A 109,697-nucleotide genomic window follows, 5' to 3' on the forward strand; every position below is an offset into this window, starting at 1 on the left:
GTGGATTTAATCTGCTTTAGGGAAAATAGGTCTGTTTTCCTGCTATGAGTCTTCTGTGTAGGCCAGGGAACCAAAGAACAGAGTTCACATTCTCCAAATGTTAGAATGAGGAGAAAATTGTTCAGGAGTTGCCAACTTCCATGCCGGAAGCTCTACCTCTCTGTAGACATTTCATTCCATTTCTTTAGAGGATGGTCACGGGTTTTTCTTGCAGGCCTGCACCAGCTGCCAGCTCAGCTACTTGGTAGAGAAGAGGAGCTTCCAACTGTATTGCGATCTTCAGTTAATTCTCATGTGTTCGGTCCCATTTTGTTCTGTTGCCTTCCACCACATGCCTGCTGGCTCTGAGCCTACTCTGGGGCGCCTGGGTGGCTCAGTTGGTTGACCATCTGGCTCTTGGTTTCGGCTCAGGTCATGATCTTTGGCACTGTGAGCTTGAGCCCACTGGTCAGGGTCCGAGCTCAGGGAGGACTCTGCTGGAGATTCTCTCTCTCCCTCTGCCCCTCCCCCCAAACATGCTCGCTCTTGCTCTCTCTCTAAAGTAAATAAATAAATAAATAAATCTTAAAAAAGGAAGGAAAACTGTGTGTGTGTGCACATACAACTGTGAATATAATGTATCAGAATTAATTCTTTTCTCATCTATTTTCCCATTTCTTAGTACATGTAGTTAGGTTATTAAGTTTTTTTAAGATTTTATTTGTTTATTTGGGAGAGAGAGAGATCACAGAGGCAGAGGGAGAGGGAGAAGCAGACTCACCACTGAGCCTAGAGCCTGATGTGGGGCTTGGTCCCAGGACCCTGAGATCATGACTTGGGCTGAAGGCAGATGCTTCACCGACTGAGCCACCCAGGCCCCCCAAGGTTATTAATTTTTCTAGATGACTACTTTAGCTACATAATGTAGGTCATTGTTTGTCATTTCTGAAGTTTATCATTTTAGCTGTTGTTTCCTTTTCAGCCAGAGTTATTTTGAAGTCTGTTTTAAAACAAGTGGAAAGTGGTTTTTCATTTTGTTTTGTTTTACTTTTTCCCATTCTTTTGTTCCTAAGTTTGAATCTTATCATAAAGTTGCCAGAGACTGGACTGCATGATTTCAACATTTTGGAATTTACTGAGACTTTTTTTGAGGTGGCTAATTCATAAGTAACTTTAGGAAATTTTCCATAGTGCTTGAAACAAATTTATGTTCTTAATTTTTTGTTATCATCTGGGATGCTAGTTCTACAACTCCAGACCACCCATTTTGCCCTTCTCATTTTCCATTGCCTTTTTGGATGTACTTTCCTAAAAGTAAATATTCCTATCAGTCTAAGGAATTTTTAGACAGATCAATTAGGAGTTGGTGCTCTGTCTGTCATATTGATAAAATCCTTCTGGTAGTTGGTTTTCTGTCAATTGCTAGTCATACTATATTTTTCTGATTTTTCTAAAAGATTTTATTTATTTATTAGAGAGAGAGAGAGAGAGAGTGAGACAGCACAAGGGGGGGCGGCAGAGGGAGAGGGAGAAACAGACTCCCCCCTGAGCAGAGAGCTCGATGTGGGGCTAGATCCCAGGACCCCGAGATCATGACCTGAGCCAAAAGCAGACACTTAACCAACTGAGCCACCCAGGTGCTCCAATTTTCCTGGTTTTTATCTTTTACAGTCCAAATTTTAAGGGGACCCATTTAAAAAATATTATAGCCCATTTTTAAAAATGACACATTTTTAATTCTACTGGTGAATAATTTAAACTCTACTATGTTTTTCTACTTTTCAATGGCAAAAGTGAAATTGTATTTTTTTTAAAGATTTTATTTATTTATTTGACAGAGAGAAATCACAAGTAAGCAGAGAGGCAGGCAGAGAGAGAGGAGGAAGCAGGCTCCCTGCTGAGCAGAAAGCCCGATGTGGGGCTCGAACCCAGGACCTGGGATCATGACCTGAGCCGAAGGCAGCGGCTTAACCCACTGAGCCACCCAGGCGCCCCGAAATTGTATTATTTAAGCCTTGTTTAGTCAAACTAAGGAATTTAGCAAGATCCTCTTCATTCGTTTTCTTTTTCAAAAATGTCTTGACTTCTAGTCTTGTACACTTACTCTTCCCAATCTAGAATTAACTTGTTACAGTCCACAGAAACTCCTTGATTTTGACTTGGGGAAAAGAATCTCCAGATTAATTTATGAAGAATTGGCATCTTTATTATGTAACTCTTTCCTTCCAGGAATGCAGTAGTTTGTTTGTTTGTTTGTTTGTTTTTTCTTACTTGACAGAGACAGAGAGAGAGGGAACACAAGGAGAAGCAGGTTTCCCACAGAGCAGAGAGCCCAATGTGCGGCTCGATCCCAGGACCCTGGGATCATGATCTGAGCCGAGGGCAGACGCTTAATGACTGAGCCACCCAGGCGTCCCATCTTTCTTTCTTTTTTTAATCTGTGATTAGTACTTTATTTTCTTTATTGTGTTATGTTAGTCACCATACAATACATCATTAGTTTTTGATATAGTGTTCCAAGATCTCTCTCTCCCTTCCTTTCTTCTTTCTTTCTTTCGTCTTCTTTTATGTTTTTCAGTCAAGTTTTATAGTTTTTAAATATAGGTTTTTGGCATTTCTTAAGGTTATTCCCAGCCGTTTTATAATTTTTGTAGCCAGAGTAAGTTGAGTCTTTTTTTAAAATTACATTTCCGGGGCACCTGGGTGGCTCACTTGTTAAGCATCTGCCTTCAGCTCAGGTCATGATCCCAGGGTCCTGAGATCAAGCCCCACATCAGGCTCTCTGCTCAGTGGGAAGCCTGCTTCCTCCTCTCCCACTCCCCCCGCTTGTGTTCCCTCTCTTGCTCACTGTATCTCTCTCTGTCAAATAATAAATAAAATCTTTAAAAAAAATAAATAAAATCACATTTCACAGCTTTTTATTACTGGCTGTATCTATATGTCTGCATCCTAAAAACCAGGGAATTGATCTTTCCTTACTGAGGCTAATGGGTTTTTCTCCTCATGATGAAATTCCAAGGATGAGGTTTCAAAGAGAATCAGAGGAGGATACCTGTGTTTTATTTTACATGAATGATGTTGCACCATAGATCTTGTTCTGTTTCTTGTTTTGTTCCTACCTAACACCATTAAATACGATGTTTGCTCTGAGCATTTCCATAGATACCTTTGATTAGATTGAGGAAGCTCCCTTCTACTCATAGCTCTCTGAGTTGTTTTCCTCATAAGTAGGTGTTGTGTTTAATTAAACACTTTTCCTGCATCTATTGAAATAATCATATAATTTGTTCCCCTTAAATCTGTTAAGATTGATTTCTAATTTTAAACCATCCTTGCATTCTTAGCATAAATTTCAACTTGGTTATGAAATATAATTATAATCTGCTGGATTCAGTTTATTTGTCTAGCATTTTTACATCTATCTAACATATCCTATAGCATACTTTCATTGGCTCATTATAGTAGTTATATTAGTCTCATAAAATACGTTTGGAGAGTTTTTTTTTCTGTGTATGGTTGGAATTACCCATTCATTAATAATTTGGTAGACTTCAACTGCAAAGCTCTCCAAGCCTTTTTTGTTTGTTTGGCAGGGGGTAGATTTTTAAGATACATAGTCAATTTCTTTGTGGTTATAGAGGGTCTATCCAGGTTTTATGTTTCTAGGGTCAGTTTTGGTAAGCTGTGCTTTTCTAGGAATTTGTTCATTTTGTTTATGTTTTCCAATTTTCTGCCATACAGTTGTTTATAATATCCTTTTAAAATTTTATGTCTTATCTACTACCTATTGTATAATCTATATATCGTGGTTGCATCTCTTTTTCATTTCTAATATAATTTGTCTTTCCTCTCTTTATATTTAGGTTCTTAAAGGGCTGGCTTTTGCTTTTCAGCTTTTCAGAGAATCAGCTTTTGATGTTCCAATCCTATCATTCATTTCTGTTTCATCCTTTCTATTCATCCTTAATTGTCTTCCTATTTTCTCCAGGTTTACTCTGCTGTTTCTTTTTATAGTTTCTTTTCTTTTTTTTAAGATTTTATTTATTTATTTGAGAGAGAAAGAGAGCAAGATCACACACATTTGGGAGCAAGCACAAGCAGGGGGAGGAGCAGAGGGAAAAGGAGACTCCTGGCTGAGCATGAATCCTGATGTGTGGGGCTCTATCCCAGGACCCTGAAATCATGACCTGAGCTGAAGTCATACACTTAACTGACTGAGCCCCCCAGGTACCCCTCTTTTATAGCTTCTTGAGCTGAATGCTCAACTCGTTGACTTGTTAACCCAAACGCCTACTCAACACCTCCACTTGCACGTCTAATAGGCACCCAAGCTTAACATGGTCAAAATGGAACTCTTGATATGTACCTCTGAAAATGTGGTTTCGTACAATTTTCCCCATCATAGTGAAAGGTACCGATTCATTCAGTTGCTCAGTGGAAAACTCAGGAATCATCCTCGTTCCTTCTCTTTCTCTATACATCTAATCTTTTCTACTCGACTTTGAAAATCCAGAATGAGTGTTACAATATCTCAGACCTCCACTGCTACCACCCTAGTTCATGCCACTATCACTTCTCCTAGACGGTTGTCAGGGTCTCCTGACTGGACTTTTGTTTCTAGTTTTGTCCCTCATGGACAACTCTCCACACTGCACATACAACATGGATCTGATGATGTTAACTCTCAGTTCAAAGTCCTCCAAAGGCTTCATCTCAGGAAAGGCTCCCAGTTCCCATGGTCGCTCTAGCTGCCTCTCCAACTGCACACCCTGCTATTCTCTGGCCACATAAACTTTCTTCCCAACATGCCAGGCACAGTAGCTCCTCAGGGCTTTTGAACTTGCCTGGAATGTTCTCTCCACAGATATCCATATGGGGGAATAAAACAAAGGCAAAAGTCTATAGATATCTAAATAGCACCCCCTTTACTCTTGCTTTATGTGTCTCAAAACCCTTATCACTATGCGACATTATATTATATACTAATTTGTATGCTTAGTATGAATCTTTGCCACAAGAATGTTTACTCTCTTGCTCAGTACTGTGAATCCAGAACCTGGAACAGTGCCTGGCATGTAGCAGGTACTTAATAAATGAAGGGGAGCCATCAAATCAGAATTAGAAGGTTCCCTGTTTTTTTTTTTTAAAGATTTCATTTATTTATTTGAGAGAGAGAGCGAGCTTGAGAGGGAGAGGGTCAGAGGGAGAAGCAGACTCCCTGCTCAGCAGGGAGCCCGATGCGTAACTCGATCCCAGGACTCGAGGATCATGACCTGAGCCGAAGGCAGTTGCTTAACCAACTGAGCCTCCCAGGCGCCCCTAGAAGGTTCCTTGTTAAGCACAGAACCAGTACAAGGAGCACTGGATGAACTAGATAGGTGGAATACGATTAAGGTTGCCTTGAGAAATAGTCCTGTCCTGCACACCCTATTGGATAAAACTTTTCCCATACTCCTAAATATTTTTCTGACCCAGAATTGCTGGATCTTAGCTCACAAATCACCTTTTCTATCAAGTGTTCCCTCTCCCCTCCTGGCAGAACTAAGTGCTGCTTCCTTGTTGTGCTCTCACTGCCCCTTCTCCACACCTCCACCAAGCATCTGATACAACAATGATAGATCTCGGTGCAGCCTGGCCATGCACAGTCTTCTCCCACCAGAGTTTCAGGAAGACCACGGCTGTGGTTTGTTATTTATTCCCTGACCCTGTGAGAGTGTGGCATAGGGCATCGGGCACACGGCAGGCCCAGATGGAAAAGAATGCAACGGGTAGGGCCCTGAAACGAAGGTCGGTTGTCTGGAACAACGTCAGGCTCCAGGCTAGGCAAGTTTGCTGCTCCTAGTGAAGGTGGTGATACTGAGAAAATACAGGTGCGGTGAAACTCTTACAGCAGCGTAGTTTGTGCGTTTGTGTACAGCGGGTCAACGGCCCAGGAGGGCCACGCAAAAAACGCGTGCGGAGCCTAGGCCTTCACTTGCCCCAGCATCCGCAAGGGCCCATTAATCCTTAATATTCAAATTCCTCCCACTAAACCAGCCCCTCCGCGCCCTAGCCGCCTCTTTCTCCCAAATGACGGTGGGTGGCAACCAATCGGGAGCTGGGCAGGGTTTCCACCCACTTTTCCCTAGCGGGAATGGACACCAACCCCAGCCAATTGGTAGCATCGTCACCGAGACCCCGCCCCACCCTGGCCGCCGCACCCAATGACGGGAGCGGTGCCGGGGGCGGGGCGCGGGCGCGCAGGTGCAGCAGCGCGCAAGCCGGACGGGAGGGCGGGGCGCGACGTCGGCCGTGCGGGGTCCCGGCGTCGGCGGCGCGCGCGCTCCCTCCTCTCCGAGAGAGGGCTGTGGTAAAAGCCGTCCGGAAAATGGCCGCCGCCGCCGCTGCCGCGCCGAGCGGAGGAGGAGGAGGAGGCGAGGAGGAGAGACTGTGAGTGGGACCGCCGCGGCCGCGGGCGGGGACCCTTGCCGGGGGGCGGAGGGTAGGGGCGGGACGAGGCGCGGGAGGGGCCCGCGGGGTCGGGCGACACGGCTGGCGGATGGCGTCCCTCCTCTCTACCCTCCCCCTCCCGCCGCCGCCGGTGACGGCTCTCTCACCCCCACCCGGCCCGTCACCCGCACTCGCGGTGACCGTCCTCGGCGCGGTCGTCCAGGGCCGACTTCGCCTGGCGCCCCCCTCCCTCCCGCCTCCGGCGCGCATCCCGGCCCCCGGCCCCGCGGGCGCCCCTGTCGCCGGGGTTTTGCCTGTCGGGGCTGCGCGCGCGTCGTGCCCTTCTCGGGGCTTCGGGCCCGCGGCGTCGTCGCGCGCCCGCCGCCCCGGCCTCTCCCTGGATCGCGCTCTCCCCTCTCCCTCCCTCGCGCGCCCCCTGTGCCGTTACTCGGCCCCCCCACCAGCGCGCGTGCGCAGTCCGCCTCCCGTCGGGAGAGTGCGCCACAAGGGCTCCTGCGCTCTCACCCCCATCTCCAGGCTTTGCCTCCCCCTCCTTCTCGCCCATTCCATGACTTTCTGCCCCCAGTGCGAGCGAGTCGGTCCACCATCTCCTCTCCCCTCCAGCAGGAAAAGTAGGTGGGAATTATTGCCCACCCACAAAAGGGACTAGACGTTGTGTTCCTGGTCCCACAACTCATCATAAAGAGGCGGTTATAGTTCCCATCATGAACCTTAGATAAGGGACTGTGTGTCCGGGAGCACCGGAGGCTCTTCGGTGGGAGTGCGCCCCCAGGGTCTTTGGGGGTTCCTTGGCCTCAGAATGTGAGCGCCCTCCCATCCTCCCCGCCCCCCTTCGCCGGAGATCTTCTAGTTACATAAGTGGAGTGGGACATAGTATGTAACCGGCTTCTATAGTCCTGGAGCGCGCCCTGCTCAAGATCATCATTACCAGATGGGGCAAGTGCATCGCATCGCTGTGGTTGGTTCCTGTCATTTGCCCCCTGAAAGTTTGTTTTCTTTTTAGTTTGGTTATAACTGAATTGCCCACACTGAAACTCAGGTGACTTTTACATGGTGTGGCAATGTTACTTTGGTTTTGCCCTGAAGACTTAATGTCATTGTAAAGAGTCTTAAAAAATTGCTTTCACAGAGGAGACCGTTTATAACCTTGCTAAGTGGACCTGAGATTGGGAAAGCTTGCTCTGGAATACCTACCTCTGTGGTGGTCGCCTGTGTTGAGTGTGTTCGTTGTGGATTGGTCACAGCAGAAATGGGCTCCACCACAAAAGTGATATTCCTGACTCATGGTCAGGCAGATGTGTGCCTCTGGTTCTTTTTCCAGGAACAGGAATGGACTCTGCAGAGCCATTCACACATTGTGTCTCTGTTTTGTGGGGGATCAGTACCCCAAATTGTGAGATGGTAGGATTGAATTCCGGGGGGGGGGGGGTGGTGATGGTGGAAGCAAATCTAGCAGCGCCTGATGCCAAGTGGCTTAGACTTTGGGAGACTCTCACAAGTTTTAGGTGTTTTGTTATACCAGAAAAATGAAGTTTATTTGTGCTGTGGTAGTAAAATTCAGTGTTAATAGGCAATTATTACTTGAGAAGAAATTCGTGTTTCATGGCCAGAATTTTCATCTGGATCTCAGCAACTTCAGTTAACAACAAGAGTAAGCTGACCTCTTGTGTCTTTTGATATCTGCTGGATCCTTACTTTAAAAAACAAACAAGAACAAACAAACAAAAAACGGTATCTAGGTTTCTTCGGTCTTTTAGGAATTTCCACTTGGGCTTTAGGGAATAGGCTTATTTATGGACCTTTTATGACTTCTATTTCAAATGCCAGTCAGGAAGCCCGGGAAACACTTGCTTTTATTTTCTTACCCAGACACATGAGAACCTTCAGGGACACAGTCCATCTAGTAGAGTACAGTTGGTTAAATCAGTTGTTACAGATACCCATTTGTGGCACGTCAGCTTGGTGGCTTGTCGGCTTGGTGGCAGATCACTGAGGGACTTTCCTAGCCACACACTCACACAAGCCCACTTCACAGAGATTCCAAGGTTTGTGCATCTCGGCCTATGACGTGCTAGGACGAGGACTCTGCTTTGTTTTGCATCATTGGCAACGCACTTGCCTCCTCGAGTGCCACTCCACTTAGCTGTTCATCATACCTCTAGCCTTTTAAGCAGCACAGGCAGCTTCCAGAACGTAGTTTCTCTGAAAAGTGCCTGGTGGCATCTGAAGTCAGTATGTTCTAACAGCTTGAAGAGACCTGCAGCTTTCTTGCTTCGTGGGCTCTCACGGCATCCTGTTTCTTGTTACAGATGTGTCCGGAGTGCTTTAGAGCCACACAGTACCAAGTCTTTATTTCACCCAATAGAGCATGATGCAGTCAAACTCTACTCTGACTTTTGTGCTGTTGATGTATTGGGAGGGTTGGAATACAATTTTGTGTTCTCTTTGCAATTTCTAGCCAGAGTCATTGTTTCCCGTTCACCCTGCCTCTGTGTGGCCAAAGCTAGAAGGGGTGGAGTGGCAAACTGTGGAGTTTAACAAAAAGAAGCTGTGGAGTTTGGCTAGATAAGTCCAATGTGATGTTGCCTCCACCCGAATACTCCATCCCCTATGTGGGCACTCTTTCACCTGAAATAGAGAAGAGCAGAAGCAAAATTGTTAGTTCCTTACTCCAGTCCAGTTTCCACCGCTGACGCACCTGCCGGGGACTATTTGCATGATAAATGACGTGTCCTGGAACCTGTCATCGTTTATAAAGGTGACTGTCAGTAGAAATCTTTTAATTGGCTAAGGCAGTTTGTCGCCAGGCTACCTGAGTTATCTTTGAGGAGAGAATCCCAGAAAATGTTTGACATTCGTAGTGACTATAGTTGACCTTTGAACGATGCAGGGATTAGGGGCCCCGACCTCTCACCCCCGTGCAGTTGAAAATCCATGTATAATTTCTGACTCCCCGCCCCCAGATCTAACTGCCAATAGCCTACTGTTGACTGAAAGCCTTATTATTAACTGAAACAGTTGATTGATGCATATTTTCTATGTTATGTGTAGTATATACCGTATTCTTAAACACAACAAGGAAGATGTTATTAAGAAAATCTTAAGGAAGAGAAAATACATTGATAGTACTGTACTGAAAAGCATCTGCATGTAAGTGGACCCGAACAGTTCAAACCTGTGTTGTTCAAGGATCAACTGTAGTTTTTTAAGCACATGGGGGTGGAGGGATGGGGGAAAACAGTCCTGGACTGGTGGCGAGTCCCAGGCAGCGCAGCAGGACACCCGCTTGTTTTCACTACCCTCTGCTGCGGTAACATGCGTGCAGACCGGCCTCATGTGGCCGGCAGACACAGTCTGTCACTTTTCTTGGGCAGAGCATTATTTCTGCTTCAACGGAAGGACCTTGTCTCAATTCTTCTGTACCAGCCTTCTCCAGTCAGATTGCTGTTGTCACCACTGGGACCACTGTGCCTTTTCCTCGTTTCCAGTAGGACAGATGTGAATGGGTTCTTCTTCCTCGGGCTCACTTACACAGTTACGCTCTTCTGCCTTTATCTGTTCTCTTCTGCCTTTCTCTTGCAAGGAACCTTTTCCTATTGAAATCTTGATTTGCATGCCATTACTTAAATACTTGGTTCTGCCATTTTGGATGGTAGGTATGGTGTTGGGGGGATCTGAGTGGGAGGGGTATTTGGTGGCAGGCAGGGCATCCCCATTCCCATATCGAAGGGGTGTGTGTGGCCATTCTACTCAAGAATAAAGCCTTGGCCTTTATAACTTCTTCGGGGCTTACTTACTGGGCCGGCTGGCGCGTGAAGGTGCCCTCAGTTCCTGCAGATGTCTGTACTCCGGGGAGCAAGCCGTAGGAAGGGTTGACTTGTCTTCCTTGCCTAGGAGCTGGGGGCATCATATATATGAACCTGCAAATTACTGTTTCATTGGGTTTTTACTTACCTGCTTTCATTTGCTTGCTCTTTTTTCCGTGAAATCTTGAGTTAATCAAAGATCTTAAAATTTCAGAGCTGGAAGGAACCTTAGTCCAGCTCCCTCAGTTTACAAGTAAAAAACCATGCTCTGAGAAGTTGTAGCTTTGCCAGGGCCTCCCAGCCAAGATACTGGTTTGATTTTTATTCTATAGCTAACTGAGTAGTACTGTTACCTTGACTTCTGGATTTCAAAGTATTCTATGACTCCACTGTTGAAGGGAATTGTAAGGCCTCACTGCACCTCAATAGATAATTCTAGGTACCATCCCAGTAGTTATAGACCAACTGTAGAAGACTTGGTTGGTGTTGCCCTTCCTCTGGGTCTAATTACATGAGTAATTGTTAGTGTGAATAGTCTCTAAATTGTATACTGGAGGCTTTTTTAGTGTAAAGGTGGAAGTGCTCCTCTTGGGCCCCACACTAACCAGAGATTAGCTAATACGGGGCAGTTTAGATTTTAACAAGGAAATGATGTTATCTTGATGAAAAATGTAATGACAGAAGTCTTCTTCTGAATATATTCAAAAGCAAAAGAGAAACTATCAAACTAATAACTTAGTTTGTTGAGCATTGTGATTTAACTGATCTGAAAGGCTTAAAAGTGATAGCTCTGAAACAGACTTGAGTATATTGGAGGAGGGCTTTGGATCTCCCAGGGCATTTGGTTTCTGTTGGTGCTGCTTCCCCTGCCCCCTCAGGGTTGAAGCTCCTTTAAGTGATGTTACAGCAGCTCATTTCAAATTCAGCTGCTTGAAGAAGAAGGGAGACTTTGCCTCTGGATTTCATGTGTTCTTTTTCGGATGACATTCTGATGTCGAATGTTTTCTTGAACATGTTTTATCTCCCTGAGCCTTTCTGTATGACGTAGTGCAAGAAATACTTACCAGGGATCACTGCTGACAGTACGCTTTATAGTGCCAAAGTGTCCCTCAGAGGTGACTTGTGATAGTGTTGGTTCTAACACACATGAATCTTTATTTTAGCATGTGTGTTATGTGCTAGGAATTTAAGGTTTATCCTTTGTTTCTAGTAGGTAAGCTGGGAAATAGCATAGTACTTTGTCTATATGTTTATCTTCAAAATGTCCCAAATAGCCCTGGGAAAAAGGTCGTGCAGCACAATGGGGGCTTTCAACTTACGATTTTCTTTGTTTTAGGCTCCATAAAAATACAGACTCACCAGTTCCTGCTTTGATGTGACATGTGACTCCCCAGAATACATCTTGCTTCTGTAGACCAGCTCCAACAGGATTCCATGGTAGCTGGAATGTTAGGGCTCAGGTAAGTAACCTTCCTTTTTTTTTTTTTAGTATATGTCCTGGTTTGGCCATCTGTTTTTAAAAACAAAACAAAACAAAACAAAACAAGGAAAAAAAAAGATGTACTACTCTTGGACAGTATAAAAGTACCCCAAAGACTAAAGCTATAACTGTGCCAAACTGTGCCATATAATAAAAAAAAGTCACTTCCCTGAGCCCTGAAAGGTCAGTTTGGGTAGGGTTACTTGGTAGCCACAGCGTGATCTGGGGGCGGGCGTCAGATTAGAGCCGGAACTGGTGATCTGCAACTTCAGTTCACCTTGAAGCAGGTCAGCTGAGCCGAGGGCGCTCTGACTGAGCTCTTCACCTGCCACTGCTGCTGTTGCCTAGCGGTCTTCAGCGTGGTGCTTTGTTTGCTTTGGTTTTGGGCAAATGACTTCCTGGTCAATGTTAGTGAGCAGTGGTAAAACATTTTCAGGTACGGGAACTGGTGTGCGGCCCCCTAGAAGGATGGCTTCCTGAAAGCTGTCACAGAACCACAGAGCACACCGCTAATGGCTGTGCTTGCTACCCTCCTCCCACGGGAACTAAAGAGAGCACCCAGACACGGGTCTGGCTCTTGAGACTCTAGAGTAGAATGAGTGCCTTTGGAAGAGCTGAGGATCCAAGCCATATGAGGTCTGACACTCAGGTGCTCTATAAGCCACACTTTTGGCCACCTTGGTGCCATTGTGTGGGATTTAATTTTGTAAAAATGAGTGGTTCCTTAATTCTCAACTGTCAGGCTCAGTATTTCAAGCTTTTTTAAAATCAGTGGTCACTCCACATTTGATGTTTTGACACCTGGATTTCAAAATTCCATGTGGTAAGGCAGAACGTACTGATTGAATTTTTCCATTCCTTTTCCTAAGAAAAAATGTGAGTTTACGCATTCGCTGCCATTGTGATTCCGGCTGAGAACCCCAGGTAGCACTTTGTTGTCTCTCTCTGGTGGTTTCTGACACCTGAGTCTAAAGCTTTGTGGCCATCCATAACATGGCCTGTTAGAGGTCTGTGTGAGGGCAGGGCTGGGGTGAGGGAAAATAGAAGGTGTGGAACGAAGTGAGGAGCATTGCGCTGCCTCCAAGTCCCAAATTTGGTTCCAGTCCCGATCCTGTGACTCAAATTGTCATTTCTGCTTTATTGCTGTGGGGTGTACTCTGGGCCCTGTTGACAGGACGTCCTTTGTACACCACATATTTATGCTGGTGGGAGTTGTGTGGCTGGTGCTTTGTGCATTGTCTCAGAAATGGTGTGGACTAAATGTATCATGGCAGTGAATGCATTTCTTCTGGTAGATGTGAGGCCTGGGGGTGGTTTATGTTTTTCATAGTCTTTTTCTCAGATTATGAATGGATTTTATAAAACAGGCAGTGGTCAGTCTATATAGTTTCTTCTAAGACATGTAGAAAGGAAGAGATATTTAGAAAAATATCTGTTACAAGTGGGAAAGACACAGCCATTTGAGCTTCAAGAAACTGAAGGGAATTCTGCAAGGAAAGAACCTGTCTTTACTAGATAAGTTTCTTATCTTAATTATTTTTCTTTTTTTCCTTTTTTAAAAAATCATAAAAATAATGCATGCTTTTATAGAAAACAAACCATTTTAAAGTGTACCATGTGAAAAGATGAAAGCTCACCATTACTCTCCATGCTTGCGATGCCCAGAGTAACAACTATAAATGCAGGTCCTTCTGAATCTTCTCAGGCTGTACAGATGTGCACATTTTGTGTTTTAACAAAATGAGGATGATACTATACATATTTTGCATCTGTTCTTGTGATCTATTTCTCTCTGCCTCGTTTCTGTTAAGTGGCGGTGTGATCTGGTGCCGACTTACTGTCATGCCTTGTCCCCCTGTTGACTATCCCGGCGGTTCACTATTAAAGATGCTGCTGGATGAACTTCCACATGCGCCAGTCTTTCCGAAGAACAGCCGCCTAGACTCGGAATTGCTGAGGGTGCCGCCACGTTGCCTCCTAAAGTGGCTGTTGCGGTTCCCATGACAGTATGAGAAAGTGCCTCTTCCCACACCCTCCCAGAACTGGATGCCCATCGTTTAAATCTGTGCTCCTCGGGCTGCTCCTGGGGCCGGGCCTCAGCGTCTGCAGCCATTGTACTTGGACTTTGGGAGTTGCTTGCCTGTGGGTGTCCTGCCTTTGCTGCTCCATCAGGGTATTAGTTCTTCAGTTGATCTGTAAGAACTCTTAATGTATCAAGGATACCCTCTGTCATCACGCAGATACTTCTTCTACCTTGTCGTATATCTTTTGATTCTGCTTGTCTTCTTTGATATACAAAATTTCTGTTAGGATTTTTTCTTTCGCTTTTATACTTAGTCCTTTCCTACCTTAAGAACATGTCAATATCCATCTGTATATTTTTCTTCCTAAAAAAAGATTGATGTACTATATTGATACATAGAAAAGAATTATAGGTAAGTTTTCCTGTTTTTCATATGGTTATAAAAATGCCTCTTTCATGTGGAGCTTTGGGTCGGGATGAGGTCTAGAGCCCACTTAGCCAGTTGTGTCATAGCTGTTCGGTGAGGCAGTCACCTCGTCTCCACCTTTAGTGAAGTCTTCACTTTTAGACTTGAGTTTGAGTGAGCAAATCATCTCTTACTATTTTCTTTCTGAAGTTTTTCTTTGTGAGACTTGATGGCTAGCTGGTCAGCATATAATCATCTGTTCATTCCCCCAACAAGTCCTGGAGCCCGATTCAAGGTAGAGGCAGTCTGGGGCCCTGCAAGTGTCGCTTTCTCCTTGACTTGGGCGGGGCCAAAGAGGCTGCAGTACCAGTGGCAACGGCTCCAGTGCTCATTACAGAAGACTCAAGAAAATAGTGGATCTTCACAAAGTAGGTTTTGGATAAACTAGGAGGAATCCAGAGGGTGTGCGTGCATGTGCGTGCATATATGCGTGCGTGCGCGTGTGTGTTTTAGATTCTGACACAGAAGTGAGCGCTTAGGGTAGACTGCAACATAAGCGTCGTTTGTTTCCTAACTCGTGTAATTGCAGGCTGATTTTTGTCTTGAATTATGATGAGGGCTTTTTGCTGGTGAAACAGTTCTATATTCAGCCAGCTTGGTTGTGATGGGATAAAAGTTGTGTACTGATAAAAATGGTAATTTTCTTCTATGATGATTTTGAAGCATTTCTGTAATAGCTCATAAAAATAAAGGCAGGCTTTTGGTGAATATATTCTTAGGGAAAAAGTAATTTTTTGCAGCTTGCATCATTTAAATCTAATAAATAACCTTAAAACTGAAGTGGAATCCTGATTTGGATTGAAAAATATTTTTTACTTAATAAAGGATATAAATGATTTATAATTAAGAAAAAGCTTCTTGTATAGGCTGGGTTTTTTTAATGAACTTTTTAAAATGGGTATATAGTACAGAATGAAAAAGGTTGTGTAGGAGGTTATATGGTTAAAGAGCTACTTGCCACCCTGTCCCCAAATATCCATTTCTCTCCCTGGAGGCAGCCATCATTACCAGTTTCTTATTAATTATGTGTGTGTGTGCCCGTGCACACGCACCTGGGTGTAATTTTTAGATTGTGGTAAAATATACCTAACATTTAGCATTTTAGCCCCTTTTACACGTACGTACACTTCTGTGACATTAAGTATATTCTTGTGCACCCGTCCCCATTATGTATCTCCAGAACCCTTCTCATCTTGCAAAACTGAAACCATCTCCATTAAACCCTAACACCCTGTTCCCCCTCCCCCACCTGGCCACAGCCCTTCTTCCACTTTCTATTTCTATGAAATTGACTATTCTAGATTGTTACCTATTTTGTTATCTATTTTATAATTGTGTTTACATATTTTGTGGGCATGTACATACACAAGGATGGGTGTGCGTTTTTACACAAACGGTAAAACACCTTGCACATTTCCAAAATTTGCCGTTTTTAGTTAATGTATCTTGGAGATTGATATCCGTTTCCATAGAGCCATATCATTCTTTTTAAGGGTTGTAGAAGAAATTCCTAGATGTGGGACTTGCTGGCTTAAAGAGTATATGCATTTTAAACTTGGAGAGATACTGCTAAATTAAGGGTGGCCTGTTAATTGCATAGTTTTTTTTTTAAGATTTTATTTATTCATGAGAGAGAGAGAGAGAGACAGAGGGAGAAGCAGGCTCCCCACTGAGCAGGGAGCCTGATGCGGGACTCGATCCCAGGATCCCGGGATCACGACCCGAGCCAAAGTCAGATGGTTAACCATCTGAGCCACCCAGGTACCCTGTTAATTGCATAGTTCTAAAGAAAAGACTGCGTATGAGTAGATGAACACACAAATTTATGGTTGCGGTGCTATTTGTAGAGACTAGAGAGCCGTTAATTAGGCTAAGAAGAAATAATTTTTAGCAGTTAGCACTAGAAAGCAAAACTTCAGAAGCTTCCCTTTCATCAGATGTGACATCAGGTGAGCAGAGCCTATGTGGCAGGACCCTTTACTTGACAAGGGGAACTTCAGCCAATTCTCATTTGTGAATTTTGAAGAAAATGGAGCATTTTTATTTTGGTACTAAGTTGCAGTGGCTCCTTGCGACTCAGAGTTGAAAGGTCTCCTGAAACTCCTGGACCTTCTGTCTTATTTGTATTGTAATATGCATAAGGAATGTCCTGGAAATATTCAGGACAAGATTGCTGTTGCTTTGTTTCTCTTCAATTCTTGTACTCTTTACAGAGCAACACTTGATTAATTGACCTTATACCGGTGTAGTATGTATTATGTGTCATGTGCTGTACGAGATGCTGTGGATTACCCTTAGCTATCTTCTGTAAAGGAAGATACAGATGGGCAAACAGACCTTTACTTTACAAGGGGCCAGATGCTATGACGGAAGAGCGCTGACCACTGAGGGAGCACACAAATGGTAGAGGGGCCCCGCCTACACTTGGAAGTGAGGGTCACGGAAGTGACTTCTTTGAAAAAGGACTACCAAGACCTGAACGATAAGGTGACATTAGCTAGTCCAGAAGAAAGTATGAGCTGGGGAGAGACCCATGTTCGGAGGCTAAGACAAGAGACAACTGACCGGTGGGCTGGGTCTGAGGAATTTGGAGCACAGAGAGGACACAGAGGCAGCAAGCTGGGCCTGAGGGCAAGGAGCGTTTTTGTTTGCGGAGTGCGCTGGTAGGAAATGAGACACACCACACCAGCTATGCCAGATGCGCTCTGCTTTCCTTCTAAGTTGCACCACATTCTGAGATGTCCCTGAGCCCCAGAAGGCAGCGTGAGGAGCTCTGGCCATCCATCCTGTCCCCTTTCCATCCCACGCTGCTCTGAAGGCCATCTGCCCTGAGTGACTTCCCACCCACCCATCAGGTCCCCAGGACTCCCACTTCAGGTCTCTTTATGGAACCTTCCTTCCCTCCACGAGACCTGTGAGGAGAGGGCTTCCCCTTCTCCAACACACTTCCTTCTCCCATACTTGATACTGAGAGGAGCTGGGTATCGTGAGAGTCAGCTCTGGTGCCAAAGCCGCTGCTTAGCTCTTCTGATTTTTCCTTATTTTTTTAACCAAGATTTTCATGGTGCAGGAAGCAGTGCGTAAGGCGAGCTCACTCTCTCGTCAGGGATGGGGTCCACTCCGATGAGCCGCCATGGCTGGCAGCACTGTCATCCCCACGAGCCCGGACCCAGAAGGTTAGAGCAGAGCGCTCTGTGCTGCTTGTCTGCGTGCCTGCTTCTCTGTCCTCCCGCAGGCCAGCCTGACCCTCCTGCCTTCGAGGTCTTGCCTTCCTGCCGTCCTCCTGGCCCTCTGCCTTCCTGCTCAGGTGCTAGCTGCTCGGGCACTCACACTTAAGAAATGTTAGCATTTTGCCCTCTTCACATCCTCCTCCTCCTGGGGGTTCTGGTGTGACGGGCCCAGTGAGGTCCCTGCTGCGGCTGCGCTAGTTCGCCCTGCCTCCCCGGGGTAGCCTGTCCCCAGAGGGAGCGGGGGACACTCTCCGTGCAGCTGTGTGCTGTGTCCCACGTAATAACGTATAACACTCAAAACTGTCTTCACAAACGTGCCGGAGGCTTTCTTGCTCTGTGTAACATTCTGCAACTCGTTCTTTTCGTTCCGTAGTTGGCTCTTGAGCTTGGTCCGTGTTGCTCTGTGTAGACCTTCATTCAACATGTCTCCTTGGGCCGTAGAAACATCTTTGCAGCAGAAGCCCCACCAGAGCCCAGAGGGAGAATGGAATTTAGAGAAACGGGCATTGACATCTGGTTTATGTTTACATCCTTTGGTCCTATTAACCAAGAAGATATTTTTATTTATTTCTTTGCGAAAGCTTTCTACAAAAAAAGGCATCCATTTTCTAGATTTATTAATAGGGCAGTCCAAAGGTTTTATTTTTAGATTTGAAAGAAGGCAAAGAAGGCTTCTGAGATATGCACATTTCCCTTTGTTCCCATCTTCTTTGCAACATTCCACATTGTTAAAACACGAGCTTGAGCACTTTTAAGCACAAACTGACTTTCTACATGTGGATTATTTTTGAAAAGATTAAAGCATTTTGGTTTTTCTGGGACTTCTAGTGATACTTAAGTTTTGACATTACTTTGATAAGTTAAATTTTAAATTTGTCTATAGATATTTAATAATATATTTTTAAAATGTGAATTTCTGTGGGTTTTTTTGGTGTTTTTAAACAGCAGAAGGTATCAGTCCATATTAAGTCCTAATTTGCTCTAATATTTTCAGCTGTTTTTGGAATTAGACTTGGCAAAAAAACAAAACAAAACAAAAAAAACAGACAAATGTCTGCAGTTGTGACAGTTTGTCTTTTTGTTCTGCTTAACTCCAGAATAAAAAATTCTAGTGAATTTTTTCCCTAGGCTTGTAAGAACATAGGAACAATTAAAGTTGTCATAATACTTAAGGAATTAGGAAAAGTTGAAAGTCTTAAGTGGCGACCCTATAAAAATGTAGCTTATAAGCAACTGTATAAATTTTTTAAAAAGATTTTATTTATTATTTGACAGAGAGAGACACAGTGAGAGAGGGAACACAAGCAGGGGGAGTGGGAGAGGGAGGAGCAGGGAGCCCAATGCGGGGCTCGATCCCAGGACCCTGGGATCAGGACCTGAGCTAAAGGCAGACGCTTAATGTCTGAGCCACCCAGGTGCCCCAACAACTGTCTAAAATTTATTAGCTACTCTTCCAGGTTGTTTAAGACAAACAAAAATATAGTATTTATTAAGCTGTTTCTTTTTTTTTTTTAAGATTTTATTTATTTATTTGACAGACCACAAGTAGGCAGGGAGACAGGCAGAGAGAGAGAGGAGGAAGCAGGCTCCCTGCTGAGCAGAGAGCCCCATGCGGGGCTCGATCCCAAGACTCTGGGATCATGACCTGAGCCGAAGGCAGAGGCTTTAACCCACTGAGCCACCCAGGCGCCCCTAAGCTGTTTCTTTTTTGATTACACAAGTAAAGCATCATTGCAGAAAATTCAGAAAACGTATATGGAAATCACTCTGGAAATTCCACCATGTGGAGAAAACTCCTGTTACTATTTGATCTGCCTTTGAGGTCTTGCCTTCCTGCTATCCTCCTGGCCCTCTGCCTCCCTAGCCAAGGCTTCTGAGTCGTGGTTGAGAATCTATGGGTTCCGTGACCTTGGATGGGAAAAATACTACTTGATTTTCACTAACTTCTCACTGAAAATTCAGTTTTCCTTCAATGACGTATGTAGGCCGTAGACCATGGTAGTATTAGGAGTACCTGTGACTTAGTCACTAATGGAGATGAAAGATGCTTTCATATCACATTAAAGTTACAGATATTTTAGAAACATCATTTGTCCTCGTTATGCTTCAGACCTAGGGTAGTTATTAGACTTAGTTATTTAATGGTTTCCTGAAGAAGCGCATATTACTCTAGCACCCATGTTGACATATGTTGTTAGTCATTTCCTATGCATTTATTTTTATGCATAAATGTGCTTGCTGCGGCAGCACATATATTTTTATGCATTTCAAACCACTCTTCTGAGGACGGTACCACTGAGCCCAAAGTGTCCATGGCAGAAGAAGGTTAAGAACACCTGGGCACATCGTATCGTGCAGCCTCAAACATCGGAGCACTCAGCTCCTGAGTAGTCAGCATGTGGGGGAAGAGCCTCAAGAGACCCCAGAGCGCAGGCGCATTAAAGGGAGACAGCACAGCATTCAGAGCCTGCTGCGGCTTACTCTCCCGAGTGTCTTTATGGGCCCACTCGGTAGTCTATAGAATCCGTGCAAAGTGTAATGCAACGAAAACTGTTTAAGGATACTTCTTTAAAAAAAAAAAAAAAAGATTTTATTTCTTTGACAGAGAGAGACACAGTGAGAGAACACAAGCAGGGGTAGTGGGAGAGGGAGAAGCAGGCTTCCCGCTGAGCAGGGAGCCCAATGTGGGGCTCGATCCCAGGACGCTGGGATCATGACCTGAGCCGATGCTTAATGACTGAGCCACCCAGGTGCCCCTAAGGATACTTCTTTTTAAGATTTTTTTATTTTTAAGTCATCTCTACATCCAGTGTGGGGCTCAAATCCACAAGCCCAAGATTAAGAGTCATGATCCACCAACTGAGCCAGCCAGACATCCCAAGAATACATTTTTTTAAAAAGATTTTACTTATTTATTTGACAGAGAGAGAGACAGTGAGAGACGGAACACTGGCAGGGGGAGTGGAAGAGGGAGAAGCACGTTTCCTGCTGAGCAGGGAGCTCGACATGGGGCTTGATCTCAGGACCCTGGGATCATGACCTGAGCTGAAGGCAGAGGCTTAACCAACTTGGCTGAGCCACCCAGGCGCCCCTACCCAAGAATACTTAGTAGCGCATAAATTGCTTAACAAATAATAGTGTCAAAGTCACCTTTGTTGTTGGCATTTAAACATTTTTCCAGAGTCTTCCTTATGCACCCTTGTGCATACATACATGTTATTTTAAATAAATGGGATCATACAGTGTGGTGTTGTGACTTGCCTTCCTTCCTCAATGATAGGTTGTAGATATCTACCCATGTCCGCAAAAATAGATTGATAATACCACCTTTCCCTAAGATAAAAATAACTTAATTGCATTTTCTTTTATTTATTTTTTAAGATTTTATTTATTTATTTGACAGAGGTCACAAGTAGGCAGAGAGGCAGACAGAGAGAGGAGGAAGCAGGCTCCCCATGGAGCAGAAAGCCCGATGTGGGGCTCGATCCCAAGATCCTGGGATCATGACCTGAGCTGAAGGCAGAGGCTTTAATCCACTCAGCCACCCAGGTGCCCTGCATTTTTAAAAAAAGATTTATTTATTTATTGGAGAGAGAGCAGGGGGAGGCACAGAGGGAGAGTGAGAATCCTGAAGCAGACTACCTGCTGAATGCGGAGCCTGATGCAGGGCTCAGTCCCAGGACCCTGAGATCATGACCTGGGCCCAAATCAGGAGTTGGCTGCTTAACTGACTGAGCTACCCAGGCACCCCTTAATTGCATTTTCTAATTATAAAAATAGTATCTGTTCAATGGAAAAAGTTTTTTAAAAGATTATTTATTTATTTAACAGACAGAGATCACAAATAGGCAGAGAGGCAGGCAGAGAGAGGGGGCGAAGCAGGCTCTCCACAGAGCAGAGAGCCCGATGTGGGCCTCGATCCCAGGACACTGAGATCATGACCCGAGCCGAAGGCAGAGGCTTAATTAACCCACTGAGCCACCCAGGCGCCCCCTGCTTCATATTTGGACCTTGACTTTCTTTTGATTAATTTTTTATTTTTTCAGCATAACAGTATTCATTATTTTTGCACCACACCCAGTGCTCCTGGACCTTGACTTTCTTGTACAGATATTCCCACTGTTTCTGATTGGCTTTTGCTTTTCTTTAATAATATTCCCTGATCTTGTTGTAAAGTCTTTTCAGCCATGCTGTTTCTTTCTTTTTTTTTTTTTTTTTAAGATTTTATTTATTTATTTATTTGAGAGAGAGACTGTGAGAGAGAGCATGAGCGAGGAGAAGGTCAGAGGGAGAAGCAGACTCCCCATGGAGCTGGGAGCCCAGTGTGGGACTCGATCCCGGTACTCCGAGATCATGACCTCAGCCGAAGGCAGTCGTCCAACTGAGCCATCCAGGCGTCCCTCAGCCATGCTGTTTCTTGCCTGCAGCTCTGTGTCAGCTCCCCTTCCCCTCTGATATTCCACTCAGAGCTCTCTGTTCCCCTCCTGCAATCTGGGCAAGTACTTGCTCCCTAAGGTTGTACACAGCTGCCGCCTGGATCTTCCCGTCACGGAGCTCTTGGGTTGGAGCCACTGTTTTCTAGAAGCCATGTCTTTTACATGGCTTACTCCTTGTTTTCTGGAATACGTCTTTAAATAACTTACCGAGGGGCGCCTGGGTGCCTCAGTGGGTTGAGCCGCTGCCTTCGGCTCAGGTCATGATCTCAGAGTCCTGGGATCGAGCCCCGCATCGGGCTCTCTGCTCAGCAGGGAGCCTGCTTCCTAACCTCTCTCTCTGCCTGCCTCTCTGCCTGCTTGTGATCTCTCTGTCAAATAAATAAATAAAATCTTTAAAAAAAAATTAAAAAAATAAATAAATAAATAAATAAATAAATAAATAACTTACTGAGATAGTGTGTGTGGGTAGTAAACTGTAGTGGACACTCTTGTTGCTTACCCATGTCCGTTCCCTCTTTACTGATTCCTAACAGAACCCTGGTGTAATTCACCTTTCCACCTTACTCCCACCACCAGCGAGGATCCTGAAGTCATTCTGCGCATTGCATTCCCATAGCAATTATTACTAAGGTTGGACCTGTGGCCTCAGTTGGTCCACTCAGAATGGAGGGAGGGGCTTTGATGGTATGTTCAGGGCAGACTATACTTCCCCTCACTGGACGTAAATCAGGAATGCAGTTAGCAGCTCTGGTGTAACCTCAGATTGAGGTACTAAGCCTCACTTAGTGGAAAGTGACAGCACTTTGTCACCAAGGATGGGGAAGCAGAGGAACAGAAGGGCTCTGGGCTTCCAGTTACATGAGAGAATATATTTTCTTATTGTGTAAGCCAGTTTGAGTTGGCTTTTCTGTTACTAGCAGCCAAAAGCATTGTTAATAGACAAGTCTTCTGAGTCACTGCGTATCTGAAATGCTTTTCTTTTGCTCTTCTATTGACTGAGCATAAGATTCCAAGTTGAAAATCATTTTTCCTCCTAACTTTGAAGGCACTGCTTCCATTGTCTTCTAACATGCAAAGTCACTAAGGGAAGAAACATCTGATGTCAATCTGATAGTGGTTCTTTTGTAGGTGGCCTTCTTTTCTCTCTTCTTCCATGGAACATTTTTAGGATTTTTTTTCTTTCTCTTTGGTGTCTTAAAATTTCATGAGAATGTGTCTGAAGTTGTGTCTTTTTCATTCATTATACTGGGGTCATTCAGTCATTGTTGTCAGCTCTTTTTAAAAAAAAATATGTTTCGGGGCGCCTGGGTGGCTCAGTGGGTTAAAGCCTCTGCCTTCGGCTCAGGTCATGATCCCAGAATCCTGGGATCGAGCCCCGCATCGGGCTCTCTGCTCCACGGGGAGCCTGCTTCCCCCTTCTCTCTCTGCCTGCCTCTCTGCCTACTTGTGATCTCTGTCTGTCAAATAAATAAATAAAATCTTTTAAAAAAAATATGTTTCATTTTCCCATTTTCTCTTTTTTATTGGAGATTCCTTTCAGCTTAATTTTGGACTTCTTATATTGGTCCTCTGTCTCAATCTTCTCCTATTTTCCTTTTGTTTTCTTTCACTCTGAATTTTGGAAGATCTCCTAGACTCTATTTCCATCCCTTCTGTTACATTCTTCATTTCAGCCAGATCTTTCTCTCTACTTACTGTGAAGCCTGTGTGCCCACTGCCTAGATTCAACAATTGTTAACATTTTGACATATTTGCTTGGTCTGTTTAGATGTGTGCATTTTTATATCTTTTTGCTGACCATTTGAAATGAATTCGCAGACATCATGACATTTCATCCCTAAGTACTTCAGCATACATCTCCTGAAAATAAGGACATTTTCCAATATGACACAGTACCCAGAGCACATCTAAAAGCATTAACAGTTTTCTGTTATCATCAGACAGCTATTCTAAATTCTGGTTTTTCCCAAATGAGTCTTACAGCTGTTTGGGAAGAGGGGAACTAGAAAGCAATTAAGATTTATACCTTACATTTGAGTATGTTTCCTTTTTCTCTTTTAATAAGAATAGCCTCCCCACCTCCAGTCTACCTGCAACGTAGACTTTTTTTTTTTTTTGCAACATAGACTTTTTGAAGCACTAGCCCAGTTGTTTCACAGAAGGCCCTCATTCTCCATGTGTCTCTTTTCCTGTTTATCACTTACAATTAATTATAAATGAGAGGTTAGATTTACGGTCTTGTTTAGGTAACCATTTTAGGCAAGATTATTTTGTATTGGGGCACGGGTGGCTCAGTTGGTTAAGGCCTTTGGCTCAGGTCATGATCCCAGGGTCGTGGGATCGAGCCCCGCATCGGGCTCTCTGCTCAGCAGGGAGCCTGCTTCCTCCTCTCTCTCTGCCTGCTTCTCTGCCTACTTATGATCTCTATCTGTCAAATGAATAAATAAAATCTTTTTTAAAAAAAGATTATTTTGTGGGGCGCCTGGGTGGCTCAGTGGGTTAAGCCGCTGCCTTCGGCTCAGGTCATGATCTCTGGGTCCTGGGATCGAGCCCCGCATCGGGCTCTCTGCTCTGCAGGGAGCCTGCTTCTTCCTCTCTCTCTGACTGCCTCTCTGCCTGCTTGTGATCTCTCTCTGTCAAATAAATAAATAAAATCTTTAAAAAAAAGAAAAGATTATTTTGTATTGGTATTAGCTCAGGAGGCATGTACTAGATAGTTCTCCTGTGGTTCCTGATGCTACATTTTACCATTTAGTTGAAGAAGCAGATGACTGCCAGGTCTTTCCAGATGCAGATGCAGCTTCTCTGTTGTAATTGATAAGTAATATGTGGTATGATGCTTTGGCATGACACAAGGATTCTGTTTCCCAACAACTATTCATCTAATGATTTTAGCATTCATTGATGATCCTTGCATGCCTCAATCTATTACTTCTTTGGGAGTTAGAAAATGATGGATTTTCTAATTCTGTCATCTCTTCTACATTTAATACTGGCATTCTGTAAAGAACTTTCCCTTATCAAATAAGGAGGATCTGTATTTCCTTCTAAAAAGACAGCATAAGTACTAAATCTTTGCCTTTAATTACTAAATTTACTAAATTCCAGAGTAAGGAGTGGGTGTGATAGTCACCCTCAGATGGTAGCAAACTATCTGCTGTTGTGTTTTCTCTTCTCTTTCAGGTCAGTGTGGACTCATGGATTTTTATTTATTGAATGTTTTATAATTCAGCTACAATCATTATTTTTTTTATCAGAGTATTCCAGATTTGGCCAGTGTGAGTCCCTTCATGCTGACACCTGAGTCTTCTTGGCATACTCTCAGTCTTTGAGTGATTCTTTGCTTTCTGGCACAAGAAAGCATGTGTGCCTTTTCCATGTGTGCTTTTCTAAGAGTTCTGATTCCTTTTAGTGGAAAATGGTGTTTAGGAGCCAAGATTTGGGTGCTAAATGTGCTCATTCTTACTGGGGTGACAATCTCTCTAGGCTCTCTCAGTGGACTAAGCTAAAAAAAATGCTGAAAAATAGTTTTAACTAATGTACACATAATGATGTCTTTAGTGGAAATTTAACATTTGAGGGCTTGTCTTTAATATTTATCCTTTTATATCTTTTTCTTACACTGAAAATGTTGATTCTTTTTTTAAGATTTATTTATTTTAGAGAGAGAGAGAGACAGAGTGCACAAATGGGGAATGTGTAGAGGGGGAGGGGGAGAGGGAAGGCAGACTCTCCTCTGAGCGGGAGAGCCCAACAATACGGGGCTTGATCCCAGGAACCTGAGATCATGAACTGAGCCAAAACCAAGAGTTGAATGCTTAGCCAGCTGAGCCACCCAGGTGCCCTGGAGATGTTGATTCTTAATTAACATACTTATTATTTGCTTTTCTAATAATATACATAAAGTAGTTATAAAATTATAATGTTATTACTACTACTAAGCTGCTGTCTTAGTGGTTGAAGAATCACAGGACAGAGTTCACAGCAATCACAGCAGCTGGAAATCAGGAGTAGAAATCCTGGAAAGCAGATAGCCATAGGCAGGGGGCCCAGATTCTTCTTATAAACTTGGCTAAATTCCAGCTAAGGCAAAAGAAACGAACAGAGATTATAGATGCTGTCCACCATAGGGAAGACCTTTGGAGTTTGAATTCTATCAAGTTGACTGCCTGCCAAATAAATCGATACTCTTTATTGGAACATAACAGAACCCAAAGTCTGACAGTGTATCATTCATGATGTCTGGACATTTGAAAAAATAGGAAAATGTGACCCTTACTCAGGAGCAGGGGTAAGCAAACTTTTTTCTGTGCATAGTAACTATTTTAGGCTTTGCTGACCATATAGGCTCTGTCACAGCTACACAACTCTGCTGTTGTAGGGTGAAAGCAGCCGTAGACAGTACATAAATGAATAGGCATGATTGCATTCCAGTAGAATTTTATTTACAAAGATAGGCAGTGGGTCGGATTGGGCCTGCAGGTCAGACTTTGCCCACCCCTCTTTAAGAGAAAAGGCAATCAATGGCAGCCTGCCCCAAGATGACCCAGGTGTTGGAATTAGCAGAGAAGGATTTTAAAGCAGCTGTCGTAACCATGCTCAAGGACGTATAAGAAAATATGCTCATAACAAAAGCATGAATCAGTAGCCCTAAATCTGCTCACATAGATAATTACGTTAAATGAATATGAACTAGACACTTCAGTTAAATGGCAGAGATTGTAAGCTGGATTAAAAACCAAGGCCCAGGGCATCTGGGTGGTTCACTTGGTTGAAAGCATCCAACTCTTGATCTCAGCTCAGGTCTTGATCTCTGGGTCATGAGTTCAAGTCCTGTGTTGGGCTCCATGTTGGGTGAGCAGCCTACTTAAAAAAAAATCAAGGCGCAACTATATGTTGTCTATAAGAGAAGCAGTTTTTTGTTTGTTTGTTTATTTGTTTTGACAGAGACACAACGAGAGAGGGAACACAAGCAGGGGGAGTGGGAGAGGAAAAGCAGGCTTCCTGTGGAGCAAGGAACCTGATGCTGGGCTTGATCCCAGGACCCCAGGATGATGACCTGAGCCGAAAGCAGACGCTTAATGACAGAGTCACCCAGGCACCCAAGAAGCGGTTTTAATATGAAGACACCACTAGGTTGAAAATAAAAGGATAGGAAAAAGTATACTGTGCAAACAGTAAGCATAGGAAAGAGGGGGTAGAAATACTAATATCCCAAAAAAAAAAAAATCCAGATTTCAAAACAAAGGATATTACCAGAGATAAACAACACTTCATAATGAGAAAAGGGTCAGTTTATCAGGAAGACATTAACATTCACAAATATGTATGTGCCTAATTACAAAGCTGCAAAATACCTGAAGAAAAGTTGGCAAAATTAAAGAGAGAAACAGACAAATTTGTAATCATACTTGGCAATTTTAATACTCTTAGTAATTGTTAGAACTAGACAAAAAAAATCAGTTAGGATGTAGATCTGAATGGTACCAGTCATAATGATTTAATTGACATTTATAGAATAGCTCAACAATTGGAGAATACATAATTCTTTTCAAATGTACATATTACAGTTCAACGGTGTATCATTTTGCTGGACCATAACTTGAGTCTCAGTAAATTTCAGAAGTCTGAATTATGTTCTTTGATCAGAATGGGATTAATTAGAAATCCTAACAATAAGATCTAAAAGAAAATCCCCAACTATTTAAAAATTAATATATATCTGGGGGCACCTGGATGGCTCAGTGGGTTAAAGTGTCTGCTTTCCGCTCAGTTCATGATCCCAGGGTCCTAGGATCAAGCCTCACATCGGGCTCCCTGCCTCTCTCTCTCTGCCTGCCTCTCTGCCTACTTGTGATCTCTGCCTGTCAAATAAATAAATAAAAATCTTTATTAAAAAAATTTAACATTAATACATATCTGAATAGCCCATGGGTCAAAGAAGAGGTCAAAAGAAAAATTAGAAAAGATTACAAACAATAATGAATTATAATGAAAATAAAATGTATTAAGACTTATAGGATGTAGCTATAGGAGTACTTAGAGGGAAATTTATAACTTTAAGTCCATCTATTAGAAAAGGAGGAAGGTGTGGAACATCTTGGTGGTTCAGTCGGTTAAGCATCTGCCTTTGGCTTAGGTCATGATCCCGTGGTCCTGGGATCGAGCCCCACATCTGTCTCCTTGCTCAGCGGGGAGCCTGCTTCTCCCTCTGCCTGCTGCTCCCCCTGCTTATGTTCTGCCTCTCTCATTCTCTGACAAATAAATAAATAAAATCTTTTAAAAATGTGACTTAACATTAAAAACCATTCTATAATTCACTGTATTAAGAGAATAAAGGAGGGGCGCCTGGGTGGCTCAATCGTTAAGCCTCTGCCTTCGGCTCAGGTCATGATCCCAGAGTCCTGGGATTGAGTCCTGGGATCAAGGCCTGGGATCCAGGCCCTGCGTCGGGCTCCCTGCTCAGCGGGAATCCTGCCACTCCCTCTCCCCCTCCCTCTGCTTGTGTTTCCTCTCTCATGGTGTCTGTCTCTGTCAAATAAATAAATAAAAATCTAAAAAAAAAAAAAGAATAAAGGAGGGAGCACCTGGGTGGCTCAGTTGGTTAAGTGGCCCACTCTTTATTTCAGCTTAGGTCATGATCTCAGGGTCATGAGATTGAGCCCCACGTTGGGCTCCACACTGAGCATGGAGTCGGCTTCTCCTGGGCCTCCCCTTCCCCCTCCATCCCACCACTGCCCCACTTGTGCATGCACACATGTGCTTGCGCGTGTGCTCTCTCTCACTCGCGCTCTCTCTCACTCGCGCTCTCTCACTTGCGCTCTCAAATAAATAAAATCTTTTTGAAAAGAGAGAATAAAGGAGAAAAAACATAATTATCTCAGTAAACTTAGGAAAAGCATTTGACAGAATTCACTGCCTGTTCATAATAGAAACTCACCAAATTAGGAATGGAAGGGAACTTTCTCACTTGATACAATACATTTAAGAAAGCTAAGATAAACTATATTTAATAGTAAAATATTGAACATGCTACCCCTAAAATCAGAGACAAGGCAAAGGTGTCCACTCTTAATACTTACGTTCAGTATTGTAGTAGAGGTTTTAGCCAGTATGATAAGGCAAGAAAAGATTAAAAAAAGCATTAATGTTAAAAGGACATAAAACTGTTTCTTTTTGAAGTTAATATAGAAAATCTGAGAATCTGTAAGAGAGAGAAAGAAAAACCGACTAAAACTGAAAAGTGAATTCAGCAAGGTCTCAGGACATAAGGTCAATTATACAAAAATTAATTGGAAAGTAAAATTTATAATGCAGTAGCATTGGAAATAATTTAATGAAAAATGTATAAGGTCTATACACTGACACTGAAAACATTGCTGTAAGAAATTAATGACCTAAATAAATAGAAAGATTTACTATGTTCATGGATTGAAAGACTGATATTTACAATGTTAGTTCCCTCATATTGATCTGTAGATGAGATGTAATTCCAATCATAATTACAGGCTTTTTATAGAAATTGACAAGCAGACTGTAAAATGTATAGGAAAATGCAGAGTACTAAGACATTCAAAGCAGTATTGAAAAACAACAAAATTGGAACATTTACTCTACCTGACTTTGACTTACTATAAATCTACAGTAATCAGGACTGTTTGGTACTCATAAGGATAAAGACCTAGTTCAGTGAATAGAATAGAGAGCCCAGAAACTGATCAAAGTTCTATGATCATTTTTTTGTTTGAGAGAGAGAGAACAAGAAGGCGGGGGGTTGGAGAGGGAGAGCGAGAATCTGAAGCAGGCTTCATGCCTGGCACGGAGCCTGATATGGAGCTTGGTCTCACAACCCTGAGATCATGACTTGAGCTGAAATCAAGAGTTGGATGCTTCACCAGCTGAACTACCTGGGTACCGCAGTGATCCTTTCATCTTTCACAGAGACACCAGAGCAGTTCAATGGGAGAAGGGACATCTTTTCACCAGATGGTTCTGGATGATAGCAAATGATGGTTATATACCAGAAAAAAGGACCTTGACCCTATCCATGTTAGTTTTCTAGAGTTGCTGTAACAAAATACCACAGACTGGGTGGCTTAAAACTCAGGGTGTCAGCAGGGCCGTGCACCCCCTGAAACCTCTAGAGAAATATTTCCTTGCCTCTTCCCAGCTTCTGGTGGTTTGCTGACAATCTTTGATATTCCTTGACTTGCAGCTGCATAAGTGTAGTGTCTGCTTTCCTCATCACATGGTGTTTTCCTCAGGTGTCTGTGTCTTCACATAGCTGTCTTCTAATAAGGACACCAGTCATAGTGGATTAGGGTTCCACCCTATTCCAGGATGACCTGTCTAATTACATCTACAGTGACCCTATTTCCAAATAAGGTCACATTCTTAGGTACCGGGGTTAGGAACTTCAACATTAAAATTTAAAACTTTTGCTCTTCAGTGGCTACCATTAAGAAAATGAAAAGACAAATCACTGAGAAAATAGTTGAGACAAGTCATAGAGAAAATAGAAAATCATATATTTGACAGAGGACTTGTACTTAGAATATGTAAAGAACTCACAGTTCAATAATAAAAAGGGGAAAAGATTTTAATAGATACTTCGCAAAGGAAGACTTCTGAATGACAACCATGAGAACATGCTTAACATTACCCATCAGAGAAATGCAAATTAAAACCACAATGAAATACCACTGCACACCCACCAGAATGGCCAGAATTGAAAATTGGCAATACCAGATGTTGATGAGGATGTTGAGTATGACTGAATGAGAAATGGTACCAGGGAACCATAGTGATGTTTTCTCTAAGAAAGGTTTGGCTTGGGGCACCTGGGTGGCTCAGTGGGTTAAGCCTCTGCCTTCGGTTCAGGTCATGATCTCAGGGTCCTGGGATTGAGTCCCGCATTGGGCTCTCTGCTCAGCGGGGAGCCTGCTTCCTCCTCTCTCTCTGCCTGCCTCTCTGCCTACTTGTGATCCCTGTCAAATAAATAAATAAAATAAAATAAAAAAAGGTTTGGCTTACACAGATGCATGCCTTTGACAGAACTCATCAAATGATACACTTAGAAGATTTTTCATTTCACTAGAGGTAAATTTTACCTAAGAAAATGATAATGAGTTTTCAACTGTAGTTAATGATATGCATGCCAAAAGTATTTGGGTGTACTGGTGTGCAGACTTAGAAATGCATCAAAAATCAGATGGATTGCTGGCTAGATGAACCGTGTCAACAACGGCAGAGTCTAGGTGATGAGAATGTGGGTGTCCTCTGTGCAGCTTGCTAAATTTTTCTGTATATTTGAATTTATTTATAATATGTTGGGGGAAAGTCACTTGGAATAGTTCTTTTCTGTGTGGCTATGTTATTGATTTGATATACAGTGAGGTTTATTTTCAGCATTATTAGCTTTTTTCTCTTTTTGGAATATGTGAAATATTTAATGGTTCAAAAGTCAAGCCTAAGGGGCGCCTGGGTGGCTCAGTAGGTTAAGGCCTCTGCCTTCAGCTCAGGTCATGATCCCAGGTCCTGGGATCGAGCCCCGCATCGGGCTCTCTGCTGAGCAGGGAACCTGCTTCCTCCCCTCTCTCTCTCTGCCTGCCTCTCTGCCTACTTGTGATCTCTCTCTCTCTCTGTCAAATAAATAAAATATTTAAAAAAAAAAGTCAAGCCTAATTTAAGTTACAATTGTAATAGTGATTCTTTTTATTAATGGCTTGTATGCCCACACTTCATGCGCACGTAAGCAGCGTTGAAATGTGAGATGACGTCTACTGGATCTAGTAGGACAGACTTGAATTTTTTTTTTTAAGATTTTATTTATTTGACAGACAGAGAACACAAGTAGTCAGAGAGGCAGGCAGAGAGAGAGAGAGAGAGGCAGGCTCTGCACTGAGCAGAGAGCCCGATGCGGGGCTCGATCCCAGGACCCTGGGATCATGACCTGAGCCGAAGGCAGAGGCTTTAATCCACTGAGCCACCCAGGCGCCCCCAGACTTGAATTTTTTAAAGCCAGTCCTATATAAGAAATGTATACTCCAAAGTCACATTTCTGTTTCTACCCCCCTTGACCCCTTTACAGGTTATCATTTTAGGTTTTTGCTCATCTGTCTCGTGTTTCCTCTTAAAAAGATAAGCCAGTACACACGCATTCTTGTTTCTCCTCCTTCGTGACCCAGACGGTTAGCATGATGGGTGTTTCACATTTTGTTTTTAGTTTGTTTTCACTTGGTCTGTCCTGGAGAGCATTCCCTATCCTTGTAGCTTCTCTCCTTTTTTATGACAGTACGGAGTTCGCTCCTCCTCGTCCGTGTGCCTGCCGCATAGACTCCGCTCTGTAAATGAACTGCGCTCTAGTGGAGCAGCTCTTTCTGGATGGACATTTGGATCCTTTTCAGCCTTTTCCTATTGTAAACAATGCCTTACTGTTGTTTTGTATTTGTAGCTAATCCTTTTTAATCTTTGAACTCTTTTATTGTCTGTTTCTTTCTTGTTTGTGGACACTTCTCTTCTGGTTTTATAGCTATATTGTCTTCTAGACTTTTCCCCAGGATACTATATTTCCTCTAGGGACAGAGTTGCTCTCTTTTCCATGCTGCCAGGTCTCTTCCCCTAGCCCTAGAGAGCCATGCAGGTTGGGAGCCAGCGTCTTGGGTAGCTGGTGCACCGCCTCTGCTCTGGGGATCTCCCGTTTCCTGTGGGGTCTCCCCTGCAACAAGGGTTTGGAGTAGGAGTTCTGTAGGGGGCGGGGCAGATTAACCAGAGTTGGCCTCGCAGGGTAAGCAGCAGATAGGAGTCAGCCCTTGTGCCATGGACTCTCAGAGGCCAGATGGAGATGGGCTTCACTTGGGCCTGTCAGCCATGCCAGGAGCCTTACTGGGAAGATGGGAAAATTCCAGCCCTTCCTGGATTTAGAAAAGACCCTTTGGTTTCTTGCCCATGGGAGGAAGTAGTACCTTGCCACTCAGAGGTGCTCCACTGACCAGCCACGGTATCATTAGCCTCACCTGAGAGCTTTCTGGAAGTGCCCTGCCCCAACCTTCCGGATCACAGTCTGACGCTCAGAAGCCCCATGAGTGATCCATGTGTATGAGAGTCCAAGGGGCACTGCTTGTCCCTGGTACTCTGATACTCTGAGAGCCTCTTCGGGGTTCTAACCGGCACATGGGTTCCCATCTCCTTTGTAGTACCTTCTGCTCTGTTCTATTAGTCAGCATACTCTGCCTCCTTCCAGCATCTGGAAATTTGTGAAGTATATCTGTTCGGAAGTCCACTCTTGCTGTCCTCTCTGTTGGAGTTTTCTTCCTCTTCCCACATCTGTACTTTGTTTCTTCAGGGTTTGAAGGGCTTGGTAGCAAACGCATATGTGCACTTTGGTGTCTAATGAAGGATCGTAAGCAGGCACGTGGCTGTAATGTAGTGAACTTCATCGGAGGTAATGGGGACAGAAGGCAGATTGGGGCGAGTGGGAGCTGAGGGAGTAGAGGTCAGGTACAGTGTATGTGCGGCCGAGGGGAGCACAGTAGAGACGAGGTAGAGACAAGTCTTTGAGAAGTGCCGTGATGAGGACCAGAGAAATGAGCGTGGGAGGGCGCCGGTGCCGCAGAGGCTCTTCGAGGCGGGCGGCGTGAGAGCACGGTTGCCTGAGGCCCGGAGCCCTGGAAAAGCAGTTCTTGTGCGGACAGTGGCCTCTAGAGGGTGGATTTGGGGTGGGACTTCCTCTTCCGTCAGGGTGGAGAGGGTAGAAGTCATATGGATCCTTATCTTTTTTTAAAGATTTGATTTATCTGCAAGCAAGAGCAGAAGCAGGGAGAGTGACAGGCAGAGGGAGAAGCAGGCTCCCCACTGATCAGGGAGCCCAGTGTGGGGCTGGATCCCAGGACCCTGGGATCATGACCTGAACTGAAGGCCAACACTGCACCGACTGAGCCCCCCAGATGTCCTAAAGTCACATGCATCCTTGGTGAAGGTTCAGTTGTCTAGTGAGAATTAGAGCTTACACAGTGCTGGAGGCCAGAAGTCCAAAATGCAGGTGTCACAGGGCCCCATTCCTTCCAGAGGCTCTAGTGGAAGATCTTTCCTGACCAGCAGTGGCCGGCTGCTGCTTGGTGGTCCTAGGTGCTCCTTGGCTTATGATCACATCACTGCAGCTGGTGTTTGCATCCGCTCGTGGCTTCTCACCATAATCCAGGAGGATCGCATCTTTAGATCTTCCCTTAACCACATCTGCAAAGACCCTTTTCCCAGATAAGGTCACGTTCGGGGATCCAGGGCCGAAGGCATGTATGAATCTTTTGGGAGCCACCATTAAACCCAATATAGAAGCCTGTCCATCACCACGGCGGGAGGGCCTGGGGAAGGCCAGGAGTCCCTGCAGAACAGTAGTTTTCAGTAGAATCCAGGTGATAAGCAGAGGGAGGGACAGTGGCCATGCAGTTTTATTTTGTGTAGCACGACCACAGTATTTCAGCTAACGGAGCTCACAGAGGAGACTTAGTGAGGTGCTTATGTTGTCCGGAATGATCTTCACACATGGAACTCCCGACTTTCTGGCTGCCACAGTTTGGGAGCTGTAATCAAACAGTGTTGTTACTCACTGGGAAGTTTGTGTAGTTAAAATCAAGTGTTCTGGGCGCCTGGGTGGCTCAGTGGGTTAAGCCTCTACCTTTGGCTCAGGCCATGGTCTTGGGGTTCTGGGATCGAGCCCCGCATCAGGCTTTCTGCTCGGCAGGGAGCCTGCTTCCCCCCCCCCTCTGCCTGCCTCTCAGCCTACTTGTGATCTCTCTCTGTGTGTCAAATAAATAAAATCTTTTTTAAAAAATCAAGGGTTCCGGGGTGCCTGGGTGGCTCAGTGGGTTAAGCCGCTGCCTTCGGCTCATGTCATGATCTCGGAGTCCTGGGATCGAGTCCCGCATCGGGCTCTCTGCTCAGCAGGGAGCCTGCTTCCTCCTGTCTCTCTGCCTGCCTCTCTGCCTGCTTGTGATCTCTCTCTGTCAAATAAATGAATAAAATCTTTAAAAAAAAAAATCAAGGGTTCCTTTAAGTCTGTTCTCATACTCCTTGTACCTTGTGCTGTGACTAGACATGGAAATGAGACATTTAAAAAGTGAAAGTGCTGGGGCGCCTACCTCGCTCGGTGGGTAGAACATACAACTCTTGACCTCAGGGTCATGAGTTCAAGCCCCACATTGGGCATAATGCTTACTTAAAAAAAAAAAAAAGGGAAAAACCGTGAAAGTGCTTACATTTGTGCCTATTTTTTAAAAAATGACTTCTTGGGGCGCCTGGGTGGCTCAGTTGTTGAGTGTCTGTCTGCCTTCAGTCAGGTCGTGATCCCAGGGTCCTGGGATCAAGCCCTGCATTGAGTTCCCTGCTCAGCCGGAGGCCTGCTTCTCCCTCTCCCTCTGCTGCCCCCCTGCTTATGTTCCCTCTCTTGCTGTGTCGCTCTCTGTCAGATAAATGAATAAAATCTTTTTTAAAAAATGACTTTTTAAAGGTGCACATGCTCTGGAGCATAGCCACAACTTTTTGTTCTTTCTCAAAGTCAGACAACTTTTACAGTATTTGCTGGTGCCAGAAAACGTAGCCCTAATCATTTCCATCATCTGCAGAAGTAGAGCTCCTTCTGTGTCCAGCTGTGTCTTCTGTGTCCAGCTGTGTCCAACTGAGCGCCTCTGTACCCAGCTGGGTAACAAGCCTTCGTCCTTGCAGGCGCTCAGGTGCCCGTGAAGGCTCCACCTGCTCCCTGTGGCAGGCCTCCCCGTATCCTCACTCTCTCCTTCCCGATGGGAGTGGCATGGGCAGTCGTCGTCATTCCCTGGCATGCCACCTCCACAGCCTCACCACCTTCATACTTTGTCATACTGTGTTGTTGAAACCTTAACCCTGATGAAAATCAGTCATCACCTGCCACACAGCTGGATAGAGCCCCCGGACTTCTCTGGCTAACATACTACGGTTTCCCAGTCTCTCCTTGCCTGTCCCACCCTCCTCATCAGCCATCACACCTTCTCGAGGCTGGTATCTCATCTCCTGGTTCCCGGACAGCAGGGAAGCAGTCCAGAGAGATCAGCAGGGCCTGCATCTCCTCACCAGCATCTGCCTCCCACCCTGTGCGCCACTCCTCTCCTCGGCCTTGCTCCTGTTCCTGCTGTCCTTGCTCTTGTTCCTCTCCTGTGTCAGGGATTCTCTCCTCAGTGCCAGATCCTTCCCATCCCCCTTGAAGCCTGCTGCTGCTTCTCCAGCTTTGACAAAAGTGGCCCTTGACCCCACCCCCCTTCCAGCTTCTTTGCTTCCCTTTGCTGGCAGGACTTCACTCTGTCTCTACACAATTTCCTGAGCTCTCTCTAGTAGGCCCTTTGCTAACACGAACGATGGCCTTCGTATTGTTAAATCCAGGAGCCGGTTGTTACTTCTCTTTCCTGACCTGTCAGTGTCCGTGATCCCAGTTATCCGCACGAGTCAGTCCCTTCCCTCCTTCAAGACTTTGCAGCAGTGTGTACCTTCTCAGTGGGGCCTACCCTGACCCCCCTGTTTCTTCCAAACCACAGCTTTGGTCCCTTTCTAACAGAATGGGTGACTGGCCATGTTTATCTTAATTGTACCATCCCTGCAGAGCAAGATTATCTGCTGTATTCAGAGGTCCTTGGTAGTCCTCAAGAGGTCCTTCATGACTGGGTGCTGGGTCTTCCTCTGGGCCCCTGTGATGTTGAAGGGCCTTGGGCTCAGACTTCTCTACCTGCACTCCGCAGATGATCTGATCCAGCCTCATGGCTCTCCAACCATTTGCAAAGCCCTGGCTGCCAAGTTTATGTCTCCAGGCTAACTGGGTCCCCTGAGCTCCAGGCCCACGATCCCAGTGCTGACTTAGTATCTGCTTGTCTTTGGACGGGCTTCTCCAGCTGTACCTGTTCAGACCTGGGCTTTGACACCACTACCAATTCCCCCATGCCTTCTCTTTGCCTGGTCTTCTTGCTCCTTGGGCTGGAAGCCTGGTAAATCGTTACCCACATAGCTTCCACACCATGTCCCATTTGTCCGCAGGCCCTGTCTGTTCTCCCTGACAAGTTCCCATCTCTGCTGGTCCCATCCTGGTCCAAGCTTCCAACCTTGCTGCTTGCCGCCTGCCTCTCTGTTCAGTCCGGCAACATGCAGGACCCTCCCTGCCGCCCCCCCTCAGAATTAGAGTCAAAGTTCTTACAGTGGCCTGGTGTGATCACCTCTCCTGCCACTCTCCTGTCACCCATCCACTGTGGCTTCCCTAGCCTCCCTTCTTGGACCCTCTGGGTATACTCCTGTCCTTCCCTCTGTTGCGTACATTTTTCCTCCAGGTTTCACACAGCTCCCTTTTTGGTCTCCTTCAAGTCTGCTCAAGTGTCACCTTCTCAGTGTGGCCCTCCCCGAAAGCTGACATCTGCCTCTTCCCTACCAGATCCCCCTATCTAGCCTAGCACTTGTTATCATCTGCCATATGCTGTTTTACTCATTGGTTTTATTTGTGTTCTGTCTCTCTCTCTCTCTCTCTCTCTGTCCCTCTGCCCTCTTCCTCTCACTAGAATCAAAGCCCCATGAGGGCAGGGATTTTTTTCCCTCTCCCCTGCTGCATATCCAGTGCCTAGAATCATGCATACTTACTGCATGCATGGATGACTGAATTCTGTAGTGGGACCTTGCCCTAAGATTTTGTCTCATGCTAAGAGGGACAGAAGAGAACGCAGTCTGCTCTGCTGTGGGCTCATTAGCTTCTCTGTGGCCAAGTGGAACGGTTTTGTTTATGGGCTAATCAAACCAATATTCTGGAGTCAGAAAGTACACATAAAGGGCAGATATGCGGAGTGGTTACTTTGATTTACTTTTTGGGGATTTGCAGTTATCCAAAAACATGGAACAAATTGATGAAAGCCTAAATAACACCCACACGGTTACCCCACTTTTTAAACATATATCCTCTATGAGTGTATAATTTAACAGCATGATTTTCCAGTGTAGCTTTGCAAAACCAGAGAAATGAGTTTTAAAGACTGTCAGGTGTCTTTGCAATCTGTGGCTTCGTATTTGTTTAACAACATTTGTGTTTTACCAACAGATGTGCTGCTTAAAGTACCCGTGAGGATGGCCTTTATGGCTTTTCACCCGACTGGGCGGAACCTCAGGAACTGATTCCTGAGAAGAGGTTTGACACTGCCCACCCCAGCTCTCAGGCCTGAGGAGCCTGACCGCTCCCCTCCTTGGGCCCTTAAGGACCCCAGCAGACATCCAGGGTAGCCCCCATAGCTAAAAAGGACAGTGGTTTTCTGGCATGTTGTTCTTTCCCTAGTGTGTTATGAGCTTCTGGAGCAGGGACCCCATGCAGCTCCTTGGGATGTTCCCCTGTGTAGTACGGTGCCCAGCACGAGCGGCTGATGGAGTCACTCCTGAGTCTCCCAGGGGTCGTAAGGGGAGAGTTTCTGGCTCACCAGATGGCCTCCAGGCCCACATGTATGTATGCCTGCTTCCTGGACCCGGTGTCCAGGCTCATGCAGCAGGCTGGGGCTGCTCATTTTCCTGCTCGGTGGCTCTAGTTTGGGAGAGCAAAATGCTCTAGCTAATTGAACTTTCAGAGTCTCAGCAATTTGCAGTGTTTTTGCTTTTGTTCTGGTCAGGTTATGGCACCCACTACTATGAAGGCAAGGAAAGGAATCTGGTGTTGGAGGAGGTAGTGTGTTACGTCATTAATTGTTTTACTCTTAAGCTTTTTATATTTCTTGCAGTGAAGCAAGTTTTCTTAGAATAAATAATGCTGGGAGCTTATCACATAGTAGGCATATGTGTTGTCCTCAATACATTCTGAATTATCTGGGTTTATTTTTGTCTCTCTGATTCACTTACAAACAAATCAAGGCTGCATTTTTAGCTAACAGAAATAGAAACAATCTCAGAATTTATTTTGTCATTTTTCAGTGGCTTGAGTTATAGTGATTGTGATAACTTGGTGAAAAAGCCATGTAACAAGTGAACCTCACGTGTGGTTTATTGTGAACATTTTGGTATGGGTTTTGTTTGTTTCTGAGCACCTTTATACTTTTTTTTGGTGTTGAATCTCTCATTTTGTGGCCCTTAGGTAGAAGTGGAACTTAGTTTCTACTTAAGAAAGCCTACGATGGGATTAATTGACTTCTCTCCTTTGCCCTGAAGTCTGGAGGCAGCGTGTCCATGGCCACTGCAGAGGCTCCAGAAGTATCTGGGATCCAGGGCCACTCAGTCTTTTTCTTCCATCACCTTAAGCAGGTACCTTCTATCCACAAGGCTGCCCATGGTCACAGGATGGCATTTGCAGGCTTAGCTGTCTCATCCTTGCCTCCAGGTAGAAAGAAGGAGGTGTGGAGGAAGGGCAGAAGAGCACTTGCGGGCTCACCCTCTAGTCCCACTCAGTAACTTCCGTTTCCGTCTCCACATGTCAGTTTTTACTGAGGAACGAAAAGTGACTAGAGCAATTATTTATTTCACACTCAAAGGTCTAGGTCAGCTGCCAAATGGGGTTCAGCTCTGTTCCCAGCCTGTCGTTCCAGGAGCGGAGAGGGAGAAACTACTGTCAGGGACAGTCTCTTCTTAGGCAGATGTCATTCCCGAAAGGAAGGAGCAGAGACATAGAAGCCACTTTAAGTCTCTTCCTCCTCAGTCTCATCAGTGGAAGCCAGACATATGAGCAAGTGCAGAGCCAGTGGGCGGGGAGACTGGTCTGCCCACAGTCCGTGGGGCAAGAGCAGACACAAAGAACAGGACAGGCAATGCAGTCTGCCACCGTCTCCTTGGCCAGAAAGTCATCCCAGTTCTGCTGGGAGCTGGAAAATGTCTTTCCTTAGCTGAGTGCAGGGTCCTGTTAGGAAGGCCAGTAGTGAACCTGGGCACAGAGGGGTAGCTGCTGGCAGTGCCTGCTCCAGGTGACAGGTCTTCCCTCCTTGTTCCCTGGAAGCCACGGGATGATAGTGAGCCCCAAGCTTGGCCAAACCCATGCTATCCTCAGGCACTTGGACTCTTGAGAGAAGTCGTGTTCATGTCACACACCTCAGGAAGCCAGCAGTAGTGGCCAGTCCAGGGATGACGCAGTGTTGGTGCCCGAGGTGGGTGTCCCAGCCCTGTGGCCCATTTTGTACAACCTTGGCTGTGTTTTCAGTGGTGCAGCTGCTCCTCTGGTCTTAGTTCACGAGTCGTCTCTCCATTTCCCAATCTGCCAGAGAACTGCTTTGCGATTGAAGTTAACTAGAGTTGCTTTCTGTTGTTTGCGACCTGGGACTTGCTGCAGTGCGTGAGGTCTAGGCAAGGTAAAAACATGCGACTTTCACAATTTTATCTGAAGTGTAGTGGACGAGCATAGGGTTTTGAGCCATGTCACCTTACGATTAAATCCCAGCCCGCACCTGCTAGCTGTCAAGTCACTTCTCCCTCCTCAGGCCTCAGTGCTGCCTTTGGTAGCCCTGCTGCGTTCTGACCCCTGTGAGATTGTAAAGTGATGACTGTAAGAGTATTGCGAAGTGTCCTGCTCTGAGCTCTGGGCTGGACCATGTATTGTCTGGGCCGTGGACTTGTAATGTAGGAGAACTGATGGTGCCTCAACTGGAAAGCTTTCTCCAGAACTTCTGGAGTTCTGGAAAGCAGGTGAGGAAGGGCAGGAAGCACTGTTAGTGCCCACTCTGAGCGAGGCTTTGCACAGACCCCGGCCGCCGCCAGGGCCCGGTGCTTGACAGACAGGCTGTTCGGTGAGTGATCACATGTGTGCGGCATGCTTGGGTGCAGTTTCATGGGATTTGGGTGAGTCTGAAGGGTTTGGTAGTTCTGCTGCAGATCGCTGTCCCGCTACTCCTCCTAGACGTCACGCCTCTGACTGGGTGCGGGGAGCAGTGATCTTGGGCTGCTCCCTAGTTGTTTATTGTGAGTTGGGGAGATTTTAAAATTTCCTTTTCAGCCTAACCTTGAATGTAACAGTTCTTATTGCTAACTTAACCACTAGTCACCGCTAACCAACGGAGAGCGTGAACGGGAAGTTTATAGAAGAGATGCAGGTGGCCAGTGAAGATAGGAGAATTCTGTCTCAGTGATAGAGACACCTATGAAAACAAAGAAGATGCCATTTCTATGTACTAAATTTGTAAAGATGAAAAGAACAGAAAGAAGGAGAAAGAAGACCTAGTGCCGACTAATAATGGGGTTTGCTGACTCCCCCAGCTGCAGGGCCGGCCTGCACACCCAGCCGGGTGGGGGCCTTACCTTGTCTGCAGGTCGGCTTGACTCTGCTGTTGAGCGGGTGACCCACGCACACCGTTCATAACTCGGGAAGTGCACGCCATAGGGTGACCCTTGGTCTGTGCCACCCTGGCCTCTCTGTGGGGAACAGCTGCTTCCAGGGTCTGATGTATTTCCTGTGAGGTGCCCTGTGCACGTACACACAATTTGAAACCTAATTTTATGTTCCCTGCACCTGCTCGGGTCAGTGTGGCTAAGGTATATTTTTGTCCATTATGCCTGTTACTAAATTTACTAGCATGTAGTTGTGCATAACTTTTATAAACTTGTGCAACATCTGTATTTATGTCTCCTTTTTCATTCTAGTGTTGTTTACTTGTACCTTCTCTGTTTTCCTTGTCTTGGTGGAATTTTGTTGGTTTTATTTTTCAGAGATCGAACTTGCTGGCGTTATTGGCCTGTACTGCTGTGCACCTACAGCTCATTACACTCTGCTTTTCTCTCTGTCACATCTTCTCCTTTCTTGGAGAACATTCTCTGCTTTTCTTTTTCTTGCTCCTCAAATTGTAAATTTAGCTCATTGATTTCCAACCTTCTTTCCAAATACAAGCGTTTCAGGCTGACCTGCAGACTCTCGCAGCTGCGCGCATCAAGTTTTGATGTCTGGTGTCATCACTTTAAGTCAGCTGAAAGGGTTTTTCAGTTCCCTTTATGAGTCTTTGTTTGACAACCCCCCAGTTATTTAGAAATGTGGTTTTTTTAAATTTCCAAGCATGTGGCTTTGTGTTTTGTTTTGTTTTAGTTAACTGTCGTAAAAAAAAAAAATCAAGTTCTAGCTAAACCGCAGTGTGGTCTGAGAATGTGGTGCATGGGACCCCAGCCCCCGCAGCGCTCGGAGAAGTGCGCGCCGCATGCTTGCAGTGTGCACTGCCCGGCGGGAGGGCAGGAGCCCGCGCAAGCGCAGCACCTCGGTCTTGTTCCCTGGGTTATGGAGGTGTTCTCTCTTCTTACTGTCATTTTGTCTGTGTGATTTACTCACTGTTGGGGAACACGTGTCTCAGTGTTCTCTGCTGCTGGACACGTCCGTTTCTTCATGGGCTTTGTTAATTTGGGCTGTATTATTTATTTTGAGGCCAGGTTTTCAGGTTTTTTAGAAGATTTTATTTATTTCAGACAGTGAGTGAGCGAGAGAGAGAGAGCACAAGCATGGGCTGGGAGGGACAAAGGAAGAGGCGGACTCCCCACAGAGCCCGATGGGGGGCTCCGTCCCGGGACCCTGGCATCATGACCTGAGCCAAAGGTAGACGCTTCATTGACTGAGCCACCCAGGCCCTCAGGTTTTCAGTTTCAGAAACAGTTTTCTCTTCCTGGTGAATTGAACACTTTGGCATTATGAAGTGACTTTCTTTATAATTAATAGTGCTTTTTTGCCTTCAGTTTCACTACATCTGATGGGCAGTAGTGCTGCACCACCTGTGTTTTTGGTCAGCACTGCCACTTCTCATTTTCTTTGCTTCTGTGTCTTTATGGGTTAGATGTAGGTCTTGGAAATGGCAAATAGCTGCGTTTTAAAAGAATCTGTTTTGTCCGATAACATCTGTTTAATTGCTGAAGTGTTTAGGTTGCTCATCCCACTGTATTTGTACACTTGGTTTTTTCCATACTTTCTGTTCTTTATTTTTCTTCTTTCTTGCCTTCTCTTGGATTGTTTTTTTTTATTTTTTTATTTTATTTATTTATTTATTTATTTATTTGTCAGAGAGAGAGAGAGAGAGCATGAGCACAGGCAGACAGAGTGGTAGGCAGAGGCAGAGGGAGAAGCAGGCTCCCCGCCGAACAAGGAGCCCGACGTGGGACTCGATCCCAGGACGCTGGGATCATGACCTGAGCCGAAGGCAGCCGCTTAACCAACTGAGCCACCCAGGCGTCCCTGTTTTTTTTTTTTTTAAATGTGTAAGATGCATATACATAATATTTACCATCTTGACCAATTTTTATTTTTTTTTTTTTTTTTTTAAAGATTTTATTTATTTATTTGACAGAGAGAAATCACAAGTAGGCAGAGAGGCAGGCAGAGAGAGAGGAGGAAGCAGGCTCCCCGCTGAGCAGAAAGCCCAACGTAGGGCTCGAACCCAGGACCTGGGATCATGACCTGAGCCGAAGGCAGCGGCTTAACCCACTGAGCCACCCAGGCGCCCCATCTTGACCAATTTTTAAAAGATTTATTTATTTGAGAGGGAGAGGGAGACAGTGACAGCATGAGCAGGAAGGCAGAGGGAGCGAGATCCCAGGCAGACTGCACTGACTGTGCAGCCCAACACAGGGCTCATGCATCTTGACCATTTTTTAAAATATTTTATTTATTTATTTGAAAGAAAGAGAGAGAGATCACAAGTAGGCAGAGAGGCAGGCAGAGGGAGAGGAAGAAACAGGCTCACCACTGAGCAGAGAGCCCGATGCGGGGCTCGATCCCAGAACTCTGGGGTCATGACCTGAGCCAAAGGCAGAGGCTTAACCCACTGAGCCATCCAGGCGCCCCGTCTTGACCATTTTTAAGTGTATAGTTCACAGTGGCGTGAAATACATTCTTATTGTCGTGCTACTACTGTCTGTTGGATTGAAGCTTCTTCTTTTTCTTTTTTTTTTTAAAGATTTTATTTATTTATTTGTTTGACAGAGATCACAAGCAGGCAGAGAGGCAGGCAGAGAGAGAGAGGAGGAAGCAGGCTCCCCGCTGAGCAGAGAGCCAGATGCGGGGCTCGGTCCTAGAACCCTGGGATCATGACCTGAGCTGAAGGCAGAGGCTTCAACCCACTGAGCCACATGGGCACCCCATCTTTTTTTTTTTTTTTTTTTTTTTGAGAGAGAATGCATGTGCATCTGTGGGAACAGGGGAGGAGAGGAGAGGGAGGGGAAAGAGTCTCAAGCAGTCTCCCTGCTGAGCATGGATCCTGACATGGGGCTCCAGCTCAGGACCCTGAGATCGCAACCTGAGCTGAAATCAAGAGTCACCACTCAAACACCTGAGCCCCCCAGGCGCCCCCCAGACTGAGGTTTCATTGGTATCACACAGTGTACATAGTGCCATCCACCGCGTTTTCATTTTCCATTTAACAGTAGAAAATCAACATCCCCATTGTTGTGGACGAAAGTGGGTTTGTGTCCCCTCCCCCCACAATTCAGTGTTCACACCTTAACCCCCAGAGTGATAATACCATGGAGCTGGAGCTTTGGGGAGGTAATTAGGGTCAGAAGAGAACATAAGGGTCGGGCCCCCATGATGGGATTATTAATATGTGGCTGGAACACTTCTCCCATATGAATACACAGCAGGGGGTGCAGCTCTTATCTTGTCCCCGTAGCTGGGGCTTTTCACTGGAAGATTTTTTTTTTTTTTGCATTCCCAAATTCATAACCCTAAAGGAAAGGTGGCACATTAAACACTAGAGCCTAAAACTAAGCTCAGCCAAGCTCAGGTGCCCCACAGTTTTTGTCCCACCAAACAAGAGTCCGTGGATAACTACACAGTGGTTTCCTCAGAATACTTCAGTTTGATAGTTGATCCTGGGAGAGAAGTCACGGTAATGATCTTAGGTTGAACAAGGTATTTTTTTTTAAGATTTTATTTATTTATTTTAGAGAGAAAGAGCACAAGTGAGGGGAAGGGCAGAGGGAGAGAGAATCTCAAGCAGACTCCGTGCTGAGTGTGGAGCCCAACGTGCGGCTCGATCTCATGACCTTGAGATCATGACCTGAGCCAAAACCAACAGTCGGATGCTTAATCAACTGAGCCACCCAGGCGCTCTTGAACAAGGTATTATTAATGAAAGAACATTTCTGGGAGCTCCAGGAGCCTCTGGTCTTCCAGAAGGTGGTCCCATGAACCCCAGAGGTGTTGTCAGACATCTAAAGTTAGCTGGAGAGGTCCTTTTGCACCCAGATACTGCCCGCCCATCCCCATCTCAGGAGCCTCCTGTTGCCTGCTGGTCAGTCCACAGGTGAGTCTTCCGGTTTCAGCTGATGTCCCGTTAGGTGGCGACAGAGAGCACAGAAAGAAGTATGCGGGAAAGAAAACTTGTTGTTTTGCTTCATGTTAGAAAAAGCATATGGGGTGTTTGTGCGCATTGGTCATATTTTACCACACAAGGCATCTGAAGGTTTTTTTGCCCTCTTTTCTCCCTCCTGTTCTCCTCGACCCACTGTCTCCCCCACCACCCCCCTCCCTCCCCCAAAATAAGGTGGGTGGGTCAGAAGAGCAAACAGCCAGACGCCGCATCCTCAGTCTCCGTCACTGTCGATAGCAGCAGCAATCATGCAAGCTGGGAACCTGCCACACTCTTCACTGCCCACATTCCTTTATTTCTCCCACCTATGTCTTCTACATCCTTTCCTTCGCCACCAAGCCCTCATCTCACTAGGACTCCTCCAATAACTTGCCAACTCTCCTACACATTTCTATCTTCCATGAGGTCCCTAGAGCCAAATCTCACTCCTCTGCTTTAAACCCAAGAATGGCACCCCTGTCTTCTAATGGCATCAGGGCCTCTGATGTGACCCCTGCCTCCTTCTGTCCTCTTCCATTCTTTGCTGCTCTTTCTCTCATACGTGCACCCCTCGGCTATGGAGAACTGCTCTCCTACTGCTGGCTGTGTCCATCGCTCCATTGCCACATTTGCCCTCTTGCTTACTCTTGAAGACTCAGTTCAAGTATCTCTTCCCGAAGAGAACCCTAAGTAAACCCCTAGGCCTTATCTGGGTTAGATCTGCCTCTTTCATTCCTGGCTCCCCACCAGTACCTCACGCTAAGAGAGCAGCCTGCAGACCGTCACAGCCCATGGGCCTCAGACAGGAGGAGAAGCTGTGTCTTCTGTGTTCAGGATCCATGTCCACCTGAAAAGCATGGCGGTGACACTCATGCCACTCAGCTCTCCAAGCCCACGCACCCCCTGTTGTAGGCTTGTTCACTGCCCAGACAGTCCCCCTCTGCCAAGGATTTGGTACCAGGCCTGCAGTCTTTGTGTCTCCATCCCAGTCCCTTCCATCCCACAGGTGACTTACGTGTGCATGTAGATGGCCCTTAAGCCCTCCTCTGTTCCAGTGAGTTCTCCCACCCACTGCTGTAATCACAGCTTGGAATTTGCCATCACTGGAAACTGCTCTACCCACAGAGCTCTAACAGACAGCTCTGCTGGTAACAAAGACTTCCTGTGCTCTTAGCTCACAGATTCCACCCTTCCTGGGACCCTGTCACTTTCCTCTGACATGACTCATGCCCATCACCATACGAACGTGTTTTAGAATTTCCCATCTTCACTGAGCACTCCCTCCTCATCTCCCTCCCAGTTTTATTAGCCCTTTGGGCAAGCTTTTCTAGACTTGACTACTTGCCTTCCCCTACTCACCTCCTATTCTGCTCAGCCCAGTTCATGGAAGTTTTCTTCCCCCATAGTCCACAGAGCAGTCTCATTACCCCCGAGTGGATGTTCCCTGTAGATGTCTATGTTGCCATGGCCAGTGGTAAGTCTTCCTCTTGACATGGTTGTTCCTTCCTGGAAACCCTTCCTCCCTTGTGTCCCTTTGGGGACCCCACCCTTTCCTGGTGCAGTGTCACTGGCTGAGTTTTATTTTCTTTGTGGACACTTCACCTCACATCTAACCCCCCTCTGTGTGTGGGGGGGACCTCCCCCCCAAACCTTATGACTTTGATGGGAGGCCGTGTGACCTGACTAGTTGCTTAAACGCCAGATGCTTCCCTTTTTATTTTATTTATTTTTAAAGATTTTATTTGACAGACAAGAGATCACAAGTAGGCAGAGAGGCAGGCAGAGAGGGAGGGGGAAGCAGGTTCCCCGCAGAGCAGAGAGCCCGATGCGGGGCTCGATCCCAGGACCCCGAGATCATGACCTGAGCTGAAGGCAGATGCTTAACCCACTGAGCCACCCAGGCGCCCCTGGATGCTTCCCTTTTCAGTTTCCCTATGAGTCACAGCAGCAGTCAGCAAACTATAGCCCCAGGCTAAATCTGGCCCACTGCCTGTTTTTATAAATAAAGTTTTATTGCAGCCCAGCTCTGCCCCTTCCTTTATGCTTGTCTGTAGCTGTTCTCCCAGTGTACCAAGCAGATGCTGCGTCTGCTCTGCCAGAGACCCTCCGGTCTGCCACACAAAACACTCACTGTCTGGCCCTTTACAAAGTAAATTGCCGGAGTCTTGCACAAGGGCATGGGTGTGAGTGGCGTGTTCAGACCCATCCTTAGAGGGGGTCATAGCCAGCAGAGGAGCCCTAGCTCAGCGTCTGAAAGGATGCTGAAAGGACAGGTTGCTGGGCCACAAAGTGGCCGTGGTGCTGGTGGTCAGGGCTGCCCCCTGCAGGGTGGCAGAGGCAATGTTAGCCGCCTTGTGCCTGCCTGGCAGCAGGATTGGAACACTGTTTCTGGCCACCTGCACTCCACCCTGTTCCTCCAACCTTCTAAGGACTGTCTGGCCACCCACTAGCCTTTTTTCCTTAATTTTGGTTATTGCAGTAGAATATTCATGACAGAATTTACCCATTGAACCATTTGCTAGTGTGCCGTTCTGTCGTATTAAGTACATTTATATCATGGGGACATCACCACCTGTTATCTTCCAATAGCCTATTATTCAAATCTTTGTCTGCATAAATCCGCTAGAGCTGGTCTCTGTCACTTGCCACCAATAATCTGGGCAGATACCCGTTATCATACTTCTTTTCCTCTGTCTCTTTTGCTGACTCCTTTTTATCACAGCCACAGATAGTGGGGGGGGGGGGGCTGACCACACTTGGCGTCCGTATGCCTCTGTCACTCACCTGCCTCTTCGGACCTCGGTGCTGAGGATGCCTGATACCTGTCTCCAGCCCAGACCCTCCCCCAAACTGCAGGCTTACATACCCAACAGCCCTTCAGATCTTTAGAAGGTGAAATGCCTCAGTGTTGAAAACATCTGATTTGGAAGTCAGAATGCTTGGTCTGTGCTCCCCCTGCCCCTAGCGCCCACACGCCTCCGCCGCTAGCATCTAGACCTAGATGGAGGCTGTTGTGCCGGGAGCACGGGTAGTGGCGGCCTGCAGGTCCTTTGCGCTCTGCTGCGCCTCAGCAGCAAAAGGCTCCTCGCCAAGGTCATACCACCGTTTCCGGGGCAGCACCAGGTGACAGAGCCAGGTGGGGATACGACCGCCCCCACATACCCCTGCCTTCTCTGTCCAAGTGCGCAGGAGCTGTGTCGGGCCTGTGGAGCACTTCAGCTCTGCCAGGCCGGCTTCCTGCCCCTCTCTTCCCGGATGTCGGTCCCTGATAAACATTCAGCGCCCATACCACGAACTCACCCTGCAGCCCCTGCCATCTCTGTGTGTGCGGGAGCTCTGCCCTCCCTCCCTGCCTCACACGCTGTAACTTCATCATTAGGGTGAGTGTTTTAAATTGTTCATCTGGTCATGTCCGTCCTCAGAGTAAAACCCTCTGGGGGCCTCTTACCCTCTCAGAGTGAAATCCGAAGTCCATTGCCTGGAAGCAAAGCCAGCTTCCTGGGCCCGTAGCCTACACAGTGGCTGGGCCTTAGAAGAACCGGGTTTGGTTTACCGCTCTACTGTGGCTATCTCGAATGCCTCCATTTTTTTTAGCCAGAGGCCCTGCGTTTTCATTTTGGACTGGGCCCTGCAAATTACTTGGGCTGGCCTGCTTCATTTTGAGTTCATCGGACCCTTCTTATTCCCTTGGGTCCTGCCCCCCCCCCCCAGCTTTCCTAGAATAGGCCAGGTTGTTCCTGGCTCAGGGCCGTGGTTCTTGCTGCTCCTTGTACCTGGGCCCCACTTTACATGACCCACTCCCTCACCCCTCACTTCCTTCGGGTCTGGGTTCAGGCTCCCCTCAGAGAGGCCTCCCCCAGGGCTCAGGCCCCTGCCCATCTTGCAGCCCTCTGTGCGGAGCGTGTGCACACCCGTGAGTGCGGCACGGATGGCGCTGCCAGGACGTGAGCTCCTTGCCCGCTGTCTCCGGGCCTGTGCCGCTCACGGCTGCCCTGCGCTGCCCTGTGGCTGTGTGGGTGCTGTGCACTCCTGGTCCTCTGCTGTTTCTTTCTTTTTTTTTTTTTTAAAGATGTTGCTTATTTATTTGACAGATCACGAGTAGGCAGAGAGGCAGAGGGGAAGCAGGCTCCCCGTGGAGCAGAGAGCCTGATGAGGGGCTCGATCCCAGGATCCTGGGATCATGACCCGAGCTGAAGGCTGAAGCTCTAACCCACTGAGCCACCCAGGTGCCCCGGTCCTCTGCTGTTTCTGCCTTGGAAGATGATTGTGTTTGCTTCTTTCCTCAGAATGCCTGGCGCGTTCTTTCTGTTATCCTGGAAGTTGAGGAGGTTGACCAGAGTCTGTCTCACTGCTAAGTGTTCCTTGTCACATGTTCCTGGGAACACATTGTGTTCTCTCAAGGTACAAATGTAGCTCATCTTTGTTTCAGGTCTGTTCTCTTGTATTTTCAGTAGCATCTTCTGTTCCATTCTGGGGCTCCCTACTACAGGAACACAAATTATCCTTCTGTTGAATTGTCTTTGTCTCTCTTCCAGTGCTGTTAGCTCTGGTCTGAGTGCTGTAGCTTTCGTTGTTTTCATCTGCGTTCACTGTCTGATCTGACTTTCAGCTATGTATATTCTGGCTGTTTTTAAACGTATCTGTTAGTTCCATAATGATGTGCTTTGGTCTGCAGTTTGTCTAGGTTGGGAATTTGCCTCTTTGTTCTCACCGTGTTTTATCATCTCATCTTTGAATTCTTTTTTTTTTTTTTTAAAGATTTTATTTATTTATTTGTCAGAGAGAGAGAGGGAGAGAGAGCAAGCACGGGCAGACAGAATGGCAGGCAGAGGCAGAGGGAGAAGCAGGCTCCCCGATGAGCAAGGAGCCCGATGTGGGACTCGATCCCAGGACGCTGGGATCATGACTTGAGCCGAAGGCAGCTGCTTAACCAACTGAGCCACCCAGGCGTCCCTCATCTTTGAATTCTTATTGAAAACGCGCTCCTACAAAGTTTTGAAGAATTTCCTCCTTTTCCTTGCAGCGTATTCTCTTCTTGGTGAACGACTTTGCCTTTCCTAAGCTGTCCCCCCCGCTTTTTTTTTCTTTTTGCCGTAATATGTTTGCAGAGTTACCATGTCATTTCCAGATACTCTGTTAGCTTTGGTACAGTGGGGGAGTTCTTGGCTTTTTCTTCCTGGTCTCTTGGCGTCCTTTCTCACTGCTGTCTCCCCCAGGCTGTCTTGAGCTTGGCGTTGTGCGGTCAGAGAAGCTGCGCCCTTCGGTAGTCTTCGGCAGTATCCGGATTCGTCTTTCTGACCAGAGAAATGTAGTAAATGTCTTATGCCAAGGCTCAGTCTAGCTGCTTGAGGGACGTATATGCCATTCCACAGGGATGCGGGAGAAGGGCGCTGCTCAGGCTCTGCATGGTTCCCTGGGTCCGTATGTACTCAAGAGGGTCACCTCCCACAGAGCCCACCTGGCTTTCTGGGAACTTTCCAGCAGGAGATTCTGTAGTTCCTGGGTCTAAACAGAAAAAGTGACAGACTCCCACCCAGTTGTTTCTCTCCAGCTTACTGCCTGAGGTCTCTGGGTATTTTCAGCTCCCCAGCCTGGCTTCCGGGGGTGAGATAGGGGCCAGAGCTCCAGTAGGCTGCTGGGTAGGTTTTATGTCCCTTTGTTTGACGGAGGCTTCCCTTCACACCTCCTCCTACCTTTGTTTCTCAGTTTTATTAGAGGTTGGGAGAGAGCAAGTATGTGGGAGGTTGTAACCAGCCATTTAAAGCTTCTCTAGTCCATGTGGAATCGATTCTATCGTGTGGCATGTGATGCAGTGGTCATAGGAAACAAGTCACGGCCCTGTCCCCTACACTTTCTCTGGCTGTTCTCGGATGCTTTTATTCTAGGTAAACGTCAGGCTCTGAAGGGAGTTCCAGCGGGCTCTGGACTGGAAGAACAGTGTCCGGGTTCCCCGTGGCATGTTCTCCCTGGCTAGCACTCAGACAAGGGAAGTGACTGAACGCGCTGATACTTGTCTCCAGGCGTGTTGCTTACCTCCCTAGCCAGTCCCCAGAGTTGTCTGCGGGGTAGAAATTTCGTCCCTCCTGCTTGTCCAGTGCTTCCCCATGGCTTTGAATCCCTGTCATCCAAAACCAGGGCCAGTGTAGGATGGGGACCCAGGGTGCACCTGGGGAGGTTGCTGGGACAATTGGGATCTCCATCCATATCTGTGTATCGCTTTCTGGGTATCCCAGCCATGCAGGCTCCCTGGGGCACTGCAGCCTTTCTCTGCTGTCCCCCTTCTCAGCAGTGCCCAGGGAAGCCTCAGCCTCTTACTGGCCTTTCTTTGGAGGGTATGAGTGGTATTCCAGACTCTTCCGTTTGCCACCAGCAAACTGCACTCCAGCCGGCCTGGCTCCAGGGTCCTGTTATTCTGGCCTTGAGGACTTCTTAGGGCTCTGTTGGGTAATCCTATCCACAGACCTTCCTGGTGGGTCCCTCCTGCGCTCCTGTATTTGAGCCGGGGAGAACGGCGCAGACGCTCAGATTGCCGCAGCCGTCAGTGGCTCCCTTCCTGTTCGCCAGCACTGGCAGATTTGCCCCTTTTTTTCTATGTCGTTGGCTGTTTCAGTGGGCTCAGATGTCATCACTGGGAAGAAGAACCTTGTTAAGAATACAGATAGGAGGTGACCTACCCTAGTGAGAGGCTCTTACAGAGTTCTTGCTTCCATTATTAGAGATTTCCTTTCTGCCTCCTTTTTCCCCAAAAATACATTGCCTCTGTTGAAAATTTATTTTGGCAAATACTCTGTTTTTTGATAAAAGCAGCCAACACTTTGATAAAAGCCTATAAAACTTACATAAAGTATACAAAGGTAAGAAGAAACCAGTATCAACGGACGAGTTGGGGAAGAAGCAGCTGTGGGAACGTATTACTGGGCCCAAAAAGGCAAGTGTAACGTGAGCGCATGTGGAGACGGGCTGTTGGTATGCTGAGGACTGGGTATTTGTCGTATTTGTCGCTGGAGGTGTCCAGCCGCTCATGCATGTGATGACTGTGAGCACCCCATGGCACAGGAGCCAAGGCACTTGGGGACATGATGGAAGAGAAGTTTCCAGATGTGAAAGCTAGAGAATGGAGAGCAAATTCAAACAACATGGGCTTTCCAGGAGAAGACATAAAATAGCAGAAACATCAGTAGCGAGGATTGGGTTCTTGGTTTTCTCCGGTTCTTAACTCACCCGGCCAGCTCCCTCTCCAGTTGCCTTCATGGCGCAGCCGGTGGGGAAGCCACCTCCTGACCACAGCCTCACCGGCTTTACCAGCTTGGGCCCTGCCCCCACCCCAGCCCTAGTAGCCTCACATCATCAGGCCATACTGTTGCCACTGCGTCCGTATTCCGGAGTTCTTCCCCTACATTCGGTATCTCCCCTGTCACAACATGTGGTAGAATTGCAATGGTTTCATGACCGACTCTCTGCTCGGAAGACAGCACCAGAGAAAAATAAGAAATGGATGAAGGTAGGGGGCGCCTGGGTGGTTCATTCGGTTAAGCCTCCGACTCTCGGTGTGGACCCAGGTCATCTCAGGGTCCTGGGATGGAGCCCCGGGTCGGCTGCATGCTCATTGCGGAGTCTGCTGGAGATTATCTCCCTCTCCCTCTCTCTCTTTGCTCATGTGTGCGCTCTCTCCCTCCCTCCTACCCGACCTCCCCCGCAAATAAATAAATAAAATAGAATAAAGACATAGGTGCAGGTAGAAAGCTTATCTTCTTACTGTAGCATTCCTGGCCTAAGCGCAGCTCATCCTCAGTGCCCAGAAGAATGTCAGCTACTGAGTGAGCGAGCGGCTGCAACACTGCCCTGTGCGCGCCCTGCCCCTTGGTCTTCCTGTGATGACTTCGTTGAAAGTTCTTCCCTACCTACTGAGCGTTCCAGAGTGGCGGCACTTTCTGCTGCCCTATTCTACTCCTGTCTAGTTCCAGACCATTTTCAGCCCCATTTCAACATCAGAGGAAACCCTGTGGAAAACAGCCTGGTAGTTCCTCAAAAGGTTAAACATAGAATTCCCATATGACCCAGCATTTCCATTCTGGGTGTAGACCCAAGAGAACTGAAAACGTACCCATGCAAAAACTTGCATGCAGATGTTCAGAGCAGCTAAAAGGCGGAGACCCCGCAGCTGCTCGTCAGCAGGCGCACGGACGAAGCGCGCCGTTCCCGAACGATGGGATCGAGTCCCGATGTGCACTGCAACACGAATGAGCCTAGAAAGCGTGACGCTGAGTGGAAGGAGCCGGTCACAAAAGGCCGTCTCTCATTTGATTCCATTTATATGAAATATCCAGAATAGGCAAGTGCAGAGAGGCAGAAAGCAGTTTAGTAGCTGCTGAGGGCTGCTGAGGGCTGGGAGTAAGGTGACCTGGGCGAGTAGCTGCTTAATGGATATAGGGTTTCCTCCAGGGGTGATGAGATATTCTGGAACTAGCTAGTGGTGACGGTTGCACAACTCCGTGAATGTACTAAATGCTGCTAATGGCAAATTTTATGTTACATGCATTGTACCACAATAAAAAAAAAGATTGATCAAATGCCCTCAGAATAGTTCGCCAGCAACCTTCAACTTGGCTGAATGCCTAGTCATTAACCTTTTTTTGTGTCATTAAACTTCTTGAACTAAATTCTTTTCAGCTGCCATGGTTACCATGTCCTGGGCTTCAGAGATGGCATGCACATCGGCTTGGTCTAGCCTGGCATGTATCGCCCTCCGTCCTGCGCGGGCCTCTTTCTCTCAGATGGGTGGCAGCATTGGCTGCCTGGGCTCTGCCTGTAGCCAGACAGGGTTGCTTGGGGACAGCTGTGGGCTCTGAGCACTGCTTGGGCATCGTAAAACCTACCTTTACGATTTAGGGTAATAGAGTCAGCTGTCATTTTAGTGGGGTGTTAGAAAAATTGAGATACAATTCACATACCGGGAAATTCAGCCATTTAAAGTGAATAGTTCATCGGCATTTAGTACGTCCACAGTGTTGCGCGGCCATTACCTCTATCTGGTCCCAGAACATTTTATCACCACTAAAACATGCACACACACACCCAAAACTCTACAATCATTAGGAGTCACTCCCTATTACCCACTACCCTCAGCCCCTGGTAATGACTGATCTGCTCTCTCTCTCTGTGCATTTGCCAATTTGAAACATTTCATGTAAATGGAATTAGGTAGCATTTGTCCTTTTGTGGCTGACTGATGTCACTCACATAGTGTCCCCAAGGTTCATACATGTTGTGGCCTGTGCCAGAATTTCATTTCTTTTTAAAGCTAAATAACGTTCCGTTGTGTGGATGGACCACGTTTTGCTTGCGCAGTCATCTGTCCGCGGGCCCTTGGGCCGTTTCCGCATCTCGGCTGCTGTGTACCACGCTGCCGTGAGCACGGGTGTGCGGTTCGTCCGGTCCCTGTTTCCGGTTCTTGGGTCTACAGCTAGAGTGGAGACGCTGGGTCCTGTGGGAACTCTGTGTTTGACCTTTAGAGGGACTGCCTGGCCGTTCTCCGCGGTCGCAGTGTTTGTGTAAACCTGCTTTTCTTCCCCCTGTGCGACAGACGCATGCCGTGGACGTGAGATTTGTCGTACAGCCCTGGCGCCTTCATTCGCAGAGGGAGCTCCCTTTGACGGTCACGAGCTGTATTTTATTTAGCTTTTCAAAACACAGCTTCTCTTGCATCTTCTGAAAGCTGAAGTATTTAAAAATACACGGAATTCAGAGCCGCTGAACTTCGGGTTCTACTGCCATACCCTTGGAGCTGAACCCCATTTGCTCTGTTGCTCCCCAGAGACCACTGAGACACTCTCTTCCTGTGCCAGTTGGGTTTCTCTCAGATCTTTAAAGGGACTGCAGCTGCCTTTACTGTTCCATGCGCAGAAGCCTCCTTGATTCTGGGAGTCCGCAGCGCGTGCTGGAGGTAGAGACAGTTGGAGGCACGGAGTGAACGACACGGCAGGGTGGAGGTAGCTGCTGCAAGACGGCCGTTTCTCTCCTTTGGTGCCCGACCATTCACCCGGGGAGTAGCCCCCGCCTTGGCCCCTTGGGTCATGGCCTCATTGTGGGACTCGGCCTCCTTCTGCAGCTCAGTGGAATGGGTGACTAGAAATGAACCGTGCTGAGAAATGCTGTATCCTGAAATTGGCCTTGTGCAAACATGACTGAAATGGGGCCAGGATATTGCTGTGCCTCTGGAAGGATCCCGGGAGCTCACTCGGGAGGAGGCTGGATTCCAATTCCAGTGAAAAACACCTGTCAGCTGCTGCTTTCACCTGGTTTCTTTTTCATCTGAAAGTCTTAGGGGTTGAGTAGTCCCTCCTCAGTCCCAGGTGTCTGGCCAGCCGCACCTGCCAGCTGTTGGTTGCCTGCACCCCTGTAACGTACAGGCGCCTGGGGTCACACGAGTGCCAGGTACAGCTTCCCAGGGCAGCCTTACTGCGGGCTTACTGGAGGTTTCTTTCCTTGTGAAAGAAAGTACAGGCAGTTCTCTCTGCCAGGCCCCTTGGGGTACAGTAACGTGGCTTGAAAACAAGATGCCTGCAACTCTGATTTTCCTTCGCTAGATTAAAGGAAAGATTTGATCTACCGTTTGTGTTCTAGAAGCACAGTTAGTAGATGATGTTTTATTATTCAAGAGCCTTCTTTCCTGCCTCGTAGATATTTAAGGTTTGTGAGGGCCCCTGTGCTTCAGTGTGGTACGTGCGTTCCTGAAAGACTCCTGCGTTCTACAAGTCACACAGTAAAAAGTAAGCGTTGTTATGGGGAAAACAGGAGGGGTAGACCACGCCGAAGCTATGTGATTAGAGCTCACTAACAGAGTCATTGACAATTCTGGTTAAAATTCTGGTTAAGGGGCGCCTGGGTGGCTCAGTGGGTTAAAGCCTCTGCCTTCAGCTCGGGTCATGATCCCAGGGTGCTGGGATCGAGCCCCACATCAGGCTCTCTGCTCAGCAGGGAGCCTGCTTCCTCCTCTCGCTCTCTCTGCCTGCCTCTCTGCCTACTTGTGATCTCTATCAAATAAATAAATAAAATCTTTAAAAAAAAATAAAATAAAATTCTGGTTAAGAGACATAACACACTGAAATGGCTGTTGGCATTCGCAGCCCGTATCGCCGTCAGCCGAGCGTTTCCCGCGGGAGCCACAGACGCACGCTTCCCGCAGTGCCGTGCGGGTCCTGTTGCACAGTTCCTGTGACGCTTGAAGTGGGAGCCTAGGCAAGGCCACCTTTGGCAGTGATTTTCTTTTTTTTTTAATTTAAGTCATCTCTGCACCCAGCATGGGGCTGGAACTCTTGACCCCGAGATCAAGAGTCAGATGCTCTTCCGACGGAGCCAGCAAGGTGCCCCTTACAATGATTTTTCTTCAAACCAGGGAAAGAACCCTGACGCCTTCCCTTCCTTCGCACTCACAGCTGTACTGTATGCAGGATAACACCACTGTGGTTCTTTGAGCCACTGAAAGAAGGCACTTGAACAAGGTTTCTAGCTTTCCCTCTTAATGTATTCATATAATGTGAAAGTGTTCTCCTTAATCGTTAGAATACTTGCCCGAAACTGCTTCAAAATACCACTGTCAACCTGCACAGTTTCCACTTCCATTGATGTCACCCACCCCACTCCCCCGCTTTCCCAGCTTGCTGCCACCTGAGCACTGCGCGTTTCCCTGAGTCACTGTCGCTGCGCTGCCCTCAGAAGTGCTGCTCGAGCCTGGCTCTCCCAGGGGCATACCGTGCACTCTTGACCCTCAAGGAGCCTACTCCATTCCCCACATGCTGCCCCCGTGACCCTGTCCTCCCTGTCACCACAGATTGTCACTGCCCATTCTCCTAGGCCCTCATTTACTGCCCCAGCCTTATCTTCTGCCTGCCCAGCTCACCAGTGCTCAGCAGGCGATGGTAGCACCCAAACTCATCCTTTATTCACTTCCTCAGACCATGCCTGCTTTGGGTGCTAAGCCTAGCCCCCGCTCCTCGAAGCTCTTGGTCAGGGGGATACAGTCATCAAAAGAAACAAAGGCAGTACAGCCTCTGGGCTGTGATTGTCACGTGGCGCTCCTTTGCCTGGCACTGTGCGTCGAATGGAGAGACCGTGAAGAAGGCCCTCGCTATCAGGGCATGGAGGGGTTGACCTGTGTAGTGGTGTATTCCAACTACGTGGGGGGCATAGGGTCTTCTTGCTCATAGGGTTGGGGAAGGCTCCTCAGAAGTGCCATCTTAATCCAAAAGAATATGGGAGAGAAGGCCAGCCTAGAGCCATTGGTGACACAGGGTAGGAGTCATTAGTCACTCCTCCCTCTAGGGATGGAGCTATTCATACGACCGCCTGCTGTCACTGGTCTGTCCTGAGCCCTCCTTGCCAGCCAGTAGAACTCCTCAACCCTGGAAACCCAGCTCAAGCCTTCCTCCTCCAGGGAATCCCCATCTCTGGGCTTCCCCTGGCCCCAGAACAGGGAAGGGTATCACTGTTCTTTTGTTACTTCTTTGTCCCCCTGACTAAACTGGGGGCTCTTGAATACCAGAGAATGATGGTAGTAATTCTGCCGTGTTGTTCCAGCCCCTGGCAGAGTCTGGCTCAGGGCAAGGGCGGTTGATGAACATACATCAGCTCAACCAGAACCTCAGACAAGTTCCCCAAGCGCAGAAGGGAACTTTGTGTTCTTCTTTTTCTTTTCATCTGTGGCACTGACGAGTTGGATGGGTGGTTTTTCTGGGGATCCTCTCAACTCCAGAATAAACGAACGTGTGAACTAGGTGCTCGCTCAGTTCTCCTATGCATCTCAGGTTTGTGAGTGCGTGTGCATGTGTGTGTATGGTGTGTATAGTCTGATTCAAAGGAGGATAAAGAGGGCTGGTTTTTTCTTTTTTAATGTGTGTTTCAGCAAACTCCGTAACCCCCTGGTGGGGTGAGGAGGCCTTAGGGAGTCGGGTTGCCCTGGGACCGAGCAGGTGGATTCCTATTTTGCATCATTTTTACCCCCAGTCTCCACCCAGTGGACTGACTTCCAGGCTGCTTTGTGGGTGTTTGTCGTTTGCTCTTGCAGAGAAGTAGCAGTCATAATAGAGTGACAAACCTGGGTGCCCCCTCGGTGAACAGATTTGAATATCACCATATTGTCATAACTGCTTCAAGTAATTTTTTAAAAGTTTTTATTTATTTATTTATTTATTCATTCATTCATTCATTCATTCATTTGATCACAAGTAGGCAGAGAGACAGGTGGGGGGCAGGGAGCAGGCTCCCCGCTGAGCAGAGAGCCAGACACGGGGCTCGATCCCAGGACCCTGAGATCATGACCTGAGCCGAAGGCAGAGGCTCAACCCACTGAGCTGCCCAGGCGCCCCTGCTTCAAGTAATCTTAATTTAAAAGAACTAAAATACTACGATTGAGTTAAAGGTTCTTTAGTCCTCACCTTTGGTGCTATTAAAAGTTCATTTGTTATACACTTAGGGTTTAAAAGGTAAATTTTATGTTATGAATGTTTTACCACAAGAAAAAACTTACCAAAAAAAAGGAAAACTCAGGACAGTTCATTTAGGGCCAAGTCAGAGTCTGGACACAGCTGGGTCTCTCCTCGGTGGCTAGTATCAAAGAGCTATATTCGCCTGTCCTCGAACTTCTAACCATGGACATGACTGTAACCCCCACCTGTTCCTGGCCCAGGCTTCCCTGTCCTCAGTGACACCACTGTCCTCCTAGGCATTGGCCATGGTCCTTCTTCATTCATCCCTTCCCCTCACCCACACCAGCCTGTCTTCAGCTCTGTCGCTCCACCTCCTGGTTACTTCCCAGATCCTCCACTGTCCCCACCCTGGGCCACCAGTCCCCCTGCTTTCCTTTTTGGCTTCCTGAAGTCTGCTTTCCACCTAGCAAGTAGAGTGACCCTCTGAAGATAAGAGCCCTCATCCCTTCCCCTGCCCAGGGCTCCCTAGTAGCACCCTGACAGAGCCGTCCACATCCCCCTTGAGGCCTCTCTGCTACCCAGAATCTTCTTCTGGCACGGAGCCACATGGCTTGCCCCCTTGCTTCCGATAGGCTTTTCCTTCTTTTGTTCCTCATTGTATTCCAGTCAGTTTGTTGTTTTGGACACTCACCTTGTCACAATGTCACCTAGTGCAAGGAACCCTTTCAGCCAGACCAGCAACTATGTCCTTTGACTCTCTCTTTCTCTGTCCAAGAACTCCCCTGCCTTTCTACCCCTACAGGCCACCTTAGAACCACAACCACCCACTTCTCTCAGGGCCAGCCTGGTTCCCTCCATGGACATGGGGTGCGTTTCCTGCGCTTGGGTGCCGTATTAGGCCTTAAAATACGTCCCACCAAGGATGTGCAGAGCACTGTGGTCAGAGGTATTTGAAATAAATCTTTTCTCTGTGGTATGGTACCAGTTTGATGTATAGTTAAATTCATGTGTTTGTGCTTGCGTTCTTCCGTATAGTAGGGTTTTGTTACCATTTGTTTTTGTTTTCATTTTGGTTATGTAAACTTCCACGTGATTCAGAGAGGTTTTTGCCTCACGCCTATACCTTACCTCATTCTCACCCTCCCTGGGACTAGAAAGCCCTTCTTCCCTCGTTTCTTCCACGAGAGGCTGCGGACAGTGTGGGTGAGCTGGGGTGCTCTTTCGCAGCCTCTCTGGCGTGGCTACCCGGCTGTAGGCTTAGTGGCAGCCCTTCACTCAGCCCTTGCCGGCAGCGCTCCGCGCGGTCTGCAGCACTGGAACAGGAAAAACAGTGCCATTACAAATTATCATATACCTGCTGTTTGGCATTTCTGGGGTTGTTTTAGAAGGGATAGGGTAGGGTAGAGTTTTAGAAGGGATTGCCGCTGATGGCACTGATACTCTTGATTGTTTCTGAGAGGCATTGCTGGGGCATGTGGTCTTTTACTTGACCTTATGGTGGTTAAACTGTTTGGGGCATATAAATGAGCATTCTGGAGGAGTCAGAGATCTTTCCCGTGGGTGCGGTGTTGTCCCCTGACTCCAAGACTGTCCAGGTTTAGGGAGCAGCCGTGGCCTTCAGCAGTGCCCCTCTGGTGGCCTGTGTAGAAGTGGTCATTCCAGTCCATCTGCCACTGTGCCTCTGGCAAGCTCTCCCTCTCCCCTCTCCGATGGGGCATACAGGCCACAGACCATACCTACCTTCCCAAGATTCTTCCTCATTTCCTGCTGAGACGTTAAGACTATGAGAATTGAAAACTGAGCTCTGTGCTGTAGCAGATTAGAGACCCTCACTTCCCAGCAGGAAAAGATCTGTGGGCCCCGGGCTGAATCGGGGTGACCCCGGCAGCCGTGGTTAGAGCCCTGAACTGCTACGGGATGACCCAGGATAGGGAGGAACTTAGGGGCAGTTTTGTTTCCAGACCCCTGCCCTGAGCCTTTTAGAAAAGGCATGTCCTCATGGTGCCAAGTGAGTCCTGATACGAACCCCCCCCTTTGGCAGCTCACCCATATTCTTTGAGCCTGGTTTCCAGTGCGCACCGCAGTGCCTTCACTGGAGTCTCCACAGTGTGAACAAGGGGGAAGTTGCTTGGGGTAGACCAGCCAGGAGGCAGTGACCAGTACTGACGCGAGCCCTGTGGGACAGGGCAGCTCTAGGGCTGAGATACTGAGGACAAGAATAGTCTTATTCTTTTCTAGAATGAATTGCCAAGGGCGCCTGGGTAGCTCAGTCGGGTAAGCATCTGCCTTCGGCTCAGGGAGTCCCACATCGGGCTCCCTGATGGTCAGGAAGTTTGCTTCTCTCTCTTGATCCTCTCCTCTCTCATGCTCTCTCTCTCTCTGAAATAAATAAAATCTTAAAAAAAAAAAAAAAAGAATGAATTGCCAAAAGGCCAGCAGACAGCCGATTCCAAGCCCATGATTCTTTCCGAGCCTCCCCAGCCTGGGTGGTGTTTCTGCCCTCTTAGCCCTGCCCTGAGAGCATCATGGCCAGCCTCCGATTCCAGGGTCCGGGGCCTCATGGTGGTCATTTCCAGTGCACGCAAGGAAGGGACCCTGCCCTGTGGAGCCAAAGTCCGGGAAAGGAGCCGCTCTGTCAGTGCGGGAGAACGGGAGGCGCCCACCGCGGGGCGGGGAGGTGCGCTTCTGTGCCTTCGGCCTTGCTCTTTCCTCCGCTGGTCGGCCGAGGCGGTCACGTGGTAAGGGAACGTCCGGTGATAAAAGTTCACCAGACCCGGGATGGCTTCTCTTCTCACTCCGGAACCCTGGGCAGCAGTTTCTGGTTGCCCGAGTTGGCCAGTGTTTACGTAGTGCCTTTGCGACTTCTCTCCCTCTGGGGTGTTGGTACCTATTGTCATGATGAGGAAACTAAGGCACAGGATGTTGAGGTCACTTGCTTGGGCCCATGTTTTAAAATTGCAGAGTCAGGATTTGAGCTCAGGTTGTCTGGCTCCGAACTTGTTCTTTCCACACCACTGTGCCGTGCCTGCCTCCCAAGGGGACAGCGTGAGGTTCTGTCACCGTCAGTAAGTCGTGCTGTGCCCCATGACTGGCTTTTACCAAGCACGCAGTTGAGGAAACTTAAACTGCAGAAGCCAGAGTCACACCCAGGCCAGGGCTGCACGCACAGGAGCCCCGCCTGCGTTTTGGGTGGGGAGCCCCCTTTGGCAGTCAGGGGCCTCCTGTGAGCCGCCCGGCCCCGGGGGCGCTTGGGCACAGCCTGTAAGGTGGCCCCCTCCATGGCGCTGCACCAGGAAGCCACACGCTGCTTCCACCCAGGAAGTTGTCCCCTGTCCAGGCTGCTCGCTCTCCTATATGCTAGGAGGGGGACTCCGAGTGGTCACAGGACAGGTCAGGCAAAGCCCCAAGTCCCTAAAGAAATCCATGAAGGGGAGCGGCGGCAGGACCTGGGCAGGCGGCGGCGGCGGCAGGGCAGCCCTGGCTCTCAGAGCCCCGCCTTGCCTGCCGCCGCCTGCTTTCTCGAGAAATCCGTGTGCTCCCTGTGGCACTTACATGCTTATTTAACACTTCAGGGAAGAAAAGTCAGAAGACCAGGATCTCCAGGGCCTCAAGGACAAACCCCTGAAGTTCAAAAAGGTGAAGAAGGATAAGAAAGAAGACAAAGAGGGCAAGCATGAGCCCCTGCAGCCCCCGGCCCACCACTCCGCTGAACCGGCAGAGGCAGGCAAAGCGGAGACCTCAGAAGGCTCGGGCTCGGCCCCAGCTGTCCCGGAAGCCTCTGCCTCCCCCAAACAGCGGCGCTCCATCATTCGTGACCGGGGACCCATGTATGATGACCCCACTCTGCCCGAAGGTTGGACCCGAAAGCTCAAGCAAAGGAAGTCGGGCCGCTCCGCTGGGAAGTATGATGTGTATTTGATCAAGTAAGTAGGGGCGACTCCCACCTGCAGAGCAGGGAAGGCTGGGTGGGCAGGAGGTCAGGGACAGGTGCTAAGACACTGGTGGGGATCCCTTAGAGTGGCAGTCCTCTGTTGCTTGTAGATCAAGAAAATGTGTGCGTCTCCCCCTCTTGTGTTGGGGGCTTCAGTAGACCACTTGCAGACTGCAGCAGGTACGTTTGGAACGATGGTGTGCAGAGCTCGCCACCCTGAGTGAGATGGACACAGGGTAGCAGAGTGCGACTTCTCACCACCAGCCCTTGAGGTCTTGTCAGCAGGTAGCAGAGCAGTAGGGCCTTCCCAGGGCCACAGGGAGGACACCAGGAGAGGTCCCCTGGGAAACACTGAGGACACGAGGCCCTGCTCAGGCCAGACCCGCCACGTGTAGTGGCCTGTGCTTGGAAGGCAAGCGGAGCTCTCTGGGTTCCTCCCATTTATTTCCTCGCTGGAAAACAGCCAGCTGAGGGGCTCTTCTCAAAACCTGTTAAACTCCTCTCCTTCCTGCGAGTCATTCTGTGACGTGTCTTTCATGACCAAGGAGAAGTAGGAATTCACAGGGCTCAGTCCGCTCCGTGAGACATCCTCTCCATCTCTCTGTGTGCCTTTCCAGCTGTCCCTGGTGCGCTGCCCCGCTTTGTGCTGGTCTGCTCTTTGGGCATTTTGTGTCCAAACAGCAGCTTCCAAGCCAGAGCTTCATAGGAGGACTGAATAAGTACGTCTCAGTTCTGGCCCTTAGACGATCCAGAAAAGGTTAACAGTTTTGGAAGGACATTTGCAGACAACCTCGTTTGATTCCAAGAACTCTGACAAGGGGGAGCAAAGCACTGTCCTGCGGACAGATGAGGAAGCCGATCCCAGAGAGGCTAAGCGGCATGCCCAGGTTCCAGCAAAGGAGTACTCTATTTACTGACCAGGCCCAGGCCCCAGCCAGCAGAGTGGCCCCTCAGCCTGATGGCTCAGGAGGGTCCCCAGGCCAGGCCCCTTTGGGGGCCAGAGGAGGGGCCTTGGTGGCAGGTGGACCCTCAGGGACGTCCAGGCAGCAGCTGCAGAGCAGCCGGCACCCAGCTGTCCAGTCACTAGAGCACACCCTGCAGGTGCCCACCGCCCACCGACCCAGTCACTTTGTGTGTGACCGTGGCCATGCCCCTCTAGTTTTCGCCTGTTTTGGCTTTTCTCTCATGGGACTCTCATGTAGTTGTGTCATTAGGCAGATCAGTTGCAGAAGGTGCTGTCACAGAGTTCACCGTCTTCTGCTCTGCCTCATCTTTGGACAGTAGTGTGGAAGCTTCTAATCATTCTTTCTGTCTCTTTGTTTGTCCCCACAGTCCCCAGGGAAAAGCCTTTCGCTCTAAAGTGGAGTTGATTGCGTACTTCGAAAAGGTAGGCGACACCTCCCTGGACCCTAATGATTTTGACTTCACGGTAACTGGGAGAGGGAGCCCCTCCCGGCGAGAGCAGAAACCACCTAAGAAGCCCAAATCTCCCAAAGCTCCAGGAACTGGCAGAGGCCGGGGACGCCCCAAAGGCAGCGGCACTGCGAGACCCAAGGCAGCGGCATCAGAGGGTGTGCAGGTGAAAAGGGTCCTGGAGAAAAGTCCCGGGAAGCTGCTGGTCAAGATGCCTTTTCAAGCTTCACCTGGGAGCAGGGCCGAAGGGGGTGGGGCCACCACGTCCGCCCAGGTCATGGTTATCAAACGCCCTGGCCGGAAGCGAAAAGCCGAGGCCGACCCCCAGGCCATTCCCAAGAAGCGGGGGCGCAAGCCAGGCAGTGTGGTGGCGGCTGCTGCCGCCGAGGCCAAGAAGAAAGCCGTGAAGGAGTCTTCCATTCGCTCTGTGCACGAGACCGTGCTCCCCATCAAGAAGCGCAAGACCCGGGAGGCTGTCAGCATCGACGTGAAGGAGGTGGTGAAGCCCCTGCTGGTGTCCACCCTGGGCGAGAAGAGCGGCAAGGGACTGAAGACCTGCAAGAGCCCCGGGCGGAAGAGCAAGGAGAGCAGCCCGAAAGGGCGCGGCGGCAGCGCCTCGTCGCCCCCCAAGAAGGAGCACCACCACCACCACCACCACTCGGAGCCCCCGAAGGCACCGGTGCCGCTGCTTCCACCCCCGCCCCCGCCCCCGCCCGAGCCACAGAGCTCCGAGGACCCCGCCAGCCCCCCTGAGCCCCAGGACTTGAGCAGCGGCGTCTGCAAAGAGGAGAAGATGGCTAGAGCGGGCTCGCTGGAGAGCGACGGCTGCCCCAAGGAGCCGGCTAAGACTCAGCCCGCGGTCGCGACTGCCGCCACGGCCGCAGACAAGTACAAACACCGAGGGGAGGGAGAGCGCAAAGACATTGTTTCATCCTCCATGCCAAGGCCAAACAGAGAGGAGCCTGTGGACAGCCGGACGCCCGTGACCGAGAGAGTCAGCTGACTTTACCCGGCGGACGCGGAGCGAACCAACAAGAATAAAGGCAGCTGTCGTCTCTTCTCCTTCTGGGTAGGGCTCTGACAAAGCTTCCCGATTAACTGAAATAAAAAATATTTTTTTTTCTTTCAGTAAACTTAGAGTTTCGTGGCTTCAGGGTGGGAGTAGTTGGAGCATTGGGATGTTTTTCTTACCGACAAGCACAGTCAGGTTGAAGACCTAACCAGGGCCAGAAGTAGCTTTGCACTTTTCTAAACTAGGCTCCTTCAACAAGGCTTGCTGCACATACTACTGACCAGACAAGCTGTTGACCAGGCTTCTTAGGGTATGCCTGCGCCTCCCCTCCCATCCGACCTCACCCCGCCCCCCCCATGTGGCCATTAGGGACAGAGAGTGCCATGGGTGCCCCCGTCTCCGCTCTCCTCTCCCCCCCAACCCTGCCCCACCCCCACCCTCCGGCTCCCCCGCCTTCCCCATCCCCACCCACATGGGGACAAGGAGGTGTGAGGCAGGAGAGACAGGTGGATCCTTTAGAGAAAAAGACAGAGATGGCCAGTGGCTACAGCCCCTGCCTGATCTCACCCATGGTGGCACAAATGCGGCCCCACGCTAGTCCCAACCCAAAACTGACTAGGACATTTCACAGGACAGGGAAGTAGCACCTGTTTGCTCCAGTTCTGGCCTGGCTAGGAAGGGGTCAGTCCTTGTGCTGCTGGGTGTAGACTGGCCTGAGCCAGGTGAGAGGACGGTGCAGGGCCACTCTCCAGTGAGTGGCACGAGAGAGAGAGAGAGCGAGGGGGGGGCGCATGGAAGCAACAGGACGAGGCACAGGCAGGCTGGCCCCGGGCTCCTGGGCTTCTCCAGGTGACAGAGGGCAGTGGGGCCGATGGAAATCCTACTCACTCAGAGCAGTCTGTGGCTGGTAGGTAGAGGCCTAGTGGGCAAGTTGGGGTGCTGGGGGAAAGAGGGGAAAATGTTCTTCCAAAACTTTCCAATTCTACTCCTTTAGGGACAGCTTAGAACTATTTGCACTATTGAGTCTTCATGTTCCCACTTCAAAACAAACATGCTCTGAGAGCAAACGGGCTTGAATTGGTGACACTTTGTCCCTCAAGCCACCAGACGTGACGGTGTTCACAACTACCTGTACCTGCGCTTGTTTTAAAGTGGGCTCAGCACATAGGGTTCCCACGAAGCTCCGAAACTCTAAGTGTTTGCTGCAATTTTATAAGGACTTCCTGATTGCTTTCTCTTCTGTCCTTCCATTTCTGCCTTCTTTCATTCATCCTTTCATTTCTTCCCCTCCTTGTTCATCCCCTCGGTACCAGGCACCCACAGCTCCCAGCTTTACCTGAGCTGATGCTGGCCAGCTCAGGCCACCAGATCACACCCTGCCCTTGGCCTTCCCACTGCCAGCTCTAGCCCTGCCCCACCCCATTTTGAGCCCTGAGGAAGCCCCAGGCTCTGCTGAGTCCTCCTGGCCCTAAGGCCTTGGCCTTTCCGAAGGGCAAGAGGACAGCAAGGTCTCACTCTCTTAGGGAGCGCCCTTCCCTTGGGCAGAGCTTGGATTCCGGGCCTTCCCAACCTTCCACTCGAGAGAAACAGGCAGGAGAAGTTGGGCAGATTTGGATTTGGGAGCTGAGGGTAGCACAGAGGCCCCCGTGGCCTGCCATAGTCCTCAAGTAGCCCAGCCCTGACCTTGGCCTCATCCAGGCCCAGCTAGCATAGTGTGGTGCGACAATGCAGCCAATGGGAAGAAATGCAGCTGCCTCAGACCTGAGCTGGGCCCCCCCTCGCCTCTCTGCTCCTCCTGTAAGGTAACCATGAGTTCTCCTCTGGTGGGAGACGTCTGGCTTTGGCTGGAGACGGGTGGGGCCAGTGTATGACACATGTCCACCTCTGTGCCGGGGGATGGTGTTGGGGCCAAGAGGCTTGGCTTTGCTGTGGGTGTTCATTGCTCAGTCTCCGTTCGGGAGTCCGTCCTGCGTTCTGTGTTCAGGAAGTCCTTATCTAGCTGCACATCATCATCATACTGGTCTGTCCTTTTCTGTGTTTACAGAGATGTCTCTTGTATCTAAATCTGTCCACCTGAGAAGTACCTTATCAAAGTAGCAAGTGAGACAGCAGTCTAATGCTTCCAGAAACACCCACAAGCACGTCCCATGCGAGCTGCCGCCATGAACTGTCAAGTGCGTGTTGTCTCGTGTATTTCAGTTACTGTCCCCTGGCTTCCTTACTGCGGCGTAACCATGAAGGAGTGAAACACCCTAACCGTCCAGCACTTCCTTGCCAGCCCTTAGTGATCAGGAACCGTAGCTGACAGTTCCAATCAGTAGCTTAAGGAAAAAACGCGTTTGTCTCTTCCAGAATGGTTAGAAGCAAGGGAGTTTGCCCCCATTCTGTTTGCAGAATCATAGTTGGCCTTTGCAGCATTTTTGTACCCATTTCCTTATGCTGTGAAAGCAAGTCCCACAACCAGACCCTCCCTGCTGTTGGCCCTCTGGGCTTCACTTTTGACTCCTCCCCAGGAAGGGAAGGGGGTGGGGAGGAGGGGGCAAGTCCTTTAGGATCCCTCTTCCTTCAAGGACAAAAGACTCCTGACCCTGAAGGGGCCTCGCACTGCAGGCACCCACAAAGGATGCCTGTCCACGCGAGTACAGTGTCCGGCCAGTTTGTCCTGGAGATGCCGTCCGTTTGGGTTGGTTGGGTTTTTATGCAGTAAACTTAGTCCAGTGGAATGTGACCCCCAGAACCAGTGTCAAGAGCTGGCCTCTCCATCAGCTCAGTACCGTCTGGTCCGGGGAAGAAAGTGCGGGCCCACCACGCCCCCCTTCCACCTGAGACCATTCGGGGGCTGACCGGGCATTGGTGGTTGAGAGCACAGCGTTTCAAGTATCATTTCCTTTTGGCCCACCTGACCTGCAGCCCCCTCGCTCCCCAGCTGCTTCTCCTTATAGTTCCAAAGCTGCAGGCAGCCCCTGAGGCTCCTTGGGGTTTTCTCGCCCCTCCTCTTCCTTCCACGTTCCCTCTTCTTCACCTAATAAAGGCATCACAAGTAAGTTACCATTAAGCAGGTAGCCTTGGTGGTTTGTCGCCCTGGCAGGCAGGGGCCCTGCAGCTCCCGTACGACCCCGGTCCTGAGTCACGTTGACAGGTTGGGGGGAAAGCCAGGCCATGGGATTCTCACCAGCCGTGTCCAGCCCAGTTTGGGGGTGTGACCTTGATTTTGTGTGTGCTTGAACATCACGAAGATTGGGGGCATCTTTTAGGGACTGTGTGAAGAATTTAGAAACTAACCAACAGCTTTCAGACGCCTGTTTGTAGGGGTAGGTCACAGTCACTTTTGGTCTCCCCAGCCCTGGTTCTAGTTGTTAGTTACTACCTCCTCTCCCAACAGAATGCTGTATGCCCTTGAGCTCCTCCCACAATGCCCAGCCCAGCTCTGCCCTGCCCTGCCCATTGGTGGGCCTGCCCTAACCAGTGGAATTGCTGGCCTTGAGACTGTAGTGAACCAGGGCACTGAGCCGCAGCCAGGCTCAAAGACAGCTCCCTTCTGCTGCTATTCTCTTCCCATTATCAGAAGGCACAGGCGACACCTAGAAATGTCCCGTTCCCCAGTCCGTCCGTGCCAAACTACCCAAGGACCTCAGCTCCCTCAGCTCCCAGGAAGGGGAAAGCCGTGGTGGTAGCCCAGGGACACTGACCACAGCTGGCACCAGGCTTCTACTCCTGAGACCCCCGTGCGGGGGTTGGCAGCAGTCTGTTCAGGGGCACCATTCCAGGCTAAAGGCCGCAGACGGTGGCACCATGCCCAGGGCCAGCCCCAAGTTGTCACCTGCTCTTCCGCGCAGCTTTTGGTTGCTAACAGGGATCGTGGAGGAAGCTACCGTGCTTGGGGGGAAAGGAGTTTTTTAGCTGACAGGACCTCTGGATTTCAGTAACTTAGTGAGCCGCGGCAGCGCAGGAGGGAGCCACAGGTATAACCAGGTGGAGCCTGGCAGCCAGGCTCTGCGCCCCCTTCCCACGCCCCCTTCCCGGAGCTCTGCATCTGGAGCTCTGGGTGGGCGGAGCCAGGGAAGGTTGCGGGCCCGTTCTTGGAGAAACCCTTTTCTAGTCAGTGTTGCTCCGAATTGTTCCCTAATGTGAGTTTCACACACAGATTTTGGGACAGGTGGCCCAGACCTCAGCAGGCAAGCTGCGTTTAGAGCCCTGTGGGTGTTCGCCTGGCCAGTTCCCAGAGTCCTGGCTCATGGTGTCAGGGGAGGGGGCAAGCATGGCAGTGTCACCCGGCCTGTGGTGGAGCCCCTGCCCCTGCGGCCGCACCGTGTCGCGTTCCCGGTCTTACTCTGTTCCCTGTAAGGGCCCCACCTTTGCTCTCCCCAGCAGTAAACTCGTCCACTCTGGAGGGGTTTGTCGAGTCTCCATTTTTGCGTCTTTCTCTTTCAGATGCTGTTTCAGTCTTTAGAAGAGGCATAGTCTAATTGTTATATATCACTAGGATACTGCCTCCCCCAGGGTCTAAAGTTACATATTAAAGGGGGGAAAAGTGAACAACAACAATTCAGAAGGAAAACCTAGACAACATTTGGCAGAAAATTGCATTTCGATGTTTCCGAACAAGTAAGAGCAAGCTTTTGCAAAACTGCCGATCTAAAAATATTTGGAGCTTGGCCTGCCATGTTTGTGCTACAGGAAAAGGGGAGTCCAGCCTGAAGCAGCTGGATCTGAGACTCGGGGCCGTCCTAGCACTGAAGAGCCCCCTGCCTGTGGGGCTGCCTGCCTGGTCCCCAAGCTGTAGAAGCCCAGCGCTTGGTGTGGGAAGCAGAGTGTCACCAGTGACTCCAAAGGCCTGCGACGTCCTCACCACCCAGCACCACCTGTTTCTTGTTCCTTTCTCATCTCTGCAGGATGTGCCCCAAGTGCTGATTTGTTGGGGGAAAAGGGAGTTCTGACTAGCACCCCCGCAACTAGGAAGGTGAGGGTGAGGTCTCCCCCTTGGTCTCTGCCTGTCCCCTGAGGACATTCCCCCTGGTCTGCTGTCCTTGGGGCCGAGGGTCTAGGTGAAGTGGTGCGCCCTTCTGCACTCAGAGGTGATGACAGAGGCCTGAGCACGTCCTGTGGTGTGTGTCCTCCTCGCCCCTCACCAGCGAGAGCCCCTGGGCCAGAGGGAGGGCAGGCACACGAGCAGGTACCAAGACCCTCACCAAGGGAAGTCCGGCCTTTGAGTCTGGAGAGCATTAGGGAAACTTGCAAATTGCCTTTGCTTCCCTGCCCCCCTTCTAGCTTACCTTTTCTCAGGTCCTCAGCAGCGAGAGACAAATGAGATGAAAAGGCCAAGAGGTTTGGCTCCTGCTCACTGGTAGTCCCTCTCCCTTCAGTGTTTGTGTGTCCAGTGACAAAGGTGTTCTTCCTGGTGACCCTGATTATATCCAGTATCTTATACGCTATACGCATAGGCCTGCTTGGTCTCCTCTATCCTGGGCTTTTGTTTTGCTTTTTAGCTTTGCTTTTAGTTTTTCTGTCTCTTTTATTTAATGCACCGACTAGACACACAGAGCAGTTGAATTTTTATATATATATCTGTATATCGCACAATTATACACTCATTTTGCTTGTGGCTACACACACACACACACACACACACACACACCTGTTAAAATTATACCTGTTGCTTAATTACAATGTTTCTGATAACCATAGCATAGGACAAGGGAAAATAAAAACAAACAAAAAAAAACCATAAAAAAAAACCCCTACAAATCCGTCTGCTGGTCGCTTCCTCAGTCCAAGCAGGCCGTGGCCCTTCCTCGCTTCTCTCAAGGGCTTCCCTGTGCCGAGCGCAGGAGGCTCCAGGCAGCATCCGGGTTTTGCACTGTTTCTCCCATGCTTGTGAGACAGGTCCCGGGATGCTGGCGGGGGACAGTTCACCTCAGTGGGTGGGCGTACGAGTGCTTCCTTGCCCTGGCAAATTCTGGAATGTAGCTAGTACCACCTGGCCCCCTGCGACCTCTGCGTGGGGCAGCTGGAGTGCACCGGGGAGGGGCTGGCCTGGCCCACCCCCAGCCCTCCCAGGGGCGCAGGCAGAGCGGTCTTGCACAGCCAACCAGCTCGGCAGGCCTCCCCGCCAGTAGGGCTTCCACTTTGCTGAGGCTGGAGGGCAGATGGGAGGCCCATCACATCTCTGAATGTGTGAGTTGCACCGGGTAGACACCAGGGACCCCACAACCACATACAAGAGTCCACTGGGTCCCCTCTAGGAGGTAGCAAAGACTCCAGAAACACCCTTTCTCTTTTCCCCAATCCTACGAGTAACTGCATTTGCTTTTGTAATTCTTAATGAGCAATACCTGCTAGAGAGTTTAGCCGTAACAGTTCTTTTTGATCGTTTTTTTAAGTAATTAAAAAACACCAAAAAAACAATCACCACCACCACCCAGAAACTCGTTCTTCCAAAGCAGAGAGCATTATAATCACCAGGGCCAAAAGCTTCCTTCCCTGTGTCATTACTTCTTCTGAGGCCTGAACCAAAAGAGAAACACTCGTAAGCTGTTCGGGTGGCCAGGCTGCCCACATGCCCCTCGGAGGACCCGAGCTGGGGCAGCCTCTGGGCCCAGTGTGGGGCCCGCTCCCGCCTGCACTCAGTATTAGCACTGGGTCGCCGTGTCCTTGCCCATCCAGCCCAGGATGGGGGCGGAGGAGGCGAGGAGGCCGTTGCTGCTGCTGCTTGCCGCTAACAGGTGGGTGTCCGCATGTGTCCACGGGTGCGCTTTCTGACTGAGATCCGAAATCGGCGCCCAACTTAGCCTCACCCGGTGACCTCCTGCCCGCCTGGACGGAGCAGGGCCCACCCAATTGAGTGTTTCTGGGGAGCTGGACGGTGGAGTGCAAAAGGCTTGCAGAACTTGAAGCCTGCTCCTTCCCTTGCTACCAAGGCCTCCTTTTCCGTTCGATTTGTCACTGCTTCAATCAATAGCGGCCGCTCCAGAGTCAGTAGTTGCTGAATATTTGACCAAATATCACCAGGACTGTTACTCAATGTGTGCCGAGCCCTCTCCTCGCGCTGGGCTCCCGTGTACCCGGACACTGTAATGTGTGCTGTGTTTGCTCTCCTCTCCTCCCTCATCCTTCCATCGTTTCTTCTGGGGCTTTTCTGTTTGGGTTTGGTTTGGTTTTTATTTCTCCTTTTGTGTTCTAAACATGAGGTTCTCTCTACTGGTCCTCTTAACTGTGGTGTTGAGGCTTATATTTGTGTAATTTTGGTGGGTGAAAGGAAATTTGCTAAGTAAATCTCTTCTGTGTTTGAACTGAAGTCTGTATTGTAACCATGTTTAAAGTAATTGTTCCAGAGACAAATGCTTCTAGACACTTTTTCTTTACAAACAAAAGAATTTGGAGGGAGGGGATGGTGACCAAGATGAGAGGGGCTGTCCTTTTTCCCCAGGAGGGGAGATCCGAAGAGGTGACCCCGGCCCAGAGCAGCCAGATGCCACCCGAAGTGGTTAAGCCTAAGCCAACGGACCAAACAGCTGATGTGTTGCCATTTTCAAAGTCAGAGCAAAACCAGGTTTTGTTCCACCCAGTGGATTCTGTTGCCTTTCCCCCAACCCCCGAGATTATTAGCATCATCATTATTTTTAAGGACAGACAAGGCTGATGTTTCTTCGAAGGGAGACAGGAGGGGTGTGACAGAGCCGACCTTGCCTCAGTGGGAGAGGCGTAGGGCAGGCCTGAGGAGTAGAGCTCAGGATACGGGTGGCCATCTCCCTGGAGACCTCCGCTGTGGCCACGGGTCAGGTGTGCGTTGACAGGACCGATGGGCCACTCTCCACCTGATGCAGCTCCTCCTGGACGGGCCAGGTGGTGGGCATTACCGTTCAGGACAACCCCCCCATCACATCCCACCCAGTCCCAGGGTACACAACAGTAACGTGACCTCTAGATTCTTCATCATCCTGGGTGATGTGACGATGGTGGAGGGGGTGCACTCTCTTTGCTGTCATCTGATCCCCAGCAAAATTTGGACATGAGAAACCCCACTTCCCTTCCCCTGGCCAAAGCAGATCCTTCTGAAAAAAGCCATTACCCCCACCAGACATTGTTTTGGGCTCATGGAACAGGGACAGATGTATGCTCCCTTAGCACCCAGCCCCCCCCCAAAGGCGAAGACAGTGCTGACTGTCATGACTATTTGCATATGGGTTTAGTATCAGGAGGGACCAGGCAAGGTGGCTGCCCCCTCCTGAGTCACAGTGACACTGGCCACCCCAGACAGAGGGGCTCTAGCTCGGAAGCCCAGTGAGGGTGGGAGAGAGGTGTGTGTGGGATAGGGAGCAGCCTAGGACAGACTTGGCTAGAGATGTCTCCAAAGCCCTCCATCACATTCACCTTCAGTTTTTGTGTTTTGGGACAATTACTTTAGAAAATAAGTAGGTCGTTTTAAAAACAAAAAATATTGATTGCTTTTTTTGTAGTGTTCAAAAAAAGGTTCTTTGTGTATAGCCAAATGACTGAAAGCACTGATATATTTAAAAACAAAAGGCAATTTATTAAGGAAATTTGTACCATTTCAGTAAACCTGTCTGAATGTACCTGTATACGTTTCAAAAACACCCCCCCCCACTGAATCCCTGTAACCTATTTATTATATAAAGAGTTTGCCTTATAAATTTACATAAAAATGTCCGTTTGTGTCTTTTGTTGTAAAATCAAGTGATTTTTTTCATAAGGTTCTTTTACTATTTGAAAAGATGGGCAGCACGCAGTTTTATTTTATTTTTGTAAGTTTTTTAATACGTGTGAAAGCAAAGAATACTCAGCATGCCTTTCTAAGTGACGCGTTTGCACCTTTTGTTGGGAAGTACTGTATCCTGTGCTGTTAGCATTCTCGATAAATCTCTCTGTGAAAGTGACTCAAGGTCTGGGCTTTCATTATCAGACAGCTCACAGGACAGCATGCTGCTGTGTTTCCTGATTCCGTCTGGCTGTCCCTGACACAAACAGCCAGCCGCTCTCAGGACTGCCTTGGGAGGAGAGATCAGCCTGCTCCATACACTCACTGCCTCCCCTTGGGTTCCAAGGCCACCTTCGTAGGCACACTGTTGCCGCGTGTGATGGGGAGCTCTGGGGTGGCAGGCTGGGAAGGACCTGGCACGGGCCGGGCCGTCGAGCCCCAGGTCCGGAGGCCAGCGTGCCGCAGCCATCCTGCAGAGCCACACAAGTGCCCCACTCCAGAGGGCCGTGGCAGGGTGCCCCCTCTGTCCAGGTGTTTTTGGCTGTCTGGCCCCAAGCTCTGGCCCCTGGACCTCTAGCCTGACACCTTCCCATGGCCTCTGCTGACCAGGCCCCCTGCCCAGAGGGGGCGCTGTCATCACTGTGGGGTTTGCAGACCTTTTGCCAACCTGGCACTCAGGAGCTGCCTGCCCAGCCTGTTCTCAGGAGGTGAAAGGAACAACCGCTCAGAGGCAAGCTTCACAGGAAAATAAATGCGGGCACAACCGCTAGAAGGTGCACTCGAACGTCCTAGCTTTGAAGGTGAAAACAAACGGTTGGCATTCGACCCGTGTGTATTGGGCATGTGTCGCGTGCCAGGCCCGTCCTGGGAGCCGCTGTCCGGCAGGGAGCGAGGAGGACAGAGGCGCGGCCCCGCTAGAGCTGTGGGTGCACGTGCGTGCTCCCTGCCCGAGCCCGAGTCCGCAGTCTCCGTCAAGGCTGTCCCCGCGCGAAGCCGCTGGGGGCCAGGCTGGGACTGGCCATGGCTCTGGCTTCCGGGGAGAGAGGCTCCCGTGGAGGCCCACCTTGAGAGGACAGCCTTCCCGAAGGAGAGCCCTCTGGGGCCAGGATGGAGGGGGCGGGTGGTGAGGGAAGGAGACCCGTTGCCATGCAAGCGCTCGTCCGACTGGACAAAAAAGACGAAGGCCCTGTGGCTGCTCGGTGGGGTCTTCCCCGGGGGTCCTCAGGGGAGGAGGGAGTCGTGGGAGCAGTGGGCTGGGGGAAGAATGGACCAGAGACGTTCGGGGAAACGGCCAGGTAACAGGGCTGTGGGAATGGAGCGGCGCCAGCCAGCGCGAGGAAGGCGGCAGCGGCCGAGCGCTGCGGGTGGGCAAGACGGCGTCAGGCAGGCTAGGAGCGCACGCGGCGCCCGAGAGGCCGGAGCCCGCCGTCCTCACGGGCGGGCGGGGGGGGTGCCCAGGGAGCCGGAAGCAGGGCGCGAGAGGGAGGAAGCGGAGAAGCCGAAGGCCTGTCTTTAAGAGACGTAAACCCGTTTTATGCGCTCGTGGGAAGAAGGCACCAAAGAAGGAAAAGTTGCAAACACCGCAAAGCGCCAACACTTGCTGGAGCAGGGGCCTGGGGTGGAAAAGATGCGATGCGGGGAGCGGAGGCGGCGGCCAACAGCGCTCAGAGCCGAGGCAGCCCGCCGTACCAGCTTCGATGGTTCTCATGGGCCAGCCGACAGCGACAGGACGCGGCCGTGACCCACGTCTGACCCTGCCCTGCCCGGGATCTCTGACGATGTCCGCTGCCTCCCGAAAGAAGCCCGAGAGTTCATAAGGAGGCCGCCCAGGGCGCCCGCCAGGCCCGGCTCGAGCCCTTTCTGGAACGCCCCGGCCCTTGCCATGCCCTTTGCCCCGGTGCTCGGAACCGCGCTCCTCCACCCCTCAGAGCCCCGCTCAGGCGGCCCCTCCTCCGAGAAGCCCACCTCGCCGCCCAACGGGACCGAGGGGCGCGGCCTTCGCAGGGAGAGACCGCGCGCGGCGCCCCCGTGCGGCCGAGGGTCGCGGGGAGGGAAACGGCGGCGGCCGCAGGCAAGATGGCGGCGGCCCCGGGCCCCGCCCCTTCCGCCTCGCGGGGCGCTGCACGAGGCCGGCTTAAAGGGGAAGTGAGTCAGTGTCCGCGGACCCGGCCGGCCAAGGCCCGCTCCCGCCGCGGCCTCCAGAGGCCCCGAGAGGCCCTGGCCCGGCGGCGGCGGCGGCGGCGGCGGCGGCCATGGCCGGTGGGCCGGGGCCGGGGGACCCCGCGGCCCCTGGCGCCCAGCACTTCTTGTACGAGGTGCCGCCCTGGGTCATGTGCCGCTTCTACAAAGTGATGGACGCCCTGGAGCCCGCCGACTGGTGCCAGTTCGGTGGGTGGCGGCGGGCGGGCGGACGCTGAGGCGGGGGAGGGGCGCGCGGGTCCCGGGCGCCCAGACCTGACGCCTCCCGGCCCGCAGCCGCCCTTATCGTGCGCGACCAGACGGAGCTGCGGCTGTGCGAGCGCTCCGGACAGCGCACGGCCAGCGTCCTGTGGCCCTGGATCAACCGCAACGCCCGCGTGGCCGACCTCGTGAGCATCCTCACGCACCTGCAGTTGCTCCGCGCTCGGGACATCATCACGGCCTGTGAGCGCGCGGCCCCGGGGAACCCCGGGACCCCGGTCTGGGGCCAGAGCCTGCCACGGGGCCCCTCCCTCCCCCACTCCCACCCCCCGCCTGGCCCTAACCGCCCTTCTCTTCCCCTGTGTCCCAGGGCACCCTCCTGCCCCTCGCCTGCCCCCCAGCACCCCGAGGCCCAGCAGCCCCCATACGCCCTGTGAGGCCGAGGTCCCCCGCCCCCGGACGTTGCCGACGTCAGCCTCCACAGTCCCCTCCCCAGGTAAGAGGGCCCCGGTGTCGGGCTTGATGGTCTTTTGGAAAGGGCCACCTTGACCATGCTCTGTGCCTGCTTCTCACTGGTAACTTTATGAAGCTTTTCCAGGCTCCCAGACCCATTCTGGGGCTGAGCTCGGTCCTGTCCCAAGCCCTGCCTCCCGCCAGCAACCACCACCACCATACCCAGCCCCTTCCTCCACCAAGGTAGGTGGGTCCTGCCCCCAGGGAAAGATTCAAGACAAGGAGCAAAACAGTGTAGCCTGTGGTACCCCGGGGCACCCCAGCCAGCCCAACAGGGCCAGCCAGGAGGCAGCTGGGCTGAGGGGCGCTTGTGACTTTAAGGCCGCAGGGAAAACAGAGGACCTCACCTGATCCAGGATCTCTGCCCACAGCCTAACCTGGAGAGCCCAGTGTCCCCCCTGCAGGGAGCCCAGGCCTCTCCGTTTTGCTGGCCCCTCAATGAGATCTCCCAGGGCACCCACAACTTCTCAGAGGAGCTGAAGATCGGAGAGGGCGGCTTCGGGTGTGTGTACCGGGCGGTGATGAGGAACACGCTGTACGCGGTGAAGAGGCTAAAGGAGGTGGGTGTGCCTTCCCCGAGAGGGCCCTGGCCGGTCATCACAGACCCTCACTTTCTGGTTCTTCTCCCCTGCTTCCCCATGTACCTCCTTCAGCCCTCTGACTGCCCAGTTCAAGGTCCCCAGCCCCTTGGTGGTTCTGGGCCCAGGACAGGTGGCAGTGAGAGTGGCCATCAGGCCTTGGCTCCAGGAGCTTCATGCTGCCTCTCCGCCCTTGTTTCCCTTGGGGGCTGCAGGGGGCAGACCTGGAGTGGATCACAGTGAAGCAGAGCTTCCTGACGGAAGTAGAGCAGCTATCCCGGTGAGTCTGGGGCATCCCTCCTGGCTAGGGGCAGAGGGAGAACCAGGTCAGGGCCCCAGAGCCCGCCAGGCCCGGCCCGCCCCCACAACCAGCTGGAAAGCATGTCGGAGGCTGGGGGCCAGAGTGCTCAGGTCCTGCTTTTCCAAGCAGGTTCCGTCACCCCAACATCGTGGACTTTGCTGGTTACTGTGCTCAGAGCGGCTTCTACTGCCTCGTCTATGGCTTCTTGCCCAATGGCTCCCTGGAAGACCGCCTCCACTTTCAGGTAGCCGTCCGTGGCCGGGCACCCTTCCCGGGGCCCACAGCACTCTCAGCGCCTAGCTGAAGTGGGGTGCATGGCCTGGGCTCTTGGGCCCTGTGAGCTGATCCTGCCAGTGGGCAGGGGCCAGGCTCAGGCTTGGACCCGAGGTGGGCCGCCCGTTTGCCTGGCACCCTTCCCGTGCTCTCCCCTGGGCCGTTCCCGCGGGCCTGGGAACCTGAGTCATGCTGCCTCTGACAAGGGGGTTATGGACTCAGGGCCCCGATTCATGCCCCTTCCTTTTACGAGCAGAGTAGCTAGGGGGTCTTGTCAGCGTGGCCCTCGAGGACGGGGGGCAGTGGCCAGTGAGCTGCGCCATCTGGACCTGCAGCTGACCTTCCTCTGGCCACGTGCCCGCAAGCCACAAGGGCCGGCAGCGGCACGCAGGGCACTTTGGTTCTTGGGGCAAGCGTGCTGTGCGGGGGGGAGCCGGGGAGAATGCCTCCGACACCATCCCGGTCGCCCCAGGGAGAAGGAGGAGCGCCCTGAGTCCTGGTGCCTCTGGGAAGCCCGGTGCTCGTGCTTACAGAGTAGCGCAGTAGCTCGGGGCCCGCCTCCTAGGGAAGTGGCTCGTGCAGACTTTACTCCTCATTTCCCAGAAGAGGAAACTGAGACCCAGAGAATGAAGCGGCTTGTGTAGAACCCACAGTGACAGGTGGAAGGAGAGTCGGGGTCAAGGAACCATGGCCTCCCAGCCTCACCTGTGCCCTTTGCTTCCTCTGCCGCTCTAGACCCATGCCTGCCCCCCACTCTCCTGGCCTCAGCGACTGGACATCCTTCTGGGCACAGCTCGCGCCATTCAGTTCTTACATCAGGACAGCCCCAGTCTCATCCACGGGGACATCAAGAGGTGAGGAGGGGACAAAGCCAAACCCTCGGGGCCTCTGAGCGCCGTGGGGATAGAGGCTGTGGCAAGGGAATGATGTTCCCAAACCTTCTGCCAGCAGGCAGCAGAGGCCCTTGCCCTCCGAGTCCCAAGGAGCCCTGCTCTGGGTGTCTCCCATAAGAGCAGGTCCGCCCTCTCCCACTTGAGGCTGAGGTGAGGGACTGGGTGGAACCCTGAGGCCTGGGACATCGGAGCTGGGGGCCCTGGGTCACCAAGTACCTGCAGTGGGACAGGTATGGAAGCAGAGGTCAAGGATGGGTGTCCCACCCCCCAGCGAGCAGGGACTGAACCGTGTGAGGGAGCCCCCCGGTAGCTGGGCCACCCCAAGTCCGGTGCTGTCGGGGCCCAGCAAGCATGGGCTGCGGAGCTGGCCGGGGCCGACCTGACCCTCCTCCTTCCCTCCCCAAGTTCCAACGTCCTCCTGGATGAGAGACTGATGCCCAAACTGGGAGACTTCGGCCTGGCCCGCCTCAGCCGTTTTGCGGGGGCCAGTCCCGGCCAGAGCAGCACAGTGGCCCGGACGCAGACCGTGCGTGGCACCCTGGCTTACCTGCCGGAGGACTATGTCAAGACGGGGAGGCTGGCCGTGGACACAGATACCTTCAGCTTTGGCGTGGTGAGCGCCTGGCCCCTTTCCTCGGCCACGCAGACAGGAGGGCCTGGGTCATTCCATAGCAGACCAGAGGCCAACCTGGCAGGAAGCTGACAGGAGCCTTGGCTCCGGGGCCCCTCTGTCCCTGACACGGCCCTCCCGCCCTGTGGGGCACTGCCTGCATCTCGTTTCCTGTTTGCAGTTTTGCAATCATTTTCCTCACGTGGGCCCTCCAAACCGCTGTCCTCATCTGCCCGCCCGAGGGCTGTGCCCATCAGCCTCGGTGGCCTCTTCGGGCCTGGCCGCCCCATCCAGCCCACAAGCCCCGCCGCACGGGGCCCTCCCTCCCTGCTGCGGCCCCGGAAGCCACTGCCACACTCTCTGTCTTGCCCTCCCCAGGTAGTGCTGGAGACCCTGGCTGGCCAGAGGGCCATGAGGACGCATGGTGCCCAGACCAAGTACCTGGTGAGCGTCCTGAGGTGGGGCAGGGACTGGAGAGGGAGGCAGGCAGGGAGAGGGGGTGGGAAGGGGGAGAGAGGCAGAGAAGTGGAAGGGAGAGGGAGGCAGGCAGGGAGAGGGGGTGGGAGGGGGAGAGAGGCAGGGAGGCAGAGGGGAGAGCGAGGCAGGCAGGCAGGGTGAGGGGGTGGGAGGGGGGAGAGAGGCAGGGAGGGAGGCAGAGGGGAGAGGGAGGCTGGCAGGCAGGCAGGCAGGGAGAGGGGGTGGGAGGGGGGAGAGAGGCAGGGAAGCGCTACTCCTGATAACCAACAGGTGCAGCCCTGGAGGGTGGAATGATCTGGAATCAGTGCCCCACAGAAGCCAGCCTCGGCTACTGCTGACTCATCTGTGAAAGTAGGCAGGGCTCCAAGCAGCTTCCCTTGACCTTGCTGAGGAAAAACCTGTCTGTCTGCTGCAGACGCTGGGGCCTTTCCAGACCCCACCCGGGCTGGGAGCGGGGAAGGGGGCATCCCGGCAGGGCTGTCCCAGGGCTCCAGGGCCAGAAACTGCAGTGGCAAACAGAACACAGGGCCCTGGGAGAGGCTGCGGGGGGAAATGGGGCTGCCCCCACCCCGTCGCTTCTGTCTGCCTCTCTGTGGGCCGAGGTGGCTCGGGTTCTAGTCCCAGCCTGACGGTGCTCCGCGCTGGGCCCGCTCAGCCACGTGCGAACAGACCCTGGGCCCGTGCCGGGAGCGCGGCGGGCAGCGTGGGCTCCTTAGAGTCCACACCCGCGCCCGCCTGCTGCTCCCCTCCCCGGCTCTGGGCTGCGTGTGTCCGGGATCGTGTCTCGGGGGGTCTGGGCTAGAACCGGGGAGCCAGCTGGCGGCCGTCCTTCCTTCACTTTCTGCGTCTGTCTGCACATCCCTTGTGTAGAGCTGAGCCAGCTCAGGCCGCTCTCCACATTGTAGCTGCCCCAGGGCGGCGTGCCGGCTCCCTTGGGGGTCCTTCTTTGGGCCTCTTTGCACCCTTCCCATTTGTTCTCCATGCCATGGCCAAAGCAATGTCTCAAAAATAAAACGAGATCGTGGCAGCCCGTCTGCTTTCCCACTGTGCTTGGGGTGAAGGCCCAGTCCCTTAATGTGGCCACTGCTCCCCAGGTCCTGCCATCACCAGCCTTCTCTCTGTCCCCCAAACTCAGCCAGCTCCCCACTGCCTGCCCCAGGGCCTTGGTTTGAGCCTTTCCTTCTGCCTGAAAGGCCACCCCCTGACCCAGGTGCTTCCTCCTGGTCCTTCCCATCTCAGAAGCCAACATGGCCTCCAGTCCCGTTTGCGCCCTTGGGTACCTCTCTGCGGGGTGCTCCTTTTCCTCTTTGGCTCTGACCTCTGGCTGGTTTATGCCTTCAGATCCCAGCTCACAAGTAACCACTTGCTCAGGCCCCAGTCAGAAGCCCCGTGGCCCATCTGTTGGGCTTTCCTGTTGCCTTAGAGGCTTGTTGGTGTCTCTGCCGCACCGGGAAGTCAGCTCTCCAAAGGTGGGCCCGGGGCGCTCTGCCACTGGCTCCCAGGGGCCTGGGGCAAAGCTGGGCACACGGTGGGTGCTTCATCAATCTCAGGAAAGACCACAGGAGTCAGCGATGAGAGCCTGGGGAAGGGGGCTGGAGGCATGCCCGCCCGGGGATGGCTGAGCTCATAGGATCTGTCCCACAGAAGGACCTCGTTGAAGAAGAGGCTGAGGAGGCCGGGGTGACTATGAAAAGCACCCGGACCACACTGCAAGCGGGTCTGGCCACAGATGCCTGGGCTGCCCCCATTGCCGCCCAGATCTGTAAGAAGCACCTGGACCCCAGGCCTGGCCCATGCCCGCCCGAGCTGGGGCTGGCCCTGGGCCAGCTGGCTTGCTGCTGCCTGCACCGCCGGGCCAAGAGGAGACCCCCCATGACCCAGGTAGCCCTGGGAGGAGGTGGGGTAGGGAGGGAAAGCCACTGAGACTGGCTGCCCGTGGCAGGGGTGGCTGTCAGAAACCCCACGTTCCGGGTGCTGCCCATGGCACCTGCCACACCACTTCCTGGGGACAGAGTCTCCAGACGTTCTTAGCTTGCTCTTCAGTTCTGCTTGGGGTGGCTGGAGGCCCCCGCCAGACCCCACCTGGGAGATGGAGAGAAGCAGAGGGCTTTTACGGGGCCCCCTTCGGGGCACTCCGCTGCCACTGCACCTGCGTTTTCTCTGGCCCCTGCCCGAGCACAGCTTCTTCCCTCTGACGCTGGGGCAACTGGGAGGCTCCGTTTGAGGGCGGTAGGGCCATGAGATTTGCTTTCCGGAAGACAGACAAAAGCCACCCTCAGTCCTTCGCTTTAGTGGCCAGTGACTTCTTGGCAGTCTTTGTGACGTGGATAAAAAGCCATGAGGCCCCCGGGAGGCCCAGAGCCGCCTGTGGTAGGACAGCAGCACGCAGGGGCAGGGCCCTGTCTTGCCCTGAGAGTCCCCTCTCCCCCCACAGGTGTATGAGAGTCTAGAGAAGCTGCAGGCGGCCGTGGCAGGACCCGTCCCGGAGCCCGATTCTGCTGGCCTCGGCCCCTCTTCCCCACAGGAGAACTCCTACATTTCCCAGCCCAGCAGTGCCCCGTGTGGTGCCAGCCCCCCGGAGCCCCAGGCGCTCCCCTCGGGAGCACCAGCCCAGGCCCCAGAGTGGCTCCAGAAGGGCCCCAACCAGCCCGTGGAGAGTGACGAGAGTGTGTCTGGCCTGTCTGCCGCCTTGCATTCCTGGCGCCTGAGCCCGAGCTGCCCCCCAGACCCGGCCTGGCCAGGCAGCACGGGGCAAGGGGCCACAGCATGGGCCCCAGCACCCCTGGGGAAGGCCGGCTGGACTCAAGGGGGCACCACCCAGGAGTCGAGCTGGGGGAGTGGCCCGGGGCCGCAGCTGACAGCTATGGAAGGTAGCTGGGGACAGGTGCCGGGAAGAGGGACCAGGGGCCTCTCTTGGTGACAGTCCCCACACCCCACCCCCAGTCTGTCCTCAGCAAGCTCCAGGCCTTGACCTCCAGGTGGGTGACAAGAGGCCAGGAGCTCACTTCCTGAAAGCCGGGAACAAGGAAGCCTTTGTTCAGGGCCGGGTTCCTGGCCTAGCCGGGAGCCAGGGCAACAGTGTGGCCCCTTCCAGGCCTTTCCTGCAGACACGGCACAGAGGACTTCTGTCTCAGAGGGGCCGGGAGCTGAGCTGGGGGCTGGGAAGACCTGCGAGGCCAGCAGCGGCACTGAGGAGCTCCCAGGGCCCATGGCAAACCCCCCCCCCCCCCCCCCCGCAGCTGAGACGGTGCTCTCTCCGCCCCAGGATCGATGCTGAGCAGCTCGGTGGTCTCTCAGCCACCACAGATCATCATCAACCCGGCCCGACAGAAGATGGTGCGGAAGCTGGCCTTGTACGAGGATGGGGTCCTGGACAGCCTGCAGCTGCTGTCATCCGGCTCCCTCCCAGGTACCCTGGGACTGGTCCCTGCTGCTCCTTGTGTGCTTGCAGCTGGGTGGCCTGCCTCCAGGGCCTCAGGCCTGCTTCCTCCTGACGGGCTGGCGAGCAGCACAGCATCTGTTCCCTGAGGGTGTGGGACAGCTCCAGGGCAGTGAGGCGGGGCCTCTTCACGAAGGCTACCACCGCCCCCTCCCCCCACTCGGGGAACTTGTGTTCTGGACAAGGCCTTGTGGGAGTTCCCTCACCTCCTCCCAACAGCAACACCTTCCCTTAGACTAGGGGTGCCATCCCCCCCTCCAATTGCTTCCAGAACATGTGAAGGTACTTTCCCTTCCAGGTGCCCTTTGAAGAAGTGCTCAGGAACAGGAACCCCTGATCGCACAGAATGCCCCGGGCTGAGAGTGAGGCCCTGCCCGGCCCTGGGCCCCGCCTCCTGGCACCTGGGGTATCGCCCTTGTGTGCTCACTGGGCCCTTGTGTACTAACCGGCGGCCCTTCCTTCCGCAGGCTCAGGTGTGGGACCCCAAGACAGGCTGGGGCCCGAGGAGAGTGATGAGTTTCAGAGTTGATCTGTTCACCCAGCGGATAACCCAAACCTGGAAGTCGAAGTTCTCATAGTCGGAAGTTCTCATGCTCTCGAGTCCACAGCAGCCCGCGGGTGGGGCTCGGTGGGGCTTCCTCGGGCGGAGAGCTGCTCCAGGGCGGGGTGCCCGGGCCAGCTCTGAGCCACCCCTGCCCGCTGCTAGAGGACTGCCTTCAGGTGTTCGGGGGCCAGGAGGGGTGCAGGGGGGCACAAGAGGAATGCCTGTGCCCGGGCTGCTGGCTTCTCAGGCCCAGGAGGAGCAGGGAGGGGGGGCGCCGGTTCGGTAGTGTGGAGCAGGGAGCTGGCTCCCCTAGGATCTGGCTGGGGCAGCCCTTTGCCCTTCTCTCTGGACTTGGCTGAAGCCCCAGGGAAAAGGGGCCCCTCCGTAGAACAGAGCCTGTGGGTCTCGGGGCCCTCCCCACCGTTCGTAACTTGGAAAAGTAAGGCGTGCCCGTTCTGGGGTTCCCCTCTCATCGGGCCCGTGTCTTCGAGCTGCCCCGGGGACCCTGGGGCGAAGCCTAATGTGATGGCCTGCTGGCCAGGCCCCCGCCTTCCCCCCCCCCCAGGGGACACCCAAGCCAGCCCAGGCTCCAGAGCCCGCTGGCTGGGTCTCACTCAGGGCTAGGCCCCAACCTCGAGTTCCCCCAACAGCGGGAGGCCCCAGGAAGGTGGGGAGTTGGAAGCGAGGCAGACAGGGAGGAAGAAGATGGGACTCCCGTTCCAAAGAGCGAGTCCGGTCTCATGGCATTGGTCATCTCGAATGCAGCCCGAGCTTGCGGCTGCGGTCACCAGTCACACTACATGCCCTGCGGAGCCAGGCGCCGCCCAAGTGCAAGCTGGCCGGGAGGAATAAAAGCTCACATGTCAATCTCTGGCTGTCCTCGCGGAGTTTGTCACCCTGAGAGGCTCGAGTCTTTCCGATGCTTTTCACCTCGGGGTTCCTAGCTCGCCCAGCCCAGTGTCAGACCCGCCGCCCTGCCCCGCCCTCAACAAGTCCTCCGGGGCCCTTGTTCCCCCTGCCGGCGGCTTTTTGTGGGGTTTGGTGCTATTGTAGATGGTACCTTAATTTCATTTTCTTTCCTTTGGGTTGGGGGGGGCAGAAGGAGAGGAAGAGAAAATCCCAAGCAGGGTCCATGCCCGGCACGTGGGCCCATCTCGAGGCTCCGTCTGCCAACCTTGAGATCACGAGCTGAGCCCAAACCAGGAGTCCAGCAGGCGAGCCACTGAAGCCCTTCATTTCGTCTTCTCCCTAACCACGGGACGGAGAGGGAGCCTGATGTAAGGCTCGATCCCCGCAACTGAGTTGTGTTCCGCATTACTTAGGTTTGCTTAAATTCAGTTAGTAGCTCCGGCAGGTGTTTGTTTCATCGTTTGGTACCAAAATCAAGGAATGGACCAAACTCTAGGCATTTCGGGGGTAAACATCTTGGAATAGTCTCCGTATGCAGTCATTTCTTCCAGAAATAAAGGTACTTCTCGCCTCTTCTCCAATCCGTATGCCTTTCCCTTCTTTTTCTTGCCAGCTGCACTGGTTAGGGCCTCGACCCCATGTTGTGTGGAGGTGGTGAAGACTGACGTCATTGCCTTGTTCTCAGACCTGGGTGCGAAATGGCTGTCATTCTGTCTTTCGCCACTGCCAGTATCTCTTGGGAATTTTTGCCTGTGTGTTCCTGAGGGACATTGACCTGCAGTTTTTTGGTAACATGTCTCTGGTTTTGGTACTGGGGCCCGCATAAAACCAGCTGGAAAGCCTTCCCTTCTCCTGTGTCCTTAAAGGGCTTGGGAGTGCTTGGTGTCCCTCAGTGTTCACCAGTGAAGCCATCTCCACCCGGAGCTTCCCCTGTGGGAAGCTCACAAGTTCAGTTCCTTAAGGGATGCCTGGCTGGCCCTGTTGGTCATGTGTGTGCCCCATGTCGGGGCTAGACATTACATAAAAATAAAATCTTAAGATTAAATTCCCTCAGATAACTGGGCCATTCAGATTTTGTTTCTTCCTGTGTCTGTTTCAGTAATTGTGTCTTTCGGGGAATTTGCCTGTTGTATCTAAGTTGACATAGAGTTGATAATACCCCTTTACCCACCCTTTACAGGATCGGCACTGATGGCCCCTCTCCTTCCTTGCATTGGTGTTTTGTGTCTTTTCTTTGTTTCTTGATCAGCATAGAAGCTTATCGATTTTGTTTGGTCATTCTAAAGAAGCAAGTTTTGGTCTCAATTTTTCTCCTTCTTTTCTCCATTTTCTATTGATGATTTCCACTCTTTTATAATTTCCTTTCTTGTACTTATTTTGGAGTAATAAAACTTATTTGGGGCTTAATTTACTCATCCTTTCCAGCTTCTTAAAGTGTAACCTTAAATCGTTTCTTTTAAACTTTTTTCTCAGGGCATCTGGATGGCTTGGTCAGTGAAGCATCACTTAAAATAAAAAAGTAAATCTTTTTCTAGCATAAGCGTTTAAAGCTATAAATTCCCTTTGAGAACATTCTGTGCAGTTTGATATGTTCTGTTGTCATTATCATTGAGTTCATAGTGTTCTCCAATTTCCCTTGTGATTACTTCTTTAACCAATGACTTCCTTGGAAGGAGATTTTTTTTTTTTAAGATTTCATTTATTTATTTGACACAGAGAGAGAGAGATCACAAGTAGGCAGAGAGGCAGGCAGAGAGAGAGGGAAGTAGGCTCCCTAATAAGCAGAGAGCCCAATGCAGGGCCCGATCCCAGGACTCCGAGATCATGACCTGAGCTGAAGGCAGACTCTCAACCCACTGGGCCACCCAGGCGCCCCTTGGACGTAGATTTAATTTCCAATTATTTGGGGATTTTGCCTATCACTTTTTAGGTGTTTTTAATTACATTGTAGTACAGAGAATTTACTCTGTCTGATTTCATGTCTTAAAATTATTGAGACTTGGTTTATGGCTTAGCACATGGTTTTGGTCGGTGAATGCTCCATGTTTATTTGAAGAGCGCGTACATTCTACAGTTGGGTGGTGTGTTCTATAAATGTAGATTAGCTCGAGGTGGTTGCTAGAGGTGTCCAAGTCTTCAGTATCCTAACTCATTTTCTCTCCCAGTTTGCTCTGGCCGACTGAGAGAACAGTAGCGACGTCTCTAAATGTAACTGTAGATTTGTCCTTCTCCTTTGGGTTCTGTCAGATTTTGCTACATCTAATTCGAAGTTCCGTTGGCTGCATTCACATTTAGGAGTGTTATATGCTCTTTCCATTTGAACGATTTTATTTATTTGAGAGAGAGGGAGAGAGAGCACAAGCCGGGGGAGGGGCGGAGGGACAAGAAGGCTTCCCACTGGGTGGGGAAGCCCGATGCAGGGCTCCATCCCTGGACGCTGAGATCATGACCTGAGCTGGAGTCAGACGTTTAACTGACTCAGGCACCCAGGCATCCTGCACTGTTACTTGTTCTTGATAAACTGACCCTTTTATCAATTATTTTTTTAAAGATTTATTATTTATTTATTTCACAGAGATCACAAGTAGGCAGAGAGGCAGGCAGAGAGAGGAGGAAGCAGGCCCCCTGCTGAGCAGAGAGCCCGATGTGGGGCTCTATCCCAGGACCCTGAGATCATGATCTGAGGCGGAGGCAGAGGCTTTAACCTGCTGAGCCACCCAGGCACCCCAAACTGACCCTTTTATTATTAGGAAATACCCCCCTTCATCTCTGGTAATGTTCCTTCTTTTGCTATCTGCTTTGTTGGGTGTAGTCACTCCCACTTCCTTATGCTTAATTGATTTCTGGATACTTTTTTTCTGTTCTGTTCTTTGAACTTGCCTGGGTCTTTATTTAAAGTGCACCTGTAGACAGCACGTGGTTTGTTCTTTCTTTTTTAACCATTCTGATAATCTCTGCCTTTTAATTGGCCTGTTTAATCCTTTTACATTTAATGATTGGCTTTAATTCTACCCTCTTGCTATTTGTTTTCGTCCCATCTGTTCTTTGTTCCTTTTCTCCTCCATTCCTGACTTCTTCTGGATTAATCAGATGTTTCTGATCTTTTTTTTTCTCTCCACTATTGGCTTGTTAGGGCTAACAACGGAGGCCACAGGTTCAACTCAGGAGACCCCTTCCTGCACCATGATCTGAAAGAGGCTTAAGGCAGAAATCCAGGCTGCTCACTGGGGTCACTGCATTTGGTTTCCTTCTGATCACAGTCTGGCACTGCCTGTTGTTTTCAATATTTTGCCTGCATTCTAGTTGTTTACAACCAGAAGGCTATTCTAGTATTTGTCATCTGCCATGGCCAGAGTCACAGGTTTTTCCTCTCTTCTGAGGAGTTCTTCACTCCTAAGGTCACCCCGTCTTTCTCCTGCATCATCACATCTGTCCCAGTAGCATCCATTCTCGACCCAACACCACTCTCCAATCACAACTCCAATTCTTTGTTCCTCTTTAAACAGTTTATTTTATTTCATTTTCTTTTTTTAAGGAGTGAGCAGGGGAAGGGGCAGAGGGAGAGAATCTCAAGGAGGCTCCACAGCCAGCATGCTGCCCAACACGGGGCTCAATCTCACAACCCTGAGATCGTGACCTGAATGGAAATCAAGAGTCAGATGCTGGAGGCACCTGGGTGGCTCAGTCAAGTGTCTGTCTTTGGCTCAGGTTGTGATCTCGGGGTCCTGGTGTCAAGCCCTGTGTCGGGCTCTGCACTCAGTGGGGAGTCTGCTTATCCTTCTGCCCTCCCCACCCCATGCTCTCTCTCTCTCTCATTCTCTCTCAAATAAATAAGATATTTTTAAAAAGTTGAATGCTTAACTGACTGAGCCACCCACGTGCCCCTGTTCCTCTTGGTAGCCAAACTTCTCAAAATAGTTTTCTATTTAATGGAAACAACTTGACCAGAAATCTGTCACAGAATTTTGAGACCCATTAAAACAAAAGTTTAATGAGAAAAAAAAATAGTTGTCTATTTCCTTACATCTCCCTATGGCCTCTTCAACTCCCTTTTTTAAAAGATTGAGAGAGAGAGCACAAATGAACGGGAAGAGTTAGGGAGAGGGAGAAGCAGGCTCCCCACCGAGCAGAGAGCCTGATGCGGGACTCCTCCCCAGGCCCCCGGGATCATGACCTGTGTTTGTTATATACTGTTAGGGTACGGAGTCGACCACCCCTCAATTAGACAGAGACCACTCTCAACAATGCAAGTCACACAGCGAGGTTTATTTCCAGCTCGCTGGGGTCCAAGTATCCGCCCGGCGCAGTGGGTTTCAACAAGGACCCCGAGCACTCAAAGCCAAGGGTTTATATAACATTTTCAAGGCACTTCTTCATGGCTACATACATCTCTTGCGCCCCACTTTGACAGTTTAACTTTGTTTAACCTTTTTGCCACCCCGGTGTCACCCTGGCCGTTAAGTGAGATTTAGGTTCAGAAGAACTTTCACCTTAACTACATTTCCTTCTCCTTCAACCTCCCACAGTTTTGTGGTGGGGAGGGCGACCTTTGGCCTCAAGGAACTGAGCCATTCCTCTCTGGAAATTGGGCCATTGAAGAGATGGCCTTTTTGTTGTAAATCACCAGGACATTTGCAAACCAAGGGAGACTCCTGTCTTGCAGGATTGTGATCTCTGCAAGTGAACTATTCGTTTTCCTTTAACATTTGGTCCCTGTGGCACCACCATCTAACCGCCCTGGTGGTATATGATTAAGTTGTTTTTTCAGGTTTTAGCTACTTTCTCATGTCTCAAGTCACCTACGCCGTGTGGGCTGGTGAGGGACGCTCAGTGAAACGGCTTCCCGGCCTTCAGGATGGCCGTTCTGCTCACCCACTCCTACGGACTCTTACGGTGCCAGGTGCCGGCTTTGGCTTTGCCAAGATGGCTGTACTTCTGTCAGGGCCAGACCCGAGGTGGGTACAGCCTTGTTTTCCTCGGCCTCCACACCTCGAGCTGGTCTCCGGGACTTGTTTTTAAGTCCCCTGGGGGAAGGGGAGCAGGGACAGTAAAATAGGTCCTTACAACCTGAGCTGAAGGCAGATGCTTCACCCACTGAGCACCCCCAGGCACCCGTCTTGGACCCCTTCTTTTTTTTAAATTTTTAATTTTTCATTAACATATATATATATATTTTTTTTTAATATTTATTTGACAGAGATCACAAGTAGGCAGAGAGGCAGGCAGAGAGAGAGGAGGAAGCAGGCTCCCCACTGAGCAGAGAGCCTGATGTGGGGCTCGATCCCAGGACCCTGGGACCATGACCTGAGCTGAAGGCAGAGGCTTTAACCCACTGAGCCACCCAGGCGCCCCCTCATTAACATATATTATTAGCCCCAGGGGTACAGGTCTGTGAATCGTCAGGTTTACACACTTCACAGCACTCACCATAGCATATATCCTCCCCAATGTCCATAACCCAACCACCCTCTCCCTAGACTCCTCCCCACCAGCAACCCTCACTTTGTTTTGTGAGATTAAGAGTCTCTTACGGTTTGTCTCCCTCCTGATCCCATCTTGTTTCATTTTTTTCTTCCCTAACCCCTAAACCCCCGACGTTGCCTCTCAAATTCCTCATGTCAGGGAGATCATATGATAATTGTCTTTGTCTGATTGACTTACTTCGCTCAGCATAATGCCCTCTAGTTCTATCCACGTCATTGCAAATAGCAAGAGTTCATTTCTTTTGATAGCTGCATAGTATTCCATTATGTATATACACCACATCTTTATCTATTCATCTGTTGATGGACATCTAGGCTCTTCCCAGAGTTTGGCTATTGTGGACATTGCTGCTGTAAACATTCGGGTGCACGTGCCCCTTCAGATCACTACATTGTATCTTTGGGGTAAATACCCAGTAATGCGATTGCTGGGTCATAGGGTAGCTCTATTTTCAACTGTCTGAGGAACCTCCATGCTGTTTTCCAGAATGGCTGCACCAGCTTGCATTCCCGCCAACAGTGTAGGAGGGTTCCCCTTTCTCCGCATCCTCACCAGCATCTGTCATTTCCTGACTGGTTAATTTTAGCCATTCTGACTGGTGTGAGGTGATATCTCACTGTGGTTTTGATCTGTATTTCCCTGATGCCGAGTGATGTGGAGCACTTTTCCATGTGTCTGTTGGCCATCTGGATGTCTTCCTTGCAGAAATGTCTGTTCATGTCCTTTGCCCATTTCTTGATTAGAATATATGTTTTTGGGTGTTGAGTTGGATAAGTCTTTATAGATTTTGGATACTAGTCCTTTATCTGATATGTTGCTTGCAAATATCTTCTCCCATTCTGGCACTTGTCTTTTGGGTTTGTTGACTGTTTCCTTTGCTGTGCAAAAGCTTTCAATCTTGATGAAGTCCCAATAGTTCATGTTTGTCCTTGCTTCCCTTGCCTTTGGCGATGTTTGTAGGAAGAAGCTGCTGTGGCTGAGGTCGAAGAGGTTGCTGCCTGTGTTCTCCTCTAGGATTTTGATGGATTCCTGTCTCACATTGAGGTCTTTCATCCATTTTGAGTCTATTTTTGTGTGTGGTGTAAGAAAAGGGTCCAGTTTCATTCTTCTGCATGTGGCTGTCCAATTTTCCCAACACCATTTATTGAAGAGGCTGTCTTTGTTCCATTGGACATTCTTTCCTGCTTTGTCGAAGATGAGTTGACCATAGAGTTGAGGGTCCATTTCTGGGCTCTCTATTCTGTTCCATTGATCTATGTGTCTGTCTTTGTGCCAGTACCATGCTGTCTTGATGATGACAGCTTTGTAATAGAGCTTGAAGTCTGGAATTGTGATGCCACCAACTTTGGCTTTCTTTTTCAACGTTCCTCTGGCTATTTGAGGTCTTTTCTGGTTCCATATAAGTTTTAGGATTATTTGTTCCATTTCTTTGAAAAAAATGGATGGTACTGTGATAGGGATTGCATTAAACGTGTAGATTGCTCTAGGTAGCATAGACATTTTCACAATATTTGTTCTTCTAATCCATGACCATGGAACCTTTTTTCCATTTCTTTGTGTCCTCCTGCATTTCTTTCATGAGTACTTTATAGTTTTTTGAATACTGGACCCCTTCTGATCTGCCCCCACCCTGCCACTCTGCACCCAAGTGCTGTGTCAAGGACACTAATGATTGTGGTGCCAAACCCAGTGGCTCCTTTCTCACTTTATCCTATGGACCCTCTGACCACCCTCCTCTTGTGATCTCTGAAACACTGCCCTCTCTGTCTCCTTTGCACAACCTCAAAAAGGTGGGAGCACCCCGGGCCCCTTTTGCAGCCTCCACTCACCCCTGTGCTGACCTCACTCATCCTCAGGGCTCGAAACACTATCTGTGTATCAGTCATTCCCAAATGACATCCCTAGCAGTGTGCCCTCCCCTGAGCTTTTTACCCATACTCCAGCTGTCCCTGGACATGTCCTCGTCTGTGTCTCACGGACCACACAAGCCTCAGTGAGAACATGGAACCTGGGCTGCCCGGTCACCAGAAGCCTCCGAGGTCAGTGTGTAGCAGTACCACCGCCCAACTTCCGCCTGGCTGTCTGAGCCAGACCCTCAGAGGCTGGGCATTTTTTTTTTTTTTAGATTTTATTTATTTATTTATTTGACAGAGATCACAATTAGGCAGAGAGGCAGGCAGGCAGACAGACAGAGAGAGAGAGAGAGAGAGAGAGAGAGGAGGAAGCAGGCTCCCTGCTGAGCAGAGAGCCCGACATGGGGCTTGATCCCAGGACCCTGGGATCATGACCTGAGCTGAAGGCAGAGGCTTTAACCCACTGAGCCACCCAGGGGCCCCGAGGCTGGGCATTTTTTTTTTTTAAGATTTTATTTATTTATTTGTCAGAAAGAGAGAGAGAGAAAGCACACAAGCAGGCAGAGAGGCAGGCAGAGGCGGAGAGAGAGGCAGGCTCCCCGCTGAGCAAGGAGCCCGACGCGGGACTTGATCCCAGGACCCTGGGATCATGACCTGAGCCGAAGGCAGCGGCTTAACCCACTGAGCCACCCAGGCGTGAGGCTGGGCATTTTTAATAGACTTCATTAAGGAGGGACAACCGGCAAGCGGAAAAGTACACCACCTGCGCGTGTGCGGCTCGGTGACTTTTCATGTATGTATCCAGCCACGTGGCAGACACGGCTTAGACCGTGATCTGTCTGCCCTGAACCACCCCAAAATTTCGGGGCTGAGACCATGACCTCCCTTTTGCCCCAGAACCTGCAGTCTGGGCAGGCCTCAGATGGGTCGCCTCATCCGCTCTACTCCGCGTCGGCGGGAGCGGTGTGAGGGCTGGGAGTCGGCACCGTCCGGAGGCCCCTGCGCCCTGCTGTCAGCCGCGGGCCCTGCTGGGGCGAAGATACCCGAACATAACCATGTGGCTTCTTTCCAGCGAGGGAGCTGGCTGCTGAGGCAGAGCATCTTTTTTTTTTTTTTTTTTTTTATTAACACATAATGTATTATTAGCCCCAGGGGTGCAGGTGTGTGAATCGTCAGGCTTACACACTCCACAGCGCTCACCGTAGCGCATGCCCTCCCTGGTGTCCATTCCCCAGCCACCCCGTCCCTCCCTCCCATCCCCCAGCAACCCCCAGCTTGTTTGTGAGATTAAGAATCTATTACAGTGGGGCGCCTGGGTGGCTCAGTGGGTTAAGCCGCTGCCTTCAGCTCGGGTCATGATCTCAGGGTCCTGGGATTGAGCCCCACGTCGGGCTCTCTGCTCGGCAAGAAGCCTGCTTCCCTCTCTCTCTCTCTCTGCCTTCCTCTCCGTCTACTTGTGATCTCTCTCTGTCAGGTAAATAAATAAAATCTTTAAAAAAAAAAAAAAGAATCTATTACAGAGAAGGGAGTTGGGGGAAATCAGAAGGGGAGACAACCACGACAGACTGTGGAGTCTGAGGAACCTGGTGGTGGTATTCGGGAGGGCACGGACGACATGGAGTGCTGGGTGTGGTGCATAAATGATGAAATCTGGAACACTGAAAAGAAATTTAAAAAATAAATAAAATTTTTTTAAAAAAGAGTCTCTTATGGTTTGTCTCCCTCCCCAGTCCCATCTGGTTTCATTTTTTCCCTCCCTGCCCCCCACGACCCCGGCCCTGCCTCATATCAGGGGGAATCATATGATAATTGTCTTTCTCTGCCTGACTTATTTAAGGCGGAGTGTCTTGAGAGAGCCCTGGGGCAGGCAGTGTCGCCTTCGCCGGCCTGGTCTCTGGGCACTGTCATCAGGAGAAGCCAGTGGCTAAGACTGGTCTATACTCCCGGGGGACAGGAATCACAGCCCAACTTTGGGTGACAGGAGTGCCAAAGAGCTCACGGACACGTTTAAAAGCAGTACAAAGACACTTTCGTCGTTCTAGAAAGATCCCTCACGCGGAAGAGCCCCACACACATGCTGGAGTTGCCGGCTCCTCGGTGCGGCCTGCAGCGGGGCCTCATTGCTTTGCGTTCCCGTGGACTGTCCCCCTGTGTGACTAGAGCCCACCTGCGGCCTCCTGGCCTCCTGGCGAGCCAGGGGCTGTCCCGCCTGGGCTGGCGTCCATGCAGGCCCGTCGAGCCCAGTGCCCGCATTTCCCCATCTTCACTGCGCTCGAGCACTGTGTCCCCGGCTCGCGGCTGTGTCCCCGGCTCGGGGGTGCATCCCCGCAGGGACAAGCGGTGCTGAACCTCAGTGGGCAGGCAGGACAGACGTCTTGGACGCCACGAGTCCACCTTTTCACTCTCCTGATGAAGCCTTTTGGTGAGTGGTTCGTTAGCTTCAAGGAAGTCCAGTTTATGGCTCTTTCCGTTCTCCGTTGAAGAGCATCATGCCCATCCAAGGTCAGGAGGCCCGTCTCCTTTGACCCCAAGATGCCGCATTGCTTTATCTCTCACATTTAGGTTGATGTTTGGTTTTGTTGGTGTGTGGACATCACGGGGTCTTTTCCTCCCACGTGGACAGCCCGTTTACCCCACAGCAGGCAGTAAAACGACTATCTTTCTGCCCCGAATGAAAGTGGGGACTCGGTATCTGTCTAGCCTGGGTCCTGCCGCACCCACCGCACCCACGCCGCACTAGCTTTATTACTGGGACCTCGGAGTAAGTGTTCATCTCCGCGGCCGGTGAGAGCGCGGGGCTTTCCTGATCGGCTTTGCTCTTGCACATACACAGCTGGTGGGACTGTAAGATGGTTCTGTCGCTTTGGAAAACGGTCTGACGGTGCCTTACAATGTCATTGCGCACCTGTATGACACGGTGTGACCGTTCCGCTTGCAGGATTTCCGCAGGGGAACTGCATTCATGCGTCCACACACAGACTGGGACACAGATGCTCACGATGTCCCTACCCACGACAGCTGGCCGCTGGCAACAACCCAGATGGACATCAGGCGACCGCACAAGCTCATACAACGGAAGACAGCTGTGCAAGAAGCCGGGAAGCGACTCAGTGGCCGGACGAGCGCGGGTTCAGCTCCGGGTTCTGGACGGTGCGGACTCCCCTCTAGGCGCGGAGAGCTGCTCGGCGGCACCAGCGCGAGGGGCTGCCGGGGCCACGAGGAAACTTTGGGGATGATGGTTGCACAGATAAAACCTTCACCGTGCAGTTCCTTTTGTATCAATTCTAGTTCAGTAAAGTTGTTTTTAAAAAAAATATGTCTCGAGGCACCTGGTGGCTCGCTTAGCTAAGTGTTGCCTTTGACTCAGATCGGTCGCGCTTCAGGCCCGCTGCGCAGCAGGGAGTCTGCTTCTCTGTCCACCTAGTCCCCTGCTGCTGCTGTCTCTCTCTGTCTCTCAAGTAAATAAATTTTTAAAAAACATAATGTCTCTTTTTTAAGCAGCATCTTCCTGGAGTTTTTCCCCCACTTTTTTTTTTTTTTAAGATTTTATTTATTGGGGCGCCTGGGTGGCTCAGTGGGTTAAGCCGCTGCCTTCGGCTCAGGTCATGATCTCGGAGTCCTGGGATCGAGCCTCGAATCGGGCTCTCTGCTCAGCAGGGAGCCTGCTTCCTCCTCTCTCTCTGCCTGCCTCTCTGCCTGCTTGTGATCTCTCTGTCAAATAAATAAATAAAATCTTTAAAAAAAATATTTTATTTATTTAGGGCGCCTGGGTGGCTCAGTGGGTTAAGCAGTGGGTTAAGGCGCCCCCCCCTTCTCGTTTTTTCATCTTTACCCTCATACATCCCTGCATTTATCCCCCAAAGGCATTGCTGCTGTGATTTTCACGTGCACTCACTCACATGTTCCCTTCCTAGTGCAGATTGGTTCTTCCATCCTGGATCCCTCTGTTCCTCCTTACCTTGCTTCCTCTCTCCCTCCCGTTCTTTCTCAAGTTACTTCATTTCTTGACAGAAACTTGGGTCAAGAAAAGGAGAGGGTACCATCACTATAGGAGACGTCAATAAATATTCTGACTTTGACTACTCCTATAAACATTACCAAACACCCTCCGTGGGTCCCACAACATAGACTTGGGTCTATTTCAAAGTAACATTGTACATAACAAATATGCTACAGAGGAAATGTGCATTTCCTTCATGTGTTTATTAAGAGGGCTGGGGCAAATACACTAGGACCCTGGACAACTTTCTTTATTTTATTTTATTTATTTATTTGACAGAGAGAGATGACAAGCAGGCAGAGAGGCAGGCAGAGAGAGAGGGGGAAGCAGGCTCCCCGCTGAGCAGAGAGCCCGATGCGGGGCTCAATCCCAGGACCCCGAGACCAAGACCGGAGCCGAAGGCAGAGGCCCAACCCACTGAGCCACCCAGGCGCCCCTGGACAACTTTCTTAAGATAGAATTCATCCCCCCTAGCCGTGGACAAGAGTTCCAATTTCTCCATGTTCTTCTCTACACTTGGTACTCTCCATCCATTTGATGGCAGCCATTCTCGTCGGTGAGAAGTACTATGTTACCACCTTTCAATGTCCACAGCCTTAATGAGCAACAATGTTGAGCTTCTTTTCATGTGCAGGATCATCTCCCTCAGCTTAAAGAACTACCTGCTATATTTCTTACAGTACGGGCAGGCTAGCTTCGAGTGGCCCCAACCTTGGCCGGAAATGTATTGATTTTGCCGCCTTCTTCTTCTTCTCCTTCTCCTCCTTCTTTTTCTTTTTTTTGCCTTCACTTTTAGAGGTTACTCTTCTGGGTATAGACCTGCATGTTGGCCATCTTTCTCTTTCAACGTCCACAGGCACTGTCCTATCAGCTTTTGGTCTTTCCGTTGGATAGCCAGCGGTCGGTCACAGTGCCTTTACGGGCCACTTTGAGTAGTCCTCTGTCTGTGATTTTCGGCAGGTTAACTGTGCTGTGCCGGGTTCTGATTTTCTTTGTATCTCCGTTGTTTAATGTTTGTAATTTTGTAACCTCCTTCAGTCTGGGGTTTTGGAAAATTCCAAGCCATTATCTCTTCAAGTATTGCTTCAACTTGAAGAACCAGAACCAGCACATCCTGTCTTCTCCCATTTGCCTTGTACCGTCTCCCCTGCCCGCCCTGGGCCCGGGCAGGCCACCACCATCCCCGCCATACTTCTGAGCGCACCCGCCCCTGCCACATGCGCTGGCCTCCCGCCCTGCCCTTCCGGGGGCTCAGCACAGCCCAGCTTCTCGGCCTTCGGTTCTGTCAGTGTGAGCACAGCGCGGTGGCTTCACAAATAAAGAAATAAATAAATAATAGCAAGATGTTAAACTCTGCCATGGTTTACCGTCCGTCACGACAGACCCGTGCACAGGCAACGAGTGGGGTCCAGCCCAGCCCGCACCCTCAGCCCTTCTCTCGGTCGGTTTCCGACCCAGACCCAGTTCCACCACTAGCGGCGGGGGGGTTGTTCTGGCTTGGTTTCGTTTTTTCCTAAAGATCCCCAAGAGCCAACTCCTGGTCTATGAGCCGCCAGTTGCTGTGGCAACGCCGAGGAAGCTTCAGGCTGTCCTCGGGAGGCTCTGGCCCGAGGGCCCGGGGTCCGGGCTTTGGGCTAAGTAGCGGCCGAGGAGAGGCGGGCGGAGAGCCAGGGTCTCACGAGTCCCGGGCAGAGACGGGCGACTTCGGCCTCCTTCCTTCCACGTCCCCCCAGATTGCAAATGTGACACCAAAGCATTCTCCTGCTGTTGTTTTGCTAGAAGAGAATGGAAGTCAGCGGGCGGAACAGTGAATGGAGACGTCCCTCTTGGGTCGGGTTTTCTGCTGAGTCACTGCCTTAGCGGCTACCAGAGATCACCGACTCCCCCACTTCCAGCTCGTTTCTACGGCAACCAGCGAGCAGGCCGGGAGTCCAGCCAACCTGGGATCAGAGGGAGTCCCTCTCCCGGCCGCCACGGGGCCTTTTTCCCCTCCCTAGCCAGAACACTTTCTAGAGTCTTTTTTTTTGGAAACAAAGTTTGCCTTTTAAAAATACCTGCTCATTACAAAGACATCCAAACCGTACAGAACAAGAAGAACCGTTTCTCGCTTTCCCAGCCTGGGCTCTCCCCGGCCAAGAGCGGCCCCACGAAGCTCCGCCACCGCCTCCCAGGACTCAAGCTCCACTCGCCGACCTCCCCTTCCGCGCTCCGTGCAGATGAGCCTTGTTCTCGCTCTTCGGCAAAACTGCCCCGTCCACACAGTACGAAGACGCACTACGTAGCTTCAGCTGGTACTCTGGGGGCAGCAGCTGCATCGTTCCCGACTTTTCTGTCTGTGCCTCTACCACCATAAACAATCTGGAATCCCTGCAAGTTTATTTTTGCGGACTTGGGCAAGGGGTATCTTTAGCTGAAACTTCTAGAAGCCGGTTTACTAGGTCGTTTTGCTGCGTTTGGGCAAAAGTTTCACCTTTGTAAATCTAATCAGTGAAAAAGCAGAGTTTGCTTTTTATTCGCATTTCTTTCAGTAGGAGTGAGGTTAGACACTGCTTTATTGTCTTGACTGGACTTTGAAATTCCTTCCTTTAAAAAAACGAAAAAAAAGAGGGAAAAGACTTATTTAATTATTTGAGAAAGACCGAGCCATAGAGAGCGCTTGTGAGCGGGGTGGGGAAAGGCAGAAGAAGCATCTCCAGCAGCTTCCACGCTGAGCTCAGAGCCCAACGTGGGGCTCGATCTCATGACCCTGAGATCATGACCTGAGCCTAAACCAAGAGTCAGACACTCAACTGACTGAGTTCCCCAGGTGCCCCAAAGTTCCCTTCCGTGTCCAATCTAGTCATATCTGTGGTCAGATTTCCACAACTTTTTCTTATTGGTATAGGGCGTTCCTTCCGTATTCCCGATCATAACCTTGATCTGCGCACACATGTGTTGTGAATACGCTACCCTGGTTTGTGACGTGTCCTTGACTTGGTTCGTGGTAGTTTCCATGCAAAAATTTACTAATCTTTGACTTCAAGGCTTCTGGCTATCCCCAGTTCAAGATCATTTTGAAAGGTCACTTGTGGGGGTGTCTGGGTGGCTCAGTGGGTTAAGCCTCTGCCTTCAGCTCAGGTCATGATCTTGGGGTTCTGGGATCGAGCCCCGCATCGGGCTCTCTGCTCGGCAGGGAGCCTGCTTCCCTCTGTCCCTCTGCCTGCCTCTCTGCCTACTTGTGATCTGTGTCTGTCAAGCAAATAAATACAATCTTTAAAAAAAAAAGAAAGGTCAGTTGTGTTTTCTTTGTTAAGACTTTATCTTTTAACGTTTAAATGTTTGATACAAAAGACCAACGTTGATCTGATACACAGAGAACTGTGCCCAGCAAACAGAGGATACACACTTTCCAAGCACATACAAAACATTCAGAAAAATACCATGCTGTAGGCCACAGAGAAATTGTTCACCAATTCCAAGAAATGGAAATCAGATTACTGAGTGCGGTGCTTTGAAATTAGGATGAACCAGGAAAAGACAGCACTTCCTCCTTGTACACTCCAACTGGAAATTTTGAAAAATATACTATTTACTCTTTTTTTAAGATTTTATTTATTTATTTGACAGAGAGAGATTACAAGTAGGCAGAGAGGCAGTCAGAGAGAGAGGGGGAAGCAGGCTCCCTGCTGAGCAGAGAACCCTATGCGGGGCTCGATCCCAGGATCCTGGGATCATAACCTGAGCCCCCGAGCCGAAGGAAGAGGCCTAACCCGCTGAACCACCCGGGCGCCCATATACTATTTACTTTTTCTTTAAGGAGGCTCCACATCCAACATGGGGCTCAAACTCAGAACCTCAAGATGAAAAGCTGCATGGTCCCTATGACATTCTTTGAAAAAGAGAACTCTCCAAAACTGTCTCAAAAAGAAGCAGAAAAACGGAACAGGACAAAAATCGTATCTGGGGTGGAGTTGCCAGGCACAGACCCAGCGTCTAAAGGGCCAGAGGCCCGGCCATGTGACAGGCACAATCCACAGTCGTGTTCAATAAACCGATGTTGCCTTCCATGAAGGTGGTCACGCAAGGTGGGAGCCCAGGAAGCCTCGGATGTTAGAAGACACGAACTCTTGGGACGCCTGGGTGGCTCAGTGGGTTAAGCGGCTGCCTTCGGCTCAGGTCATGATCCCAGCGTCCTGGGATGGAGTCCCACATCGGGCTCCTTGCTGGGCAGGGAACCTGCTTCTCCCTCTGCCTCTGCCTGCCTCTCTGTCTGCCTGTGCTCGCTCTCTCTCTCTTCCTCTGTCCCTGACAAATAAATAAATAAAATCTTAAAAAAAAAAAAAAAAGAAGACACGAACTCTTCCCACACTCGGAGGCCCCGTCAAGCTGAGGCACATGGGCACTTGGGGGGGGTGGCGCAGATGTGGCCCTGCCAGTGTGGCCAGCTGGCTTTGGACACTCTTCTGCATCTTTGGCTAATTAACTTGGGAACCCAACACGACCTGCTTTAAGGACGCGCACTGTCTCTTTCCACCAGAGCCACTAGCCCCGTCAGAGGTAATGAGGGGGTCCCCAGCCCATCGTCCGATTGTAGCTCTCGGTTCCGGGCCCCCTGAAGTGACCACCGGGAAAACCTGTTGATCAAGCAAAGCCGAGGTGACTGGACTCCGTGCAACGAGGAAGAACACCGCCTCGGCGGAGGAAACCGGGAGGAACTCGCAGAGGCTTGGAGTCCGGGCCGCGGCCTCATCCCGTCGGACTGGCAGCTGCGGCCCCGGGCCGTGACTCAGGAAGAGCCGAGACGAGGCTTGGCGAAGTGCCCGGTTCCGGCCCTGCCTTCCGCGAACGGGCACGTTCCGGCGCGAGGTGCCCGTTTACTCGGCTCTGACCCAGGCTGACGACGGCGCGGGAAGGGATCCCTGTCCTGGAGCTGCTCCTCCTGGCGACAGGAAGTCACGTGGCGCTAGGAAGGGACGTCGGTTTCAGTCGCACACGACAGACCCCCCCGAGCCCGCGGTGGCGGCCGCTCCGCTGCGAGTCCGCCCAAACCAAGCTTCTTGGGAGCGTGAGGCCCAGGGCGCGCTGGTTTTAGCGGGTTCGGCCGGACGTTCGGTGACAGCGACGGGGCCGATCGCGGCTGTGGAAGGCTGGGGGGCGATGCTTGCAGGCACGGACCTCGGAGGGGCCCTCGAAGGCCCCACGGCGCCCGCTAGTGTCCTCTGGCTGGAGCTGTTACCCCAACGAAGGTTACTCGAATAATTTAATGTTTGGATAAATGGATTTTGGGGAAGTTCCTGAAATACACAATCAAGTGATTTGCAACTTCCTCTTCTTAGACAAGAACCACCCGGGGTGGGGGTGAGGGGCGCGTGAGTCCCTGGAGGCCGGAGGCTGGGTGACCGTCCACAGTTTCAGGTCCCGGCTGAGTAGCTCCCATCCTGAGGTCAAAAGCTGCTGCGTTCGTGAGAACCACCTCTCCTTGGAGCTTGCTGAGGGGCGTAAGGGAGTGGCAGTGGCCCTCCCAGCAGCCCCACTGTGTCACTCGAGCGCCCTGACAACAGGGAGCGCCAGCTGGCGTGACATTTGAGGGCAGTGGATGGGGGGCTGGTCCTCTGCGCGACTCAGTGGCGGAGCTCCCAGCACGGCGTACCCGGAGCCATCGGCGGCCGCCGTTGGGCCACGCCAGGAGATCGTGGCCTTCGAGTGGCCTGTCTCGCAGGCTCCGGCGGCAAGGATCGCCCACGGGAGGGCCGTCGGCCCCCAGAGCCGTGGCACGGGTAAGGCCGAGGGTGCGCAGAAGTGCTCGTGCGGGGGTGCTGTGAACTGGGTGCAAGGCTCATGCTTGAAGATGAACGGCCTGGACATCACGAAGCAGAAGGAGAAGGACCATGGGAATCCTAAGAAGCGACGGGCTTGGCCTCTGGTATGGAGAGGGGGATTCAGAGTCACGGAAGAGGGGCGGTGCGCGTGCGGGCAGAACCAGCGCATGTGTCCTCTCCCGCAGGCCCGCGCGGTTCCAAGCCTGGGCGAAGGCGTGAGCCCGGGATGAAGTCGGACAAGCCTGAAGAGCCTGTGGGGCCCAGTCTCGAGTCGGGCCTAGGGAAGAGACTAGAATCCAGGCTGGCAAGACGATTCCGGCAGATGAAACCGCAGGACGCTTCCCGGACCGAGGAGGGCTGCCCGCTGGGCTCGCACTGCCGTGTGTCTCTTGCGGCCGCAGTCTTCCCAGGACCCTGAGATCATGACCTGAGCCAAAGGCAGAGGCTTTAACCCACTGAGCCACCCAGGCGCCCCTATTTCAACCATTTTTAACAGTACAGTTCAGTGCCGTTTAAGCTCAAATCGCTCACATTGTCCCTGAGTGTTTCCATCTTCCCAAAGTGAAATCTGCCCCGATTAGACATTCGCTCCCCAGTCCCCCCCCAGCCCCCCCGGCACCCCCATCCTACTTTCTGTCTCTCTGAGTTACGGCAGGCATCTCATAGAATGGAATCATACACACTGTGTACCCTTTTCTATCTTGGCTTATCTCACTCAGGATGTTTTTGAAGTTCATCAGCGTTGAAAGATACCAGAATTTTATTCCTTTTTGGGGGCCCCTGGCTGGCTTAGTCAGTAGGACCATGACTCTCCATCGCTGGGTTGTGAGTTTGAGCCTCATGTTGAGAATAGAGATTACTTAAAAATAAAATCTCTCTCTTTTAAGATTTATTTATTTATTTGTAGGGGGGGAACAGAGGGAGGAGGAAAGAGTCTCAGGCAGACTCAGCTGAGGGCGGAGCCTGACGTGGGGCTCCATCCCAGGACCCTGAGATCACGGCCTGGGCCAAAACCAAGAGCGGGACCCTTCACTGACGGGGCCACCCAGGTGCCCCCAAAATAAAATCTTTAAAAATAGAATTTTATTCCCCTTTAAGGCTGAATAACATTCCGTCGTAGTAGGCTCTCCCACATGTTCCTCCGTTCATCGGGTGACGGTGCCTGGGCGGCCCCCCTCCAGCTGCTGTAAGTCACGCTGCTCTGCGCACTGGTGTGTGAGTGTCTGTTCCAGGCCCTGTTTCCGTTCATTGGAGTCGACGCCCAGAAGCGGAATTACTTCAAATACCTTTTTGACATGTACTGATGTCATGTTTTTCTCCTTTGACACATTAATATCACTAACAATGGCAACATGATTCCTAATTGATTCATCTCTGCGCTCTTGGAGTGAACTCCCACTCTCGCCTGCTTGCACAGTGCCCTCATCACTCTACAAAGTGTCCTCCTGTAGATAATAGGTTCCGTGGGCAGAGTTGAATACAGTGAAGCCACAGATACTATTTCTACTCTAGGGGTGAAAGGGGGAAGGTTCAGAGAGTTTAGGCAACCTGCTCAAGGCCACGCGGCTGAGTGGACAGAAGTCACCCAGTTAAAGCAAAGGTACATAGCAGGCCAAGTGCTGTATAAGGTGGGGCTGTAGCTCCTAGCAAGAACAGAAGCAGGAATAGGAGACAAAAAAGAGCAGGTTTTCCTGGGGTCCCTTTAGTTTCCGTGACTCAGTACTATGGAATGACGCTTAGTACTAGAAAGGAATGTACACGCTAGTGTGCATATAGATGTGCCATGTCATATGTTTCCATTTATGGGAAGTTCTAGAACATGCAAAACCAATCTGTGGTGATAGAGGTCACAGTAGTGTTTACCGTTGGGGATTGGTTTGCTGGGGCCTCCAGTGTACGTGTGTGGAAAGTTCGAGTCATACCCTTAATAGGCTCATAGAAAGAATTTATGTCACCTTCCCCTGCTGTAAGGCTCACTTGAAGTCCCATCACTGACCAGTGTTATTATGTAGTTATTTTTAATTAATGTAGTTGTATTTTATAAAATTCTGCGGGGGCACCTGGGTGGCTCAGTGGGTTAAAGCCTCTGCCTTTGGCTCAGGTCATGATCTCAGGGTCCTGGGATCGAGCCCCGCATCGGGCTCTCTGCTCAGCAGGGAGCCTGCTTCCCCCTCTCCCTCTGCCCGTCCCTCTGCCTACTTGTGATCTCTCTCTCGCTGTCAAATAAATAAATAAATAATCTTAAAAAAACAATTCTCACTCTGGTTTGTACAACTTTGCAGCGCGCGGTGCTTGTGTTACTGCTTCTGACCCAGCCGCAGGTCTGACAGCTTGTGGCTACGAGGCCACTCATGGGCGTGGGGGCGGGCACAGGGGGCACCGGCCCATCTGAGCACCCAGAGTCACGGGCTTGTTCACGTTTCTGGCAACGGCGCCAAACTATTTTCTGTTTGACTGACATACCCTCAAGGAAACCCGTAGAAACCTCCTTCTCGGCCGTTGGATTCGTCCATCTTGCCCTGCAGTCCTGCCCGGTTTTGCTTTATGTGTCTCGAAACGATTTTCACATTGTTCCCAAAATGTTCTTCTCTGGTCCCAAACCATATTTCGCCCGATAGCAGGTGCTGAAGTGTGTCTTTTCTCTCATTCTTTCACGTGTAACCTTGTGCACTCATACTTTATTTAGGTGTGTCTGGTTGCCGGCATATGCCTGGACATTGCAGTTTTGATATGCTATGACAGTTTCTGACAGTGTCCCTGTCTGAAGTCCCCTCAGAGGTGACATGTGTTGTCTGCGGTAGGTCTGGCTCAGTCCCTTGTGGGTGTGAAGGCTCAGCGACCCTGACCTGTTGGGGTTGTACGATACAAGCAACAATCATCTGGTGGGGGGGAAGCCCATCCGATGGGGCGCTTGGGTGGCTCAGTGGGTTAAAGCGTCTGCGTTCAGCTCAGGTCATGTCTCAGGGTCCTGGGATCAAGCCCTGCATCGGGCTCTCTGCTCAGCGGGGAGCCTGCTTCTCCATCTCTCTCTGCCTACTTGTGATCTCTGTCAAATAAATAAATAAAATCTTAAAAAAAAAAAAAAAGCCCATCCAAATAGCAGAGAGGAAGAGTTTCCCATGTCAGATATTTCCGAACCGCTCACCGGACAAAGGTGGGGTTCTCCCTGGTGAAGCTGGTGCTGGGGGCCTCCTTCATCCACTGCTCGCCTCCACCCCGTCCCAGTACGTGTGCTATCACAGTTCTGATCGGAGGCTTTTGAAAATCAAGAATGTCTTTTCAAAGCTTCCCACCCACCAGAATGGCCATAAGGAAATAATAGCAACAAGAGAAGGGAGAACATCTGTGCGCCCAGGAACGGATACAGAATTGTTCGCAGCAGCATTCTTCGTAAGAGCCAAAAGGGGGGAACGTGGTGCCAGAGGAATGGATAAGTCATTACTGACGCATCAGAAAATGAATGAGCCTTGCAAACACACTGAGCAAAAGGAGCCAGACACAAAAGACATTTACATCGGATGTCCGTTCCAGGTCAATCCACGGAGGCCAAGAGGAGATGAGTGGGCACCGGGGGCCGGGGGAAGAGGGAATGAGGAGCGACGGCTAACGGGTCCAGGCTTTCTCTGCGGATGATGACAACTGTCTGGAAGGAGACAGTGGTGATGGTTGTTCAACCCTGTGAGTGGACTAAAACCCACCAAACAGGGAACGGTACGGGATGTGACCTCTGTCTCAACTGAAAAGTGTGTTTTCAAAACGATGTTTGGATCCCAAGTCCGGTGACGAGGGCTCCAGTTACAAACAACAAAGTAGCAGCAACAGGAACTCAAAGGTCATTCAGCTTCTCTGAACTCGCTCTCCTAGACAGGAAGCCCCTAATTAGTGCCACGAAGGGCACTTACCACGCAGGCGCCCGCTGAGCTGCGCACCCCCACCCCCCAGCCCTGGAACAAGAGAGGCAAGTGAGGTCCAGAGAACTTTCAGAATACCTCCCAAACTAGCCAGTGGCAAAAATCAACACTGATATTTAAAAATGTGGTTAGGGTGTCCCGGGTGAGCTCAGTCGGTTGAGCAGCTGGCTCTTGATTTCTGCCCAGGTCATGGTCTCAGGGTCCTGAGATAGAGCCCCACGTCGGGGCCCCATGCTGGGCATGAAGCTTCCTTGAGATTCCCTCCCTCCCTTTTCCTCTGTCCCTCCTCCTCCCCGTAACCCACTGCTCACTCTCCCTAAAAAAAAAATGTGGTTAAATACAGAGCCCATCCACTGTGCCACCTTAGCCATGTGCAAGCACACAGGTCCGCGGCACGAAGCGCATTCCTACGTGGAGCGGTGCGGTAGTCCCCACCACCCTTTCCCAGAACCTTCCCATCTTCCCAGACTGAGGCTGGACACCGGCGCCCCCTCAGTCTCCCCCAGCCCCCCCCCCCGCCCCCCGGCGCTGGCCGTCCCGTCCCGTGCCCCGTCTCTCTGCGCCCGACTGCTCCGGGCGCCGGGTCGGATGGGACTCCCGCGGCACCTGCCCTTTCGCGTCCGGCGTCCCTCGCTCCGCTGAATGGCTCCCGGGCTCCGCCGGGTCGCGGCCGGTGTCCAAGCTCCCGCCTTCTGAAGACGGAAGAACGTTCCTCTGCGTGGAGAGACCCCGTTTGGCTTCTCCGTTCATCCCTCGATGAGCCCTCGGGGCCTTTGGGGCTGCTACTGGGACTCATGCTGCTACGAACATGGGTGCACATCTCTCCCCAGCCCCCTGCTTTCACTTCTTTTGTGGGGGACACCCAGAAGTGGCACTGCTGGCTCCAACGGCATCCGTGTTTAATTTGCTCAGACAACCTCTACTTTAGGTCAGGAGAGGCAACCAAGGAGGAAATGAAATTCTCGTTCACCCCCGTTGCATGGGCCCCAGTCAGTCCTCCGCCAGCACCGAGTGCCGGGGCTGACAGGGAGCCGTGGGGACTCTGGCGGGCGGTAGTTCCGGCAACTTCTTGGTGACGGATCTGGGGACTTGTGCATGGGCAGATACTCAGAAGGGAGGCATGGACACAGCACCCAGGGAGGGATTACGTCACTGGGCACCCCAGGAGACCGGTTCCACAGCCTGTGGGAGAAGGGCCTGGACCCTGCGTGGCGTTTATAGAAAGTTACAATGCACGAGGAAAAGGATGCACCAGGAAAGGGATGAGCAGGTGGGGAAACAGGGTATCCCCAAGCCTGGGTGGGGGTTACCTCTGGGGCAGGAAGGCCAGGGTGGGGCTCCCGTTTCATCTGCCAGGTTTCGTGTCTTTCAAAGGAAGAGCCCTGAGCCGGCCGAGGCGGGGACAATGCACACACCCGGGCAGAGGCCCCAGTGGAAGTCAGGCGGGGCTGAGAGAAAAGAGACAGAAGTAAAACCAGAAGTCAGCGATTCCGAAGAGAAACAGAGGGCAAAGATCAAAGCGAAGGGCAGGAAGTGGAAGAAAAGACTAGAAAAACATGACTATGGTTGGAAGGAGCTGTTCTGCCACCGTGGCCCAGGCTGCAAACAGCAGGCAGGCTTGGGCGGCTCACCAGACCCACAGGGGCCAGGCCCTGGCATCAGTGAGCCCCATGGCCACCGCAGGCAATGCCTCCTGGCGCGCAGCCGTGTGGCCCAGCAGCCGCCAGTTTGTGGGGCAGAAAGGCGGCAGGGGCTCAAGGGGGCAGCTAGCAGGAAGGCTGCTTGTCTTTGCAACGGGCATGGGGATTGTCGAAAGGACCCGGGACCCAAGCCTCCACTTGGAAGGGGAAGGAGGGGCTCTCCAATCACACCGGAGGACTCGAACCATCTGGGTTATGCTCATCCAAAGACTGCAGCTTCCGGAGATCTCCGGACGTGAGAGGGAAGTGCTTTACCTGCTGGCAGCGCTTCTGCCTCCCCGGGCTGTGATGAAACTTCTCACACAGAGAAGTTCTCCTCTCCTCAAGTCGACGTGATCACAGAGAGCACCCGCTGACTCCGGTTTGGTAAACCGTCATGTTGACAATAACAGCTGAACAGTTTTATTGCTAAACGTAAATTTTAACTATTTTTATAATTGCTGTTTTAAATAATTTTTTAAAGTAATCTCTATGCCCAACGCAGGGCTCGAACTCACGACCCTGACTGAGATCAAGAGCCGCACGCTGCATCGACGGAGCCAGAAAGGGGCCCCTATTCTTAGCAATTTCATAATGAGAGTTTCAGAGCCAAAAATATCTGAAGCAGCTACAGGAGATGTTAGGATTGGACAATGCGAGACCAGAAACCCAAAAGCGATGTAGAGAAAGACGGACACAGACACCCGGGACCATGCAAACCTTCAGTCCACGAAGTCAAGGGACAAACGATAGACAGAAAACGTATTCATCATCTGTATGCCAGATGGCCAGTTAGTGTTTATAATAGAAAAGAGTTCCTACAAACTAAGAAGAAAAAAGACAAGGCAAGAATGAGGAAGAACAAACCCCAAACTTCCAGCGAGGGCAGGAGCTCCAACGGGGCACATGGGGGCAGGAGGCAAACTCACGGTGCGATCACGCGTTGCCCCCATCAAGCTGGTACAAAGTGAAAAAGTGTGCTAACCCCTCTCCGGGGCATGGTGCGTGCACAGGGTGAAGGAGCCCAGACCGGCCCCGCCAAGGACAGCACATCGTTGCGGCGTGTCCACCGACCTCCACTCCCGCGGTCCCACCCCAAGGAGCCTCTGTCACTTCCACAGTCAGCAAAAGCACCCCACTGTTTTCACTGGGGGGGCACATCCCAGGCTGTGGTTATGGGAGCACAAGGAAGAGAGGCTGAGACACCAGGGAGGGATAGAGCCACGGCCATGGGCAGGACTTTGGGCAGGGGGTGGGAGGCCGGGTTTCTGATGCAACTGTCAGCCAAGTCGGACTTCTAGAGTTTCCTTTCTGTGAAATGAGGGGCTTGGGGCAGACGATTTCGGAGACGTCTCCCAGCTTTGGGGACCTCTAAGCCGTTTAGGCCAAGAGCAGGCAGAGGGCCCCTCTGGTAACCACTGGCTTCTCAGCCGTGCAGCGGTGAGATGGAGAGACAGAGCAGACAGAGGGGGTGGGGAATGCGGGTGGAGACAGGGAGGGGCGGCACGGCCACTAGCCTTCTTCCTCCGGCGGCTCCGACAGTGCTGGGCCAAGGTGGTATGGGACGCCAGGCCCAGGACCCAGAACCTGGGGCTCACCATGGCTGGAGAGGACACAGGAAGCCACACTTTGAGAAGATAGGGAGCACGGAGAGAAGGTTCCAGGCCCCTGACTTTGGTTGGGTTAGCTGGTTGAGCAAATACAAAGTCAGGACACCCAGCTAAATATGAATTTAAGATAAACAGTGAACAATTTTTTAGTACAAGCCTGTCTCCTGCGGTATTTGGGACAGGCTGGGACTAAAACATCGTTGTGGTGCTACATTTTATCTGACGGCCTTGGAGGGGAGACAGGCAGCCCAGAAGGGGTTGGGCTTCAAGAAGTCTCTGCCCTGGCCCGTATCACCCTGGCCCCAGCATGGTAGAGGGCCCCGCCTGCAGCCCCCCAACCCCCACCGCGGTGTGTCTAGTTCTCCATGAAACTGTCCTGAGTCACCCGAATCTGGGCATGCCACCTGTTTCCTGTGCAGACCCAGACTGACACAGAAGTGTCGTGAATACCAGAAGGGTCTCAGGCTTATTTACTGAAATGGGATGAAATCAAATGAAGGACGTGTCTAGCAACGAGGCAAACAGCAAACGTGGGCGACAGTGGGGGGGACCCCTCAGCTACTGGGTGAAGAACGCAGCCCCTCTAAGACCTTGGTCCCCTCTGCCCCCACCCTCCCACCCTCACCCCTACCTGGGCCACCCAAGGAAGCACATCTTCCCCTCCCTCCTGCCGGCCTCCCTAGGGACACCGTGACGGGACAAAGCTGTTTACCCAAGGAAGTGCCACCCCGCTCTTCACCTGGTGGTGTACCCGGCCTCTGGGGCCCCCGTCCCCGAGCCAGGCCACAC

At 50.8% G+C, this 109,697-nt stretch overlaps 2 protein-coding genes across 4 annotated transcripts; both read left to right on the top strand.

The window, feature by feature from the left end:
* Positions 1-6,263: 6,263 nt before the first annotated feature.
* On the top strand, positions 6,264-70,645 carry MECP2 (methyl-CpG binding protein 2). Of its 2 annotated transcripts, none has more exons than XM_047714818.1 (3): positions 6,264-6,408; positions 62,137-62,487; positions 63,828-70,645. In XM_047714818.1, the coding sequence occupies exons 1-3, from the start codon at positions 6,347-6,349 to the stop codon at positions 64,909-64,911; spliced, it is 1,497 nt and encodes a 498-aa protein (XP_047570774.1). In that variant the 5' UTR covers positions 6,264-6,346; the 3' UTR covers positions 64,912-70,645. The 2 variants fall into 2 exon arrangements, with proteins under 2 accessions (XP_047570774.1, XP_047570775.1); XM_047714819.1 differs by lacking the exon at positions 6,264-6,408 and having other exon boundaries at positions 62,401-62,487; positions 63,828-63,882; positions 63,992-70,645.
* Positions 70,646-75,888: 5,243 nt separating this feature from the next.
* On the top strand, positions 75,889-85,154 carry IRAK1 (interleukin 1 receptor associated kinase 1). Of its 2 annotated transcripts, none has more exons than XM_047714801.1 (14): positions 75,889-76,024; positions 76,112-76,279; positions 76,407-76,532; positions 76,626-76,732; positions 76,921-77,109; positions 77,343-77,407; positions 77,558-77,672; positions 78,437-78,555; positions 79,000-79,207; positions 79,583-79,648; positions 81,326-81,562; positions 82,116-82,551; positions 82,947-83,090; positions 83,588-85,154. In XM_047714801.1, exons 1-14 carry the CDS (start codon positions 75,889-75,891, stop codon positions 83,647-83,649), a joined length of 2,178 nt encoding a protein of 725 aa, XP_047570757.1. In that variant the 3' UTR covers positions 83,650-85,154. The 2 variants fall into 2 exon arrangements, with proteins under 2 accessions (XP_047570757.1, XP_047570758.1); XM_047714802.1 differs by having other exon boundaries at positions 76,635-76,732.
* Positions 85,155-109,697: the final 24,543 nt, after the last annotated feature.

Source organism: Lutra lutra, chromosome X (assembly GCF_902655055.1).
Source record: "Lutra lutra chromosome X, mLutLut1.2, whole genome shotgun sequence".
Lineage (NCBI taxonomy): Eukaryota > Metazoa > Chordata > Mammalia > Carnivora > Mustelidae > Lutra > Lutra lutra.

What these genes read in the sequence shown, in the direction of transcription:
- IRAK1 (XM_047714801.1), top strand. Translation starts at nt 75,889, where the DNA reads ATGGCCGGTGGGCCGGGGCCGGGGGACCCCGCGGCCCCTGGCGCCCAG. An exon ending in ATCCACGGGGACATCAAGAG is followed by an intron (nt 78,556 to 78,999) that starts GTGAGGAGGGGA and finishes TCCCTCCCCAAG; the next exon opens with TTCCAACGTCCTCCTGGATG. An exon ending in ATACCTTCAGCTTTGGCGTG is followed by an intron (nt 79,208 to 79,582) that starts GTGAGCGCCTGG and finishes TGCCCTCCCCAG; the next exon opens with GTAGTGCTGGAGACCCTGGC.
- MECP2 (XM_047714818.1), top strand. Translation starts at nt 6,347, where the DNA reads ATGGCCGCCGCCGCCGCTGCCGCGCCGAGCGGAGGAGGAGGAGGAGGC. An exon ending in GGAGGCGAGGAGGAGAGACT is followed by an intron (nt 6,409 to 62,136) that starts GTGAGTGGGACC and finishes TTAACACTTCAG; the next exon opens with GGAAGAAAAGTCAGAAGACC. An exon ending in TATGATGTGTATTTGATCAA is followed by an intron (nt 62,488 to 63,827) that starts GTAAGTAGGGGC and finishes TTGTCCCCACAG; the next exon opens with TCCCCAGGGAAAAGCCTTTC.